Raw genomic sequence first — 144,179 nt, 5'->3', positions numbered from 1 at the left:
AATGTCTTTTCTTCTGAACAATATGTTAAAATTCAAACTTTTGTAATAAACCTCATTCCAGTTATAAAAAGAGTTGTGATTCCAAATTAGCACGAAAATAAAAATTAATTCCATAAACATCTGAATGTAAAGATTAGCTTATAGTTCTTATTTTTAAGCATTTAGACTATTTTTTTTATCTTTCCCTGAACCTAACTGGAAGGTTTTCCAGTTGTAACTATTTACTAATTTCATTTTTCATTCCAAAGTTTGGGGTAATATGCTCATATGAATTTTTTAAACTAAATGCTTATTTTTTTTTAATTTTAGAGGATATAATGTGTTCTGTGGTGCATTATTAAGTAAATATTTTTGAAAACTCAAATTGTAAACTTAAATAACTATCAGGCAAAAAATAGTTTTATATGAATATATAGGTGGGTAAAATGGAAAAATGGATAATTAATTTTGAGCAAATGATATGTTCAATAGAAAAAACAATTATTAATAATATTAACATGACTGATTAAAAAGTGCATCCAAAACAAATCCTAGCCAAGTAAAATGGTCATTTTATATTTATTTGGTCTACAGAAATCTGAGGTTTTGTTTCTTGTAGATATGTTTTCAGTGAATGAATCGTTTCAATGAATAGTATCTGAGAGAAGAATAACAGTGACTTTTATGTTCCAAGCTGCTTTTGATTATATAATTTTATGTAATTTTATCATCATCAAAAAAACTACAATATAAATAGATAGCTTTTGTTTCAAAAATCATATAATCGAAGAGCACAGTTTAGCTTTGCCTAGTGACACAGGCCTGTTATTGTTCATGATGCTGAAGTAAGAGAATCATGTGTTCAAGGACAACCTGGACCATGGGGCTGGGACAAGGAAAATATGAGCAATTTATTGAGATTCTGTCTCAAAATTAAAGGTAAAAAAAGAGCCATGGAAAATATCAGTGTTTGAGAATTCACCTAATACATTGTAGTAGACATGAATATAAATGTAACTTATATTCTCCTGTAGTGATTTGCTGTCTCTTATGCTTACTGCCTCTGTCTGCAAAACTAGGCCTAGTTCTTAGATCCATACAATCTAATCTAGGCCCCTGAGACTTACTACAGAATAAGCTCGCTCTTTCTAGTTCTTTCTGAACTCTGTTGGCTGCTTTAACTCAGCTTTTCTGGCTCAAACACATCTCCAAACAGATTCAATCTGACTTCTCTGCCCTTCTGAATGAATTGCTGTGCTTGGTCTCATACTAACTTTGGCTATATGTTTGACTCTTCTGGCTCCTTCTCATTCTGTGGCTTGTTTTGTCTTCATCTGTGTATAACATGTTCTCTCTCTCTCTCTCTCTCTCTCTCTCTCTCTCTCCCTCTCTCTGCAACCTGTCTTTGTACAACTGTCCCAGTAAACCTTCCTTCTTCCTCTCTTCCTGTGAGCTGTTCCCTCTTATGTTGTCTCTTTCTGTTCTCATGAAAGTTGGGCATATCCTGTTCTGTAAAATCTTTCTCTGATTTTTGTCTACCTCTCAACTAGATATGACTTTCAAACATGGGTGTTTCCTTCTAAAAACTAACATTACCTTCAATGTTTGGGACTAAAGGTATGAACTAAGGGCATGTCCATATTCTAGCCAGATCAAACAGACCTAGAAGGTCATTGGATGTGATAGGAGCAGCCATGTTGCTGGGCTAAAATGTCTCTAGTGAAGTCCTAGGTTAAGGCCCAATAGAGGAAATTAATAATAATAAAAACTTGACATGGAAAAAGTAAAAGGAGGAGAAAGAGGGAGAGGGGAAGAGAAGGAAGACAAGGAAGGAGTAGGAAATAAAGGAGAAGACAAGAGGGCAGAAGAAAAACGAGAAATGGCAGAAACAGAAAAAGAAAAAAAAATGATTGCAGTTTCATGTCACTGACTGACACAGAGAATGAAGAGGAACCATGTGAGTAGATGGGGAGAATTACCAATAACATCCTTCTTGGTGTAAGTACAGATTTCATTCTTTGTTTCATAAATGACTAGTCAGATGACTTTTGAAAGCGTAAAGAAATTCTATAGCTTTGTGCTCAAAAGCAGTAGAGTAGAGATGATTAATTAATATTTAAAAAAATAGGTTTCTTCACAGCTCAATGAAATGTCCTGTTTATTCTGAAAGGATATGTGTGGTGTATTAATAACTGTTTCATTTGTTTATTTGTCACTTAATCAGGTAGCCACCTGTTTTCCTTGTTATCCTCTATTTTCTTCCACTTTGTCTCCGTGCTCCTGTATAAAAGACACAGTTCATCATTGCGTAGACTCTGCCTTCAGCCAGCAAAGAAGGTCTCAGAGGAAATTTCAATCACCCTTTCACTATCAAGCTGTAAGGGCTGCAGGAGGTGAACACGCAGGGCAGTGTTGTATTTTCCAGTTTGAACTTTTTCCTACCTTCACTCAAGAAGTTCTCAGGGTTAATCCCGTCATTCCTCACATTCTGAGTCTCCACAACAATTTGAAGAGGCCCAAGATTCCACGGCCATCCATCATCAAGTGAATGCCCATTCCCACACTGCACTGCAGTGTCCATTAATCTCCTCTAATCTCTTAACTCCCAAACCCTTCAACTCTGCCCTTTGCAAAGCACCTCTGTCAACAGGGAAGCACTGATGTGCCTAAGGTTGCTACAAATGCTCCCTTGGTCCCTTCATTTAACTGAAATGGGTTAGTCCATGAAACGCAGCACTTCTTCTGAAGCTTTTAAAGATCACTTTGGCCACACAAGAATTTTACTACCACAGCTTTCCTACCTCTTCTGCATGTAGCTTCCCAAATATTACTATCACATCTGCATGCTTTTCAAAACAAAAGGAAACATAAACAAGACATACAGCATCACCTCCACATCTTCTATTCTTACTCTCAAGGCTATCTATTTTCTCTATTGCTCCTACCACAAAACTTACTAAGAAAACCTTATCATATTTTCCTATTTATTCACTTATTTGTCATAAATAGATTGCCAGAAATTCTTTTTGCCCTATCTATGGAGAAATCACAGAAAAACAAGGTTTCCTAAAATGGAAGACTTGAACTCTGAATGCTTACAAGCTCAGCTTCCAAACCCAGAGGCATGTAACTCTAAGCTTTGACAACCAGCTGTTAGTGCCTAAGCACTGATAGTTGGAAGTTTATTGCTCTAAATGTTTGGAGTGGAGAATTATTGCTCTGAGCTTAGATCACCTATGCCCAGTGACTGCAAGAGCTTTCATGTTGAGCTTTGGGGAACACAGGTCTTTAACCTTTGTTAGTTCTAAGCTCTGTTAGCAACAAGGATTTTCCATCATTGATATGTTTGATTCTTCAGAGCGCCTGGTCTTCCACATTCTTAGCATCTCCTGTCCTTCATTTTCTTCATGTGCCTGTTGTCCTTCACAATTGTAACTCCAGCAGAGTCTCTTCTCATTCCCTTTCCGGGCCCCTTCAGCAGTCTCTTAGGGTTATTCCTCAGAGGTTTAGGTACAGGTCACTCACTCTTCTGAATTCTTAGTCACATTTTGGTGTTATAGATTTGACCTTTTAGCTTTTACGTCCTTAGCATGTAGTGACTTTTTTTGAACTCTTAAGCTGTTTTTTTACACTGGTCATTGTCATGGCTACTGCCAGAGTTAGGAGCACAGAAGTTGGTTGTGTTTTATCAGTTCATGATGGAAGTCTGCTTTATCCATAATAAAGAACCATTTGCAAAAATATCTATCCTGACATTCCTTTTGGAGGGATTCATACAGTAACACCTGATATAGTATACAGAAATAAGACCTCATGGAGTAACCAAAAAATAGTGTGAAATAACTTAAAAATAATCTCTCTGCTCATGTGGAAAGAAGAGGTAAGAGGCATGGTTATGAATGGGTTACAATTCCACCATTATTATTTCTGCTTTACAGGTTCAAGATCCACCAAATACACCAATTTAAACATAAGTCAATCATGGGCCTATCATAACAAAGAATCCATTGCTGTACATGGTGGCTATATTCAGGAAGTTGAGAAAAGAATGTCCCAAGTTCAAGAATAGCCTGAGCAACAGTGAGATGCACTAAAGACAAAAAGTAAAGGTCAATCACAGGTATCACAATGTATCAATTACCATGGATTTCTGGCTGTATTGTTGAGAATAAAAATCTTTCTATTCTGAAGAGTGTGAAAAAGAGTTCTCCAGATTTATGAGTGAAGTGAGTGAAGTGTTAGTTTATGAGTGAAGTGTTCCAGTGTTAACACAAGTTGCCTTCACCAGTACATGATGAATACAAAGCCTCTTGAAGCAAGAGTGTTGGCCTGCGACGTAACTGTGGTTATAAAGATCTTTGCAGCTAGAGGGGAGTTTCTCTGGGTAGATCATAGAATGTTAAAAAAAATGGATTCTCGTGATGATAGTTCAATAGGTTGTCAAAAAAGGATCACTTTTGTTGCTAAGCTGCCTACTGACATCAGATGCAGGAAATGGTGCTCTGGCAGATGCCAAGGAAGAGAATTAATTTAACACAGCACGACCATACTAAGTTTATTTGAAAGAAAAGTAAAAAACAAAGACTTACAATGATGATCTCGGCCGGGCAGTGGTGGCGCACGCCTTTAATCCCAGCACTTGGGAGGCAGAAGCAGGTGGATTTCTGAGTTCGAGGCTATCCTGGTCTACAGAGTGAGTTCCAGGACAGCCAGGGCTATACAGAGAAACCTTGTCTCGAAAAACCAAAACACAAAACAAACAAAAAAAAACCAATGATGATCTCTCATCAATCTTCACTCTCTTGACTTTCTTTAGTGATATTCTATGCTTGGACAGATGTTCATAGGAAGAGCTGAATCCTTGTCACTGTCTGATTTTGTGGTCAATATTGTCAGTTATTATTGACATTCTTTCTTTATGTCACTATAGTAGGGCTCCAGGTTTGTCACCAGTGTGTCTATTCTTTGATCAAAGAATAACATGCTGTTAAAACCATAATGAAATGCCCCTTGTAATCTCTGTTCTTATGAGTGTTCCTCTCAGTCATGGCTGCCTCTTCTCTGTTGCTTCTCTAAACGACATTATAGAGTTTCCCCCTGATCTTTTAGTGTTCTTCATCTACAAATCTCTCATCATTTCTATGTTACTTGACCTAAATCCTGAAACTTCACAAACAGATCTCCATGTGATCTGTCTCTCTAAAATCCTAAATGGGTTTTTCCATTTGCAATTTTAACACACACCTTGTACATTTGGCCAAAAGATGCATTCTTCTTTCTAGTCAACTGTACACTCATTGAGTTGACTTTGGGAGTTTAACAAACAGCTTTGGAGTTCATCTCTATTTGAAGTCTGGTATTGGGTTGTGTCTTGGGGTAAAAGTGTTAGTCTGTTTCACTGAAATGCGTATATGTTGTCTACATATATACAAGGAAGAGACATGATAGCCATATTTTCCTTTTCATATCATTAAAGTTCAAGTTTCTATCATCTTTCCCCCAACTTTATAATCCTCTATTGTTTTTTTTCTTTCCACCAATATAATTTATCTAATAAACTAGTTCAATCCAATTTAGATTCAAAATGAAATTGTATTTTATGATATATTTGTTTCTGGCTTTTAAAATCCTTGCCAAATGCAAAATGCTCCACAGTATTTATGCATGCTTATGTACTGTTATCTCTTCATCTGAGAATTACTGTTTGTACTTCCATTACTTAAGTTTGTTTTCCCCTGAACATGCTCCCATATGAGGCTTTCATTGTTAGTTCCTCTCATCAATTAGGCCTCAGATGATTTAATTCCAAAGGTTTTTGTAAGGACACAAGCCAAAGTTCCTTCCCAATAATTCTTACTCTAAACTGTGAGTTTCTTGTGTATCATGTTCAGTGTCATTCTTAGCATGTTGAATTGTGCATGTCATGAATATAGGCATTTGATAAATACTTGATTAATGACTGGCAGGACATTTTAAATGCACGTCTAGAAGGTCACATAATGAATCACTGTGGGATATCATGGTGTGTTTATTGTGAGGGAGGCAGCAAAGTTAAACAAAGTATTTTTGTTTAACACATACCTAAAGGTTTCCTACCAAAATCTTCTTAAGCTACACAAAGGAATCAGAGATTTGTTAGGAAGAAGAAATTATTTTTTATGGAAAAAAAAATCATCAATTTCTATTTACCACTGTTTTCTTTAGAACCTGACATAGTCTAAGTACAAATTTTAGACTTTAATTTTTAAAATAAAAATAAAACTTGATAGTGTTTCCACACTAGGGTTAAGAAACCTACAAAGTATTGTACTATTTCACTAAAGTACAACCTTATGATGGAATGATTACAAACAATTTGAACCTCTTAGCATTAAAAGAAGTTATATACTAGCTCTGGCTGTAGAATTCTGCTTAAGATTAAATTAGAAATTCTTCTTAAGGTTAAATTTTATTTGCAAATAGTCTAAAATTTTATAGAAAAATTAGTAGTATAGCTAAAGCTGTTGAAGTGTTACCTAGTATCGCCGAACAATGTTACATATTGTAAGTAAATTACATATTGAAAGACATTACTATGCCTTCCTATTAAATGAGAAAGGTAGTTTTCAAAATATGTGCCAGCAACCTAGACTCTATATCATTTCTTTATGATTATAGGCAACGATTACATAGAAAACTATGTATTACCTTAAAATCATGAGAATTAATTTAGTTAAAGTAATAAAATCAGAAATTATTAAAATAGACTGCATTTACGTATATAATAGAATCCACTGTCTTTCATAGTTTAGGAAAATGCCCCTACCCCTTGCCATCTCTATCACTGCTTCAATTTCATGATTTCAGAAAGAAGTCACAAATTACAGATCCATCTTCTGGCACCCATTTGAAAGGGTTGCATGCACATTTAGGATGTATATTTGTATACCCTGGGAGGAATTTTAAAATGTGAATTTAAGGAAAATAAGTAGTCCTTCATGGATAGTGAGTGAAAGTCTTTGATACTCCCAGTTTCAACTCTGACAGCCACAGGGTGGAAGTTCATCTGTATAAACAGGAACCAATCTTGAACTCTGAAACTTTCCTGTTTTTATCTGTGGTTGGCTGTGAATTTCTTTGTCCCTATGACTTTGGTTAGTTTATTTTAATGAAATAATGTATCCAATTTGGGCCTAAACTTATTTTCATCAGCTATCTTTAAACCAGGGTTCCATGAACTATTCAATGTCAAACATACAGAGCAAAATTAACTCATTTGAAGAGAAAATTGTTTTTTCATATTACATCCTTATATTTTATATTAGATATTTTCTTTATTTACATTTCAAATGTTATCCCCTTTCCAGATTTCCCCTCCAGAAACCTTCTATCTCACTCTTCCTTCCCCTGCTTCTATGTGGATGCTCACTGACTCACCCACCCACCCACCCACCCACTCCTGCCTCCCCACTGTGGCATCCCCCTACACTGGGGCATCGAGCCTTTTCAGGACCTAGGGCCTCTTCTCCCATCGATGTCTGACAAGGCCATCCTCTGATATATATGCAACTGGAGCCATAGGTCTCTCCGTGTGTACTCTTTGGTTGGTGGTTTAGTCTCTGGGAGCTCTGGGGGTCTGGTTGATGTATATTGTTGTTCTTCCTGTGGGGTTGCAAACCCCTTCAGCTACTTCAGTCCATTTTCTAACTCCTCCATTGGAGACCCCCTTGCTCAGTCCAATGGTTGGCTTCGAGCATCTGCCTCTGTATTTGTCAGGCTCTGGCAGAGCCTCACAGGAAACAGCTATATCAGATTCCTGTCAGCAAGCACTTCTTGGCATCCACAATAGTGTCTGGGTTTGTTGTCTGTATATGAGATGGATCCCAAAGTTGAGGGGGGGCAGTTTCTGGATGGCCTTTCCTTTAGTCTCTCCTCCACACTTTGTCTCCAAGAGAACTAAATACAGCAAATCTATCTTCACATATTATTTATATTAAGAAATTTCAGGTAAGCCTGGAGGTACATGCCTTTAATACTAGCAGTCTGGGTGCAGAAGCTAGCTGGTGGATCTAGATGAATTTAAAGCTGGCCAGGGATTCATAGTGAGACTTTATCTCAAAAATTAAACAAACAAAAAAAGAGGTTCTTGGTAAAAAGTCCAACTTGAGGAAGTTGTGAGTGCTTTCAACAAGTAAGATGTGTATTTCTATAAATAGTTGAATGTATCTGTATTATATTGTTACTTCCTAAGCTAGAAATACCAGGGCTTGGAATAATTCATTTGCTGTACCAGCTTATGGACTGAAGTTGGATCCTTAGAATCCATGCAAAAGGACGGTAGATGGATTGTCCTTGTCTGTAACTACAGTACTTTACACAAAGAGACAAGGGATTCTCATGGCTAGCTAGACTAATGTAATCTGCTCTAGAATCGACTAGAGACCCTGCCTCAGAAAACAAAGTAGAAAGTGACTGAGGAACACAGTTGAGGTTAGCCTCTGGCCACTCATATGTGTATACGTGTGTATGTTAATGTGCACGTGCATGCAGGTGTATGTGTGTGTTTGTGTGTTGTGCCAAACTACATGCAGAAGGAATGAAATTTTCCAGAGTGTGAAACAATTTAGACTGATAGGATTGCTGATTATCACGCCTTAGGTACTGTTTTCTAGAAACTGACTCTAAAGAAGTCAGGGATCTGTATAAGCATGAAACTTTTAGTTCTTCTCCATTGGCGGTTCACCTCGCTGGAAATCATAAGAGGCATCTTTAGTACAATTATTATAAAGCAAAAACTGGCACCAAACATACCTTCCTGAATTGACTTAGACCTTATTTACCAAGTAAATCATACAACGATGTTTAAATATGACTGCTAACTGTATTCCCACACAGTATTAGTCATAAAACTTATTTGACATAACTAGGATTAAAAATAAAGCTGTCATAAAACTGATAAACAAGTTCAAAGTACTTTCTCCCACTCACTACTCAGTGTTTGAGCATAATTTAGGTTTACTCTCTAGTTACTCTGTTAATCAAGAGATGTTAAAGAGAACCTTTCTGATAGGTTATTTCTACAACATCAGTGAAATGAGCCAATTTAAACAGGATTAGATTATATTAAAGACAGAGTTAATGAGAAGCTGCTTTCAGACAGAGAGAGTTCACTGGGTCCAAGGATCAAGGCTAGGGAAGTCACCATGGAGAAAGGGAAGGGAAAGGGAAAGAGAGAAAGGGGCAAGCACACAGAGAGCAAAGGAGAAGAGACAAACAGACACACAGAGAGGAGGAGAAAGAGGGAAAGAGGGAAGAGAGAGACAGAGAAACACAGAGAAAGGGACAGAGAGAGGGGCAGGGTGGGAGAGCACACAAAAAGTCTAGATTATATAGGGAGGAACCTCTGGGGAGAGCGCAACCCAGCCCCAGGGAAAGTTCAGGGTTAGGGGCAAGGTATACTAGGCAGGGATTTAGGGATGCTGGAAGAACCTGGTGGCTAGGTCTGCTTTGATATATAAAATATCCACCTCAGTCCTTGTCCCACTTCCAAAACAAAACACATTTTATGGGAATTCTCAGAAAGGAAAAAAAACTATTCATTTTCTATTTAATTTCTATATTTTGCAGAATGGAATTTTAGCAGTTTCCGGGGGAATCACATAGTCAATCTCTACTTTGCATCATATCAAAAATATAATAAAAATTATACATTTCTTTCTTTCCTCTCTTGTTCGGCTCTGAAACATATTCAAAGCTGTATCCATCTTATCTCATAGGCAAAGATTCTTCGTGACAATATGCCTGTGAAATCCAGACCACATGTCCATGCTGCACAGCATACATGGACCATTTGAATGCTCCTCTTTGGCAGCATTGCTCTTTACAATCCCATATGCTTGAAGAACCTGCACTCACCCTCCCTCTCTCTACTGAACATTAAAATTGCGTTATAATCCAGCCTTTAGCTGTGTGATCCCTTCTTATTCATTATTTATCACAATCAGGCTCTGAAAAAGAAGATCACCACTTTTATACTCCAAGTACCGTCCTAGTCGTTAGATGGAAATAGCTGGTGTTTAAGTACAAAAAAATTACTAAAGAAAGTATAATAAATGAAATATCTGAACAAATGCCTGTCTACACACACACCTGTGACATCAAAAGAAAGCATCCTGGTGTTTTTGTGAAAGAAGAAAACAGTAGCTAGTAAATTTCCTTAAAGTAACTAAATTCACACTGTAAGATGAGATTAGTACACATTTTACTATAAGTTTTACAGAACATTTTGAAATTAAACATTCAGATAAACCTGTTGTCCAGCATCAAAATTTAACTTAATTTCAATTGAAAAGATTTTAATGTAATTTTACAGCTAATATGGAATGAGCTTAATACACAACTGCATAATTTCAATATAACTTCCACTGTTATATTAAAATTACTAAATGCTTTACATAAAGTATCTTGTTGGGAAAGGAGAGATCACCATGTATGACTTAGAAATGGTTTCTAGCATTTTCTGAAATCTATTGATCATGATGCTGTTCTAGGATTTATCATAGACAACCACTCTCACTTGATTAGCTCCAGACTGCACTTTTCAAAATATAATTTGGTTTGTTTAAAAGGCAATTCCCCATATACTCAGATTGATATCTTTGTTTTTCCTACGTGAACTTAGGAATAGCTCATCTCTATCTGTTTCAGGGCTTTGAGTTTGTCTCTTAGGCACTGTCCCATGATACGATACACTGTACAATTCATAAAATTGATCCACTAAGGTTTCTTGTACTAGAAATAGTAACTTTCAGATGAATAACCAATCTGAAAGAAGGGTAGAAATGTGGAAGACACCATGAAATTTCATTTTATCTCTCAATAGCAAAGCTCTCTGGAAGCATATTTCTGTGCTTTAGCCATTACACAACATCATGGTAACTATATTCTCTAAGAGAACTCCATTTTGAAATGCTTTTAAACATTTGCTTCACATGATTATTAAAATTAAATTAGAGCACAGAAGACAGTAAACAGAAAATGGCCAACAAGTAGTAAAAGCATCATTATTCATCATTAGATAAAATCTCTTCCTACATTGTATTGAATTCAGAGAGGACTCTCAGTTCTGGATGATGCTGAAATCAAGTTTTGGAATGCGTACCATTCCCTCCCACCTCTGAAGTATCTGAACTAAATTAGCTTGCATTCAGTGAAAGAGGGAAGGCCTGTGATTATCTTTGGGGCAAGAGATCTTCAGAATACTGATAGACTGTTAAATAGTATCCCCATTATTTCAAAACTGATCTATAAGTGCAATTTGCATCCACTTTACATGATGCACAGGAAAGCACATTTAAAGCTGTACTGCACAAAAAGATCCATTGGAAAGATGGCATATACCACGCTATATGAAATTATTTATTTTAGCTTATGAATTTTCAATATTTGTGAGAGACTATGATGTCTAAATAGGATCATGTAAATTTGTAATTGAGACCTTAAAAAATACTGACTATATCACTAAAATAAATAAATAGATAAATAAATAAATAAATAAAATAAAACTGTTTTTCCACTGCTTATCCAAATGTTTGTATATTGTTAGAGGGGAAAACCCAGAATGCTTTGCTGTGCCCTGGATTGAACATGTTTTGTTTACAAAGGCACGAATTGATTTCCAAAATGTGGTTTGAGATAATGATGTGGAACAAAATATTCTTTACACTGTGAAGTTTCTGACTTCAGTCCATTTCCTCCTTTCCTGTTTCTGTAATTAGTATATCACCATAAATTTAAAAATTGTTGGAAAATTCATTTGTTGGGTATTGTGAGGCAAAGACTGTTATAACTAGCGTAACTAGTGTATGTATAGTGCCTGAGGATGTTTTATAAGTGACCACTTGATTATGCACATTGGGCTGCTATAACAAATTTTTACAGACTCAGTAACTTATAATGGCAAAATTCTCTCACATTTTGGATAATGGGAATCCAAGATTAAGAGACCAGCAAATCCTTTGTCAGGTGAATATCAGTTGCCTCATTTTAAAATAGCTCTTCTTTACATGGCAGACAGAGTGAGGGGGCGGGTATCTAGGCTCTTTTTATAAGTTCACAAATCCCATACACAGGGGCTCTGTTCTCATGGTCAAATTATTTCCCAAAGGCTTCACTTCCTAATACCATTACTTTGGAGGTGGGTGGAACACAGATTGAATCTATAACAACCTGTTGCTAAATTTGAAAATGTGGACACTGTGTAGGTATAAAAGTGAAACATCTGGTCTAATTGAGAGTGGATTACTTGGGACAACAGACACACCTGGGTAGGAAGCATGCAGATGAAGAAAATCCTCAGGAGAAATCAGTTAGTGGGAAGAAACAGAATCCTATGAGGACCCGGAAGAGCTGGAATCATACTGCCAAAAGGCAAGTATTTTCAACTTTTGAATGCATGTTTGAGGTTTCTTGGGCAGAAGAGTAGGCCTCAATGAGAGAAAAAGGCTGATGAGAAACATATAAAGTTAAACTTTCTGAATAATAATATTATATGCAAGAGTTTCCCAGCCATCAGCACTGTCCCCAAGGACCATTCCCACTTCACAGCATTAATATTCATTAGGTGCAACACCATATGCTGCACAGCAGGGTGCATTGCCAACAGACTGTTTGTCATAAAGCCAGATTTAATAAAGCATTGTAAAACAAACATTACGATGACAAATACAAAATGACAGGCTAATTAAGAGAATCTTAATTGCCATTTGTCCATAATAGCATTCTCGAAGTCGTAGCTGTCTTTATGCTTGCATTCTTGTTCAGCGTTCCTTCTGTGTACCTTCCCTATTAAATGGCTCTGGAAGAGAATGGTTCCACATGTGATTTAAAACATCCAATGTGTTGTTTCTCTCTCCACTCCAGAATCAATTATATGTTAATGAATAGCTGTGTGCCTCCCATGATCACAAACATTAGCCTTCAATCCTGAAGGCATGAAAGGAACTTCATTGTATTTGCATCCTAACAACCAGGTGAAGTTAAATTCATTTCAATGCCGAGTTCAAATATCACTTTTATTGCTTGATGAATTATTTGAAGTCAGCCATTTTGTAGTACTTAAGAAATCTATGATGAAGTTCAAAACTTCTAGTTTGGTACTTTCTAGAAAGAAAACTTATAACACATCGCATTTCAGGCAATGCACTAGACTGTTCCTGATTTCACATCATAATTCTAAGCAGAGGGTCTCTACTCTTCACCCATGGTCTAGATAACATGATTTTCTGCTTTACAGTATCATTCTTAGAAGGTGATTCTCTCATATTTTGTCATTTTAAAGGTATTTTTCTGTTTCTTATTTAAAATAGAATTCAAAATGGGGGGGATATTTTGCTGTTGTTTGTTTACTAGAGCTCAAAATAGGAATGAAAACAGGGATGGTCATGCTAAATATTTCCTGGAAAACTAGACTAAGGCATATCCATCCAGCTTGTGGGTAAAGCATTATTTCTGAGCATTTATGGCAGCATTTCACTGATGAGTTGCCCTAGAATTTGGCTGGAGTTAGATCTAATACAGAAATGACAAATAACTGACTCCCAAGAGTCTTCAAGTTGTTTCCTTGACTCTGATTGTGATGCAGTTCTGGATCTCAACACTGCTGAACATCACACGAAGATCAAAGAGAAGAGGACTTGAAAATCAGAAATGTTCTGGTAAACATTTAATAATGGCTGTCACATGGGAACATAGAATTCTGACATAGAAGGTTTGCTGAGCCCGTGTGACCAATGAGAAATCACTCAACAGGAAGATTTGAAGAGATATATACAGTTCTCAGGGGTGCTGAAATATTAAGTACACAATTGGGAAAAAAGTTATCAAATTTGGGTGTTCCATTTAGGGGAAAATATTTTTATTTTTTAACAATTCCTGGTTCAGAAAATATCTGAGATCACAAATGAGCAATATGAAATATAAGTAAGGAAAGTTCAACTTACAAATCTTGACTGGCTATTGCATAGTTGAATTTCATAAACAGATAAGTGCCACAAATTCATCCTCTTACCAATAATTCTAATGTTCAATGGAACAGGAAAATAAATACTGCAGTAGCTTCTCCATCAGAATGTGGTGAACCCCAAAATATATCTACAGGAAAGGAAACATGTATACTATATCCTCTCTAAAAATATTTTTTCTCAAGACATGTTGCTGACATTTTGCGAATTCCCTATCTTGTAAAAATCATCATCTCTTTATTTAAAATAAGATTGCTGAATAAATGTAAAATTTCTGGCAGGGAAGGAAGAAGCTGGGCATATCTTCTCCTAAGACATGTGAGAAATCAAAATAACCTTAAAGCTTCTAACTCTTTCTGAAAAATAGTAATGATCCTTTACACAGAAGACATAAGAATAATTTGGAAACAAAGCATCTCTACCTCATATGATGGATGCTCAGTATATCCAAGCCACAGACTTTGGAAATCACTGTGATTGTCCTCTAGACCTCCTCATTCATGGAAGTTGGCTCTTAATCACTAGTGCAGGTATGAAACTCTCATTGTATCAAAGCCTATACACATCATATTTCCTTCAGTGCATACATGTCTCGGAAAAAATTAATTTATAAATTAAAATTGTATTCAATAAATAATTAACAATATCAACTAATAATAATACAGAATGACAGTAGCTATATAGTAAAGTAAAACTATTTAAAATTAATGAATTACTCGTTGCTAAAGTTCTCTATTTAATATTTTCAAACTTTTCTTGTCCATAATGAAATCATGAAGAATGTCTTCTAACTTATATATCATTTTAAAATACACATGATTGGGGCAGGAATTATGGTTCAGCCACTAAGCCCACTGCCTGCTTTACCAGTAAACATGGCACACAGCAATGTATAATTTCAGTTCTAAGGGATCTGATGCCCTCTTCTGGCTTCCGTAGCCCACCAGGCATGCACATGGTACACAAACATGCAGACAAACCATGCATATACACACTTTTTAAAATTAATCAATTCATCCAAATATTAAATTTATATTTTATCTAATCAAATTTAAACATGGCTTTAGAATCTGGATGTATTATTTGATAATTTATTCTTACGAGAATCAGTTAATATCTATAACATAGTTTCGTTGCAAAGGAAACAGTGCCAATAACTATATCTTGAATATGAAAACATTTATTACAAGCTCTTTTAAAAACATAACATTGTGAGAACAGCCACAGGAGGCTGGAATCCCAGGACTTCAAACAAGCCCAGGATCATAGGTGAGGAGGCTGTGATACCCCTCCCCGCAAACAGGGAGTAATTGGGACTTGTAGGGACCCAGAAACTCCTTCAGAGCAAGAGGCCAGGGTTCCTTCCAGTTTGCACTGGTGGCCTGAGCACATCTAGGGCACCAGCTACACACCAAATCCCAGAACACACAGAGGATTCTGGACTCCTAGGAGCTCTAACACACCCAAGAGCATAGGATTGGAGAATCACAGACTTCAGGAGCTTGGTCACACCAGGATTTCAGGATCTCAGAAGCAGACTGACTCCCAGGAACTCTTACATCCAAGATCTCAGAATTGCAGGATCTGAGAGACAGATGGACTCTGAGGAGTTCTGACACAACCAAGATAACAGGAGAAACAGGCTCCAGTCAGAGACAGTGAGTGAAAGCAGCACTAGAGATAACAAGATGGCGAAGACAAGCTCAACAACATTAGCAACAGAAACCAAGGTTACTTGGCATCATCAGAAACTAGTTTTCCCACCACAGAAAAAACTGAATACCCCATGACACTGGAAAAACAAGATTCAGAATTAAAATTATGTCTCGTGTTGATGATAGAGGACTTTAAGAAGGGCATAAATAACTCCTCCAAAGAAATACAGGAGAATACAAACAAACATGTAGAAGCTCTTAAAGAGGAAACACAAAAGTCCCTTAAATAATTACAAGAAAACACAACCAAACAGGTGAAGGAATTGAACACAACCATCCAGAACATAAAAATGAAAGTAGAATCAATAAAGAAATCACAAAGGGAGGCTACCCTGGAGATAGAAAAACATAGGAAAAAGATGAGGAGTCATGGATGCAAGCATCACCAAAAGAATGCAAGAAATAGAAGAGAGAATCAGAGGTGAAGAAGATACCATAGAAAACATTGACACAACTGTCAACGAAAATGCAAAATGCAAAAAGCTTCTAACCCAAAACATCTAGGAAATCCAGGCCACAATGAGAAAACCAAACCTAAGGATAATCAATATAGAAGAGAGCAAAATTCCCAACTTAAAGGGCCAGTAAACATATTCAACAAAATTATAGACAAACGTCTTTAACCTAAAGAGAAAGATGCCCATTCAATAAGCCTACAGAATTGCAAATAGACTAGATCAGAATAGAAATTCCTCCCATCAAATAATAATGAAAACACGAAATGCAAAAACAAAGAAAGAATATTAAAAGCAGTAACGGAAAATGTCAAGTAACATATAAAGGTAGACCTATAAGAATTGCACCATACTTCACACCAGAGTCTATAAAAGCCAGAAGATCCTGGACAGATGTCATACAGACCCTAAGAGAACAAAAATGCCAGCTCAGGCTACTATACCCAGCAAAACTTTCAATTACCATAGATGAACAAACCAAGATATTCCATGACAAAACCAAATTTACACAATATTTTTCGAAAAATCCAGCCCTACAAAGAATAAGAGAAGGAAAACTCCAACACAAGAAAGAAAATTATACCATAGTAAAAGCAAGAAAGTAATCTTCCAACAAACCAAAAAGAAGATAGCCACACAAACATAACTCCACCTCTAATAACAAAAATAACAGGAAGCAACGATAATATTTCCTTAATATCTCTTAACATCAATGGACTCAATTCCCCAATAAAAAGACAGACTATTAGACTGGATACACAAACAGGACCCAGAATTTTGCTGCATACAGGAAACGCACCTCAGTGATAAAGACAGACACTACCTCAGAATTAAAGACTAGAAAACAATTTTCCAAGCAAATGGTCCCAAGAAACAAGCTGGAGTAGATATTCTAATATCGAATAAAATCAGCTTTCAACCAAAAGTTATCAAAAATGATAAGGAAGGACATTTCACACTTGACAAAGTAAAAATCAACCAAGATGAAATCTCAATTCTGAACATCTATGCTCCAAATTTAAGGGTACCCACATTCATAAAAGAAACTTTACTAAAGCTCAAAGCACACATAGGACCTCACATAATAATAGTGGGAGACTTCAAGACCTCACTCTCATCAATGGAAAAATCATGGAAACAGAAAATAAACAGAGACACAGTGAAACTAAGAGAAGTTGTGAACCAAATGAATTTAGCAGATATCTATAGTACATTTCATCCTAAAACAAAAGAATATACCTTCTTCTCAGCACCTCATGCTACCTTCTCCAAAATAAAGCATATAATTGATGACAAAACAGGCCTCAACAGATAGAAGAAATATGAAATAATCCCATGCATCCTATCAGACCACCTTGGACTAAGGCTGGTCTTCAATAACGACAAAAATTAATGGAAAGCCCACATACTCATGGAAACTGAACAATGCTCTACTAAATGATAACTTGGTCAGGGAAGAAATAAAGAAATTAAAGACTTTTTAGAATTTAATGAAAATGAAGACACATCATACCAAAACTTGTGGGACAACAAGAAAGCAGTGATAAGAGAAAAACTCATAGCTCTCAGTGCCTACAAAAAGACACTGGAGAGAGTATATATCAGCAGCTTGACAGCACACCTGAAAGCTCTATAACAAAAAAAAGCTAATACATCCAAGAGCAGTAGACAGTAGGAAATAATCAAACACATGGCTGAAATCAACCAAGACAAAACAAAAAGAACTATACAAAGAATCAACAAAACCAGGAGATGGTTCTTTGAGAATCAACAAGATAGATAAACCCTTAGCCAGACTAATTAGAGGGCACAGAGACAGTATCCAAATTAATAAGATCACAATTGAAAAGGGAAACAAAACAACAAAAACTGAGGAAATTTTAAAAATCATCAGATCTTACTACAAAAGCCTACACTCAACAAAACTGGAAAATCTGCATAAAATGGACAATTTTCTAGACAGATACCAGGCACCAAACTAAATCAGGATCAGATAAACTATCTAAAAAGTCCCATAACCCCTAAAAAATAGCAGGAGTCATAAAAAATCTACCTACCAAAATAAGCCCAGGATAAGATGGTTTGACTGCAGAATTCTCTAAGACCTTCCAAGAAGACCTAATACCATTTCTTTATAAACTATTCCACAAAATAGAAATAGAAGGAACACTACCAATTCGTTCTATGAAGCCACAATTATGCTCATACCTAAACCACACAAAGACCCAACAAAGAAAGAGATTTGCAGACCAACCTCCCTTATGAATATCGATGCAAAAATACTCAATATAATTCTTGCAAACGGATCCAAGAACACATCAAAATAATCATCTACCATGATCAAGTAGGATCATGATAGGAATTACTATAGGAACGTGGGGATGATTTATTATAGGATTATTATAGGAATGCGGGGATGATTCAATATTCAGAAGTCCATCAACATAATCCACTATATAAACAAACTCACGAAAAAAACCACATGATCATCTCACTAGATGCTGAGAATGCATTTGACAAAATTCAACAACCCTTCATGGTAAAAGTCGTGGAAAGAAAAAGAATCATGGCCTATAACTAAACACAGAAAAAGCAATATACAGCAAACCAGTACCCAACACCAAACTAAATGGAGAGAAACTTGAAGCAATCCCACTAAAATCAGGGACTAGACAAGGCTACCCACTCTCTCCCTACCTATTCAATATAGTACTGGAAGTCCTAGCCAGAACAATTAGAAAAAAAAAAGAAGAAGAAGGCCAAGGGGATACTAATTGGAAAGGAAGAAGTCAAAATATCACTATTTGCAGATGATATAATAGGATACTTTAGTGACCCCAAAACTTCTACTAGAGAACTCCTAAACCTGATAAATAATTCAACAAAGTGGCTGGATATAAAATTAATTCAAACAAATCAGTAGTCTTCCTCTACTCAAAGGATAAACAGGCTGAGAAAGAAATTAGGGAAATGAGACCCTTCTCAATAGTCCCAAATTATATAAAATACCTTGGTGAGAATCTAACCAAGCAAGTGACAAACAAGAACTTCAAGTCCCTGAAGAAAGAAATCAAAGAAGATCTCAGAAGATGGAAAGATCTCCCATGCTCATGGATTGGCAGGATTAATATAATAAAAATGGCCATCTTGGCAAAAGCAATGTACAGATTCAATGCAATCTCCATCAAAATTCCAACTCAATTCTTCATTTCTTCATAGAGTTAGAAACAGCAATTCTCAAATTCATTTGGAATAACAAAAAAATCAGGATAGCAAAAACTAATCTCAACAATGAAAGATCTGGGGGAATCACCATCCCTGACCTTAAGCTGTACTACAGAGCAATAGTGGTAAAAACTGCATGGTATTGGTACAGAGATAGAAAGAAGATCAATAGAATAGAATTGAAGAGCCAGAAATGAACCCATATACCTATGGTCACTTGATCTTTGACAAAGAAGCTAAAACCATACAGTGGAAAAAGGACAGCAGTTTCAACATATGGTGCTGGTGGAACTGGAGGTCAGCATGTAAAAGAATGCAAATCAATCCATTCTTATCTCCTTGTACAAAACTCAAGTCCAAGTAGATCAAGGAGCTCCACATAAAACCAGATACACTAAAACTAATAGAAAAGAAAGTGAGGAAGAGCCTCGAACGCATGGGCAAAGGGAAAAAGTTCCTGAACAGAACACAGATGGCTTATGCTCTAAGATCAATAATTGACAAATTGGACCTCATAAAATTGCAAAGCTTCTGTAAGGCAAAGGACATTCTTGATAGGACAAAATGGCAACCAACAGGTTGGGAAAAGATCGTTATCAATCCTACATCTGATAGAGGGCTAATATCCAAAATATACAAAGAACTCAAGAAATTAGACTATAGACAATCAAATATCCCTATTTAAAAATGGGGTACAGAGCTCAACAAATTATTTGTAACTGAGGAATACTGAATGGCTGAGAAGCAACTAAAGAAATGTTCAACATTTTTAGTCACCAGGGAAATGCAAATCAAAACAATCCTGAGATTCCACCTCATATCAGTTAGAATGGCCAAGATCAAAAACTCAAGTGACAGCAGATGCTGGTGAGGATGTGGAGAAAGAGGAATATTCCTCTAATGTTGGTGAGGTTGTAAACTAGTACAACCACTCTGGAAATCAGCCTGGCAGTTCCTCACAAAATTGGACATAGTATTACCTGAGAATCCAGCTATATCATTCCTGGACAGATATGCAAAAGATGCACCAACATATAACAAGGACACATGCACTACTATGTTCACAGCAGCCTTACTTATAATAGCCCAACGCTCGAAAGAACTCAGATGCCCTTCAACAGAGGAATGGATACAGAAAATGTGGTACACTTACATAATAAGTACTACTCAACTATTAAAAACAATGACTTCATGAAATTCTTAGACATATGGATGGAACTAGAAAATATCATCCTGAGTGAAGTAAACCAACCCCAAAAGAACACACATGATATGTACTCACTGATACGTGGATATCAGCCCAAAAACTCACAATACCCAAGATACAACTCACAGAACACATGAAGCTGAAGAAGAAGAAGAAGAAGAAGAAGAAGAAGAAGAAGAAGAAGAAGAAGAAGAAGAAGAAGAAGACTCACAGAACACATGAAGCTGAAGAAGAAGAAGAAGAAGAAGAAGAAGAAGGAGGAGGAGGAGGAGGAGGAGGAGGAGGAGGAGGAGAAAGACCAAAGTGTGGGCACTTCAGTTCTTCTTCTTAGGAGTAACAAAATACTCATGGGAGCAAATATGGAGACAAAATGTGGAGCGGAGATTGGAGAGTGACAGTCCGGAGACTGCCCCACCTGAAGATCCATCCCATGTGCAGTCACCAAAGGCAGAGACTGTTGTGGATGCCAGGAAATGCATGTTGACACGAGCCTAATATAGCTTCTTGGAGGTTCTGTCAGAGCCTGACATATACAGAGATGGGTGCTTGCAGCTAATCATTGAAATGATCACAGGGTCCCCATTGGGAGAGTTAGAGAGAAGACTGAAGGTGTTGTAGGACCTTGCATCCCCATGGGGAAAGCAATAGCATCAACCAACCAGAACTTCCAGGATCTAAACAGCTAGCTTGGGAACACAGATGGAGGGACCCATGGCTTCCCCTGTATATGTAGTGGAGGGTGGCCTTGCCAGGTATCAGTAGGAGAGGAGGGCCTTGGTTCTGTGAAGGCTGGATACCCCTATGTGGGGGAATTCCAGGGCAGGGAGGTGGGAATGGGTGGATGGGTGGTAGTACACCCTCATGGAAGTAGGAGGATAGGGGATGGGATAAGGGGTTTTGAAGGGGAATGGGGAAAAGGGAAAACATCTGAAATGTAGATTAATAAATTATTCAATGCAGGAAAAACAGGCAAAGGAACTGGCTATTGCTGTTGAGCATTATTACCCATATTACTGGGAATCTTCCTAATCTTCGAGAACAAGGGACTGTGGAAGGGGCCCGTAGAATTTTAGAACAGTATCTTCATAAAATAAGAAATAGACAGGTATATCCATGTACACCACAAAATTATTTAAATCATTTTCTTTTAATTTTTTTTTAAATTTGGATGCCAAGGAACTTTCTGCTGAGTGTCTATGGCACCCTACAACTAGGCATATTTATGCCTAGGTGAAAGGGAATGATCATTTACTGGCATGTGGCATGATCTAAATCAGGTATTTAATAATAAGAAGATAGCATGTTTGTGTTTTATCCGCAGGATGCTGAAGGAGCATGGTGGCTGCCAGAGTGACTGGTGAGACATGCTGATGACAAGACAAAGAATGATGCTGACCTGTGAGCTAGGTACATGCCTTGACTATGGTGACTGCGAAGTTGTATTGGACATATGTTCCTGACCTTTGCTTGCCTTTGCTTGCCTATATCCCAGATAAGACCAGCTGACTTGCCTCAAGTTTTTAGACATTGTAGAACAGAGAATCAAAACGAGAAGTTATAATGACTGTTATATTTTTCTTAAATGTGACCAGTTATTCAGACTCAATCATGGACTGGTCTAGAAATCAATCCAATGTTGGACATAAAAGTCTTCATTTGTAAGGCTTCTGAACATTTTCAGAGATATATCTGGAAGTTAGCTGCAGTTCTCTATGATGTTATGATAGCAAAAGTTAAAGTTGGGACAGGATCTAGATTTCAAACAAGTGCTAGTAAATGTGTTAAGAGTCCTTTAATTGTCATGTTAAAATTAGTTTAGTTTCTTCTATAGTATTTAATATAAGTTTAATTGATTGTACACTTTCTGATAGTGTTAGTGTGTTGAAACCTGGCATGTCTTTTATGAGTGTCTGGCAACCAGCTTTTGTCTTATTGCCCTGAGTATTACAGAGCCTTCTGAAAAAAAACTTGCAAGAACTGGAAGAAGTGAGTCAGGCTTTAAACAGAAGCAAGAGACTAGTGAGTTTGATTATTGCTGGTATAACAGCTTTGATTACATTAATTGCTAGCACCACTGCTTCTGCAATTGCTTTGACACAAGAAATTAAGACAGACACTTTTGTTAATTATTTAGCAAAAAATGTCACTAATGTATTGAGTATACAAGAGGACTTATATAGGCATTTAGTATAATGGATTGATGATCTTTATCCTATTCAAATTATTGGAAGGAGGTTCAGAGTAAGGAGCCATCTTGAGTGTCATGCTAAATACTATTGAATTCCTATTACTTCTAAAATTTACAATGATGGTTATTATATTTAGAAAAAAGATGAAAGACTCTTGCAGTGTATTTGGCATAATTCTAACACCTCTCTGAATATTTTTACTTTGCATAGTGAGATTATGAATTTAAAGATTGCTGCTCTGCTGAGTGTTGATGCAGCATACATTGCTAAAAAAATTACTCATGGTCAGTATTTCTACTTTGGTCAAGCTTCAAGAATGGCATATATAGCTTGATCATGCTAGCTCCTTTTGTCCTAAGAATACTTTAATTCTTGCCCATCATGTTAAAGCTTACCTTTCACAACATTAAGATGTTGGCAGCCAAAGTATAAGGCTTGAACCTGAAAATGGAACCCCAGACAGAGTGATTAAATTAACAGGCTGGTAAGATTCTGCACAGAGCCTTACCAACTTAAGACATAAGTGCATTGCTTTTCCTAATGCATATACCATGATGGGTAAGGAAGGCATTTTTTCAGAGCAACCTAAGACAGGCTCAGACTTGTTTATGAAATAAAAAATAAGAGATGTGGAGAGTTTTGGGGGCTGTTTTGCAAGAATCTGACATTGGCCAATGACAAGGAAGTGGGCTGCTTGGAAGGAATCTGACATTGGCCAAGGACAAGAAAGTGGGCTTCAGGCAGGAATCTGACATTAGGCTAGAATAAAGAAGTAATTTCAGGCAGGAATATAAAGCCTGGGCTAGAACAAAGAAATCATTTCAGGCAGGAATCTAAATCCTAGGCTCAAAAGAAGAAGTAATTTCAGGCAGGAATCTAAATCTTAGGCTAGAACAAAGAAGTAGGCTTTAGACATGAAAATGACTTTGGGCTAGGACCTGGAAGTAGGCTCAGATATTTTGCTCATCATGATAATCCCTTAGAAACAGTGATCATGGGAGTGATCATGGGACTTTGTTTATTGCCTTACTTGTTCTTTGACTATTTGAAGAACAACAATATAGGCCAAACAGACCACTCACAGAGCTCTTAGGAACTGACTATACCACCAACTAAGGAGTACACACAAAGGGACCCATGGCTCCAGTTGCATATATAGCAGAGGTTGGCTTTGTCAGGCACCAGTGGGAGAAGAGGCCCTTGGTCCTTTGAAGGCTCAATGTCCCAGTGTAGGGTAGTGCGAGGGCAGGGATGCGGGAGTGGGTGGAGGGGAGATGGAATATGATGTTTCTGGGGAGCTGATCAGGAAAGGGGATAACATTTGAAATGTAAATAAAGAAAATATCAAAAAAAAAAAAACAAAACTCTACTTTCAATATACCTACTGTCTTTGCCAGAATGGACTTATATTCCCTGTAGTCATGAAGATGGATAAATCTTTCCTCTATAACATCCAACCATCACACTGAGCCTGAGAACCCAAATGGATGAGCAAGGGGAAGGACTGAAGGAGCTGAAGAGGATTGCCACCCCATAGGAAGAACAATATCAACTATCTGGGCCACTCAGAGCTCCCAGGGACTAAACCACCAACCAAAGAGTACACATGGAGGAATCCATGGCTCCAGCTGCATATGAAGCAGAGAATTTCCTTATCTGGCATCAATGGGAGGGGAGGTCCTTGTTCATCTGAAGACTTGATGCCCCAGTGAAGAGGGATGCTAGAGCAGTGAGGTAGGAGTGGGTGAGTGGGTAGAGCACCCTCTTAGAGGCAGAGGGAAGGGGGGGATTGGGGAGATTGGATGGGGTGGTTGGGAAGGGGTAACTGGGAAGGGGGATATAATCTAAAGTGTCAACAAACAAAATGATTAACACAAACAAAAAAGTTGTTCCTCTCAGATATTTATTACTATGCACTATATCCTTTCCATAGGCCTATGCATAATGCAACTGAGGAAATGTGCTTGTCCATTTTCGATTGTGACAATAAAATAATTACACTAAAGATTTTATAAAAGAAGTGCACTTATTTAGTTTTGGAGATTGAAAACCAGGTTTGTGTTTCCCACATCTAGGAGAGAGCCTTTGGCTGTATCACTCTATGAGAGAAGGCACAGGTGATACTCTTGCTTTATAGCAGCATGTGGCAATGGTGCCCACTCTAACCTCTTCTGATTCAATCTAGTCCCTTGATACAAATATTAATCTGTCCTAAGAGTGACATTCCATTTAAGAGATCCCATAATAGGCTCACCTATGGAACGTTCCACCATATCTACAGGTATTACTTGAGAATCAAGTATCCAATGTGAGAACTTTTGGTACTGTCATACCCAAACCATAACAGGACTATGTATCTTAATGTGTAAAACTCATACTACATGAACTATTCAATGAGATTATCCTTCTTAGAAGTTAATGCATGCATCCTGGTATAGTAATATTATCTTGTTGGTTCAATGATGTTATTCAAAATAAAGACATTTAGCGCTATAAGAAAATACAATTAAACTTTCATTATTTACATGTATTATAGCATTTTATAATTCTAATTCTTCTATATTCCAAATCTCCTTTCCTTGTTTAATTTAAATCTTAATATTTTTTCTTCATAAAATAATATTTTAAAATAATTACTTATGGTAATGCAATACAATAATCATTTTATTTCTATAATTATTCTTATAATAAAATTTCATCAGAAATCACATTTGAAAAGTGATTAAAAGCCAATAAAAAGACAAAAATGGGGAAAAATAATTTTTAAAAAGTGACAAAAATTATCAAAGTAATAATTATTCAATCTATAGTTCTTTAATGATACAGGTAAGTCATAGATGATTAAAGAAAGAACATTTTAAATAATTATATAAGCAACCCAAAATAAGATCACCAGGAACCAATGTCCCTATGTCTAGGTAATATCCTACATCACCTCAGAAAACTGAGAAAAACTACCTAATTGATACATTTTAAAGTTTCTCTTTTACATCTCAAAAAATGCAGAAGATAACAGGACAATGTTATCTTGGGAGATAAAATGAAAGAACCAAGTTAGGTTCATGAAAGAACCAAGTTAGGATAAGACAATTCACCCGAAAATATTTTAAGGCTATAATCACTGGAATAATACAAATGATAACTTTCTTTTCCTGAGTAAATTTCATAGATGTTGCTATTTATCTAAATTTCATGTTAATGTTTGAGATTGCCATATATGTACATAATGAGTTTTAATCTTGTCTGTCCCTACTTTTCTCTGTCTTCTTCCTCTCCCAAATTTATCAAAGCCCCCTCTTACTTTGTATCTATGTGTGTGACCACTGGCTTCAGTATTTTCTTGCCTGAGTATTGGTGAATCTTTATTTACTGGAGGAAGGAAAACTGTAGTGGCTGCTCCATTGAAGAAAATGATGATCCTTCCTCCATCTGTGTTGAAATGTTGTTGACAGGCACAATCATATGTAGGTCTTGTCCAGATAAATGGAGCTACAGAGAGTTCAAGTGCAATGGTCATACTATGTCAGTAGCTATCTTTTTCCTGCACATATGGTGTCCTCACATTTAAACTCACTATTTGAACACATTAATAAAATGATATGTTTAAGTGACTTAAATCCAATAACTTTGCCATAAGTACAACTATGTTAATTAATTAGATCACTGAGTGAGATGCTCATGATCCTGTTCAAAAGGCTTGAATTCAAAGTTCACCATCAAAGGGAGGAGGAATCTTTTAAACAAAGAGGCAAGCAAACTGAGGATTTTGTTACTTTGTGGAAAGACTAGTGGACTTTTACTACAGAAATCTAATGATCATCTTTCTTTTTCTTGTTTAATGGCAGATAGTAGAGGGTACATTTTTAAGTCAGTCATTTTGAGTACATTCCTCTATCTGTTCAATTACCTCAGAGGGAAACAACCACTCACCTTGCCTAGGTTTGGTCCACTATTTCTCTGAGAGTTTTCAGGTCTCACCAGACTGATTATAAACATTAAAGTGTTTGATGTTAAAAACCATGACTCCATTCTCTGAACCTCACATTTAGTCAGAAAATTAATGCATTTCTACTCCACTAAAGGATATACCTATCATCAATCTAATCTTTGAAACACCCACCTGAAGTTGATTTTAGCAAGGTGGACCTCCTTTTAAGGACATTGTACAGAAGTTTAGTTTTCTATGAAAAAAAAAAGCAAAGCCAAACTATCTTGGCTGCAAGCTCCTGAGTAACCAAGCAGGAAGTCCAGGCTCCACGCTTGGTCTTGCCACCATGTGGAACATTCGTTTTCACTTGGCCTCAGGGTTCAGCTGGATGCATTTCCTGTAGTAGGAACAGAGTAAATTTGAGAACTTGGCGACTCAAACAGCAATTCTTGGTAAGAAGAAAGTTTTAGTAACTCTGTGGATGCACTGAAATTTAGTATCCTGTAAACACACATTATTAAGTGGCACTCGGCTGACCACACACGTACACAGTAACTGGAGTGCACATGTTTCACACAGATGGGCCCAAGACTCTGCACTTATGTGTCTCACATTTCTTCTATCCGTTGTCTCCCTGTAGCTAGTGATATAATGTGATCTAAGTTATGCTTCAAGTATTTAATATGCAGAAAACTACAGAATAGCTAAGCTTATTATACGCAGTCATGTTAAGGGTGTCTAATATTGTTTAAAAAATGTAAAGAAATAATTTGAGCTATAAAGAATAACAGCAGGTATTTTTAAAACAACAACATTATTAAAATAACAGTTTGTGCAAATAAAATGGTAATGAAATATAATAGATTTTATTTCCGTATAGAAAGAGTGCATGTACATATAGTAATTTATAACTGAGAAAGACATGTAAAAAGCAATGTGAAATGAATGAATAACAAGGTATTAATTTGAGACAAACTGGTCAAGGGAAAAAAATCATTGCATGACTATTACCTCGTATGTATCTTAATATATTTGACATGTTCAGCCATTGTTCATTCTTAAATATTACAGAATTTCAGTTAACACCTATCATTCCACAGTAGTATTTGTTAGTTCACACTTGAGTATACACATATATATTAGCTACTACTTTAAAGCTACATTGTTTTGTAGTTTTTTCTCATGGTTACATGTGCACTGCAAGTATTCTATCACTGAATTTTACCAAATCTTTGACCATATATGTATTTAGGGAAGATCCCCGTCTAACAATCAGTACTGTCAAAAACATCAAGTAAAGTATTTAGCTCATAGATTAGGGTTTATAAAACCCGCATTGTTCATTTTCATTCATTAACATCCTTACAAAAAGTTGAAGTACTATTGTAGCCAAAACATGTTCATAAACTTCTGGAGGAAAATTAGAGATAATTTATAAAATAGTTAATAAAAATCTATACACTAACTGGACAATTATATGAAGAATACAGAACTCTTCAGAACCATCAAACACACTGTGTGTGTGTGTGTGTGTGTGTGTGTGTGTGTGTGTGTTTATGTGTGTGTGTGTAAATATAGAAAGAAAATAATTATAATCAAGCTTCTGCTCTTGTATTTTTGTTTTTCTTTCGTGAGTTTTATCCTCTTTTAGCTTTCAAGTACAGTTCCTCTGGTTCAGCATGTGATTTTTCTATCAGATATATTCCTTATGTTAATTTCTGTAACTTTAATCATGCCTCATATAGAAGTTTTACTTTTGAACTGGTATTTTTAAAAGTTTATTATGTCCCTATAAGGTTATTGTGTCCCTTTCTCAGTACACGAAACTTAAAATTAAATTAAAAGAATATATCCTTATATTGAACAAATTACCCAGAGTTGTTCCTAAATAGGAAAAGAAAAATAAGAGCAGCATACAAAAACAAAAAAATTTTAAACACCTTACATATAAAATGTTAACATTCATAAAAATGTATTAAATTTACCACCGATGCTATTGTATCAAGATCTAATCCCAGTTAACTTGTATGAAACTTTAGTCTTTTCATTAAAATTGACAATGTATAATGTATAAAACAAATGAGAAAGAGAGGAAATTCCCAAATTAATGTAGACAGTTGCCATTGATCTTGGTTCCTTCTGGAACCTGGTGGTGTGCCATTGTTGCTGAAGATACTTTGTACTTCTAATCTATTTGGATGAATCAGACTCAAACTAACCTAGAGTCTTCCTTCGTAAAGACTAGCTCTTGTAATATCTAAAGCTGTTATACAGTCTGCCAATGAGCAGAACAGGATGCAATAGTGGAATTTAAATGTTGGGGTAGCCAAAAAGTGTCTAATTTGACTTTAGACACACTCAACATGAGGAAAGTCATGCCTGGCACTGTTAACTTAGCCAACTAACCTGGGGGATGGTTGGCCCTAGACAAGGACAGACTATTGACACTTTCCTAAACCAGTGTAAGTCTCAACTGTATTCTAAATACTTATAAACACATTCTAAATACATTTATGCAAGTGTAGCTCTTACTCTTAATTGAAGAATGTCTCCCTTTTTTGCAACAGGTTGAGAATATTTTAGAAATCCACAAACCAGTCAAAACGTAGAGAAAAACTGACCTTACTGAGCGCAGTGCAGTTCATACACATACAACCATGACACCTAAAACTCAGGGAACATATTGGGGGGGAGCTGTGTGTGGGAACCTAAGAGTCAAAGCACAGCAGCTTCTCATGTGAGGTGGTGTCCTCGGTATAAAAACCACACCCGTGATGGTCAACTTCTGATCCTCCTGCCTCTACCTCCATTGTGCTAGGATTACCCACATACACTACTGTGGCTAGTTTTATGTCTTGCGGGGAAACTAATCAAGGGCCTTGGGTGTGCAATACCCCACTTGTCAGCACTAAACCTTTCAATTATTTTGAAACTTGTTCTTAAACAGCTTTTCTGACTACATTTTTTTTTTTGGTTTTTTGAAACAGGGTTTCTCTGTGTAGCCTTGGCTGTCCTAGAACTCACTCTGTAGACCAGGCCGGCCTCGAACTCAGAAATCCACCTGCCTCTGCCTCTCAAGTGCTGGAATTAAAGGCGTGTGCCACCACGGCCCGGCCTGACTACATTTCTAACAATAAAACAAACAGAAAGAGGTACTGAATTAGAACTACTCACATAAGGATCAGACAATTCTTAAATTAATTATCTTATTTATTCACATTTTAAAAAGTTGCCCCTTTCCTGCCCCCCTCCCAAAGTTCTTCGCCCTATCTCACCTCTGAGAGGGTGCTTCCCCTCTGGAGCATTCCCCTTAACTGGGGCAACAAGTCTCTACAGGATTAGGCACATACTCTCCCACTGAGGCCAGACAAGGCAGTCTTCAGCTATATATGTGCAGGGTTGGGGGTGGGGGGTGCGGGGGGGGGTTGGAATAGCCTGTGTATGCTCTTTGGTTGGTGGCTTACTTTCTGGGATCTCCCAGGGGTCCAGGTTAGTTGATACTGTTGGTCTTCTTCTGGGGTTGCCTTCCCCTTCAGCTCCTTCAATCCTTCTCATTACTCTTCCAGAGGGCTCCCCAACCTCAGTCCAATGGTTGTCTGTAAGTATCTGTCTAAGTCAGTTGCTGGTAGAGGGCAGCCATGCTAGGCTCTTGTCTACAAGCACAACATAGTATCAATAACTGTGTCAGGTTTTGGTACCCCCATTGGACGGATCCCAAGTTGAGAGAGCAGACCATTTCCCTCTCTTTTTTTTTTCTTAATATTCCTAAAAATTGAGAAGAGTTATATGTCACTCCCTTGTAACCTTTCCCTTCTATTTCACAAATGTGAACTGTATTCTCTTCACATGACCTAAAATGTTCCCCACATGCATTTGACTTTCATATAGAACAAAGAGTTCAGCATTTTGGAAATAAATCCAGAGATTCAGACAGGCATTGCTCTTGTTCTTGTTTGTGGGTTTGTTTTCTGTCTACTAAATCTCTCTAGAGACCTTGAAACCAAACTCATTATTTGCTCCTGAGGGAATATTGGAAAGGAAGAATCATGCTGAGCAAAAGGACACAGAAGACATCTCACAATTTTTATTTCATTAACTTGTTTTCAGATTATTTTATATATCAAGAAACAAATGTTAACTCATTAATTCTGCATACACTCCCTTCATGCCACAGTTCATTAGACCCTGCTCTACCTCCATCTGTCTATCTAAAAATGTATATTACATAGATATAATATATATTAGATTTATAGACAGTCTTAAAGAATCATCCATAAAATTTGATTCTTAATTTTAATGAAAACTCAAATTACTACAAAGTTAAACCAAATGTTTTAAATCTCGAACATAGAATTTGAACTAGAAAACTTAACTAAGAGAGTCCTTTCAAAAGATGCTTCATATTCAGGTTCACCTACCACGCCATGTTAGTTAAATAAGACAGAATTAAAACAGAACCAGAACTGTTAGTGTTATAAAAGATCCAGGTCCATCCTATAAAAACATTATTTCCTTACAGGTGGACACCATAAACAAGATGAGGTTTTAATAACTCTCATAGCCCACCATGTGTAGTCTAGTCAACCCTGATACAGTGGGACAAAGATAATACTGATTGAGGAATTAAGTGCTTTTACAATAAATAGCATATCATACATGTATTGAAGTTTTAAAATGTGTCTCTTCAACTAGCTCCCTATGAGAAGAATGTTCATACTATCTAAATTTTTTTAATGCCTGGGTTTATAAAGAGGGCTTATATTTATTGACTTAATAGTAGATGATGAGTCGCTAAGTCTTTTTCAAAATAATCATTTTCCACAATGGTCTCTACAGAGACTGACAGTGGTGTGTGACCTATTTTACTTCACTGCTTTCTTCTAGATGTGAAATTACTAATTGGATATTAGAAACAGTTGAGTATGGGTGTTTAAAAGAATGACTCTAAACTCAGAGTAAGTAGCCAAACCAGGCTACAACCTGCTCAGTCTACAAGATAATATCTTGTTCTGAATAACTATATAGTTTAAGTTCAGAGTTCAATAATGCTATTGTGTACATTTTTAGGTTTTTGGCTCAATTGATTTTTATATGTATGTATCTCAGAATAAAAACATTTCCTGTTTTAAGTCTTTTTATTTTTTTCTTTATTCATTTATTCATTAATTGCCATTCTTGGAGAAAAGGAGATACGTGCTCAAGTAATCTAAAGAAAGAATTTTTTAACTCAAATAATCAATCAAAACTTTGTTAAGGAAGAGACTAGCAGACTTTGGTCTCTGACCCAGCTCACCTCCATCATTGTATAAGTGAGGAAATTGTGTCCCAGAGAGAGTATCTACTGACCCAATTGAATTTATTATTCTGTGTTCATAATTCCTCCAAATATTATTTTAGATAGTTCACAGAAAGGGCAATATGAATGAAATACAACAAAAATGGGGATCTTGGATTAAAAAGATAACCAAAGCAGTATGATCACAATATTTTCTCTAACATCACATTGTATCAGCATAAATAGACATAGGTGTGCTGTTACATCATTGTGTGATAATCTCTAATATCACAATGCATCAGCACAAATAGACATAGATGTGTGCTACAACAGAATGTGATAAATGCAATTAAACTTAGACAAGGTCAAGTTAGCAGACAGTGCTATTGTTTTATTTTGCAGGAAGAATCAAGATAACCTCTTCATAAGAAAAGTTCATGTAACTCAAACTTTGACATAGGTACAGCAGAGATGAAATCCTAAATAATAATTAAAAACATAACACAGAAAACAATGGAATATTTGCATGCTTTATCATAATACTGAAGCATAATCCTTCTATTAGTCTCTTAAATATAAAGAACAAATATGTCAAATATTTTTTTAACTGAGAATGAGAGAACCTTTCTAAAGGCCAAAGTTTTCTTTAGCTATTGAAGAAATTGAAGTTTTATGGAGACCATCTGAAAAGACATCTTTCTTTGGATTACTTGAACACATATCTCCTCTTCGGGAATGACAATGAATGAAAGAATAGGTGAATGAAGAAAAAAATAAAAGAAGGCCCTAAAAAGAAAATGTTTCTATTCTAAGATGCATACATATAAAAACCAATAGAGCCAAAACACTAAAAATGCACACAATAGCAGTACAGAACTCTGAACTTAAACTGTGTCATTATTCCAGCACAAAATATTGTTTTGTAGACTATGCAGGTCATTGCCTGGTTTTGCTGCTTACTCTGTGTTTAGAGTCATGCTTTCAGATACCCATACTCAGTTGTTTCGAATATCCAATTGGTAATTTAAAATCTAGAAGAAAGCAATGAAGGAAGGATGTCCAAAGGAAGAAAACTGAAAGGAGGCCTATTTAACTGAGGAAAGAAAATACGACAGTGATATCTCACTAGGCAGAAAATATCAAAAGACAAAAAGCTAATATTCTCCATAGAGATACATACAAATATTAGAGTTACCTTTTCATTACATAAAAGTCATTGTCATAGTTACTAGTTATAAATATGCAAATTAACATGTAATATCAGAGGGTCTGAACCATTAATTGCTAAACAATATTGCCCCCTAACAATAGGGTAAGTAGCTGTACAAACAGTAGAAATATCTAAGCAATCATTCAAGTGGCTCTAATAAAGGACTCTTAAAAATTATAATGAAAGGACCTGCAGTCTTCCCGTTACACTGTGTGAAACTTATGAGTAATGGTTCTAACCAAGAATATACTTCTGTGTTGACTAGGAAAAAACAAAGGAAAAGGAGGAAGAAGTGAGGAAGTACTTGTGTAAGCCACCAAACCAATTAGGAAAAACTATATTAAATATTGAATGCTAATGGGACATGTGCAGGTTCCACAACAAAGCCATTTGAATGTCTGAGAAAGAAGAGAAAGACTTACAAGTCCTGAGTCATACTAGGTACATTAGAGACAGACAGTGATGAGGAAGATAGCTGGAAGGAGGATATGACAAATAGCAATCTGACCTTGTCAAAATTAATATATTAAAGATTAACGTGCTTACAACGGACCTTTTAAAATTTACGCTTATATTTATAGCATGTAAGATTGTCCTCAGACCCTGCATTTTTGACAAGTTATAAAGTAATGCCAAAGTTGGTGGTCAGTGGCCCATGGATTGCAGGCCAGAGCCAAGATCATCACTGATAGAAATACCATCCAGAAGAAGAGAGATGTCTCAGCAGTTAGGAGCACTGGTTCCTCTTGCAGAGCACTCCAGTTCAATTCCTAATGCTCACATAGGAGTTCATAGCCATCTGTAACTCCAGTTCAAGGACCTTTTGTCCTCTGGTCAGCACTTGGTATATGTAAACATGCCAATACAACGTTCATACACAAAATAAGAAAAGTAAAATCCATTTACATAGCAATTTTATTCAGCAACTAAATTTTAAAAAAATAAGTTGCTAAAAATTCATGTTTATCTAGTATCTAATGTATTTAAAATTAATATTTGAATTAACATTTCAACCTTTTATCATATTTTGAAACACAGGTTTTCAGGTATTGTGCCTTCTTTTGTTCATGTCAAATGTTACACATCTAGTCTGGCTTTTGTGCATGCAACATATTTTAATTTCAACTCTACATTCTTCCTGCAAATATTCCATCTCTACAGTTCATAAAACTTTCAGTTGAAAAGCATTTGCCTAGTTGAGTTGACTTCTACCATTTTTTTAAACAATGGTCAAATTTCATGCTTTAAAACTTCACTTAAGTCCCACCAAGCTGACTCATGAGTAGCAGTGGTACCTATGCCTGATGGCTGGGATTAAATCCCAGATCCCACGAGATGGAAGGAAAAAATGACTTCACATACTTTTACTCTGATCTTTGTACATTTATTCTGGTGTACACACAAACACATAAAAACACACAATAAATAAGCATTTAAAACTCAATGAATTAAAGTTAAACAAAATTAAATATACAGATCATCCCCACAGTGGTCAATAAGCAAAAATAGTAGCTGGCTTCTGGATTTACAAGCATCAGTCAGGAAGATAATACTTAGATCAAGGGAGTAGAGAGGCACTAATGACTCTGTAGGTATCTCAATAAGGTTGAGAATGTTTAAAATTTTCTAACAGGTTGGTTGATATTATTGTTTTACCTATGGGGTTGCAAATACCTTCTGATCCTTCAGTTCTTTCTCTAATTCCTCCATAGGGGTCCCAGTGCTCAATCCAATGGTTGACTACGCGCATCCACATCTATTTGTCAGGCTCTGGCAGAGCTTCTCAGGAGAGCTATATCAGGCTCCACTTCTTGGCATGTGCAAGTGTCTTGAGTTTGGTGTTTGTATATGAAATAGATTCCCGGGTGAGGCAGTCTCTGGATGGCCTTTCCTTCAGTCTCTGATCCACACTTTAGCCTAGTATTTCCTCCTTTGCGTATTTTGTTAACCCTTCTAAGAAGGGCTGAAGCATATATCAACCAACCAGACTTCCCAGAGCTCCCAGGGACTAAACCACCAACCAAAGAGTATACATAGAGGAACCCATGGCTCCAGCTGCATATGTAGCAGAGGATGGCTTTATCTGAAATCAATAGGAGGAGAGTCTCTTGGTCCTGTGAAGGTCCAGTGTAGGGAATTGTCAGATTGGTGAGGTGGGTGGGTGGGTGAGCACCCTCATAGAAGCAGGGGAAGGTTAGGGGATAAGGAGTTTGAGGAGGGGAAACAAGGAAAGGGGATAACATTTGAAATGTAAATAATTAAAATATCCTATAAAAAAAGACAATTTTTTTAACAGTAAAAACACCCAAAGAGACTTGACATTTCTTTTTTTTTTCTTTTTTTTTTTATTGGATGATTTATTTACATTTCCTATGTTGTCCCCTTACCCCATCCCCCACCATCCCCTCGGAACCCCCAATCCCCTCGCCCCTCCTCCTTCTTCTCTGTGGATGTAACCTCTATCTACCCCCTCCACTCCCACCTCCCCACCCTCAAAATTCCCACCCCCTGGGGCATCCAGCCTTCATGAGGTCAAGGTTCTCTTCTTCCACCTATGCCCAGCAGGGCCCTCCACTTTTACATATTCAGCTGAAGCCCTGGATCCCCCCCCAAGTGCTCCCAGGCTGGTGGTTTAGACCCTGGGAGCTGTGGTTGGTTGGTATTGTTGCTCCCTTCATGGTGCTGTAAATCCTTTCAGCTCCTTCTGTCTTCACTCTAACTCCTCTATTGAGACCCCCATGATCAGTTCAATGGCTAGTTGTGAGCATCTGCCTCTGAATATGTCTGACTCTTGAAGGCCTCTGAGGAGATATCCATATCAGGCTCTTATCAGCATGCACTTCCTGTCTTCCACATCAGCATCTACCTTTGGTGATTGCACATGGGATAGATACTCAGGTGGAGTGGTCTTGAGACGGCACCTCCTTCAGTTTCTGTCCCTCACTTTGTCTCCATATTTGCTCCCTTGAGTATTTTGTTGCTCCTTCTAAGAAGGACCGAATCACCCGAGGGGGGCATGTCTTCCCAACCCTGTGACTATGCTGGCAACTTGAACTTGACCATAGAGAGTACATTTTCACCATGGATTAGACTCTACTGACCCTTCTCCCCATCTCCCTGGTAGAATGTGCTAGAGAGACTCTTTGTGTACTGTGAGGAAGCATCACCTGTCAATAAAAAGCTGACGACCTACTAGCAAGAGGCAGGAAATAAGAGTAGGGAGTTCTCGTAGAGATAAAGGAATTCTGGGAGTTTGTCAGGCACAGGAGATTTGCACAGAACACGGAGGAAATCGGACATATGAAACTAGGAGAAGTAACTAATCAGTCATGTGGCCAACTTAGACATGTGCTAGTTAGGGAAGAAGCTCAAGCTAAATGCCTAAGCACTGAAAATAAAAATAAGACTCTGAGTCAATAATCAGAAACTTAGGCGCAGGCTCAAAAGCAAGAGGTTATAGTTGGTGCCATATGTGGTGAGAGCCAAGTATAAAGGCAATTCTCAGAGGGCAGGAGTGGGGGTAGGGGGGATCTACAATCCCTTTGTTCCCAAATAACTGCAAGGTGCCCTTATACCCATTCTAGCCTATTTTAGCTCTGGAATAACTGACACAGAGACCTGGTATTTTTACTAACAAGCTTCAAGCACTAAACTGAGCAGTTTCTGAGCTATTCTAACCAGACTAGGCTGCCTGATAGCCAGCCACGGGCCTGTTACTGTATATGTCATCTGGTCTTCCTCTGGCTCACTCTGATCCCTGTGTGTCTTGGTGGCTGCTATTTCAGGGTGATCTCATGGCAAATACTTCCAGATCATCCACATGGTGTCTCCAAACCTTCTTCTCAACTCTGGTCTCTTTGGGACCCCCTCCTCCAGATGGGCAGTCCTACTAAACTAATTGGCTGATAAACTCTTTATTAACCAATCAGTGGTGACAGAAAACAACTTTTACATAACATTGAGTCTAGAGATGCTTGACCATGCCAACTTCTAGCCTACAACCAGAAGTGTGAGTTTGGAAATCAACATCTGAATACACAGTACAGAAGATCAACCCCCAACAGCATGTTGTTAAACATTAACCAACATATCACTAGGATTTAAATATTTAAGATATCTGGACAACTGGCTCCCATTTTTTAAAATTCTAATAAATCTCCAAAAAAATACAATCCATAAAGTCTTATATTATTCTAAAGAATAATATAAATCTTTCTTTCAAAGTCATCTTTGTTCTAATATTAGATTGTTGTTTATTCTTCAACATGATTTTCTTCTACATTATACTTTCTTTTATTTGGGGCATTTTTCCATTTTTCTGTGAGTATCAAAGGCTCATTATTCACAGAGACTCTTATGAATATATATATATATATATATATATATATATATATAATTTATTTTTTTTCAAATTGTAATTTATACTCATTCACACAGGGGTTATAAACACAAAAAGGCAGGATGTGGGGAAGGGGATGACACTGTAGTGTGGGTGATGAACCAGTTTTTTGTTAACAATACATAAGTATTTGTACCTTGCCTTGAATTTCACCAGGTTTATACATTTTGTAGAAATTAGATATTTTATTTGTTTTAAAATATTTTTAGTATCTGGAAAGTTTATTTTCCAGTTACAGTGGACTATTTTAAGGTTTATTTTAATAATAGATCATCTTCTATCTATGGGTAAAATTGCATCTTATTTTTATGCTGAGTCATGAACAGTGCCAGAATAAGTTAGATCAAAAAGAGAACTAAATTGAAACAACTCACTTTCTTGAAACAGGCAAAATAAATGACTTAGTCACTAAGAACTTTAAATATAATCTTGACAATTATAGACAAATCCTGGGGAAGGGAAGGAGCTAAGCTGGTATGCAAATATCTAAGATACACGGTCTTTTCAGCTGCTAGCTGACCTACATAAAGAGGATATGGAAAAAAACATTAAGTTGATGTTATGCACAGGAATAATACTAAACATTAATGGGAGTGTTCACCCCCAAGGAAGGATTTTACCTTTAAAGAGTTCTAAAGTGGTGCCACTCACAGTGATCACATAGCTGCCTTTAAATTCCCCTGTTTTATTAAACACAGCTTGTGGCAGAGTTTCCATGTGATGGTAAGGCAGAGCCTGGAGAAACCACAGATAATGATGTAGATCCTGGAGGAATCTTTGGTGCCAATGGAGAGCATGGAGAAACTTGTGATGCTGATACAAAGCCTATGAGTGGATTTCACCACCTCTTCATTAGAGCTTTGGTTCTCAGAGCTCCCCCAACCCATTTCCATTCAATACAATCTGCTGAACTCATTGGACATCCTTGGTACCCATCCTGTTTTTCTTAGTGTGATGCTCCACTTGTTTACAAACTCCCTCATCAATCTGATTTGGACTAAGATACTTTCATCTCTGTAAGAATGAAATCAAAAGTTATTCTACTGTTATGTAAATTATTATTGCATGTCACATTTTTTCATTTTCATAACCAGTATATTAAAAGAAAATCCTTTGCATTGTTCATGGATGTGGAGAATTAGTCAAGGATATTCAAGGTGGCAACCACTGGTGACTCAAGAAATAGCTTACAAGAATGCCAGAGCTACTACACTTAAAAATTAAACAGGCATTTTTTTTATTTTTTTATTTTTTTAGTGAAAAGAGGAGCAAATGAATTTCAAAAACTTCTGAACAAGAAACTGTATACTTTAACTTGAATTACTATGCTTTTTTTTAGTGTCTATATGTATACACCACTGGGGAGTATTCTGGTTATTATTAAAACCTCTGTCAGCTAAAGCAGAGATCAAAATACAAATTGTAACACATAGGAACATTACGTGAATTTGTGTCACTCCCTGGAGAAATTTAGGTTCATAAAGTAGAGACGTATGGATTACATGAAGACATAAATACATTCCTGCTCTTTCTTCTGTGACAGTCCTACTCTACTGCAATGTAGTCTGTAAAAGCTACACTACCTTAGTCTATGAGCTCATCAGAGCTCTGGAGCTCAGAAGGGTCAACTCTGGATAATGTTAGGGAGAGTGACCTCCAAAGAAAACCCAGGTGCAAGAGGATACAATTCTAGTTATTCAAGAGATGTCATGGCTCCCTTTAAGTCACTAATAAGCAATTTCCTCTCAAGGCCATTATCAGATATCATGCTACTGGCTGTTTCTTCATAGAGATTTAACTCATGTGGACATTTAAGATCTGGTTTTCCCCCTTCTCTTTATTGCTATAGTAGCCATGTGGCATTGGAATATTTTTTCCAAAACCTTTTGTGGGTAAGTATACATTTCATTAAAATATATACCCTCAACCACTGTTACTATACCATTCACTGACCCTAAAGACACTCCTATTGCAGGACAACTATCAACAAAACCGACTTTCAGAATTCTTTTCAGCTTACAAAATTGAAACTCTAAACATAGGTCAGTTTTGCTTCTCCTTCAACATTCTGCTGTCTTGTCTCTTTGTGCACTTCATATCAGTAAGGTCATATATTATTTGTGTATCTGTGATGGCCAAGATCCCTTATCCCTTGGAAGTCATTTGGTCAAGAGTTTACATATTGGTTTGTTTGTTTGTTTCTATAGGAAAACAATAAACATTTCAGGATTTGTGTATCTCATACATTTTCTGTCATATAGTCTATTACTTCTCTTTTGTTTCCCCTTTATTGATCTTGATAATTAAAAGTGTAACCCAAGTATTTTTACCTTTGATGTCCTATAAATAGAATTTTCAGACCATATTTGATCTATCAGCCGTATTTTATTTATATGGAAAGAGTCAATAACTGTTTATTTTCCTCAGGAATCAGCTGTGATCTCTTTAACGTTCTCTTGAGTTTCAGGTTAAGTCTTAGAAAAAGGCTAATTTTGGGATAGTCAATCTATCCTATATTGTGAGGCCAGGTTACATCTTCCTGTACTTGTGATAAATGTTAAATTCTAGCAGAAGACATGGAGTATAAACCAAATAAATGAGTAAATAAATAGTATAAACTTGTAAGTGCTCTGAAATTAATGAAAATCCAGATAAGGGAGAGTCAGGGGTAGGGATATATTTCACTTCCATATGGTAGCTTGACAGTGTTTATTACCACAGCTAAGGATATACTGCTACATATAATATGGTGGATCTGATCCTGTCTTTTTATAGTTTCATGTTTTGACAAATTATATAGGATATAAAGCTATCTTACACAAAATTATTTTTTTGTCTTTTTCAGTCAACCCTTTGATCTCACCCTAAATTCTTGACAAACATACTTCCATAGTCTCTCCTTAAAAAAATTGTCTTTGCCCAAATAAATACCCATTATCATATAATATTTCACTTTCTTCTACTTAGCATTTTTTTCAGATACATTTTGCTAGTGATATATTAACAAATTAATAAGGTAATATTTTCTATTTTTTCATTTCTTGAGATTGAATTTCTAGTAGCTGAAGATGATCTTGAACTTCTAATCCCCCTGCTCCCAGCTCTTCAATACCAGGAGTACACACTTATGAAATAATATTTCTTTAATATAAAAAAATTTTGTTTCAGATGAATCATATTTGATTAAATACGTATATCAAAGTTTGTTTGCTTATTCACTATGTAATGTGTATTTATAATTCTTTTTTTATATTACAACCAGTAAATCTTGTAAGAACATCTCCATCCAGGTCTCTATCAACACATATTTCCATTTATCCATATATATATAACTAAATGTAGTATGGAAGTGTTATAAACTACTCTTTTATTATTTCTTTTAGTTTGGAGACTATAACATAATTATGTCATTTTTCTTTCCCTTTTCCTCCTTTCAAGCCTTCTCATATACTCCTCTTGGCTCCTAGCATATTCATGGCCTCCTTTTCTTATTAAAAATATGTTACATATATGTGTATGTATATACATTCTTAAAAATAACCTGTGCGGTATGTATAATGTCACTTGTATGTTCATTTTCAGGGCTTACCATTAGGTATTGGATAACGAATTGGTATGTTCTTCTCTGAAGAAGACTATTTCTCCTGCTTTTAGTATTCTTAAGATACATTATTTTTAGTTGTCCCTAATTGCAAACAGCACTGGGCATTGCCATTTAAAAGTATTAGCCTTCCTAATGCCTGCATGATGATGTTACCCATTGAGCTTACTTAACATTTGTTAAGCGAATTTCTAAATGATTTTAATCATTTGCTTGTTTCTTCTGTGAAAATGGCTCTCCCAATTTTTTACACTTCATGATTAAGTGGCCATACTGCCTTCTGGGTTGTAATAATTTTTCATATGATTCATGTATGAATCTGGGGTCAGGTGTGTGTGCCTTGCAACTATTGGTTTCCAGTCTGAGACTTGTCGTTCTCCTCTATCCTCCATTACTTTACAATCAAAGTTCTTTTGCACTGGTAAAGAATAATTTATTTTCTCACATAGTTTGCCGCTGTAGGGATTTCCACTTAAGGAATATTCAGGTGTTGCAACCACACAGGAAGAACAACAGTATCAGTTAACCGGACCGCTTGGAACACCCAGGGACTAAACTAACAAGCAAAGCTCATCTGTCATCGGTGGGAGGGGGAAGCGCTTGGTCCTATGGAGACTTGATGCCTCAGAGAGGGGGATGCTAGAGAAGTAAGGCAGGAGTGGGTGAGTGGGTGAGTGAGTGAGTGGGTGAGTGAGTGGGTGGGTGGGTGGGTGGGTGGGGGAGCAGCCTCTTAGAGGCAAAGGAGAGGGGGATGAGGTGGAGGGTTCGTGGAGGGAAATGGGATAACATTTGAAAAATAAACAAATAAAATAATTAATAATAAAAAAGAAATATTCACCTAATCCAAAGTCAGTTTTTGTTTGTTCTTTCTTTTGACTTCTCAAGCTTTATGTTTTAGCTTTTCCATCGGAGCTTGTGATTCATATCAACTTAGTTATCATATATTAACAGCTAACTTTTCCAGGGCTCTTTAGTGAAGCAGCTAGCTTAACCCACTGCTTAATATTATCCTTACAATATAGATGGTTCTAGTAGAGTCTTTGCCTGTTTCAGTAGTTTATATATCTACTTTCCTGTCTAGACACCTGACTTTTGTTATTATCTATTATTGCTGCTTATAACCAAGGTAGGCCTTGAACTCTCATCCATTCTACAACCTCCCTAGGAACAGGATTGCAGGCATAAGTCACCATACGTGTCCTGATTATTAATCCTGTTAATCCACAGAACTTTTTTTTCAGCTTTTAGGAACTTTATTTCCTTTCCACCTTTTCCCCCTTTGCTCAGGTGTCTGCAGAGCAGCTCAAGACCACTCAGTGGTGGCTCCAACCCACTCGGTGGCCTGCACTATGGGAGCTACTGACCAGTCCTCAGTGGCTGGCTGCGCACTCCAGTCTTCTGTGGGGAACTGCTGGATGGGCACAGGGAGTACCTGCACACCCTCAGTCCAGTTGGCCACCTCAGACTAAACAGCAAGGAACTCAGGAGCTGGTGCAGTTCATTCACCCTGGAATTCCTTCTTGGTCATAGCCTTCTCAGCAGCACCCTGCTCCTCCTTCTCACTCTCCTCTGGGTCTCTGTAGAAGTAAAGATCAGGCATAGCCTCCCAGGGGTGCTCACGGGAGATTGTACCTTGCATGTGTAGTACTTCCCAGGCCAGCATCCACCACATCAGATCCACTGAATGAGCTCTTTTATTGTTGCATGGGATGGCAATGTTCACATAGCACACGAAAGAATCTGTGTTACACAGAGCAATGGTGAGCAGGTTGACATAAGAGGCCTCTGTGAGGGGGCTAGTGATCAGTCCTGGGATCAGTCATCACTAGAAGCCATGGCTCCCTGAAGGATGCTTGGATCTGGTTAATGAAGGTCCCAGGTGTGAAGCAGCCAGCAGTTAGAGTGGCTCCTGTGACAGCAGCTTCTCCAAGATCCTCTTCAGATTTATGATGTAGATACCATCACTTTTCGTTATGTAGATGTACCGCTGCATCTGAAAATCAAGGTTAGTGACACCTAAGTGGATTCCTGAAACAAGGAATTTGAGGACATTCTTCTCCTTCATCTTCAGGATGTCAAGGGCTCCATATATTGTATAAATTTCCCTATTAAATTACGATGGGAACCAAGAACAGTGCCTTATGGACCTGTCCCCGTGTAGCGCGGATACCAGAGAACTTTAAAGTTTGTATAGAATTGTTGTCAGGATAAAAATAACAAAAGGAAGATAGTGTTGTATTTTGAACCAGTGTGTTTCATTAGGTTCTTGTAGACCATTATCTAATGAATTAAAAACATGAATATACTTAATAAAGGTTACCTGTACATTGACATCTGCTGCATATTTTCATAATTAAAATTAAATAACAAGGTCTATTAAATATTTACAATTTCTCAAAACAAAGATTTTTCATTAAGTGAATCTCAGTATTAATCACAAATTTGTTCAGAGTGAATCAAAACGTTAATATCATTCATCTTTGTTTTGTTCTATTTCTTAACTACCAAATAGAATCCAAATAGCTATTGTCTTGAGTTTGAAGAGCAAAACCTAAAGACATTTCCCACATCTTAAATATTGTCAAGTAGTAATGAGCAATGTACATATTCACAGTATTCTCCAATAAGTCCAGAGAATACACAGTCTCTGCATTGAACTAAAAAAAGCTTGCCAATGGGTAAAGCTACTAGGGAAGTTTAAAGACCAAACAACGTTTTCCTCTAAGCAATCACTACATTATAACTTATTAAATATGTTAAAAGTTTATGTCATTGTTGTTTTGCTTTGTTTGTGAATGTCGTTTCAAGCTTGTATACATAATTCATTCTCACCATTCACATTGAGGGCATACAGAAATTAAATTTTTTCTCAATACTTTCCCTTAAGTGTAGGAAACACCTATCAAGTAATTATTTATATACATTTAGAAATGAAGACAGAAGATTGATATCCATTCACTCCATTGCCTAATAAATATTCTACCCATGTGCTATCTGGTTAATTTTTTATCAGAAGCTCAGAAAATATGAAGATAGTTTTCAGTGTGGCTAACGTCTTGAGCAGTAATTTATACGTGGTAGATTCTGTCTGTCTTTGGATGACAATGATGGTGATATAGTGCAGGTAAAGTGTGATTTATGGCACAGGATGCTCACAGTAACTATGGGGGATGACTAGACAAGAAGCTCTGAGGATTCCTCCCAGCCCACAAGTCCTGAACATCGCTCTGTTTTCCCTCCTCGTCCATCACTGCCACTTAATAAATTATTTAAGATAGAATGCATTGAGATAATAGTCAACAATACAGTCTATTTGATTATGAAATTGAACAAACTGTTAATTACTTTTAATCACAAATTCATTTTTAACAAATTAGCCATAATCTTGGCCATAGGAATAAAGACAATTAGATTAGTCTGCTTTGTGTAAGAGTTCTGTTAAACAGACAATTTGAAGGGGAGGCTTTTGTTATTATTACTTCATACAATAAACTGTTGAAAACTACCATTAATGTTAATAGCATATGTTAAATTTTATTAACATTTTTAAACACTTGCTTGTATTTCACTAACAATGATATAAACATTATCAATTTGCAAAATATTTAATTAAAATTGTTATTATTCTAATCTCACAATTAGAAGCATTGTTTACATATGCAATTATCCTAATTAGTAGAACAATCAGCATACACACAATCATGCACAAACTTTCTCATATATATATATATTCATACACACACGTATATATACTCTCTCACACAAACCCTCTCTCTTTCACATACACACACAACCTCACACAGACACACAAACACACCACTTCTATCTCTCATATACATACACAGACACACCTATACACACACACTCACACACATACTCACTCAAAGACATTGACGTATAAGAGGGAGTTGGAAAGAAGGGTTTTACTGGGAAAAACAGAGAGTGTAATAGAGGGTAATAGGAGTGGGCAGGAAGTTCAGCACATTCAGTACTTGCATATATAAAATTGCTGTATTCTAATTTAAAAAGAAGAGTTATAATTTCATTGTCTTTTGATAAATGTAAAATTAAGCATACTGGGTACCAGAAGTATACCTTCCATGGCTGAAGAGAAAAGTAGACCCCCATAATGAATTTTTTCAAATGAAAATTACACCTGTGAAGCAAAATAGCTAATGATATGAAAAGAGTAAGAAAAATAAATGTCACATACACAGTGTTGGACCTGTGCTTCTAAGTTATTTATATAATAGATTATAGTCCAGGATCCTCTTTTTCAAAATAAATATCAGAATGTAGCACCTGGCAGTTCTGAGGAATTAAAAATGATAATTTAAAGACACTATGATCAATCAAAAAGTGAAAGAACACTGTGCAAACAGTTGTCTATTCAACCCAAGACAATAGAAATGTAATTGCATTCAAAAAATAAATCAAGTAACCTTACAAACAATGTGAAAAATATCATTTGTTAATTTGTTTGAAAAAAAGTTGTAAATTTCATTTTATCTATAACATACAATATAAATAAGGAAGGAAAGGTTGAGTGCCTGCAACCCTTGTGTCCTGGAAGTTAAGTTTGAGATCAGCTTTGGACACACAGTGCCACTGTGTGCAAAAGGAAGGATACAGGATGCCAATGTGTCCAAAAGGAGGGAGAGGAAGGGGGGCACAACTTCCACTCTCAGTGAATGTGAAAAATCAGAAGCAAAATTTGATTCAGCAAAGGTATCCTTTAATCATATAAACTGGTGTAAGGAATGCCATCCTCATTGAAGAGTCATATTGAGCTGTATGTTTAACTTATGTTTAGTGTGTGTGTGTGTGTGTGTGTGTGTGCTCACACGTGTGCGCCATCTGGCAAAAAAGAACCTCATTTAAGGAGTTACTTCCACTACAAGACTGGCCTATGGGCTTGGCTCTATAAGAGGGCCAATTCCACTGTGGGCAGTGCCAGTGAGATTATTATATATAAATACTTGAGGAGAGAGTCAATCAGAAATTTAGTATTGCTCTATGTTTTCTGCTTCTGTTTTTGCTTCCAAGTTCCTCCCTTGAGATAATGCCCTGCCTTCCCTTGAGAATGGCTTGTCAGCGATAAAAAAAAACAAGCCCTTTCTCTTTCCAGGCTGCTTTTTGTCAATATTTTATCACAGCAATAGACAGTAAACTAGAACAGTATTGACTCAGTGAGTTTTATTATGAGTGCTCGCATGAGCTGAGGGTTATTTACTAGAGCTCAGGCAATATGTCAGTGGCTACACCATTGAATAACACGACAACTCCTCCTCCAGAAACCATTACTGCCCATGGACCCTTAGAGAGGAACAGGACGTCATGAGCCACTCTCCTGTGCATGACAGAATATTGACAAGTTCAAATTTGCACAAGTCTTGTATAAGTACTTAAAGGCTCGAAGAGTTGGCATGACCTGACTGGGACCATGAGAAAACAAATAAAGAACAAACACAGAGACACATGACCAGAAAACCTGGGAACTAGATGAGCCATGCAATCTGACGGAGGTGTACCAGCACCAACATGGAAACTCCCTGCCTTTATAGAATTTATCACAAAGAGGAGGCAGGTTAGTTAACCTCAATGACAGGTATGTGAGGGGAAACAGCCTCAGATTGTGATTATCAAGGAAGATGCTTCTCTTCTGTGACTCATTAGATACACTGGTTTAGGTAAACCTCTGCCATTTCTGTACATGGTCTAGGAGAAGGCTTTGCCAACCTTCTGAGCCTCATAAAGGGACAAGTCTTTGCCATTTTTGTGGGATCAGTGACATTAGGGTCCTTAACATGGCCATGTTCATGTTAATAATAACCATCCATTCAGAGCTTAATTTAGCCCAACACTGTTCCTTCTCTTCTAGCTATTACACTCTTTCTACAACTTTTCTGTGATGATCCCTGAGCTGCCTAATTGTTTTAAATCACAGATAAAGCCAAGCCGTGCTTCAGTGCTTTTTAAAAATTAATTATTAAAGGAGAGCTTAAAAATTAGTGTGCTCACATATAGGGAACATTTTTCCATTTTGCAAATAAGATAAATGGAACTCAAGGAACTTAACTTTACCAATGTCATCTCACTATCAGTGAAAAATATTTTTTTTTCAAAAAGTTAGGACAAAAAATAATCAAGGCCTCCTTTTCTACAATAAAGAAAAAAATATAAGCAAATTGCTTGGCCACTCAAAGAAAAAATGCAATTTCTATGTCCTATATGCAACGGAAAAGACTTGATGATTATACACTAAGTAACTTTTATGCCTAACTTTTATGCCTTTTTGCTGAATAGTTGAAATTTATCAAAGTGATGAACAAACTCAAAAAGCAAAAATCAGCTCATTGTACTCAAAACCTAATTAAGAGATTAAGAGAGCATCCATTTCCCTCAGGTTGGGGAGATTTCATCCCGGTTCTCTATTCTATTTTCATCTCACTAATCAATCATGTTGTGCACAGCAATCTGTCAAGATCAGCTGGATCCACACAAATCTGGGACACTTTCTTCATCCTTCCCCACAGAGTCCCGGCATTTACTAGAACAGGGAACTTGGCATTTGGAAGAAGTCAATACAGCAAGATCAAGGCCATCTTGTTTTGATTAGTTCTCAAGAGTTTTTTGTTTCTCCTGTAAACGTGTTTGGTGATCATCGTAAATGCTTTGTTCAATCAGAAAATTTTCAACATTCTGTATGGAAACATATGTTACAATTTGAACCAAAATCCCAAGAAAACATGCATCTTTTATTATGTAGATCTTATAATGACTTACAGCATTCTGTAATAAACAACCGATGTAAACTTCTCTTTAGTTATTCATTTGACATTTCCTTTGTCTACAGTGAAACTCTTTTAAGTTAATTTCTTTGATGCTAACAATTTATTTTACTTCTTCAATAATTAGTCATTTTTGTGAACCAAGGAAAGGATGATATATACAAACTCCCCCAAGTGGCAATAATTTATTAGATATCCAAAAGCCATAGCACCAAGATACTGTCCAATCACAGAGCGTCCGTTGACCATTAGGTAAGCAAGTTATATGCATTCTACATAGACCCATCCGCATACAGCCTGAGGAACCAGATTTCAATCTATGATTTGTCAATTCATACAAAGGAATTCTGGAGCATGTCTTAAGATTGACTAATTAACAAAGGAATGCAGCTTAGGGTTAGTAATATATGGTGGCTTCATTTCAGGAATCATTATTATACTCACAATAACCAAAACTATAAGAAAATCAAGAGAATCCCTCTTTTCCTTTCTTTTCAAGACTGAGAGTGTACTCAACACAACAAGATCTTAGGCATTACTATTGTTCTTTCTGTTGATCAGGTTTGCCTAACAAGCTTACACCACTGTCAAGAGAAATGGATGTTTTATGAAACTGTACAGTTAAGTCAAAGGCCCCAAAAGTGGTAGAAACAGAATGATTACATATACAAAATCAGGAGTGAGCTTTGCAGACAGCTTGAAGGAAACAGATGGAGGGAGTATAGGAATAATTGATAAGGGGCCTGAGTTCAATACCAGGTCATCTTGGAATTCCAAATCCAGTTTTAAGATAAGTTTTATATTGTCAGATCTACAAATCAAATCACAAATTTTTATAGACTATCAACCATGAGGGACAAAGGAATTCCTCATTTCATTCCATACAGATTCTTTGTTTTGAGCACTAACGTGACTTTGGGACAACTACTCACTAACTCCTGTATGCTGCTGCCCATAAACCAGACAGCACAGTCATGCCTACTGCCCCAAACTGTGGTAAAACAAGCATCACAAGGATGCTATGCCATCTTGCCCACATCTTGAGTTACTACTAGAAAATTAGTCTGTGTATGCTCCATTTTCCTGTGAAATATCGTTACAAATAAATAAGTGTATACCTAGATAAATATTTTTTACTTATGTTACTGATATCCCAGATCAACAACTTTGAGTACTTCTTGATACATAGAATCCATAAAGAATTACAAATTCTAAAACCCAAAGGAATTGTCTCAGAATTTTGTTTAAAATTGCCACTTGGTGGTCTGGAGGAATGTCTCAGTGAGGAAACATGCTAATCACAAACTTCATAATCTGAGTTTGCTCCCAAGAGGCCATATAGGAAACCAGATGTGCACATTTGTAATCCCTGAATTCCAAGTTCAAGATGGAGGTTAGACTAAGGTATTTACTTTTGAGCAAAGCCTGGAATAAGCAAAACATCACAGAAACAAGAGAGAGCCTGCTTCAATGAGGTGGATAGCAGACGTCATTTCTCAAAATCAGCTTCTGACCTCTGACCTTTGACCTCCACATACTTGTATCTACCCTCACACACACACACACACACACTCATACACACACATACACTGCCACACACATGTATGTGGACACTTGCATTTAGTGTGCAGAAATATTTCCAATAAGAAGTCCCCTTTTGTGTGGTTTGTTAGAGTAACCAATCCAGAATAACTTCACATTTTATACCAAATGTCTATGTGCTTATTAAAAATATGTGTGACTGACCAGCTTTTAATTTGGAATATTTAGTTTAATATACTGTGTACAATTGCAATTGTATGCAAGTTTTGGAACAAACAAGCTATTGATTGTTACAATAAATTTAATCCTGATGGAGTCTTTATATAGCATGTGCTGTCAAAAAATAGCATTTAAAGAATTAATTTAACAATGATTGAAAATGCAGAGCAGATAGCTCATTAGAAAAGAATACGCCAGATATTGACATCTGCCATAGACTTCAAGTCTAGAGTTAATAGTATTAAACAGTCTTGAGAGAATCAAATGGAGAACAAGGCTTTACATTGCTGTATGTTAACCCGCTAATACACAAGTCGCTCCATTGGCTGTGTGCTGTCTGTTCTCTCCAGACCTCACATACCAGTGCTTTCTATGTCAGTGTTCGTGTGTAAATTAGAAAGGGCCACCCAAATACTCAACAAATGACAGAGCTGTTCAAATTGTAAAAGTAGATCCACCATGACTGTCTGTACAAATTATAACTGCATCCCAATCATACTGTGTGGCATTAGCTCACTAGATTGAGCTTCATGCTGCCCTCTTGGCAGGTGGTGTTTGTAAATTCAGATTACTTGTAACCATACTTCATGTGTTTCAGTTTCACTAACACATGTGGGAAGCAAACTTGGAGCTCCCATTCCATGTATTTCTCCTTATTTAAATTAGTCTTCTTTACAAGCATGCCAAATTTTCTCAAATGCATATGGGATTTGCCCAGGAAACAATAGTAGTTTCCTTTCTCAACTTTTCACTTCTTTCTGCTGTTACAGAAGTAAAGCAAAATGACTCTATGCACGGAAACAGTGAGTCATTATTAGTTGTAATAAAAACTTAAGTTAATTATTGTGTCTATCAAAAGGAACAAGAATTGCCTGGGGAGAACTGGTCAAAGGACAATGTTGCTCATTTTCCCAGATATATGGCAAGTCTAAAGGGGCATATTTTAACTCAAGTACTTTCATGTCTCTATTATGGCATGGTTGAAATATGGGCTATTTTTTAAAGTTTGTTTCTTAAGTACTTTTTGACATTTAATTAGGGTCCAGCCCAAGTTCTAGACTGACAATGGAAATACACTGCTTAGTTTAGACAGCAAACAAACAAAATAATTAAATATTAGTTATCTACTGGCTGTTTGCTATTTATGTATCCATAAAGTCATTTTTGATCATGTTCTTCTTAACTACATCTTTGATTGTAAAACAGAATCAGGAGGTGAAAGATTTAAAAAATATGTTATTTTATACAGGGTAAAAAGAAGAGAAAAGGTAAGCAGCAAAATTTGTTAGAGGAAATAACTTCTGCAAGATTTCAGGCACAGAAAGACCCAAACGTTAGCCTTGACCAGAGAATGCCATTGCTCTACAACATCTGAATTTTTTTCTTCCCATTTTAAATCACAAAATCCACCTAGCACAAGAATTTACATAAATAAATATTCTACTTCTGTGATCGTTATTAATATCATTAGGGTTTTCTTTTTAAATAAATTGTTCATTGTTTTACGATGACCTAAATGTCTTGTTGGTGACTGAGGAGAGGCTCATGATTTTAGAGTGTCTAAGGTTAGTTGTTGATGGGTCACACTTGACTTGTCATTTAAGGAATTTTTTGAAAAAAAAATAGATGCCAAAAGTCAATCTAGAAACAGAAATGTCTATCTTATTTAGATTCAAAACAAACAAATTGACTAAGCAAGAAACGGGGCACCTCTCTCCAAATTATTCTCAAGGGACTTGGGACTGAGCTACAAACTCTGTCAGCCAAGTAATGGATTAAAGCAGCTATTTGTGGTCTTCTTGGGAAACACTAATATTTAAATAGTTTATACATAAAATATATGTTCTTCATCCCAAACAACTGACTCACAAATGGACTTCTGGAATACAATCCATTCATAAATTGTGGTCTCCTTGTGTAATTATGTTCAGACAAAAATCCTCTGACTCATAAACAAATTGAACAAATAATTTCCTCCTTAAACATCTGTTAGTATGAATTGCAATCTAGGACAGCAGCCACAAGATGTCTTAGAGTAACATGTGTGGTACATAGGGACAACATGAAGTCATCAATTCCTATGGGTATGATTAGTCATCATAAACCATGCATCCTTCCTCATTCCCCAAGAGTTTAGTGAGAAGTTTCTAAAGCACTATATGGTGACTTCATTTATTTCTTGAACAATCTGTTAGATACATTTATTTTAGAGACAATAAAGTCTGTGACTAATAACTAATAACTTTATCTTTCATTTTATTATGTACTTTTCCAAATCCATTTATATTTTATAGTTGAAATGAATTAAATTTAATAATGATTTTATGGCTGAAGATAAATCCAGTTGTTACTTAGGTTGCAAGTTTCGGAGATACTTGAATTCAGATAGTATAGGTACAAAAAGCTCAAAGTTGTGACTAGGCAGAATAGTTAAGCTGATTAATACAGAGTGTCCCTTCCTTAAACGGTTTTACCAAACCTAGCTATTAAAATGGCCATAAAAATCAAGACCCTCTATTCCATATTCATGAAATTTATGAATATTTTTGTATCATAAAATAACTCACTTCTAATAGCTTAAAATTTTAAATTGTTTTTATTATTTACATCCTAACTCCCAGGTACCTAGTATTAGACATATATTTCAATTAAACAATTGATACTCTTTGTTATTAGACACCTGTAGATAACATATCAATTTCAAAATCAAATTCATGAAATTAATTTTATTCTCTGGCTTACCAAAGAAATACCTTAGCTCTGAGTATGTGTCCCTGAATTATTTGCTCTATAATAAACAGGGAGGAAAAGTACCCTAAAATAGATGGCAATGAGTGGCATTATATTGTAACACATATAATACATTGATTAAGTGTCTTATACAAATTATATATATAATTATGACACAAACAAAAACAAACTGAATTTAGTGTATAAAACATTCTTTAGTTTACCTAATAGGAACATAAAATCAAATAAAAGAAAATCAAAACCATAAGATTCTTTTTAAAAAGTGTTTGCCGTGTCTCCTCTCTCTTCATGTTAATGAATCCTTCCCACATTACCAACAGACACACAAGCATTCCTTACATCTCATGCTTCTGTGGTTGAGTAATTAGGGTTTAACTATCTGAGCGGGTGTTGCGGCTCATTTCTGGGAACACTCATGGTGTTGCTGTCATCTGGGAGTCTGACAAGACTGGATTGTCTCAGAGAGCTTTCCTCATGTGTCCAGTCATGGACATATTGTTCTGATGCCCAGATCCAGATGGAAAAGTCTAAGACAGATCCACACTCATATCCTGGAAGTCACAGATAATAGATTTGAAAGTGCATATATATAAACTCATATTTGCATTATATATGCCATTACGTGTGCCATGTTTTAGCAAATCCACTAGCAGCATTTAGCTTAATGTAGTTATGTTACATAAAATCAAAGTGTGGTTGGTCATGGTAGTGTAAAGATATTATCCTAATATTTGGGAGGGACGGCAGAAAGATCACAAGTTTATGGTGGTTCTAGGATACTGAATGACTTCTAAGCATTATTGGCCTACAAAATGAGGAATAAGAAGAGAGGGAGGAGGTAGATAGGAGATTTTTTTCAGGACGAATGATAAAAAGAAAAATGTAATCAGCGTTAAGAAGAGAAATAGTGTTTCATTAAAGATAAAACCATCTTCAAACTTGTAAGACAGGGTACTTAGACTTGAAAGATGTCTCAGTAAGTATATTGCTAACTTGGCAAGCATGAGGACATGTGTTCAGATACCCAGTACCCATATGAAAAAAGTAGACTCTCTGGTATATATGCATAGTCTTGGGGCTGGGGAGATGGCATCACTAGGATGCCTGGGTCTCACAGACCAGCCAATCTGGCTAAAACAGAGTTCTCTATGTTCAGAAATACTACCTCAAAACATTAGGTAGACTGTGAATAAGGATACATGAACATACCTGTGCATATGTATGTACAACATGCAGAAAAAAATTAAACCACATTGAAACTCACTCTAATCACAGGGAATTATATTTCTCAGTCTTCACATCAAACATTAAGTCTTAAATAAAAAAAGAGTAGGGTGCATTGAAGAAAAGTGACACACAAGGATCATACCTAGGGAAAACAGGGACATAAGCTTGTAAAACTTGAATTTTATTTCATTCTGTGCTTTAAAACTTAGGAGAGAAGAAATTAGAGACTAGGGATGCTTCATTTTTAATATTAGCTGGAAAAATATTCTAACACTACAGAAGGCGCTTGTGACAAGTGACGAGGGTGTTTCACATATTTGGAGACTTTTATTTTTCAAATAAGAATGCACTCCTCTGAGTATTCCTAGTCGAAATGTCACATTAACAGGTTTTTGTCTTTCTATCATAGCACATTTATACCCCAATTCCAGCTTGCTTGCAAGTGAAACTAAATACAAAGCATGTCTTAAAACACACAGATATATATGTACTAACATATATACATACATTCCAATTCCAAACAATGAACACATATCAATTAAGAAGGATTTAGTTATTTTCAAAATATCAAGACTCCAAACCAACAACAGCAACAAAAAAGTGAGACTGTTTCTCACATTATTTTAAGAAATTGGTTAATTGCACAATAGCTTACCCTGAGGGAGTCTAAACACCCAGCATTAGAATGGAAGGACCCCTAGGGATAACTAAATTAAATCTAGAATAGTGTTAGCACAACAGTTATGACAATTATCTTGTTTCTTATATATGTCAAAGTAGTAAAAAGAAATGTGTGAGTTTGGTTTTCAAATCATTTTGTCTGATTTAAAGTGCTCTTAAAATTATACAAAGACAACAAAGAAAAGAGATATGAAGTTTCACTGACGAAGCACTAAGAACATTTTTCTCCCATGATCTTGGCAACTGACACCGTTAGAGATGAGTTCAATGATACTATATGGTTTGAACCTTCAAAAAGGTGGATTCATTACAATAGTTCACAGAGGATTGAACATAAGCCCGTAAGTTATGCAGAATGGTAAAATACTTGGCAATCTTGCCTTTTAACTTTAGCTAACAATAATACTTTGGCATAATTACGCCTTACAGCCTAGCTAGGAAATAATTTATGCTAGAAAAATGTTTACCTGAATGAAACCAGAGTTTACTGTTTATTCATTTGGCAAATCAAGCAAAACTAGATATTTCCTGGGAAGCAGGAATCATTTTGAGCTGTCTCACTCAGGAAACCTGGTCCTCTGTGGACTCCCTGAGGAAGGCCATCAATTAATGATTTGGGGACTGTGGGGCAAGTAGACAATGCCACCAGACAGAAACAACTGGTAGGGTTGAGCAGGCTCAGACCCAGGGGAATCTCAGTGAAAACAGCAGGAGTGGAAACAGCTCCCTGCCAAACTACCTGATCTGGAACAGGTAACCATGACACTTCACTAAGAGGACCATGGTAATTAGTCATGGAGCATAGGAGCATACAAACCTGAAGTTCTCCCTGTTAATGAGGTATTTAGATAGTCCCAGAGCATTCAGCCAATGAGCTTTCCTTTCTGGCCATTCCTTCCCACAAAAGATATTTAATCCTTATGTTACTCAGAGTAAGGTGTATGCATTCACATTTACCATCAAATAAAACAGTTTGAACAAACAAGGACCATCTCCTTCAGCCAGGATGCCTGCTTATGGGGGGTTGGGTGGGGTGGGGAGGAGGCTGTATTATAAAGAGCAGTGCCTCAATCTTTATGAGAAAGCCTTCCCTCTCCCAGCCCCTAAGTATTCTCAGCACTCACTTGAAACCAAGTTCTGCTCCTGTCCCAGGACTCTGCCTTCTCCTTCCTGCCTGATCCATTTCCCACCTGAGAAATCATAGGCTAAGAATCCCTATTATGAACACCCCTGAGTGGGTTTCCCAGGTTGCTCGGGCACCCCAGTGGCAAGGCAGACAAGCAGCCTGGCAGGACATGAAAAAAGAAATTTAAAGCACTAGAGATTTTTCGTGTCCATTTATAAGAAAAAATATTGTTAACCTTGATATCCAACTCTTCTCAGACCCCCACCAACACATGCCCCTTCTAACAACACGCCCCCTTTATTAAACTCACTGAATCAAATTAATACTGCCCCTGTGAGTGTGACCAGCCATTACAGAAAGGAAAACCGACCAGGTACCACTCCCCTGAAGAAAACTGACTCTTCCTCCCCAGCAGTTATCAATCTCACTAAATTCTCAGGTGCCTTTGGGAGTCCCTCCCCCATGCATGCTAGGATTTTGAATGACTTATCTTGTATAGTTATCATGCAGGCAACCACAGCTGCCTTGGGCTCATTAGCACAACAACCAGTGTAATACCCAGAAGACACTGGTTCACAAAGCTCCTCCTGGTTTTCTGCAAGTCTTAGAATCCTATCATCCAGGAGTTAGGTAGTCAGCGTGACCATATAGGAATGAGGGAGATCTTGGAGGTGATGGCATAGTTCTGAATCTTGTTTGCATTGACGGTTGGTTGTGGGGGAAGGGCTCTTCATAGACATTAAACAACACAAGACTTAACCCGCTGTGACAGGTGTGACTCCTAGTTTTAACAGTGCATTATATTTAGGCACAAAGTAACCAGGTAAAGTACAGATACACATCTTGAACTATTTGCCTAACTTTCTATGGTTTTATCATTATTGTCAAAGTTTAAAAATTACTCCGTCCATCTTAGAATCTGTACAGAAGATATTATAGCTGATGCCCAAGCTACAGGGAATACCTTATTCCTTATCTCCTGACCCTTGTCTTGAATAGTCTCTTAGAGAACTTTTAAAGTCTGTCAAGAAATTGAGTCAATCAGCTTCTATACCGTGATTTTGACATAAAGGGGAGTAATTTGGAAATGGGATCTAAGCAGACATAATCTAATTATGCTAAGGTTACACTATGTTTGGAAAGACACTAACTCAACAGGACTGGAGACCTCATATGAAGGGGAAAGGGAAGATTAAGACAAAGAAAGGGGTCAGTAGATGGTGGCAGAACAGGAAGCAGATTTCTGTGGTTAAAATCTGAGTGACAGTAAAGAGGAGCATCTGTCAGTCATATCCAGGACAGGATAAGGACGGATCATTCTGGGTATCCATAGAGAAGCATGGCCCAAGATGCACTTAGATTTTGAACATTTTGCCTCTGGAACTGTGTGAATAAATTTCAGTTTTAAGCCACCCAGCTTTCAGTAGTATGTTACAGTAGCTATAAAAATTAATACCCATTCCAAGCAGTCCTCCGTATCTTCTTCAAATATACTCTATTATTAAATATAGAAGGATTCTTAAGAGTGCGATTAAAGCAAATGGTCTTAAATACAGCTGTAAAAAGCATTTTAATCATAATGAATGTGTGCCTTTTTCACAGAGACAATCAAAATAGAAAACACATGTTTCACCATTAGGCTGATGTCTTTTAAAAGCTGGATTCACATTTGGACTAACATACTGCAAATCATAATAAGACAAATAATTGTTATAAAGCTGAAATATGTACTCTATCAGATGCTTACTTTTCCATCAATAACTTAATATTTTCTCCCACTTCCCACCTCATATTCATGGAGAAAAAATGTCATATACATTTTTTGCTAATAACATCAGAGCAATTTTTATATTATGAAAGTGCCTGTTAATCAAAGAAAACATCAAGTTAATACAGTGTGTTAATGTTTTTTTTTTCCTAATAAGCACAGTTTTGATTATATGAGCATCTGCCACGAGGCTTTTATTCAGGAGCTTCTGCTGTTTTAAATGAAGTGCTGTTTTGGATGAAAATCATTGGCTTCCTTAGCTTTCATGCAAATCTCTTAAAGGTGCAAGGATTCTCATGAAAATCTAAATTCACCCTTTAATTGGTTTAGTAAAGTGATTGGCTTTATCTTATATATTTTGAAAGACGTGTTTCTGTGCCCTTAAAAAGTGCCTGAGAATGGATAAGAACAATGGCTATAAAAACGTACATTTTTGAGTTCTCATTCCAGAACCCAGGTAAAATGCTGGAGGAGACCAGGCATAACCTGGAACCTCAGCAGTGTGTAGGGCAGAGGCTGTGGAATGTTATGTATTTCTGGTCAATAGTTTAGCTCTTGTTCAATAAGAGATCCTATTCCAAAAGATGAAGGTGGGGAGTGTCAGAGCAGGATATCCAATACTCACCTATTGGTTCCACAAGCATATGCACAGGAATACATACTTATAAACAAACACATGTGCAGATACCCCACACATACACACCACACACACACATTATACACACACACACACTCACACACACACATACAAATATACATATGCGCTGAAAAATGATGACACCGGTCACATGCCATAGTGAACAAAGAAAAGCCAAAAAAGCCTCAACCCTGCAAAGAATGCTCCAGGCAACTAAGGAATTTGAGAGCAGTGGAGGAGACCTATCCCCAAGAAAGAGCACATCAATTGATGATCCAATGCCAAATGACCAACCCTTAAAGCTTATATACGAGTAACATCATACAGACTGAGCAGGTTATATTTAGGAGTGTATATGCATGTACATATATATATATATGCAAGAACAATTAAAAAGAAAGTCACTATTAATTTGGAAAGGAGCAGTGAGGGGTATGTGTGAGGGGTTGAGGGAGGAAGGGGAGGGAGAAATGTCACAATTACACTTCAATCTCAAAATTTAATTTATAAAAGTAATCTTAAGCTTTTGATTATAAAAATACCTTCAGAAATTCCCAAATGGGTGTATGATCTAACGGAATAACATTTTAGTGCAACCATTCTTAGTCATTGTCACAATCCGAGCTCATAGGTATCTTTCCTGTGGCTGGTGAAATTGGATATTGTCAAGGTAACTGAACTGGTGAGTGGCCAGGGTCTGAGTTTTTTTTTTTTTTTTTTTTTTGCTAATGCTCAATTTTTTCCTGTATATTCATAGAGAACAGCTTGGCCCTAGCATCCTCTTTCCTGGTTCTTAATGTTTCTTCTTTCTAGCATTCTGGCGCTGTGCTCTTGGTACATCTGCTTTCCGTGGATGAGTAGACCCTTTGTTTGGTTTCTGTCCTATCATTTCAGGGACTTCATTGGGCTCATGCCCTGCCTAGCTGTCCACAATTTTTTTGTTTTTACCCTGAGTAAATGGTTATGTTTTACTCCCATTATCCTCCAATCTAGATAATTAATCCCTGAAGGACAAAATTACAGGTTGGAAATTAGCATACCTACAAATTACAGACTTGTGCTCACATTTGCTTTATCCCTGCCACGTGTTGGTTTTATTCAGGTTTACACTTTCTCATACATCTCTCTTCTGTTTACAGTGATTCTGTCCATATGTGCTCCTTTTTTAGGCAAAGAACACAGAGAAGACAGCGACCTGCCTCTTTGTGGTTTTCCTGTTCTTAGGTTATCTTTACAGACAATAAAAGCCATAGCTCTTAAGGGCTTTGTGAAACATTTTTTGACAACTGTGCAAGAACATGAAGGAAGAAATAAGAATCCCCTACATACATTTCGTGGTAAACATCTCTTTACAGAGTTTGATTGAAATGAATTTAGGAAATAGTACTATAGATGAATTTTAAGAGAGAAAGTTGTACAACTGTTTCAGTTGATGTCTGCTTAATTGTACATTCATGAGACTGTCCTTGAATATGCATGGAATGACTCTGATGCTGAAAGTTATCACTGAATGTGTGAATAGTAATGTACAACATCATATATTGAAGGCCTGGTGTATTAGGTAAGCAAGAGGACTGGAAACGAGTGTACAGCACATACATCAGTTCTGTTGTAGCAACGTGTAACAGGTTCCATAGATGTAGGTGAAGTTAAGTTGGAAAATCTACTCAGCTAAAGCATGTGACAATTTTACAATTTTATGTTTTGTATCTTTTTTCTTTCATTCAGAGCATAAGTACCATTTTAGAGAAATCAGATGAGATAACAACTAAAGATGAAAAGTGAGGACAAATTCTTTTGTATTTGAGACCAAAAGACAAAACACGAGATAATCTTGTACAGAGGTTTAAGAGAAATAATACCAGGCCAGGCAATGGTTGCTCACGCCTTTAATCCCAGCACTTGGGAGGCAGAGGTGAATTTCTGAGTTCAAGGCCAGCCTGGTCTACAGAATGAGTTCCAGGACAGCCAGGGCTACACAGAGAAACACTGTCTCAAAAAAACAAACAAACAAAAACCCCAACAAGACAAACAAACAAACAAAAAGAAAACTGAGAGAGATAATACCAAAGGTGTTCAGATCTCACTAACGTCTCATTTTATGTATGTTGTCACATACCAGTTTTTTAAAGATACAATTTAAGACACTTGCATGTTTCTATTTAACAATGCTCACCACATTGTGCAAATGCTTGGGTAAAATACTTTATGTAACTAAGATTAATAGTACCAGTTGGGGATAATAGAGGGGAAAAGAGCCATGACAGTTAAGAATCCAAGGCAAAAGATTGCAGAATGAAAAATGGCTGATTTAAACTAAATCAAAAGACATGAGGTGACTCTGTAGCTTCATAGCCAGCATCAAGGACTCATGATGTCATCATGTAGACTCAAAGTCAGTCTCTAGAGCTCTGCCAACTGTCATCAAATGCCTTCTTTGGGTTCAGCTCCATTTGATGTCTGCAGCTTTCCTAGGTTCCAACTACATGGGTTCTCTACTGGAATTTAAGCTTCCCCTTTCAGTCATTATTCTACCAGGAATTCCATATAGGAACACCATACACTCTGTCTGACTACATTGCTTTTCCCTTGAATCTTGCTATGAACCCATAACTCTTTTGTCATTAGACCTAAAACCTAGCACAGCATGGATGATGCCAGGTTCTGCTTCTATTTAAAGACACGCTTTGACCATCATAGCTGCAGAAGTCTCTGACTTTCAAAATGGTAAAAATGTTTCTCCATGTTTTGTTTGAATAGTGTACACTGTCAACTGTTTTTTCAGGAATTCTCTTGCAAATGAAACCTCTGACTTGTTTCTAGTCAAATGGAGAACTGTAAATAAAAGTCCTTCAACTGGCTTTGTGTTTTACATCACAGACCATTTAATGTGTGGAGCTGGACCTCCAGAGCACATTCCATTTGGTTCTGTGCAAAGCTGGATATTTTTCTTTAATAGCATGGCTCTCTTTAACAATGATAACTGTACTTTGTCCACACTTGCCTAGTCTGCAACTTGAAAGCCCATAGTCTTTCCTTGACACCTGTGCATCTTTCACTTCTTTCTGCTCCATTTGTTGCTCTGTGTGCTCACTGTAAATCCGATGAAGGAGTCTGTAACCACAGTACTACAGTCTCAATGTTAGTTTTCTTGAAATTTTCTTCATCAAGAAAATTAACCCAGAACTTTGGAACTCAGTACTATGCTAATATTCAGACTCAGGCAGAACATAGCCAAATTCTTTGTCACACTATGGCCTCTATAGAATGGGTGGCCTCTATTGAATTTCCAAAAGGGTTACTGCTGTATTCTAAAACTTTATAAATATAGTCTTTGTTATGAGCATTCAACTTGTGGAACTCCCACCAGAATGGCACAGTAAAGAGGCTTAGATAACATATATCTCCAGGATTACAAGGCTGAAAAATATACATTATCAGGTTTCTTACTATTACCCCATTTTCTGCGATAGTCACTTATGTTGTCCTTCCTATGACATAATACCCAAGGACATAAGCAAAATGCCCAAACAACACAACTTAAGGGATGAAAATTTTCTGGCTCATGGTTACAGAGGGTATCAGCCCACAATGGTAAGGAAGAAGACACTACATCTCATTGGATGGGGAAGCAGAGAGCTTGGATTGACAAGAAGCATATATCACCTTCAAGTTCTGTCACTAACTACCACATCTGGTTAACCTCTGTTACGGATAACCGTAATACTGAAGGTTCCAGAACATCCCCCAAAGGATGCTGGTGACAGAGGAGTCAAACACATGAGCCTGAGGGGATGTTTTACATGCCAAAACATAATATCAATAACTTATTGTCCTAAGTTCATTGAAAATGTTTTGTTATTATGTTGTAACACAATACTGTAAACTCTGTGGCTCAGAAATAATATAATATCTCACAGCTGTGGATTCTAGAGAAAATGTAATCAAGATGTTAGAACCAGTGTCTGGTGGTGATAGCCTACTCTCTGGCCTTAGACATTCCTTATAGCTGTGTCCTCTAATGATTAGTAGGTCATAACAGCTCCCTATGGTCTTTCTTATAAAGACATGTTCCCATTTATAAAGGCCTCCCCTCATGCATTAATCACTCCTCACACACCCCACTTCCTGATACCATCACCTTGGTGATCAGGTATCACCATAAGTATCTAGAGGTGATGGGATTTTAAAAGTTTATCACGTCAAAACTGAATTTCTCATTTTCTATATGGAAATTGATCCATTACAACCAATTCCATCAGAATAATGTCAAATTTATCCTTAGAGAGTTATACTCTAAATATCCTGGAGATGGTAAGATATCTTTATCATATTTAGGATTCTTTTAGTTCTACAAAAAAATATAACCACATTCTAATTAAATTACTAGCATTGTGATTCCTCTTAAACTACAAAAATGCCCTACCTAGATCATGGCTATGGCTTCCTGAATGGTCTTTTCTCTTTAATATGTGTTATTCTAGAGTTCACTGAAAACATATTGGTCAATTTGATCATTGAACATCCATTGCCATTTAAATTGATATGTATCTTGTAAATTTTGTAATTTGCCGTCCTCACCAAGGAATAAAATACTATCAAGACACAATCAAGACACACAGGCTCTAAAAACTCAATGGGAACTTTTTTGTCTATGGATCTGACTGAGCTCATGAGTTTAGGGTTTAGCCTTAGGATATAGGATGTTGATCTGACAACACTGGCAAAAGCAGAATATTTGAGTCTTCATCAATGTTCAATGTTGTCACATGTACTACATAAGCAGTGTCTGCAGTAGAGAAGCCTGAAATAGTCCTGGAATCACTCATACTTTCTGCATAGAACGATTTTCCTGGAGTATATATTTCAGTTATTGTTGATTATTATTCCTTTTTTATTACTACAATGGAAACTTAGAATTAATGCAATAAATGTGTTTAATGGAAGTTACTTTGTCAAAAATTAATATTTATCTGGAAGTTCCTTTAAGCACATAAACAAATGATATTAATCAAAATGTAAAAAGAAAAAAAGACTATACACAGTTGAAACGTTAGAGTATCAAAATAATCTCAAGCCGGAAAGTAATTCAATGTACTTGGTAGACAAATGATGCTATTATTCCTTTATGAGAACACATGATTCCTTGAGATGAAAACTTATAGACTTCCAGAAATGTGTGCAAAAGATATCAAAAGGAAAATTCATAAAGGAATAAAACCAAATGGCTTATAGATGTATGAAAGCTTCCATTTTACTTTGGAATCATGAAATACAAAGTTGAGGGTCGTGAAAGCAATTATTTATTTTTTGCAGCTGTAATGAATATTATGTGGAAGCGACATCAGTTAGATCTTATTTTCAGGTTCTGCCCGAGTGCCGTAAATTGATACAACATTTTGGAATTTTCCTTGAGAAGATGTATCATTTTGTCTAGATGTATTTATAATCTTTGGCTCAGCAATTGTATTTCTAATAACTTAGAAAAGAAAATTGGCAAGAAAGTGCTAATTTATTTATAGAGAAATAACTTAAAGCGGAGAGACCTTATAAGAGGGAAAAGTCAGAATTTTAAAAATTTAAAGACAATAAAATATACAGAATGCTGGAATTCTTAGTAGTCATTAAATTGATTGTACATTGCATAATAACTAATAACATTGTACCAAAATGGTAGATAGTAGTAATTTATAATTATTTTATATACAATGGAGTAATTTTTATAACAAATTCTGTAGAACATATGGAAGGATAAAAATTATAATTCTAAACATGGTATATTAAGTCTTTGAAAAACATTTTCAATGTGAAACCATGAGTCCTAAATTTTGAATGGTGGTTAATATTTTGAACATTTTATTTTGTGTGTATTACCATATTTTTCTCAGTTTCATAATTTTGTTACAATAAACTTCACTACCCCAGCAAAATGTATTTTGTATAATAGACCTTTCAATAAAATTGGGCCAATTAGAGTAAATATTGAGCTGTTAATTTTTTCTTATTTAACTGCTTAAAAAATTAAAATATAAAACCTCCTATTGATAAAGCCAAATTTATAGCTTTAGTGCCCAATTTTATAAATTAAGCCAAAAACTACAGTGAAAATTGTCAAGTAGCACAAATTAAATACTTTGTAGAAATGAGTATTATTGGACAAGGGAAATGGTAATGTTGGACATGGCACTTGTAAGAAAATATGATGACCTTAGTTCAATCATGAGAATCTCCAAGATCTAAGGAAAAGAATCAACTCCTGAAAGTTGTCCTCTGACTTCCATACACATGCTGTGTTTACACAGCTGTACACACAAATGCATGCATACATACATACATACATACATACACATACATACACACATACATATATACACACATACATACATATACAATGTAATTTAAAACTAACCAATGTTTACTTTATGTGTGCATAACATAGAGAATGACAATGACTTTAAAATCTGATTTCTCTTCATGTGTACTAAAATTCCACTTCTACTAGAAAATGCCATCTACATGTACTAAATAGAAAATATGAGCTATATTGCAATCATTTTTCTATAAAACTATTTACCATTATGGCCATGTAACCATCAAATTATCTAGAAAGACAGCATACACTGAACAAGAGGATCTTTCTGTATATTCAACTTCTACTCTGGAAGGTGAAACGTATTTTATTATACTTTTTGTCTTAGTCCTGTCATATTTATTATTTTTCTAATGAAAAATGAATGAGACACATAGTGTTTTAGCTTTTTCATTTGAATCTTCCTGGTCTCACATTACAGACTGAACAGGTACTCATGTGCATAAAATGTAATAAATTTTAGGTTGTTCACTGTTTGATATCATTATCCTTAAGGTTTTGTGGAGCATTATTATCAAACTCTGCTTTGGAATATATACCATGCTGATGTTTTTATGTCAACTTGACACAAGCTAGTGTCCTCAGGGAGGAAAGAGCCTCAATTGAGAAAAACACCTCCACAAGTCTGTAAGACATTTTAGTTTCTTAGTTAGTGATTTATGTGGAAAGACCAAACCCATATGGACCTTACTTCCCTGGACTGGTGGTATTGGGTTCTATAGGATAGCAGGCTGAGCAAGCCACAAGAGCAAACACAATGAGCAGCTCTCTTCCATGGTCTCCACATCAGTAACTCATGTTTTAAACATTGGGGGTTCTGTCTTAGGGTTTTACTGCTTTGAATGGACACCATGACCTAGGCAAGTCTTTTAAATGACAACATTTAATTGAGGCTGGCTTACAGGTTCAGAGATTCAATCCCTTATCATCAAAGTGGGAGCATGACACCATTTAGGTAGGCATGGTACAGGCAGAGCTAAGAGTTCTACACATTCATCTGAAGGCTGCTAGTGGAAGACTAACTTCCAGGCAGCTAGGATGAGGTTCATAAAAGCCCACAACCAGAATGACACACCTACTCCAACAGAGCCACACCCTCTAGCAGTGCCACTCCCTGGGCCAAGCATATGCAAACCATTACAGATGCTCAGTGAAAATATGGCTTATGATACCTTCCAATTCTTTTTAAACATAAATAAGACATAAATAAAAATATGGCAGTATTAATTTTAATAAAATAAATAAATTCATATACGAAAATATGCAGCAATTATTATCTCAGTCTTACCATGTTAAAATACTTTTCTTTAGTCATTCATCTTCAAGACTCAGTAATTCTCCAATAAATGAGTTATTTCACATTAAAAACAGTTCCAATATATTGCTTTCATAAGTGGAATATTTAAGTGCCAAAATTTTATCATGTGATTACATACTTTGAACAAAGGCACAAGAAAATTTTCTAATTGACACAGGTTAGTTCTCAAAATGTTATAGGAGGTATGGCTTTAAATATTTAAAATGATTACTACTAAATTAAAAGTCCATATATCTACATCTGTACATACACGAATCTTAGTCTGTATGTACACTAATACTTCTGGAAACCCACGGTAATCTCACAGTGAGTAAATCTTAGTGATTCCATACTCAGAAGTTGGCTGAAGAAGTTCACACAAAGAAATGCTACCTCTATATTGACTTATTATTTAGTGTTATTTTCAATACCACAAGATATTATTGTGATATATTAATATGATATATCTAAGCAATTGATGTCAAACCACTAAAAGATGTTTGAGAAATGAATTTAATATCCTGCTATATGGGCTAGTGAGATCGCTTAGCTGTTATATGGGCTAGTGAGATGGCTTAGTGTATAAAGGTGTTTGCTGCCAAGCCTGGCAGGCTGAATGTGAACTCTGGGTCCCACATGGTGGAAGAGAATAACAAACTCGCACAATTTTTCTTCTGATCTTCCCATGCACACTATAGTGTGAATTCGCACACACACACACACACAAATAAATATGTAAGTTTAATAAGAATTTTTTAAAAATGCCTGCTGCATAAAAAATCTTTATGAAGAAAAACAACACGATATTTTGAATTTGAAAAACAACACTCTAATAATAAGCCAGTAAGGAGGTAGCATTGCTCTATGTGCACTTCTTTCTCCAAGATAAAACTGCATGCAGACTATAGACCATGGCAGGATTAAGATTTACTCACTGTGAGATTACATTGAGTTTTGCAAAGTATTAGTGTATGTACAGACCAAGAATGTGTAGACTTTTAATCAGAATTTAGATGTTATCATTTTAAATATTTAAAGCCGTATCTCCTACAATAGTTTGAGAACTGGGTTTATAAGAAAATTTTCTTGTACTTTGTTCAATGTATAAAATCACATAATGAAATTTTGGCGTTTAAAATTCCATTTATGAAAGCAATATTTTGGAACTATTTTTATTTTGAAATAACACATTTATTGGACAATTATTGAGTCTTATAGATGAATGACTAAATAAAAAATATTCTAACATGTTAAGACTGAAAAAATAATCACTGCATATTTTGATATGTGAAATTATTTGCTTTTATTCATATTTATATTGTCTTATTTTTAAAACAATTAGAATATATCATATACTGTACTTCACTAAGATGTATATTTAAAATAGCTGTCAGTGCAAGAGATATAGTTGTATAATATAATACATAATGAGATAAGTCATTGTTGTATTCTCTTTTGTATATAATTAAATCTTTAGGCTAAATTATATGATTATTTGACCATGTGCTTCAGGATATTCATACTAAGATACTAAAATATTAGAAATACAATGAATATTTAAATGTTCCTATCTGTATGCTTACATTTTATTTATTTATATCTATGGGAGGCTCAGTTCTTGTTCTGTTTATCTATTTTGGATTATTCGTGACTACCAAGTCAATTAATAAGAATAAAAAAGAGGTCTCTACAAATTATGTAATTAGACTTCTTACCTATGAATCTGTAAGCTATTTTTAAGTCAAGTTTGTATTATTTCAATAGGATCTTGTATCCAATCACTACATAGTAGTTTCCTGAGACTAAGGGGTCAGGGGCATAATGTACCTAATTATCTACTACCTATAACTCACCAAAAAAAAAAAATGAGTTGAGTTGCTTATGCAGCACAATTTATTTTGCAGTTCTAGAAGCTAGAGCTCTTAAGACGAAGATTTCAACAATGTCAGTTTCTTTTTGAAGCCTCTGTGCATGGCTGAAAGATGGACATTTTTTTCCTAGTGTCTTTGTATGGTACTTCTGCACCTGCATTAATTTCTTCTTCTTCTAGAAATATCCTTAATTTAGGGTAAGAATCTACCCTCATGACTGCATTTATCTTATTTAAAAATTTTGTCTATGACGTTAATCACATTCTGTCCATGAAGGCTGACAACTTCATGGTGTAAAATCTCCATATTGAGAATCATATTTATCATATACATTTTATCATTATTCATTGAATGATAAAATTGCCTTTTCTAGTGTAAGGTATAAGAACAAAAGATTTCATACAGCTACATTTAATCCACTAGTGAACAAAGCCTCCCTCCCTTCACTACTAAGGTTCATGAAAATGGTAACTGATTTCATGTAGTTGGCTTATTCCCATTCTGTAGTATCTTGTCTAAAACAGAACAGATGCAAAGTAAACTGGTGTGGATCAAATGAAAAATGTGAAATAAATATCCAGTTCCTAAGACACTGTGATAATTGGTGCTAAAGAAAATCAAGGAAGCATTATGTCATTTTCAAAGAGAGTAGAATATCAAGGAAAGATGACAGCATTTGAAGTCAGAAAGCAAACCATGCTGCAAGTTGACATACCCTCAAGGGCTAAGCAAGTAATTTAAAGGTGTGAAACAACTAGATTTAAGAAAAATGGGAATTATCAAACCCTTGATTAACTAGAAAAACAATGCTAAACCTAAACACAATTGTATAGGTATATGATTATATTTTATTAATATTTTATTTATTGTTAATAATATATTGGCAAATAATCTCACATTAATGTTTGATTTATTGTTAATATATTTTTTTAATAGTTAAATAGGAAATCTTATTTAATTATTTTTTTAGTAAATATGATACAATGCCACAATAGCTCCTACACCAAATATTTGAAAATACATTTGGTAGGTTCAAAACCATCTGAGAATCCACCATGGATAGACTAGTTAAATTTTGTAAAGAAAACAATGTCCAAACAGGAGTGTGTTGTAGAATTCTCCAAGTGTCTTGAACAATTTAGAATATTTTAAAATTATAATGACATTATGAATATGAAACTATTTATAGAATAACTTTCCTACTCATCTGCAGGGGCTTACTACCACTGATTATTTACTGAAAATCCTTATATTTTTAAAAAAATCATATTTTACCTACTGCCATGAGCTAAGGCTGTATTTGTTTCTTAAAAGCCAGTGATGATCCTCCTTCTTCTGCTATGCATACATCTGAGCCAAAGCAGTATATTTACCAAATGTTGAATGGATCCCTTTACCGAAGTCTCCCAGAAAAGAAAAAACAAGCAATGAATACTATATATTCCACATTAGGCCCAGAGCTTGAGTTAACTCATAGCTGTGTTTATATATAAATTTTCATAGATACGCTTAATACATTTCAGTTTTTATAGCCCCCTCAAACTTCTCTAATAGAGGTGAAGGCTGTTTAATCCCTTCTATTTGAGAGATTTATGAATAGAATATATGTGCATATATATCCTGATGGCTGGTTCCACATTTGGCTCCTTTTTGAATCAGATATTAATTTGGAAAGACAGTTTAAAGTTTTCAATAAATATTACATGTTGCTGTTTAGCATAGGATGGATTTATTCTCTCAGACTGGGTTGAGTAGTCCTGAAATGTTTCAGATGGTGGAGCATCCATTTACATGCGGAGACATACAATGCACTTGGCAACAATGGAAACTTCTCTAAAGTCTTCGGCTAAAAAGCCCGCTGAGCTAAAATGTCTCCATGTTATTTTTCTCCTCGTATTTAAGAGAACTGTAAATTGCTGGAAACAGCTACTTCAGTTCTGTTCTTTGGCCAGTTCCTGAGTCCCAGGAGGCATTTCACGAGATCTGGATTTGATGGCTTCAGGACATCCTCTGGAGGATTTTCCTTAAAAAGAACAGCTGAACGAGCTGCCTTTAGCAAGGAGTTTTGAGCCAGCTACAGCCTGTACTACCTCTCTTCCCTAGAGAGTAAGCTCCCTTTTGATCAGATTTGCTGTCACCTCCAGGTCATAAGGGAACACCTTGCCTTATGTCTTACTTGTTCTCCCCAGCCTGGAGTGAAGTCCATCTGCTCCCTGACAGCACTTGCTTTAACTTGAATAGCAACATTGAGAAAGGTAAAAGGGTCAGTCAAAGGATGAAACATAAAGAAGTCCAGGTGTGTGTCTGTGGCCAGATGGCTGGGTTGGAGGGGTCTGCTCCCACCCATTGCTAGAGAACGGTTCTGCTGAGTTCTCCCTGTTCTCGTTGTTCTGGTTTCTCTTGTCCTCTTAGGTATAAGACCCATCAACTCTTCTGGTTAGAATCACATCGACAGGGAAAGATGCAGGAAAAACAAATGCTGCTTATTTGAACAAAGAGATGTCTTCCAGAACAACAATATACCCATAATAAGACAAACCCTGTAATGTAGTTTTTATGTAAATACCTTAAAGGAGAAATCACTCATATTATTAAATAATTGTATCCCTAATTGAGAATGCAAAAATACTGACTATCAAGATTGCTTATGCAAAGTGTTGTGTATACATTTATGAAGGAGTCATAAGTTGTTGATTCCAGTACCATAGGTAACTAGCAGAATATTATCTCACTAGTTTTTAGTTAGTGAGAAACTCCTGTCATAGACTGCTTTCTTTTCTGCTGGCTCCCACCACCTTCTTTGCAGAGCTGTTTCTACTGAAAGAACAGATGTTTGTTTAGACTCCAAAGTGAAAGTAAACATTACTGATTCTGGTTTATTGTGGGAAGAATGTGGACTAAGGTTTTTTATTTATTTATTTATTTTTAAATTTGCTTTGAGTTAATAGGTAAACGGTATTCTACTCATTGTGCTGCACAGTATAAATTATCTTTATAGTATCTTTGTCAGTTACCCATGGTTATTTAGGGTTAAAAAAAAGTAAGGAATTGATATTTGTGCAGGATGTACCACATTTGCTCATAGTAAAATCCCTGCTTTTGCTTTCTGTATAACAGGAGAAGTAGTGATCTCTTTGGATGTTTGCTTTTCCACATAAATATGAGCCCGTAGTGTTTTGTGGTTTAGTTCGAAAAGAAGGAGAGTCATAGTCACACAGAAGAGGTCGTGATGGCTAGGAGGGAATGAGAGGGCATTTCAGTCTATAATCATGAACTTCTTTTGAAATTCTAACATAGGAATTATAGGGCCATCAGTTCAATAGGATCATCATTACCTGTGGTGATCTGGCAGTTAGTGACAAATGCAGAGCAGAGGTAGGTTGAGCAGCTTCTTCAGTAATTGTAGGCACAGAAGCCTAGGCCTCCATGGACAAACAGCAGTAATTGCTATGTCAAAGAGATTCTGAGAGTCATGGGCACAATGGTATGCGGGTCCCGCAGAAACACAGGGAAGATTTCCACGAAGGCAGGCCCCCAAAACATGAGAGAGTCCGGAGTTCCAAGAGTTTTATTGCCACGGTGTGTGATAGAGGGTCTAGATGCACACCCCCCACTTAAGCCACCGCAGAAACACGGGGAGGCTTTCCACGATGGCAGGCCCTAATAACACGAGAAAGTTCAAAGAGGTTCCAAGGCTTTTTAGTTCATGGTGTGGTATAGATGGTCTAGATCTGCACACCCCAGTTTAAGCCAGTGGGAAGCTGGCTTAAATAGGGAGGAGGAGAAGGAAGGATCTGGGAGGGGAAAACTTAATTAAACATGCCCTCTGGCCGGTAGGTAACTCATTAATATGGAAATCTCTCCAGGCTGAAGTCTGTACTCACGCCCTCTACCTGTAGCCCTACGTGACTGCAAGGCGCAGATCAAATGGAGGTCTAGACCATGTGTAGGAGCCTGGATTCTGGGGGCATGGCCGAACACCTGCAGTTTCTCCATTGGAGTCTGGGTTCAAGGCCCATGCCCAGCCAAGAACCAAGATATCCTTGTACAGCCAGACAAAGGTTCTATGGAGAAAGACTCTGCTATTTCTCTCTCAGCTGACCATTGGCTAGTCAACTAAAGGCAAGCGTGGGAAAAGAAGTAAAAGCATGTTCTGGGTTGGAGAAGGCACATATGATTAGATACCTGGAGATAACTGACCTACAGTGAAGCAACACAAAGGACTTCATAATTATTTCTAAATCTGCAATTTCTTGAGACTTGTTCAAGCCTTTCCCATCATTCTTCATATACCTAAACCTCATGAATAGTTTCTGTCTCTCAGAGATTCTCGCTAATCATCTCAATTCCCTCTTTTCCGTATATTAAGAACAACCTTGCCACCCTGAAACTAGCTTCCCTCCTATCCATGTGTTTTTTGTGGAATGGAAGTCAGAGTTTAAGTTTCAAATCAGGAAAATATTAATTTAATCTCCTTCCTCTCTCACAATATGTGAGATATTTATGTAAGTTTTAAAACGTCTCTTTTTTATAACTCTGAGTTTTTCTACACATTTTATCAGCTTAGTAGACTATTCCTTAATGTCACCCAAATACTATTCATCCATCAAGTATTAATTAAGATGCATTAATAAGCTAGGTAATTTGGACTCCATTAAAAAAAAAGTATAGCCTGTTATGGAGATGAAGCATCTTACAGGTTGAGGTGGCTCATTTTCAGAGATCACAAAAGGCTTCCTAACATTTTGCTAGGATTTCAATTAGCACTTCCATTTCCCACAATAAAATGCTAATGGATTTTAAAGTAGACACCTTCCTGTCAGAAGTATAATTGACTGCTGATGTATTTCCTTAATAGTATTATTCTTTAAGAGAATCATCTCAAATCACTTTTATTCTGTCAAACTTATGAACCATAAGCTGGGAACATCTGAATGATGAACCGGATGAGCCCAACTACCTTTTCTCCTCAGTCATATTCCCTGTGTTAATTGTTTATGGGTGACTTCAAATACAAGAGTTATTGGCATGACTTTTACTCGTTCTGTACAGGTAGCTTTCCCGCACAGAAAAGACAGCAGGAAGCACTGTTCTCCAAACCAGTCTTCATTGCCCCCATTTACACAAACTGGACTAAGGGATTTGGAGTTCATTACCGTGCCATGCATCTCTGACTTTATTATAAAAGTGAGAATACTTTTAATTTATACAACTATGTTTATGCTCTGTTGCATGGATTCATGCACATGAATGTCATGTGAATAGTTGTCTCATATATGACACCACGGCATGTAGCATATACCCCATCTCTTAAGATATTAAAAAAGTACCAAAATTAAGGAAACTAAACCAAGACAATTGAAATTCATGAATTTTCCTACTCGAAAAAAAAGGTTGTTGCTATTTTTCTTATTTTCAGTGTAAAATGGTACCATGTTGAACATAATTAATAGATAAGATAAAATAACTCACAATTTGCAAGAATTTAAGACAGACAAAAGCAAAGGAAACAAAAATTTTGAGTTCTGCATCTGTGTCTTTTTCTTCTCATTTTGATTTTACTCTGGTTTGTGTATGAGTCAAATGAGAGAATCCTTCCTGGCTCCCAGGTGCAGTTTTGCCATGAATGGATATCATTTCTAACTGCAATGGCACTCCCACAGTTTTCCATACACAGAGAAATCTGATATAAGCATGCTTTTCTTGGTTCCTGTTCCTCCTGGTGAACACTTTACATAGTTATTGTGAAATAGTGTTTTCAGAAATTCTTTTCCTCAAGATTCCTTTTATGGGTTATAATATCCCTCCCAACTTGGAAACGTGAGCACGCCTATATATTTCCCTTTTCTTGACTGTTCTGGCAACTTTCCCTGCAAGGGAGGAAAAACCCTATAAAATTTCTGTTGGTCCCCCCAAAGCAGAAACATCTGCAGGAGTAGTGAGTAGCTTATTGGCACTGCCGAATGGTTCCAGCCTGGAGTTGATTATCTTGCCTGCTTTGGCCATGTCCATGCAGTTGAGGAACACGCTGGAAACTCTCTGGGAAGACTCATTATAAATAATGGGAACATGAAAAAGAAGAAAGGGAGAAATGTGCAAGCTACTTTAGTATCCAGATTTTATGAGTATCACAAACTAAAATCATTAGACCACCAAACTGCAGTTAGAAATTGAGATTGAAACTAATCAGGAAACTATGTTATTTAAATACAGCTTTTTAGGAAATTCAAAAGGAAAAAGAAAGCCAACTGTTTTTGTGACACTATGGGAGAAGAAATGGTCTCTGACCTATCTGTGAGTCTCAGATTATAGGATACCTCACAGTGCTGCTCACCATGAGTAGCAGCTTCTGGCTCAAGGATATAAGCACTTTTATTTTTTGAAATAGTTGAACAGGTACAAGTCATGTCTGTCTAGAAATGCTTACACTTGAAGGACTCAACTGTTTACTGAATTAATTTGCTCTAACTAGGGCTCCACGGAACTCACTGCAAGCTTTCTATGACCTCAATACAATCAGTTACTTGCAGGCGAAAATAAGTCTAGTTTATGCAATCTCCACTAACACAATTATACTGTTTTGTTTTGTTTTTTACCAGAATAACAGAGAAAAATTAAAAATGTTTTCTGTAATTTTATGGGTATTATCAGGGAAGAAATATGAACATCCAAGATTGAAGAATGCCTGGCATTAAAGTTTATATAAGAAATTCATTGGAGACCCACTAGATAACCAATGAAATGTTAACAACTAGCAAACTGAGAATAGGTCACTTATAAATTTGGTACAGTTTAGGGTTATGAAACTTGAGTGCATGAGAACATTAAAGAGAGTTTGCTGACAAACTCTACTATGTCCTACATCTTTCTGATTCAGACTGTCAAAGATTGGCTAAGAATTTGAATTATTGTATGTCCTCAGGCACTAGTCACATATCTGGTCCACGGTCAGCACATATTTACATCACTGCCCTAAGAAATACTGGAGGCCTAGTCCTCCTGTAACGACTCGATGTGCCAGAGTTGGAGGATACCCAGGTGGGCACCCACCCTCTCACAGGAGAAATGGAGGGGGATGGGGAAAAGGATTGTGTGAGGGGGGACCAGAAGTGGGGATGTGATTGGGATATAAAAATGAATAAACAAATTAATGGAAAAATAGGAGATAGTGGAGAAGATACATGAGATTCCCAGAGCATACAGCTTTGAGGGATGCCTCAGATGCCTGGGCTCATGGGTTACCCCTCCCCCCTGCAGTGTTCAATGACAGCACAAGTTCATGTTCTCCTGATCAAGGGAACTATGTGTGCCACAACCAGGCAAGATCCCTATTTACAAGCTTGTATGGTCTATGGTGATTTTGCCAAATAATCTTTTTTAAGACATCTATATATCTGGTCAGGCATGCAGATTTTAAGTTCCATGCCAGCTTGGGCAACTAAGGAATAACCCGTGTCAAAGAAAGTCTACCATATCTTTATTATATACATATATTTCTCCAAGTTTATTTTGGTGAAAATTGGTTACCATGAAGATTTTTCAATACTTTCATATTAAAGCCAATTCTACTCTAGTACCCTCGAAGTAAGCCTTAGAGACATGTGTCACAGGGAGGAGCATGGCTTTTCTTACTGTTTAGTCGATTTTTTTCAAGGTCACACTGGTAGACTCCGTATAGCAAACACAGCCTCCTACCTTTGTTAGCCAAGGTTCACAGTCTTTAGCTCTGCTCTTCCCACCATCCATCCACTTCTAAAGCATTTCCCTAGAATCTCTCCATATTCTCTTCTAGACCCCTCATCCATCAACTGTTCTTCTCAGCCCTTGTGAATGAAGAAGACACCATGTTTCTCTAGAATTCTTCAGGCTATTCTGATCCTTTAAAATAAATGTGTAACAACTTTTGTACTAATACAGATGTTTGACTGATGTTTCCTGATAACTTAGCACCATCTTTAAAAAATTACTTTTTTTTATTGAAGTGAATGTTTTTTCTTATACAATATAAATATATCCTGCTTGTTGTTTCCCTTCCCTTTTCATCTCCCAGTTTCTCCCCACCTCTTCTTCCATCTGGTTTCACCCTCTTTCTGTCTCTCCTCAGAAAACAAGCATGCTTCTAAGAGACAAAAAGGAAATAAAACAAGAAGAAACAAACACTAACACATTGGAGTTAGATAAACCCAAAACAAAGGACAACAGAGACCCACTCATTTGCACAATCACAAATTTCATAAAAACACTAAACTGGAAGCCATGATATATACATAAAGGAGCCATAGGGGAAGAAGAGAAAATAAAAGTGTTTATCTATATAAAAAATAAATATACATATATAAAAACATAGAATTAAAAAAGAAAAAAGAAAAACCCCTACATAAAATTATGACATCAGAGACATTCAAAATGCTTTATTTTCTGTTAGTCATATCCTGCTGGGCATGCAGTCCATACTTAAGAATAGTTTATTTCCATAGGCAGACTCGCTTCAGAGAAACTAAATATAAAGAATTATTTTAATAATTTGGAATGGTTTTCTTGAGAATTAGAAGGATCATTAACACCTTCTAAGTTAATAGCTGGAGAGTTAGCTTGGCTGTTAAGAGACACGATCTTTTAGATGATTTGGCTTCAATTCCCAGCACCCACATGGAGGTTCACAACCATCCATAACTCTGCTGCCATGGCATCTGTTGGCCTCTTCTGATTTCCTTGGGCACCAGGAACAAGTATGTGTTTCATATACACAGGCAAACCCTCTTATGCATAAAATAAATAAAATCTTTAAAATATCAGAGATTTTGAATAAAAAAAGAAAAGAAAAAACAGAATTAGAAAAAAAGTTTATTATCTTTTGAGCATATCTAGATTATGTCCCTTAAAAAATGAGGGCAAACCTAGACGTGCATGATAATTCTAATGTTTCTTATTTTCGTTATAAGTAATCCAAACAAAATCAGAAATAAGTAAGAACATAGCATAAAATAAAAGATATGTAAGTTTAGTGACTGTTATTTTATCGTAGAGTCTGGAAAAAAAGTCAGGATATTTTTTTTCAATTATGATGACTGTATTCTAATGAAGGAGAGAAAGAAAGCATGTGGATTTGGGTAGGTAAAAAAAATGGAGAAGATCTGGAAGGAGTTGATGGAGAAGAACTGTAATCAAAATGTAACATATGAAAAAAATATTTTCAATTAAAAAACAAGATGGTGATGGCGGGGATAAGGGAAAATATCAAGCAGTTACATTATTACCAAACTATCAATAAAAAGATTTATAGGGACTGACAAGATGGATCAGTGGATGATCCATCTTTTCTTATGCTTCATCTTTTCTTATGTTAGAGAATAACTAGAAATCTAATCAAACATCTCTGGCCTTGAGAAAAGAAGATAGAATTTGAACTATTAGATTCCCCCTAATTCCTGTTGTCCATGCCTAAAGGATCCAAAATCATTTGTCTCCAAAGTCTAAGCAATCTTACCTAAGGAAAAATAATTGACTCTTGAAGGTTGCACTCCAACTTCCATTCTGTTCTGTGTTTTACACACACAGAGATACTCACACACATGCATGCACACACACACATGCATGCACCACATGCATACATACATATAAGTGTGTGCATAATGAAAATGTTAATAAGTGATAATAGAAATAATTCAAAGTATATTCTATATCATAGCTAATCCATAATTCATTTGAAAAGCATGAGTCTTTGTAAAAATAAAGCACTTAGTGATTAGAAGATATATAAAAAAAGAAAGGCAATGTAGAGCATTTGTACCATATGTTGTTTTATTTTGATGCTTCAGAAATAACTGTATGAAACCAGGATCAATAAAAAGAACATATATCATTATATGTTCCAGAAGTAAATATCATTCCACACTCTGATTTTTCCTCCAACTAATAAAAATGTAACAGGCTTCAGATAAGACAAACTCCTGGCTTCTACACCCTGAACCTGAAGGAAGAAAATAGACAAATAAACAAAATAAAGACAATTACTATGTCCCACTCTTCCAGGTGTGAGTTACCACCTCAAGCATACTTTTAAGCTTCATCTTTTCTTATGTTAGAGAATAACTAGAAATCTAATCAAACATCTCTGGCCTTGAGAAAAGAAAATAGAATTTGAACTATTAAATTCCCCCTAATTCCTGTTGTCCATCCCTAAAGGATCCAATAAAAATAGGTAATCCCTCTCTGTATATGGTAACCAGCGGTTGCTGTGTCATAGCTACAAGCTTACGTTCTCACAAAAATTTTACAACTATTTCCCCCTTAGTTTTGTCTCTTCTTCCTTGGGTAGTAGTTGAGGCAGTGCCAATCATGATGTGGGATTCTTAAACTCCTGTGCTTAACCACAAGGAGGGATTTCTATTCCTTCAGAGTCAGTTATCTGTCATAAAATTGTCTCTCTCATACTCCCCTTTTAGCACTGATCTCACATAATCGTTTTCTTCCCCATAGAAAGTTTATTTGCTTCATGTTGTGCTATAGAGACATGTTGTAAATAATCTAGAAATGTTACTCTGTTACTTGCCAATGCAGAAAACCAAAACGTTCCAGATTTCTAATAAAGGTGTATGTATTTTCTTGTTGTAATAAGCAGAGTAAAATTTAGTCAAAGTTATTCAACTAACATTGTGGAAAGAAATGAAATGATGCAAAATTATACAGCACTCGTAATTTTCCAGGACCAGCTCACATCTTAAACAACAACTGAGACCTCTCTCTTCAAGAACTAACAGAACTCGTATTTTCATACATTTACCCAATTGTTCAATGATATTCTCTCACTTAACACATTGGGGCGAAATCTATCTTTCCGTTTCAGTTCCAGGTCTTCTAGCATCAGCATCTTGTTGTCTTGGAATGAGACAGATGGCTTGTTTCCAATGCCAAGAAAGTAGTTATTGAAGAAATACCAACAAGGAAGATGAACATATTTATGAACCCATCGCTGCTTAGTATGAATGGCAGAAAGAGAATGAAAGCAAAGCAAGCACTTGTTCATTGGAGGTCAATTGGACCACAGGGGAGCTGGGCTGTAATTCTGTGCACAGAATTATCTGCAGTATGTATCTTTCAACATCCATCTCGTTTTACCTGCCAGGGCTTTCTTCAGCTTTAGAAACTACAAACATGTAAGTATAGTCAAATAGCATTCATGTTTTATAACAGAATCATAATAAACACTGTAAAACTCAGCTAAGAATTTGTCATAGCACATAAAATTAGAGAGCTACTGGAAAGTCTAGAAAAATCTTTCATTTTTCTGAAAAAGGGCTTCCCTTATCCATGACAAGTTTTAAGTTATTCAAGAAGAATACAGCAAATGACATTTTTTTAGCCTATTAGTCTTTAATATTTGATTACTATTATAACTAGTAATAACACTGCTTTTAGTTACAAATAGTCTACAAAAATTATAGGAATTATAAGTAAATAATTATATAGAAACCAAAAAAAGCATTTGACTGGCAAAAAACAAACAAACAAAAAAACCCAAAAAACAAAACTAAAAAAAACTAAAAAAAAAAACCCAAAGCACTTGATAAAGTTCCACAATTGCAAAATATAGAAAAAAAAACATAAAAAATGTAACTCATAAACTAGCTTTGATTTTCAAATGTTAAGAACACAAAGGCAATCTCTAATATTTGATCTCAGAAGAAGAGCATGAATGAGCAGTTCCACGTGGCTCCCTGTATCTGTTTGCATACCCAGTGCCTCATTAGAAAATGAAATACACACCCCCTTACACTCAGCCCAGGAGACCTCTGCCAGCATGGAGCACATTAGGCCTCATCAAAATGCTTTTGGAGTCTATGAAATGCTCTGTTACAAGGAAGCCACACCAAAACCAATTATTAAGTGACTCGAGAGATAAATGTAGCTATTAATACTACACACCTGCTGTCCTTCCCTCTGCACTTTGATCTAACAGATGATGATTTGTAATGGCGCAACCTCGACACCCAGCCACCTGTAGTTTATTAGGAGATCAGCCAAGTAGCATTACTGCCCACTTGCAAGCAGCAGGGAGGCAGACACACAAAGAGCCAATCTGTGTCATTTCACATGTGATACCTTTATCCAGAAAGCAGCCGAAGCACCTTCATTGCCCTCATCTTTGTGGGACTTGGCCAGCGATATGAAAACACAGCATTCCTATAGGCACGTACCTCTTCCTCTTCTAACACTCTGGGTTTATAGATTATCCTGTCGTTTTTGAAGCGATGTAAGAATGAATTATACTTACAAGGTATGTTTGATCACTGTCTACTGTACAAGTAAAGTACCTTTTTTTTTCTTATTGATTTTTTCCCATACTACATACATATTCCCTTTAGGGGTGAATACTTTGTTCTCTATTCTCTCTCTTTCTCTCTCTCTCTCTCTCTCTCTCTCTCTCTCTCTCTCTCTCTCTCTCTCTCTCTCCTTCCTCTCCCCTCCCTCCCTCTCCCTCTTTCTCTCCCTCTCCCTCTGTCTTCCTTCTCTCCCTCCCTTCCTCTCCCTCTCCTCCTGTCTTTCAAATAATAGAAACAATGATGACTGGGTAGTCAATGGTTTCCCTTTTGGGATAGTCTTGTTAATAATTTAAGGTTTTCAAAGGCTTGGAAGTTCAAGTGCAGGTTTTGAATTTGGGAGGCAAACCACAAGGCAGGCAAATATAAATCTTGGCAGCTGTGTGGAAGAGGGACACAGAGAGAAAGAGAGAAAGCCATGCCTTTAGCAATGGAGACTGGCAAGCAGCCCCATGACAGAAGGGAAGAGTCAACTTCAGAGAAAGAATGGGATGGCTCAGAAGGATTGGAGAACATGGTTAGGGTTTTTGCCAATACCTAGAAAATAGATAGATGAAAATAGAAATTCATGCTTTCTTGCGTTAGGACTCAGAAAACAGATAGGCTATGCAACTATGTTTTTATGAAGCACTGTGAGTGTCACATAAATTCTCCTTCCTCACTGCTAGATCTTGAAGTAAACAGATTTCAGGAGTAGTAGAGGGTATGAGCTGTTGGCCACATGACTGACAAACTCCTCTAAACTTTTTTTTCGGACAAATGTCTTCAAACTTTTTTTTAAAAGAGAAGATGGCAAGTCATCTGGTCTTCACCAAATACAAGGGTTAGAAGTTATAATATATTCTAGTGACCATGAGGAAGTAGATTTGCCTTAATGTAAACACCAACAAGATTCATATACCTCCAATATTTCACATAAGCTTTCTTTTATTGTGTTATCAGAGAAACAAGAGGTGTGGTCCAAAGTCAACAATGATGGAGGGCCCCATGCTTAATGGCCCTCCATGGCAATTAATCCTTATAACAACCGTATAACTACTTTCTAGCTATAAGAGAAGCAATTCATGATGTCTATAATGTGGGAAAGGAAAAACTCATTGAAGGAAAAAGTTATGTCATGGATTCTTTGAATTATTTACCCATTTTATTTATTTACTTAAAACGAGCCTATATTTCCATCAAGATATCATTATCATAAATGAACAGTTTGGAGACAGAGAAAAATTTGTGGTTATATACGTGTAGTTGGCATTTTTAAAATCATAGACCACATAGAGAAACAGCAGAGGCAACAGGAAAACATTACATACCATGACTAGATCTCACTATGCAATGTGCTTGTCAGACAATTGTGCATGAAGCCTTAACATAGCCCCATTGATTATCTTCTTAGCAAGCAAAACAGATGGATGCCAAATAGAGGGAGGGGAAAACAAAGGACATATACACCACGAGGGCTTAAAATGTCTAAGATAATGATTAAATTTTATTCTGATATCCATTTGTACTGGGTATACAGTACCCTCATGCTTATAATTAAAATACAAAATTCATCAAAAAGAAGTGGTGTTTAGTTTGTAATATGTCACCTAGAGTCATTACTAATGTCAATTTTTTAGTATTTCTTAGTCTCTGATAGAGCAATTTCACGTTTCACATAAGAAAACTGCTGTCTTCTCTTCACCTACCTCAGAATTATTTACAAGATTATTTATCTTTACACAGAAAAATCATAAGGTGTCAGATCCTTCATGATCTTCTTGTTTTTAATCTTTTATTGATTCTTTGTGATTTCATTTTATGCACCCCAACCCCACTCAATGCCCCATCCCTTTGTTTCTGTGCTCTGCCCTTAAAACCTCTCCCAAAATGAAAAAACAAATAAGATTAAAAAGTAAAAATATGTCATAGAAGCTTTAGTGTGTCACGGTGTGTCCAACAATAAACCCTTCTCTCCTCACGTTTTCATTTGCAATGTTCTGTTGCAGTGAGTTGTTGATTTCTTTCTAGGCCTCTGTCTTCTGCTACACTGTCAATACAGAATCCTCACAAAGTCTCCTCTCAGATAGCCTGTTGTTGCTCTTGGTCATGGAGATCCTGAGGTTTTGATATATACAACAGGTCCTTTCATTTGCTCCAGCAGTTCATAGGTGGGGTAGATGTTTGGTGGGCCGACTCAAAGTCGTGGATCTAGGCCTGAGTGTTAGCTGAGTGGGTCAACCTTCCAGATTTCCTGTACCCAAACCACCAGGTGAGCTCTCTGGCACTGACCGAGCTCACTCAATGCTGCAGCAGTCAAGGGGCAAAGTCATCTCTCCTACCCTCCACCCCTTGGGGCCAGCTCACCCACCCCCATGCCACAAAGGCCTGCTCTACTGTGCTGTCTAGGTGAGGTACAGAGACTGCTCTCTCCTGAGTGCTGCATCTGGTGAAGTGAGTTGAGGTAAGGGGCACTGACAACCCTATAGCCCTCATGACCTAGCTGCAGGTGGCAAGGGGCTCTGATTAAAAGAGCATCTCTTTCTCTCCCATGCCACTTCACAGCAGACCCTATGGGCTGGCTCACCTTTCCCCCACCACAAACTTCTGCGTGGCCTCCATTTGCAGCCCAGACATTGGGCATCCTTGGCTTTCAGTGGTAACTCGGCTTCAGACATTTACACATATATCAGCTGTGACACATACACAGATAGGCCCTTGGTGGTAGCCTGGGCCAGGACCTCACTGTGGTCTCCGCTAGTTGCACAGGCTTCTCATATCTGCCTGTTCCTCACCACTGACTATCCAGTTCCACCTTTCTTCACAGTGTACTAATAACTTTTCTTGGCTGCCTTTCCCATATTTCTGTGGTGTACTCATCTTTCCCATCTCTATCACACAGTCACCCTTCATAGCGGTGTCCACAGCGAACATTCCCTGAGCAGGTGGTACAAAGGGCTCTTAGGGGGTCTTTCTTTGGGCCACCCCTCTTCACAATTCTTCATTCATTGGATTCTCTGGAAGTTTCCATAGTTTTATGAAAGAAAGCAAAGCACTGAACCTGATTACATGAAATGTGAAATAAATTCCCCTTGACTGTACTGAGCCTGTGATAGCAAATAATCCACACAACATCATCCAGTGAAGCTGGAGACAGAAACTGCTTATACAAGGATTCTTCCTCAACATGACTTTTATCATAAGGAATATATTCAACCAATTATGTAGCTGGAGATTTTAGGGAAAAACCCTGGTGTCTAGCATCCCCAACAAATGAAGCTCGGCCACTGGTTCCAACACACCATTTAAGGATGTGAGTAATGGGGGAAAGGTAAGAAAGAAGATGGATTCAAGATGACCACCGTGGGAAGGGAATAAATAAGTAGTCTAGAGACTTGATCCATCTGCAGGGTAATGACATTATGGTTAGGTGTAAAAACTTGTCAAGGTTATGTTTAAAGACTAGTGTGCACTCGCTCATCTTTGTCTCAGGTCAGGCCCTGGAAAAGGGTGAGATAAATTGTTAATCTGTTAATCGTTGTCATGACCCATGAGAACCAATCTGGTTACTAAGAGACTATTACTTCCAACACGGGCAACATGGGATATAACTCCCTTTTCTGCCATGGATAAATGTCCTCACATGGAAAAGTGGGTCCAGTTCTGAATGATTTTTCTCCTTTTGAAATTCAAGATGAGTCAAGAGAAAAGTATAAGGTATTCTAGAGGGACATGGGATTGGTTAGACAGACACTTCTTGAGTGATTAACATGCTGGCCTGCAGAAGTAAGCTAGTGGCCCTATGTAATGGAGACAGATCAAAACTGGAACAGAGATGCCAGGCTTTTATCATACCTTCAGTTACCGAGAGGGGACAATGATGTAAAGCAAAGGCAGCTTCTAAGTGCTTGTTTCAGCTATAGGAGCTGACAGATTACATGATTGGCTGTCACTGATATACTTCTAGTTCAGTTCAACGATGTGGAAACAAGAACTGACTATTACCAGTTTCAGTAGAGAGCAAAAGAAGACCAGTGTTCCATTTCATGCAGACTGTCAGAAAGACTCTTGTAACCCACACTTCACTGTTTTTCCAGGTCCCTCCACAGGTGAGATAACAGCTGCCTCCATAAGGACAGCCAGCAAAGCTCTCCTAGAATGACCCTCACATGTCCCTAGGTAATATTCTATCAAATAATGTCCATTAGCCACATAAAATTGCATCATAAAATTAACCATCATAACACTACATTATCTTTGTAAGCAACACTAAGATCTATTTCTGTGTATCTGACAAAAGCTAGCTTTGAGGGTCTATCACTCAGCAGTATTCCTGGCTTATTATTGAACCCACTAATTAATAATTTAAAATCTTTTATTTGGTGTATAAATTTATTAATCTTAGTATATCCATTCAAGTTTGTTTATTTGCTTTGTATGTGGATGAGTGCTCATATATTGAGGTCAGAGGACAACATGTATGAATGGTTTCCTTCTTCCACTATGCGTATCTCATGGATCAAACTCAGGCTGTCAGGCTTGGCAGCAACTATCCTTCTACACTGAGCTATCTCATAAGCACAGTGTATAGAAGTTTTAAAAATAAATGAGAGTAGAACTGGAACTATTATTTGGAAAGCGGAAGTAGACCAATGTGAGAAGGAGTAAGGCGTAAGATAAAATGGAAGATGAATATCATCAACGTTCAATATGTACATACATGGAAATGTCATGATAAAGTCAATTATGTTGTAAAAATTAATTGTTAATTATAATAATTTCTAAAAAAGAAAAGACACTAAGAATTCAGTAACTATTGATGTGCATTGTACTCAAAGTATGTGAAAGACAGAATCATGCTAACAACCTTTAAGAAGAGTGCAAATGTTGACGAAGTGTTATATAAACCAGGGAGAAATAAAACTAAAGCAGAGAGTCCAAGAATTGCCTTCCCAATCCAAACCAATGTCATTTGAATCTAGGACTACTCTTGATCTTATATCTATATTTTTATTCCACCCATCAAATGTGTCAGTTTTCTGAAAACACTTCTAAAAGATCAAGTTTTCTCTATCTTATTTTAAAATGAACAATTCTCATATAAAAGCTACAATGTTATGCACAAATATGAAATTTTATGATTCACCACTACCGCATGCACTGTGGTGTTTTTAAAATTTCATTCTAAGGAATGTAATTATGAGTAACTATGGACAAAGTCAATGCTAAATAAAGTTTATACAGCAGTACAACTGCATAAAATAATCTAGATTTCAGTTAGGTATCACACCCTCAAACCACTGGAATGCTCAATGGACGGAATATTAGATTATTGGGCTACAGCTCACCACATGCAACTGTCCCTGTTCCATATTTGTAGTTCAAGAATTCAAAGTTCCTTCTGATGCCTAAGATTATGATACTGACAGTCAGCACATGTTTGTGACAATTTCTTCCACATGATCTCTTTATTTGTAGGGTCCCTAGTTTTCTATGACACAGATTTCAGTTTTTCTTTTTAAAATTATTTGATGACAACTGGAAGTAATGGTATATGTCTTTACCCCAAGCTCTTGAGACTGAAACAAATGGATCTCTATGTGTTCGAAACTGGCCTGGTGCACATAGTAAACTACAGAACAAACAAATTCTACATAATGAGAATCTGTCTCAAAAAATAAAATTATAATTCCATATAAATTTCGTGCAACATATGCATTAAATTTGGGCATTTTCTCCCTTCGTCATCTTGTAGCCGTGTCTCTCTGCTACTAGAACTCTACTTCATCTGAACAAGTGCATTTTACAGGTTTTGGGGATTTTGTTTTGTCTTGTTTTGTTTTGTTTTGTTTTTACCTCTATTGAGTTTAACTTTGTTGGCTTACATAAACATGAGAATGAGTTAGGGGTTATTTTCTAGAACATGGGTAACATATAAGTGGTTCCACTTTCTCCCTCAGCACACATTAACATGCCGTAGTCCCTTAGAGTGTTCCCTCAAGACCACATGAGCCTGCCTCCTCTGCATGATAACATTTGTACAGGTCCTGTGTTATTTATGTGTTGTGCAAGTAGCCACAGCTATAGAGAATCCAAGCACCATGTCATGTCCAGAAATTACTGTTTTCCAGCAGTATTCCCAATTTCTGGCTTTTATATCTTCTTTGCCCCACTTTTGTGAAGCTTCCTGGGCCTCGGAGGGTAGTAATACAAATGTCCCATTTAGAGGCAAGAGCTGCCTCCTAGGACATCTATCTGTGAGAAGTTAGTTAAGCATGGCTTTTCTTCATAGAAGCTTAGACTGACAGGAAAGCAAACATGGAAGCTAGAGGCCTTCTGCAGTAATATAGTGACAATGTCACATTCATTTACTATCTTTAGTGGAGATAAGACAATAGCGAAGAACTCAGCAAACTGAAATTTCCTCTTGCTGAGACATGGCCTGCAGACAGTGACAGCAGGGACCGTTGCCAACCATTGCACACAGTAGAGTGACTGCACATCTGGGCTAGAACTGCCTTCGCTTCTCTCCAAGGGTATCGCTGTGCTAACTAGCGAATTACAGTGTCCTGTGTATCGTTTGAAATTCCCCATTGTGGGGTCTAACTTGTCGCTATTGTTTAGAGATCTCCAGAAACATGACTTATGCCCAGTTAAAGCTACCTCACATCCTGGTAAAGCTACACCAGTGAATGGAAAAGCCCAGCTGGAAACTTTTGCCCAAGCCATCTTTAAATTAAGATTTCTGGACATATTCTTATGCTCTGCAATTCAAAAACAAAGTACATCCCATATGACCAATTGAGGAACCTAGGGAGCTGCACCTGGAAGTTTCTAGATCCCCTGATACCTTCCTTTGTTTTCTTTGTCCTTCTTTACTGTATCATTCATTTTTATTGAAGCAGTACATTAGTGTACTCAGTGGACTCCTTTGAGTCCATTCAACTATTTAACCCTATGCGATCAATGCTGCCATTATTTAGACAACCAGCTACAACTCAGTACATTTTAAATGGAAAAATATATCCACTCATTCATAAAATAATCTATACCCACTTACATTGTAACAGTTTAGTGTATCCTTATGTAGTGCATTGGTAGAACATTTGACTGAATAAATAGTGAAGCTTCTGTTTGATTCTCAACATAGAAGCAAGGTGAAAGCCTTAAATAGAGGGTCAGAAATATATACTTATAACTGAATACTAATTTGAACAGTGGTGCCATTACTAATTGTAATGATGACTAAAATCTATTGAACAGCCTCTGTGAGATCTATATTTAAGTCTATTACAGTATTCAGTCATCACAATCACCACATCTGATGTTTTAAACAAGATTCATGTTGTTTATAAAAACTCTTATTATATATATCAATATTCTAAAATTTACATAGCTCTCCACTTACAAATACTAAATGTTATAGATTTCATCCTCTTATGTGACAAATTTGTGTTTGTAAGGTTGGTAGAAGGTGTAAATTTTTCTTCACTAAGCAAAGGTGAAGCTATTTCTATAACACTTTCCTTGCAGACACTTTAAGAAAACTAATTGAATTCTTCTTTTATCATAACTGATTTTTTATTTTCTAAGGATTTAATCTATATAAAGGTCTCTTTCTACATTTGAAAATTATGTAGTATTCACTGGACTATTAATTTGAAACTGTCACCTGGAGTGTTAATTCCACGAAAAATCGAATACCTTTTGCTAGAACAAGGAACTCCCTTGTGGTTATAGGTTATCCCTTCTTTCTACAGATTTCTGTCTACTTGCAGTGACCTTGAGTGAGAATCTTCCTTTCCTTGTTTTATCCCAAGATGCATATTTTTTTCCTAGTCTCAGAATGTGTGCGATCAAATCTTAGTGAAAAAAATCATGAAGGCTGTGGATATTTATCTCCTCTGAATGTTCAAGCAACATGCTTCAAAAGGATACTATGCTATTGCTTGAGTTGCTTCATCAGAGCTGGGACCCTGGTGGCCCCAGTCAGCCAGTCTAAACCACCCATCCTTACCAGATCAGTGAAGCAAGCAATACTAAAATTTAGAAAAGAAAATGTATGCAATGTGGCCTCATTGGGAAGAGGTCCATTAACCCCATAAGTCCACCTTTGAGATCCTGACAAGAGGTTTAGGTTTAAATAGAAAATAATAGGTCTGAATATGTAAGCAGGTCCAGTAAAAACTCTCATTCACTACCATTATCTAGGTTCTGATTATCTCATGCAAAGTGGTCTGAGAAGCTATCAGAATGGTGTGAAATTGTTTTCTAAGAAATTAGTTCTTCATCTAGCTGGCACCAAAGATGCTTTCTCCTTTACAGACTTTTCCTTCTAGTATACCATTCCTGAGGCGAATTCCATGTTCTTTTGAATGTATTACATTATACTGTGGTTGCCAAGGGGAAGGCACAAGAATCTCTTTATAATATTCCCATGTCTGCCAGGAAGGTTTCAGTATGCCTGTGAGGTTTCATTCTATACTCCTGGAGAAATTTATGTATCCTGGGATGGGCAACACCCTCATTCGAATGAATAATGTACTCAGTCATAGTAGAACAAACTCATTTTCTCAGTTACTCTGGAGGATGAGGTAAGAGGATGAATTGAGTTCAGAAGTTAGAAACCAGCCTAGGCAATGTGGCCAGTCAAAAATCTTGGGCATGTCAGATTAGATGAAGGACAGCAAACATTGCACATTATATTCATAAAATATAGAACAGATTCACACATTGATTAATTCAAATTGTAGAGAATCTCAAGGAAGAGGAACCAGGGCTTCTTGAAGTAGGTGCCAATTATAGGACTGGACAGAAAATACATACAATTAGTCTAGTGTATTTTGTAGCACCATAAAACAAAGGGGAAAGGGCTAAGGGAAAATATTCTCATTAAGACTGACATGAGAATAAAGATCAAAACCAAACACCTTTAAGCACAAATCTATATAAACGAATGATGAATAATTGCATCAACAATGAGAAAGAAATCATTTGTCAAGCAGAATACCAAATTACTTATTCTTAAGGAAGTAGATTGTAACACCAGGCACCTTACAAGTATATTGTATGGTGTGCTATCCTTTCAAAAAGTACAGTGTCTTAAGGGAAAAAAAAAGAACTTGACAGTGGAAAAACCTGGTAGGCACTGCCTTAGCTACAAGATCAAGGTCAACATCTAAGGTGATAAATCATATTGATAGCATAACCTTGATTATGTGTGATGAAATCGTATTTTACCTCTATCAAAAACTCCTAACCTCAATCTAAGGATAAGGAACAATACCAGGCAAGTCTCAGCAGAGAAAGGAAGGTGAAGCCACAGTGTTTCTCCAAGCTATTTCAGACAATGGCATACAGAGATACCCAGGATCACAAAACATGACACATAAAGAAAGTAGAGAAAGACTCTACTTTGTTTTAGATTGGTACTAAACATTTAAGAAAAATCATATGGAATGATGATAACAAGTATAGTTCATTTAAACATATTAATGTAAAATTATGATGACACTTATGATTAAAATGAGTATTTTTGATTTACTGTGTAAATTTTAGAATATAGAAAGTTTGCCTTTAAAAAAAAATCTGTAGCCCACGAGATGATAAAATATACTTAAGGGTATAGAGTACAGCAATGTAGAAACTAAGTCACTTGCCTTGAAAACAAATGAAAGAAAATTAAACAAAAAATTTAAAAAAGCAAATGAATAAATTAAATAAATGTTCTGATTTGATGAATTTTTGTTTTGTTTTATTCACAGAAGACAAAAATTGAATATTGCATTGTTAGAAAATAATTGAGAAAGATTCCAGGAACACCACGCAAAACAGAGACTTCATTTCACTTTTCCAAAGCGTACTGCAAGGAAAAGAAAAATAAAAGATATACTGATGATTGAAAAAGAAATAATTATGATTGTCATTATTTCAATATCCTAATTAAAAGTAAATTACAGAAGATATTATGACATTGAGCATGAATACAATTCCAAGAACTTTGAAAGACAAATGTGTACTGAACAATACTTAATAATTGTTAGAAATCAGACACATTCACGGACAGCCAAAAAGGATTCCTTGATAGTGTTGATAATCAGGCATCTTCTCAGCAAACTTCCAGGGAACCCGTGACAACAAAACTTGTTATCATTAGCTTCTCAAAGGTGACCTGTTGTCACCCCTGGCACATGTCTTCTTGTGCGAGTGCCACTGCCCAGATAAAATCCCACATTTCCCCTTCCTCCATCCCTTCTTTCCTTCCTTCCTCCCTAGAGGCCGCCTCTGTACCTCTTCTTCTTAATAAACTTCCCACATGAGACCTGTTGTGTGGTGTGATTCTGTCGGAACTTGTAGCTTAGTTCAATCAATAATGATATATGTTTTCTAGCAATCATTTATAGCATTCCATTCTCAAATAAATGAATATGTATGTATCAAATTAAGGCAATATGAGTTGGACATTTTTCTTTTAAAAAGTAGATGAGTGAATGGATGCACAGATCAGTGGATGAAGAGATAGGTAGATTATACACACGTAAGATGATTGGTTGATGATGGAGATGCAGAAAACCATAATCAACAACAAAAAAATCCATAAATAAGGAAAACTACAAGAATTTCTCTTAGACCTTTTACAGTAGCACTTACCTTTAATCTCAGCTCTTGTGAGGCAGAGATATGCAGACCTTATTGGGTTCAAGGCCAGCCTGATCTACATAGCACAGCCTAGATTCCACCAGGGCTACATAACTTTTTTTTCTTTTTAGAAAACAGTAATGATTACTTTTTAAAAACAAAAGTTACATCAATTAAATCACATAAAAGGTATAAATATGTAGCAATATTTTTCTTTTTGAGTAAACTCAGGAATCAGCTTGTCATAATGTGAGAAATACAAAAGACACTGTGTTGTCATCTTTCTCTGAATGTGAGTTATTCTAATCTAGCCTTTTAACCCACTTATGTAATTTCAGCAATTTACAGTGTATATAATAATGCTAACATAATAAGAAGTCCTATAGAATTCTCGGTAGCCAAGGAAATGCAATTAGAGCCAGATAGGAACAGTGATAACGTAATGCAGAACTAATAAGAGTCCATGAAGCCAGACTGCACACCTGGCAGTAATTACATCATTAACACCTGAAAAGATGAAAGCTGATTAATGAGATACAGATGCAAATTCTGAAGCTTCCAAATTCAAATATACTTAACAATATGAATATATGATACACAAAGGCGATCAAGAATGCATCACCTAACACAACACGGAATAAAGTAAAAACATAAAGATATTTCAGAGTTGATACAAAACATGACATGTGAGGAAAAATTTACAAGAATTTCAGTGTGAGCAGTTTTAATGCTTACTTTTTTGAATATTGTTTCATAATAATTAATGAAACTAATAGCTTTCACAGCTACAAAAATGGGAATGCAGTTTATAATACTAATCATATTAGCTGTACATGATTTTTATAAATTCCTCTAAACTCCAGCCTGTAAGCAGAGAATGAGGTAGAGTGTGATGCTAGTTCCTGTTTGAGAGCGTTCTCCAGGGGATTTGAGTTTTCAGAATCCACAGCATTACCTGTAGTAGTTTAATATTTTAACCTAGGAAACTACATTTTGAGTTAAGAAATTGTAAGTGATATTATTTATTTAATTACCCAGTAATGTCTACATTTTGACTTCAGGAAATTTTCCTACTTCCTTGGGATCTTAAGATGACAGAAACTAGTCTACTTTCCAACCCAGAACACTACCCAAATTTAGGATACTTATCTGCATCTTTCTACATCCTCACATCAGCATCATTATGCAGATGAGCTTTCAGAATGCTAACAAGGATATTTTCCTCTGTGAGCACCTGTACTACAATTTTAGCCTATGGGTAACTAACTTGGAAAGCCTACACTTCAGTAGACCAATAGTGTCATAGATAACACGACTGCCATTTAAAACAACAACAAAAAAAACAGGAAAATAATGAATGTATTTGAGGAAATTTTTACTCACAACAAAACTGTGTATTTTGCACCACAATTAAGTCAAATAAAAGTGAACGTAGTGACATTGAAAAGTTCACTGCATTTCCCTGCTGACTGAATGGGCTGCACTGATGACAGGGTCAGAGAAAGTCCTTCACTCTGAGGTTCCAGATTTCCTTCAGGCAATAAAACACTTGACACACAAATAGTGATGGATTCTTGAGGCTCTGCAGAAGCCACATCCTTGTCGTGCTCCTGTGTTTTGTCCTCTCTAACACATTAGCTGTGTTTGTGTCAATTTCCTAGACAGCTGAGTGTTTTATTTTTTATTCAAAACCCTTAAATGTGTAATAGAAACCTAAAATCCTACCATAGATTTCCTTGGATGACTACTTTACTAACATCAAGGGAGAGCATGTCTATTATTAAGCATCTCTTGTTCCAGTGATGTCGTTAGAGAAAAAGAATGTCCCACTTTTTTGAAGAAAAGTCACTTGAGATAAAATTAAAATAACTGGTTTATCAGTAAAAAAAAATAATAATTACTTCAACAGTTTCATTGGCCATAGAATATTGTATGCACCTTTGTCTACAACAATAATATTTATCAGAGATTTGAAATATGGAGTTAAACTATAACAACTTGAGATATTTCTACCAAAGGAAGTAAATGAATCCCCACTCCCCAGCACAACAACAATACACTGTAATTAGCCAAAATAGTTTTTATTTTTAACAGTAACAATTCAGAAATAAATCTTGATTTTTCAAAACAGAAAGGTAAAATTTTAAACTAATGTCTCTCAAGCAACTAGGGTAAAAATAATATTCATCAATTCTAACCATGTAATTAATAAATTCCACATGACACTGAGCAGATTTGTAATTCTGCTTTGGAACAGTGTAATAAAGATTACTGGAGATAAGAGCATCAAAGGATTTTTGCAGTTCAACTTGAGAAAAGACAGAAAGAGTAGTTGAACTTGAATTCTAGGGCCTAAATTTATCTTTATTTGAATATTTTTAATATCAATAAACACATACACACCTAACGATATGTAAAGGCAATAAAAATTTACAACGCTTCAGTGATTTTACCCTTGGTTGAATCTTCTCTTGAAATGACTTAGGGAAACCTTATTTTAAATACTTCATTTCTTTCCAACAAAGGAGAAAGTATTTACATCTTAATACTAGAAATTAACATTTCAAATAAATATTGCCACACAATTTATCTAACAGTTCAGTGCCAGGGCAGGCTCATCATCTGAAAAGAAAACTACATGCAAAAGTCCTAACCCACTGATCACACATTAGCCTCAATTCATAGTCCTCAGCACTAGTCTAGCTAATAAAACAATATAGATCTACCTGATGTGCTCTGCGCAATAAAATGCTGAATGCCTCCCGCCGGTAATTAATATTAACTGCCTTCACATAAAAACAGGATTCTAGGAAATAAAGTTGCTGAATAGAAAAGAATAGACAATACTTCTGCAATGGAAGATATCTTATAAGTTTAAAAAATAGCACATGCCCTTTTGGATGCAAGTCATCAAAGCAAGATAGAAACTAGGCTTGATGAGGCTGACTAAGACTGACCTTGCCTAAGGAGACATCCTTTGAAAAATTCTCCAAAATCTCTTTAGCTTAATTTCTCACTTAACTTATACTAAAGTTAATACACTGATTTTTTTAATGAGCCAAAGCTGGGGTTTATTAAGCAAAGGCTTTAGCATACACTTTAGCACAGGTACTGGAAGCAACCCAGCATTTAGGAAAAGGACACACACACACTAGACTTAATCACCATAACTCAGACCCACGAAAACTTGATTTCAGATCTCCAGGTTTCACTGTGTCATGAGTATTAGTAATTAAGTTCATGATTCCTCTCAGTGTGATTAAAGTTTAGACTGATTTCTGCCTGACCCTAAGGTTCCTATTTATACGACTGTTATAAGATGTGATTGTAGATTCATTCTTTGCCACTAGAATGTATGTCTCATTCCAATTTTACATGTCATTTATGTCTTTCTTAAGGACCTAGAGTCCATCTCCTTGATAGATAGTCATTGAAATGTTTAGATCCCATATGCCCTAGTTTCTATGGGAATGTTGGAGCTCCAGTACCATAAATATCAGTGTGCAAACACTACTAAATTAGTATACAGGATCAGACTCATCTAAAAGTCATTTAGTACTTTTCCAATAGCTTACCCTAGTGCTTAAGACTTTCCAAGAGTCTCACTGATGACTTTCCAGTAGTTCATCCTAGTTGTTAAGACTCCCCAAGCTCTCTCTGTGCTCTCTGACATTTGATATCAATAGTGTGGGGGCCAGTGTCATTCCCTTATTACAACAGATTCTATTAATATGTTTTATCTGTTTAATTCTATCTGGTACAATTGGGCTCTGACATATGAAAGATCACTAAGAAAATGGGGAAAAAAGGATTTGAACTATAGAGAGACAAGCATTGGTTGTGAAAAGTTTACTTAATCACAAATAAGAAAAGCTTGGTGAGAATGTCAGAAGACAAGGAGAGAAATAGAAAAGCATTAAACATAAAACACAAATGCAAGACTGTTTTATTTCCATTACTCTTCCTTGGGGAGAGAACTGATATCAATCCAGACCTTAAGAAGATATCCATACGAAGATGGCAATATATATTTCCAAATTACACAGTAAATGAAGGAAAGAATCAAGGAAATAAATGTACACAATGCCCTCACTCACTCCTTCCCAAATTCATATGGACAATAAATTCCCTGACAATGGGTTCAAATAACTAAAGTCAATGTAGAAACAGAGTCAGTAAGAAGCTTGAAATGCTAATTATCATAGATAGCACTCGTACAAACTTATAATACAAATTTGACATAAAATATTTTAATTTTTACAAGTGTAACAATAAACAAGATTATTTGAAAGTCATCATATGGGGCTGGAGAGATGGCTCAGTGGTTAAGAGCACTGACTGCCCTTCCAGAGGTCCTGAGTTCAAATCCCAGCAACCACATGGAGGCTCACAACCATCTGTAATGAGATTTGATGTCCTCTTCTGGTGTGTCTGAAGACAGCTACAGTGTATTCATAAATAAAATAAATAAATCTTAAAAAAAAGAAAGTCATCATATAAGTCACAGATGACAATGGGCGGATCTTTAGAATATAAATATGTTAAAGGGATATCAAAAGGAATTCAAAGGCTAATCCATACATCACAGGAATTAAAGAAACTTAAAATTCTTCTTTCTTCCTTCTTTTGTTTCTTTCTTTTTTTATTTTGCAACAAAATTAGCTAATCAAGTCTTGCAAAAATCGAAAAAGATGAGATGATCTTTGTACAGTGGTTAGTGATTAATGCAGAAACTTATGCCTAGTGAAGGGGTACAGAGAGCAGGTGTATATGAAACGTGTACCCCTAAATGGGATATCTGTATCATAGCGTCTCCTCACAGACTCAGAAAGCATCTAAGGCTAGACATTTAAGTCACCATTGTATTCAGTTTGTAAGTGAAATATGACTATATCAGGATTCTGTCCCATTCACTAAACAGAAGTGAGGTTTATATTGAAAATTTTATTGCCATTGTTTCACAGTACAGAAAATAGTAAATGCATGTGTTAATTTAAAGATACATTTCAATGCTGTGGCTGTATGGATATATGTATGTACATGTATATCATGACAACTACTAATCTTAAGACATTAAGCAATATAAAATGTAAATACTCTAAGATTGATTTAAAAGTATGTAGAGCTTAACTAGAAACATTAAAACTAAGGTTAAAAATTCACCCTAACTTGTACTAAGACATAAAAATATAAGTACCCCAAACAATGAATGAAGAAAAGGGTTTCATCATCCTGGGTAATTAAGGCTATATTTGCATTGCAATTCAAAGTTCATGAACAGAATCAACAAAGATGTCAAGAGTTCAGTTAACAATGATGAAAAAACTCTAAGTTACTAAGTCAGCAGAAAGTAGTTGTGTTCCAGATGTTTAGAAAGCATACATTTTATAAGGCAGTAATGTGATGTCTCCTTTCAACAGGAGTGTTCAGATGTTAATTCCTACAATGATTGACTATGAGGTAGTCCCCTGAAGGTCCATCAGTGGCTTCTTGCAATATGTTATTGAATTTGAAATATCAACATTTCTAATTTGTTAAGAAATTCAAGTTCGTTTTTAAGTTGATAGCTACCCTAAGTTTGGTTTTTTAACTACTAATTAATTTCCCTTCCCAAGAAAAGAAAAGTCAGTTCATTAGCCTATAATCTTGAAAACATACCACTTTCTGATGGGTTGACTCTAAATTTTATGAATTCTCATCCACAATTGTCTTCCATCCGTTAATGTGGAAGTATGACACTGGGTTATACATAATACTAATTTGCAATAACTTAACTGATTTTTAAGGCAGAGAAAGCAAAGGTTTATTATATAATGATATGGTAAGCCATTTTGTGTCTTTTTTATTTACAGAAAAAACCAAACAAAAAACCAAAAATACCTCTCCATCATCATTTAAAAGTTAGAAATCAGGTAGGACTTGAGATGATATATATCTGGGTTGTTGTTGTTTATTTCTCCCCCAGAATTTCTGAAGTGTTGATCAGAAATTATTGAGAAAAAGAGAGGTCCACAGGAAAGACTGGCTGTCAGACATTTGGACGAATCTGTACAGATGCAGCTCGGGATGTCTGTGACAGCAGAAAATGTGGCAACACTAGGAAGGACAGAGTCATATGACTTGCCTGAGGTCAGATGGCTGTGTAAAATGTATCCACTGTGAGAGCTCTGAACTCATTCCTGGCAGCTACTGTGCCTGCTGACTTCAGGGACACTGATACTAGAAGGAAAGAGTTGATCATTTATGTTGTGGAGCTGATTTCCTGAAAGTTATGTGTAAACACTCATGAAACAACATCTGCAAGAACACCAGCAAATAGCATAATTATAAACTTGACGTTCTGAAATTAGTAAGATGTTTAAGATGATAAATGTGCTTCCTGCTAAATCCAAAACCTAAGGCCCTCAGTTTGATACTTTGAGCCTCAGAACCTGCATACAAGAAGAAACTTGTAACATGTACTGCTTTTGTTGGTGGTGGCAGATTTTGCTGACATTGTTGTTTTGAGTTTTTGTTTGTTGGGTTTGTTCTCTTTTGGTTTTTGGTTTTTTTTGGTTTTTTTTTTCTTTTTGATAAACTTCATACAAGCCTAGACATATATGGGAAGACAGAAGTTTTAAAAAACTGCTTCCATAAACTTTGTCCTGTAGATCCTGGAAAGAAAGCAGACTGAGTTAGCTATCAAAAGCCAGTTGCTAACAGTGTTCCTCCATGGCCTCCGCTTCAGTTCCTGCTTTCAGTTCTGCCTTGACTTCTTTGGTGAGGGACTATAATCTAAGGTATAAAATAAAACTTTTCCTTCCTTAATTTGCTTTTGGGAATGATGTTTATCACAACAATAGAAATTCCCTAACTATGGCATAAATTAGTACTAGGTTCATGAGATATAGCTATGACAGACCTACCATTCATTTGGGGAGGACTGTAGAAAGGTTTTAGAGTGTTGAGTTAACAAAACTATTGAGTGATTAGAACTTAGTTCTGCAAACTAGGCAGTCAACACTGAGAAGAGTGTAGATGATGGAGGCCTGGCTTCTGAAGTTTCAGAGGGAAAAAATCAAGGTATTTTATGTACTATTTTGTATTAATATTCTATGGGACTTGTCAGCTATGGCTGAGGAGATAGCTGTGATTAAGAAAAAACCAAAACCACTGAAGTGAATCCTTTGTTTTTCTGAGATAACCAATCGATGCTGGTTAGCTGAAGCAGAGAAATTTTGAGGGATTACAAAGAGACCAGTATTACTGAGGTGAAGCGTCTGGAAAATTTTCCCCAGAATTAGCACAAAGAAGCAAAACTATAGTCTAGACTTAGGAAGCATAGGATACACTTCATGCTAGTAGAGTAACTTGGTAAGGTTCAGATGTCAACCAAGTGGTACAGGTCTTGAAGGCAGGAAGGAGTCCTGGAGAAAACCTAGACTTAAAAGGTGTCAGGGATACAGGCCCTAAAGAGAGGCTAGGGAAGGCTATTTGTAAGAATGCCACCTCAATTGAAGTGGAGACTCCAGCATATTGATGATGTCAGTTCCATGAACTGACTGCCAAAAACAGTGGTAACTGTGGTGTGGAGTCTGCCTGAGCCTACAAGTTGAGCTACAAGTGCTTTGAATAGCAGAGCTGGAGACATGGGACACGTTGGAACTCAGAAGAGCATGAGTCCCAGACTTCAACCATGGATCTATCAGCATGGGTGGAGTTTGGTTTTGCTTTGATTTACTTGTAATTGTTTCTTATTTCTTTTCTCTTGGAGTTAGAAAGTATGTATGTTGGTTTTGATTTTACAGGAGCACACAGATGAGAGACTTTGAACCTTTAAAGAGATGTTGAATTTTTAAAGGAAACTTGAACATTTAAAACTGAAAATTTTAAAGACTGTCTTGATTAATGGTTGGTTCGTGTAGGCTAAACACTTTGAGCACAGTGGGCCATATTTGGGCAAGTGGTCATGGTTTGTATAAGAAAACAAACTGAGCAAGCTATGGGAAACAAGTTAATAAGTTCCTCCATAGCTTCCATTTCAGTTCCTTATTGCAGGTTCCTGTCTTACTTTCCCTCAATGGACTTGTGACTTGGAATATGTAAACAACATAAAAATTTTCTTCTCAAAGCTGCTTTTGACTATGGTGTTTTATTATAGCAATAGAAATACTAAATAAGACAAGTCTCTTCATTCACATTTGACATATGAACACGCACACACACACACATACCTACACACAGAGATAGAGTGAGAGAGAGACAGAGACAGAGAGACAGATATTTACAAACACATACAGTAAATATAAAATTATTTTAATTTGTTTTCTTCTTCCAGTAAAGGAAACACCTTGCTTACTCAGAATGTGTGGTTATCAAACAAAGTATTATAATCTACCTCAAGAACAGAGACGTTGTCATTGTTGTTTCTCTTAGATTAAATGAGAGAGTAATGCACAGAAAATGATTATTAGATAGTTTTGCTTAACTTGCTTACTCAGAGTGAAAGAAACTGAAGTTTCCAGAAACATAAAGCATGTCAGAAATTCCAGATCTTTGCTCAACTGGTCCAAAGTCTCACTAAATTCTCCTTGTCTGTTTTCTGAATGTCAGCATCCAAAAATTTGCACTTTCTGAAGCTATTAGCTGGTCTGTTGACCTCACTCCTTTTATTTAGGTTGTCCCATTTTATTTGTGATAGTTTCATTTGGAAAGTCACTGTGTTTCACTAACAACTGTATTGGACTTATTGTGGTCAATCCTCTATTCCACCATTCTATCTGTCTGTCTATCTGTCTATCATCGATCTCTTCTTCCCTCTCTCAATTCCTCTTTCCAACCCTTCCTATCTGTCTCCTGTGCATCTTTCTGTCTCATATATGACTTTAAAATGCTATTAATTGCCAGATTTATATTTTGTGAAATGATTATTTATGCACTGAAAGACAAGTGAAACGAGTCTCCTCATTATTTAATGTGTCTGTTGGGAGATGATACCTGTGTCTCGCCATTGTTCATGCCTCATAGTCAGAAGCATCTTACACAATTCCCTGTTTCTCTTTACTACTAGAACATGATAACTAGACTTCTCCTCTTTGTGGTTAGCCAATCAAAGAGATTGGCTTTATTAATTACTAAATAATGGATTTACTATTCTAATAATTAAGTGTTGGATTCTGATTTTTTCTACTCCATTGGCCTTTACAAATGTGAGATAGGCTGTCTGTGATTCTTTTGCCTGCTTTTGCAAACCTTTTCTTCCTGTTTGGTTGCCTCTTCCAGCCCTAATATGAGGAGAGGTACCTAGTCTTATCACAACCTGATAGTCCATGTTTGGTTTTATCTCTGGAAGGCCTGTATTTTTCTGAAGAGAAATGGAGGAGGAATGGGCTGGGAGGAGAAAGAAGGTTGTAGGGATAGACTGAAAGAAAAGAGGGGAAAGAGGTTTGATTGTAATGGATCACAGAATAGATAGATAGATAGATAGATAGATAGATAGATAGATAGATAGACAGATAGAATAAAACATGAAATGTGATGTGTGTCTTGTAAAAGAGCTTCTGGGAATGAAGTAGTAATAAATGTGGGTGGCCTCTAAGAGCTTTGCACAACCAGGAGATGACAGAAAGCAAAGGAATAGGGGGGTCTTGCCTTGTAACTTTTGGAACCTAAGTTCTGCCACCAACCAGGAAAGAGGGAAAGTTGTGAATTCCAGAAAGAAAAGGAATCTGTACAATTCCTAGAATTCAAGACTAATACATTTCCATGAGAGGGCCCTTTCACAGTGCCTGAATTTCTGACCCATGAAAACTAGGACATTATAAATATATGGTTTGAATTTGTGGATTTGGACTAGGAAACTAATGCAGACCTATACAACTTTCATCCTGGACAGTCTTTACCAGAAAGGTTGTATTGATATAGTCTTGTGAAATTCATATTACCCTGCAAACTCACGGCATGGTTGGAACAATGAAATTAAATATAACCCCTTTGTGTACATTAACAAAATCTAAGAACATAAATTTTACACATATATTCTCCCATATATTCTAATTCAATGGTAGATTATATGCTTTTTAAGGACATGGTTTTTTTTTTCTCCATCTTCATAGGTCTGACAGTGTCCACAGAGAACAGCACTCAGCACAGATAAAGAACTTAATAAATGTATCCAATGTCTTATATTTTATTTTTAATAAAGCCACATTCTAGGGACTAGTCATTTAGTTAACGTCATTAGCAATTAATCAGCCAACTAATTAAACTTAAATATGGTGAATAATGGAGACAATATCAACACTAGCTATTTGAAAAAGATTCAACATTTGAATTACAAAGATTTCTGTTAGTCGATGGATGAGGTCTTTGGAAGCATATGGATAATCGATAATGATCCCATTTATAATATTTTCATGGCAGGCAGACCCTGAACAGTATATTCTCAAGAAAACTATTTAACAGTGTCGTTATGCTAGGACAGAATTTATAGCATTTTTACTATTTTTATATGTTAAATATTCATTTTAATTATCTTTTAGAGTCACTGAGTAGAATAAGCAATGTGGTAACTATTAAGAAAATGAAATATGAATTACCAGGATCACACACATACAAAGAAGATGAAGCATTAAAAAGTAGATTTCTTAAGTCACAGCCCAGAGCACTTTTGGAGCATCTACCTGCTTCATAAGTAATGGGAGACAAAAGAAACCCTCTAAATATTTTAGATCAGAAATAAAGGAAGGATACAATCTAGGCTTGAAATAGAAAAGCCCCAGGCTCCACAGTTAGAAAAAAAAGAAAGTCTCAGGAGTCTGGCAATGCTATTTTCATGCTCATTTCTGCAGTTTAGTTTAGCTTGGAATTCTAAGACGTAGAGCTAAAGAGGAAAATGTGTTTCACTGTACACCTGTCTCTAAGGAGGACTCTCATCAAGAGAAGATGGCTTAAATAGAGCAATTTATCTCATTTGGAGGTTTCTACCACCAAAGTGCCTTTATCATCTTACATAGGATGCTTAAAAATCAAAATGGCTGGTTCATCAAAAGCTAAAAGGTACTAGAAAAAAAAATGCAACAGGAGCCATTTCCACAGCTGATGCTTCTCTCAAGAGACCAAACAGTAAGTTTCAGTGGAATGAATCCTCCCATTTTTTTTACATGTGCTTATTTTGTATGTAATTACAATTTATAGGGGAATTGTGCACAATGGATCAGATTCTTACAGTCTAAGATAAGCAACTGAAATTGCAAATATGGACTGTTCACCCTAGGATGTACAAGATAATTGAAGTAAAAATACATGTTGGAGGAATATTTGGTTTGGGTATGAAACAGCAGGCAGCTCCTGAGATCATTTGTTGTGAGGGAGGGGTTTTTACAAACCAAGGCTTTTTAGAACCAACTGGAATATATTTATTTTCCAATTTTCCCCTCTGATTGTTCGCTAGACTTTGTTAATGATAATCACATGGTGTCCAAAATCTTGATTTCACACATCTAATTCTGTGACCTTACCATCCAGTTTTTGATACTTGCCCCCCCAAAGCACAAATGAAGAAATCAGGTTAAAACTTAGCAAGTCAGTGGGACATTCTGTCCACATTCTCTCCATTCACCTACTCATGCTGTCATTCATTGCTCTAATTAATTTATATCCCATAATCCATTGTTAAAAGCACAACTCTTTTGTACCCTCTTCTCTAGTTTTTAATTAGTTGACCAAAGCTCCAGTTAAGGTGAATGAACAGTTCATCTTTTGATGATGGACTATTCTTAGCATATTTAAAATCAACTGCTTACTTGTTCACTGGATTCTGTCATCAATCAGCCACCTGTACCCAAATATGGAGTTATATTCTTAAATTTGATCCTGATTTCATTTTAAAAATTCCATAACTTTTTTGAGGTAGTTTAACTATTTTACCTTTGCCATTTTCATGTATGGGTATTTTGTGTTTTGTCAGATTTTGTATGTCTGTGTAGCATTTGTATACAGGCCCCTCAGTTGGTAGCATCCTATGTTGTAAATATAGGCTATTGTAAACCTCTATATCAGTTCTTGGAATTGAAGGTATATCCTTTTGAAGAATAGATCTTACCTATTGAGCCATCTCTTCAGCCCCTGTAGACAACCATTAAATTAAATTGTAGTGAATCAGGAAGAAGCAGAAAACAGTGAAAGAAAGGAAAAAGTATAACTGTATAAAGTTCTATTATAGGGTAGAATATCCATGAATTCTCCACTGCAGATGGAGGCTACAAAGTTGTTGAATGTTGTAAAAGTGTAAGTGAGCTAGAAGTAAGAGGTTAGAGTACAGTGGCTAAAACTGAGTGTATGGTGAGATACAACAATTCTTAAAGAAAAGATCTCAAATATGTCTGTGAAATATATAGAAAGTAGATTGAATGAAGAAAAAGGCATTGAGACATTCAGTTTTATAACAGTACGTTGTTAAATAGAAATCAAAACCCATACCATGAATAGTAATACAGAGGTAGATGCTCATGTTGTTACAAAAGCCTGACATAAATGGGACATGGATGTGGAAAGTGACTGGGAGATGAGTACATGGCTTCAACCAAAGTATTTTGTCTGGGCCTTAATATCATATACATTACAGACACTGTGCTTCTAAAGGAGAGGGGGTATGTTTTAAAACAGCAAATTTCAGAAAAAAAGGACATTCTCTATGCTCAGAATCTGGAATCTGTAAGAGATGAAGAAGAAAACAAACAGAACAAGCCACTCTCACCTTACAGAGTCCAGAGGGAATTGTGTTCTGTAGAGAAATATACTTCTAGAATAGTTAGAAAGGATATTCAGCTAGGTAGACAAAGGCAAAGATACTGTTTCTACAGATTCCAAGATGCTATGTTTAGGAAGAACAATGATATCTATGAGGCATCTGTTTTAATTGGCTATTCTAGTGGGATATTAAAATTGTCCTGATTTATATTCAATAGATCTGGGAGTACTCTCCAGCCAATTTTGTGCATTCATAAACCATTTGATGATTTTACCTAATTAAATATATTTATTCTTGATTCCACGCCAAGATAGTGAGTCAGAACATATTCATTTGAGTAATAATACATTTAGACAGAAAGTACAGTTATTCAATTGACTTGAATCTAAGTAAGCTCAACCTACTGCAATCAATATTCTGGTCAGATATTAATAGCATACCCCCAATTAAATAACACTTAAATTTAAATGGTCAGAATATACTGAACTTTTTCAAATGGTATCCTTATCTTCTCATATTTCTAGCCACCTCACTATAAAATTGAATCAAAATCAAACATTTCTTTATATTAAAAAATAATCTACTTCTTGATTTTCTCATCTAGTATGAAAATTACATATTATACAAGCATGCCTTATGCATTGCTTCTGAGCAATGAAAAGTATATAATTGCTAGATAGCATTTTGTGAAATCATTTAACATCAGAAAGTTCATGATTCATTAAGGATTAGATTCTCCTTCAGAGTTGTGTCATTTTTAAAGAAAAATATGCTCATTTCCCCACAATGGAATGTAACTACATTCTGATTTTAAATATAAATATTCCTTAATTAAGGTGCCTCTAGTAATTTAAGATTCAATAAAAGTCATGCAGCATCTTTATAAGTACAAAATATTCTTAACTTATTTTGCAGTAAACAAGAGTAAGATCAAAGTCTGATATTATAGAATTTTTAATTAACAGAATATTGGATTTAGATAGAGCTAATGTGAATGGCTAGATTAGAGACTCAGCACACAAAATCAGTAATAGTAAGAAGCCATAATAAGAGATGAAAGCATTTACAAGAGAGGTACTGTTATCATGTCTACATTTTATGTAATGATAAGAAAGGGAAAGTTAGTTGACCAAAACCTCAGTGGTTATTAAAAAAACAGTTTTCCCGTCACAAAAGTAGAATTTTTGTATCTGTCACTGTGGCATTGCTTAAAGCTACTTATTAAGAATGACAACTCCAATACAACTAAACAAAACACAAACCAAAAAGACAGAAAAAAAGATAAACTATAACAACAACAAAAGTACATTAGAGTAAAACAGTGAATTTAGGTGGTTATGGGGGGGTTGGGAAGACCTGGGAGGACTTGAGTTGGGGAAACTGCATTATCAGAATACATTGTATGTCTGCCTGCACACTTCCATTCTTCCAGCTATGATAATAATGGACTAAACCACGAAAAGTGTATGCCCAGGCCCAATTAAATGTTTGCTTTTATAAAGAGTTACATTGGGCATGGTGCCTCTTTACAGCAATAAACTCCAAATTAAGACAGAAGCTGGACATAAAGTCCCCCCGCCCCAGCTGAGAAGCAATTACATTTGATAGCTGCTGGAAAGGGAAGAGTCTGTTATTGATTTTGTTTTTATTAATCATTTTATTCGTTTACATTTCAAATGATATCCTCCTTCCCAATTTCCACTCCACAAACCCCCCATTCAATGGCCCCTCTTCCCTTCCCTTTCCCTGTATTAGAGTGCTCACCCACTCATCCACTACCTCCTCACCACTCTAGCATTCATCCTAGGTTGGAGCATCAAGCCTCCACAAGACAAAGGACCGTAGGGTCCTTTGATGTCAGATAAGGCAATCTTCGGCTAGATATGTATCTGGAGCCATGTATCCCTCCATGTATCCTCTTTAGTTTAGTCCCTGGGAGCTCTGGCTGGTCCGGTTAGTGGATAATGTAAGATCAAAAACTCAGGTGACAGCACATGCTGGCAAAGGCATGTGGAGAAAGAGGAACACTCCTCCATTGCTAGTGAGATTGCAAGCTGATACAACTATTCAGGAAATTAATCAGGCAGTCCCTAGAAAACTGGAAATAGATCTACCAGCTATACCACCCTTGGGTATATACCCAAAAGATGTTCCAACATATAACAAAACACTTGCTCCACAATGTTTATAACAGTCTTATTTATAATACCCAGAAGTTGGAAAGAACCCAGATATCCCTCAACAGAAGAATGCATACATGAAATGTGGTAAATTTACACAATGGAGTACGACTCAGCTATTAAAAGCAATGACTTCATGAAATTCGCAGGAAAATCTGTGGAACTAGACAATATCATCCTTAGTGAGGTAACCCAGACACAAAAAAACACAAATGATATGTACTCAATGATGAGTGGATATTAGCCCCAAAACACAGAATATCCACAATACAACTCACAAACCATATGGAGCTTAAAAAGAAGGAAGACCAAAGTATGGATGCTTCAAATCTACTTAGAAGGGGGAACAAAATAATCACAAAAAGTAGAGGGTGGGAGGGACCAGGGAGCAAGATGATGGGGAGGGGAAAGAAGCGGGGCAGATAAGGTATTAGAAAGGACAAAAGAGAAGTACAGAGGGTCAGGAAATTGAGTAGAAATATGTAGTAGTGGTGGATGGGGAACTAGGGGTAGCACTAGAAAGTTCCAGACTCTAGGGAAGTGAGAGGCTCCCATGACCCAATGGAAATGACTTTAGCTGAAATACCCAACAGAGGGAGATAGAACCTGTAGAGATCACCTCCAGTAGATAGACCCTATCTCCAGTTGAGGATTTGGGCTACACACCCATCTCAAAATTTTTAACCCAGAATTGTTCCTGTCCAAAGGAAAGATAGGAACAAAAAATGGAACAGAGACTGAAGGAAAGGTCATCCGGAGACCACCCCACCTAGGGATCCATCCCATCTGCAGACATCCAACCCCAATGATATTGCTGATGCCAAGAAGCACATACTGAGAGGAGCCTGGTATGGCTGTTCCCTGAGAGGTTCTACCAGCACCTCACTAATACAAATGCAGATACTCACAACCAATTATCATATTGAGCCCAGGTACCCCAATGGAAGAGCTAGAGGAAGGACTGAAAGAGTCCTGGTGTATTAACTACACTTCAGGGCAGGCTTTATATCATAGAGTATTTACCCAACAAAAACTGAACTGGATGGAACTAAGAGGGAGGATAGTAGAGAGAACATGACGCTATATGGATTGAGAGATGAAGTAGATCAAACAGGAGTTGCAGGAGAGGAGTGAATATGTTTAAAATGATTGTGTGCCATTTTCAAAATTTAATAATAGCATTGTTTGCAAGAAAGAGAATCCTAAAGGTAAACCAAGGACTGATGGTCTCTCTGCTGGAGGTTAACCAGACAAAAGGGGAAAGTACTCTAAGCCTTATGCAGGACGATAAAGACAAACCTTACCTAAGTAGGAGTCTTTTTTGGATTTGGGCACAAACTCATTTTCATAAGCACAGTGTTAAAGATGCGCAGGTCAGGAATATAACTCTAAGGTTACATTAGCAGGAAGTCACATCAGCTATTTGGGAGATTTAAAAATAAAGTCTTTTCGAGAAGACTCTCTTTTGTCTAGAGCTTAAAGAATTTTTTTTTAATTTTTCTTTCATACAATATATCCTGACCACAGTTTCCCCTCCCTCCACTACTCCCATCATTCCTCCAATCCTGCCTCTACCCAAGTGCTTCTCAGTTTCACTTCAGGCATCCCAAGGGTATCAGTAAAGCACAGTATAACAAGTTACAATAAGATTTTACAGAGAGCTCTGGGTGTATCTCAGTGAGTAGAACATTTACTTTGCATGCATGAGGCCCTGGGTCACTCCCCAGTACCATATAAACTGATAGTGCATGCCTGTAATTTCAGCACCTGACAGATGGTAACAGAAGTCTCAGAAGTTTAAAATCATCCGTTGTACATGAGAGGCTAGACTCCAAATCTATGCCATCCCAATGAGGGATTCTTTTAATTTTATTAAATTGAAGTGAGAGGACTCATCGACTGTGACACCACCATTCTCTCAGATGTTGCCTGACCTAGAGTCAAGCAATAATAATCTTCCATCCTTCTCTCTTGATTATAGATGTGATGATATGAGGTGCTTCAAGTTCTTGTTGCCTTAACTTCTCCACTATGGTTGATTTTATCTTGAGACCTGAGGTAAAAAAAAATTTTTTTCTTAAAAAAGTAGAAAGTAAAAATTTAGAACAGTAGAAATTTATCTCACAAATATAAATGGTCAAGGGTTGTATGGAGGTACAGCTGGCACAGAATTTCTCAATCTAAGACAGGAAGAAATAAACTGTCTTTTAGTGGAGGAAAGGCCTTAATCAGTTACTTCAGATAAAAATAGTTTTAAAAATCTTCATTAAATAAAAACAGTTAAATCCCCCCAAACATTATGGTACTTAAAATAAGAAATGGATATGGATAAAAAATTAGCCAGAAAATAATTACACAAAAAAGATTTGCCAACATCTCTAAAGATGCATTACTGACAAGACAGAATTTAATAAATAAGTAATAAAATTGATTTTATAAAGGATTTAGTGGGGCTAGGCTGCATTCAGTAAAATAATAGAGGGAATAAATTAGGGTTAGCATAAGTAAGCTAGCTTTCTCTTGGCATCGTTGATTTCTGTTAAAAGCAAGGCATGGTCTACATCTTCTTTACTAGGACAAACTTTCCTCAGCTGTGCACACAGGGTGCCCTGACTTAGGGAGTTTACTTCTGGAAGAGCAACTCAAACCGCAGTCACTGAGGGCTCCCACTTTTAATTTGACATTTTGTGTTTGAGATAGATTGATCTGGACTAAAGGGAAACAACTTCCAAGCAATCAGTTCTTTCTCAAGAAGAGAAATAATTTGTTTAGAAGATAGGGCATGCTGATTTACAAAATAATAAAACCAATTCTCTTTTTCCTTGGACAGCTTTGCTTTTAAATTTTGACAGTTCTGTGTTTGTGTACACTGTCTTTTGATTAAATTCTCCACATTCACCTTCACTATTCCTGTCCCACTCCTGCTGACCCCTCCTCCTTTCTTGTCCTGTCTGTTCTGATCTTGTGTAAATTGTCATAGCTGCTGTGTATTCCTTATTGTGAAAGCCACGTTATTTGCAGAAGAGAGCATTATATAGCCCTGTTCCCTATCCTCCAGCTCTTTCCAGACTCTCTCCGAAGATGTCCTATGAGCCTTGAGGAGGGTGATACAAATGTCCCGTTTAGAAATTAATACTCAGCAGTACCTTATTCTTGTCATTTCACTGGGCTATGATCTCTACTTTGAAAATCAACCATTGTAAAACAAGACTTCTATGACTGTGGCTGAAAATGTCACTAGTCTATGAGAATAAATACAATTATTTAGAATGCAGTTTAACTAGAAAAAAAATCAGTAAAAAATTGTATATAGTTTCTGACCTCCCTAGCTATTACTCCTCATTGTTGGTAGAATTGTAAAAAGAGACAGTGACTCTGGAAATTATTGTGACAATTCCTGCAGAAGCTGAAGCTAGAACTGCCATATAACATAGTCATATCACTCAGATGTATTCTATCAGTGAACTCTTTTATAGAGTTCACATAGAGACGTGATCATTCGAGCTCATTATGATACTACACACAATAGCAGAGAATTGGGAGGCATGAAACCAGACTAAACATCAATCAACAGATGAGTGGATAAAGAAAACATGATGCATTAACACAGTGGGATTTTATGCAGCACTAACAAAGAGTAAAATTAAGAAATTTTAAGGAAAATGAATGCAACAAGATAATATTATGCTGAGTGAGATAATCCAGGCCCAGAAATACAAACACCATATGCTCTCATATGTAGATTCTAGATGTGAAAATTTAAGTTTCTCTGTTAAGTTAGATTGAGTGATTATTGAGGCAAGGCCAGGAAGACAGAAAGGGACATGAATATGGGAGAGGGACTAAAAATGGCTACTAAGTCATATGTGATGTAGCAATATTAGTAGATATTAGGGATAGGTCAGTTTAAAAGGGGATGGGGTAAAGATTTGTGAAAGAGGAGGCAGAAAGGTAGAATCATTCAAACAAATTTATTCTAAGTGCTTATGAAAAATTCACATAGGAACCAAGAAGAGGAAGACACTGAAAGAACAGCAGGAGCATCCTGAATAGAGCTGCTCTACAGTGATGGATAAGTTCACTTCCCAGAAATTACAAGTTACAAAATCAAAATCCCAATGGCAGGTATAAAATAGACACCTATGTGAAGTGGATACATAAACAATTTTACCCATCTGTTAACACTGTGAACTGTAATAATGACTCCAGTGGTGGAAAGATATGCCATGAACATAATAATGGCATGAATGTCGTGGGAATAAGCAACCATTCTGATAGGAGTTAAGGCCGATTCCACAAGAGGAAACATGTGCTTGTTATTTACAAATGTTAATAGGAACCCATGATCTTGTTGCTCACAGACCCTAGGAGTGAAACAACTATTATTTTACTAATAAGAGAGTTTGTCAGACTGTCTTCTAACTTGTACAGTGGATGGTAGCTAATACAGACACTCACAACTTGTCAAAGCATGCAGAGAAGAAGTATCTGTGAACAACCTCTTAAATGAGATGACTATATCACATGCTTTCCTCCACTGTCAAGGCTTAGAGACCATTACAGGAAAGGTATAGGAAAAATTGTAAGAGCCATAGGAGGTCATGGAGAACTGGAACAAAACAGTGTCTTCTGGATATAATAGGGCCACAACATTCATGAACTCACAACAGCTGTGAGTTCATGAATGTTGTGGTCCTATTATGTATAAGAGCTGCACAAAATCTATTTATTGTAAGTTGTATCGGTTGTACACTCTCTAATAGCATTAGTGTGTTGAAACCTGGCATGTCTGTTATGGCAGGGGGTAGTTATCAACCAGCTTTTGTTTATTGTCCTGAGTATTACAGAACCTAGGTTTTCTGAAAAAAATCATGCAAGTACTGGAAGAAATGAGTTAGGCTTCAAGCAGAACCAAGAGGATAGTGGGCTTGATTATTGCTGGTATAACAGCTTTAGCTACATTAATTGCTAGCACCACAGCTTCTGCAATTTCTTTGACACAGAAGAAGTTAAGACAGCTACTTCTGTTAATCATTTAGCAAAAAAATGTTACTAATGTGTTGAGTATACAAGAGGATTTAGATAGGCATTTGGAACATCAGACTAATGCTCTTTATCCTATTCAAATTATTGAAAAGAGGTTCAGAATTTAAGAGAAAAAAATGTTACTAATATGTTGAGTATACAAGAGGATTTAGATAGGCATCAGACTAATGCTCTTTATCCTATTCAAATTATTGAAAAAAGGTTCAGAATTTAAGAGTAAGGAGCCATCTTGAGTATCATGCCAAATAATAAAAGATTTGTGCTACTTCTAAAATTTACAATGATAGTCATTATAATAGGAAAAAGTTTAAAGACACTTGCAGTGTATTTGCAATAATTCTAACAACTCTCTAGATGTTTTAACTTTGCATACTGAGATTATGAATTTAAAGACTGCTGCTCTGCCAAGCTTTGATGCTACAGTTAATGCTGATAAAATTATCCATGGCTTGAGGTCAGTATATCCATCTTGGTCAAGTGTCAAGAATGGCATATATAGCTTGATCACACTACCCCTTTTTGTCCTGGAAATATTTTTATTCCTGCACATCATGTGAAAGCTTGTCTTTAACAACATCAACATGTTGACATCCAAAGTACATGACTTGAAACTGAAAATGGACCCTCAGACAGAGTTATTAATTTAACAGGCTGACAAGCCAAGGATGAGTAAGATTCTGCATAGCTCTTACCAACCTAAGACAGAAGTGCATTGCTTTTGATAATGCATATTCCATGATCGGTAAGGAAGGCCTCCTTGTCAGAATGGCCTAAGACAGGCTCAGTCTTGTTAATTAAATAAAAAAGGGGGAGATGTGGGAAGCTTTTGGGGCTTCCTGACTAGAATCTGACATTGGCCAAGGACAAGGAAATGGGCTGCAGGCAGGAACCTGACATTAGGCTAGAACAAAGAAGTAATTTCAGGCAAGAATCTAAATCTTAGGCTAGAAGAATGAAGTTATTTCAGGCAGGAATATAAATCTTAGACTAGAACAAAGAAGTAGGCTTCAGGCATGAAAATGACTTTGGGCTAGGACAGGGAAGTAGGCTCAGATATTTTGGTCATCCTCATAAGCCCTTAGAAATAGTGAACATGGGACATGAGACTTTGTTTATTGTCAAGCATGTTCTTTGACTATTTGTGTTTATTGTCTTGTTATTTTCTTGAATATTTGCATCTATTGTATTGCTAGTTCCTCAACCTAAAACTGACCTTAATACTTGCATGTAATTAAAATGATGTAAAAGCAAAAAGGAGGAGGAGGGATGGGCTAGGGGATTTATGGGGAGATGGGGAAAGGAGATAACATCTAAAATGTAAAAAATAAAATATCCAAAAAAAAAATCTGCACAAATTCAAGCCGCTCTACATTCTAGCATGGAGTGAAAAGGGATTCATTAACATCCTCCTAACTGATGGAGTGTGGAAGTTAATGGACTCTGGGAGGAGAAGCCAGTATTCTTTAAAGATGTGGCTCCTCATAGGTTGAACATGCTCCATTGGGTGCTATCACACCCAGAAAGATATGAATCACATAAATGAATGTCAATGTGTAATGTTACTTTTAAAAAAAAGAGGAAAAAACTGAAGCAAGAAGGAGGGAGGTAAAGATGTAGGAGTGCATCTGGGTGGAGTTAAGGTTAAATTTTACCAAAATATGTTGCATGAGTTTCACAAAGAATTAATACAGATATTTATTAATAAGGAATGCTAGACAAGAAAACAAAATATTTTTCTGACAATAAAACCATAATAAATGTATCTGTTCTCATCTAGCTCAATTTAAGCTAAAAAATTTAAAGCATACATAAATAGCTTAATTATTTTAGGAGATTTTTGTGCCCATTTTGATTTCAGATAAAATTTGCATTTTTAAATTAATTATTTCACTTGTTTATATCTCAAATAATACCCCATTTCCCAGTTATCCCTCCACCAACCATTTTAAAGACACTTACATCAAAATCATATCAGACATTGGGTGACATCATTGGGAATTATTTTTTAGTCTTGAATTTTGGAAAGCATCAAAAGAGGATAGGCAAATTACCAGTTGCTGTTAATGAAGCTAAAAACAGAGATAGTCTATGTAAAATATTATTCAGGTAATGATTACTATTCAGGTAAATGTCATGTGTGCAGTGCTCATTTACCCAAGAAGACATAGAAAGTGTACAGTTGCATTCAATAATACTATCATACTATTTTTTCTGGTTTCTTTTCTTGAAAAGGAAAAGGATGCTCAGAAGTATTTGGCATAACAGTGTGTTCACAGTTTACCACTGATAATAGAAAAAGTACTTTCATGCCACTTAATGCAGATTTTCCCAGTTAGTCCTTTAGGAATTGCTACAAATCTCTGCACAAACTTAGCAAAGCATGCTATTCTGTACAGAGAATACATGAGTAGCTCAAAATAATTAGCTCACTTGACCTTTTAAATGTATGAGTTACTAAGGATTTAGCCAAATGTACAAATGTATCAAAATGCTTTTCTCGATTGCTTAGGAAAGAGGGAGGAAACAGGAAAACATAATTTTATGATACAATGCTTTTGTGTATTATATGTCCCTTACATAATCATCTATCTATAGAAAGCAAGTTATAAAATGCAATACATTTGCATGGAGAAGCTTTCAGTGAATGACCTTTGCATCTGAAAGCCTATCTTACTATTCTCCACATAAACAGATCCTATACAATGAGAAAACCACAAAATTACCAAAAAAAAAAAAAAAGTTCTTTGAGACATTCACAGATCTGGGTTGACATAAATTCTCCTAGGAAAATGTAGAAGTTCCAAGATGTTTCTAGAATTGCCTTGTTTGACCATATGACCAGGATTACTAATAGTGTTCAACTTCTAATGTAATGTAAATTTAGAGATAACTTAAAAATCTATAAAATTCATAATCATAAAATCTAGTCAATTGAGGCATTCACTAAAATAAGTATGGGACTCAAACTAGAGCACTATTAATTCAATAATTCCATTAATGTCTTTGTTTTGTTACTTGCAGAGTAAACAGCAAGCAATCTAAAATAATGTTTGCCATAGTGTCAACTATTACACATTCTTTTAAAATATCCTTTTAACTAGGGATGCTCTAATAGAAACAGCACTTAACACTTGGCACTGTGAAAATGAGTCTTCTTCTTTTGTTGTGTGCACAAAGAGCTGTTCATTCACACTATATTTTTGAAGAATCATATTGCTGATAACATGTGCATTCTCTTTTACATTTCAACTCTTGAATATAAAACTTACTCTAATTGTCCATTAAAACAAAGTACTAATTGGCTTCCCTTCATTTCGCAATGCCTTCTTGCTGCTATGACCTGAGGTTAATAAGTACAAGAAACAAACAAAATGGAAAGATTAATTTAATTTTAATTTCTTCACAGTATTAGATCTTTCCGCTCTGTTGGGTATAAACTAAACATTAAAGAAAAATGAACACTGAAAAATAATGTTTCATCATTCTGTTTGAACCCTCCAGGCACTCAAGGTAATAAACAAAAGAGAAAAGAAATGGAATAAAACATTTCTGAGTGATGTACCATATTTGATCTTGCCCTTTTGTCCTTTAGATGTTCTGCCAATTTTCACAGAGATTCTTCTATGTATGAAAAATAAGTCTGTATATTCTGTAAATATTATTATAATGGAGCTTCTATGGATAGAATACCCAAGTCTTTCAAACTATCAAAGTTACCTTTAGAAGTAATGGAGTTTATCCTGAGGCCAATAGGTAAAAAAAAAAAAAATCTATAAGGACAGTCTGAAAAAGATTAAGTGCTCTCTTGGGAAGAAAATAATTAAGAAAGATTTCACTGAAAAATACAGAACTGAACATGATAGAAATAACGTCAAGCAGACCATTTTCCACTTAGAAAAGATAGCAAGATGAGAGTTCAGGAATGGGCAAGGGGGAAATTCAAGGCAGATGTCAGGAAGTGCTCTTTCATAGGAAGGATAAAATGCTTGGGAAAGAAGCCTGGGTGGAGCAGCCAAAGGTGATGTGAACTACTTGGATACTGGGACAAAAGAGATTCAAAGTACAGTAAAATAAAAAAAAATACATGCTTAAAGTGGGCAGTATAAAATCACAGAAGGCCCATTATTACTGTACTTTCACCTGCCAAATTTTTGTTTCAACTAAACACATTCAAAGCGAAGAACTTTTAAGAAGAGAACATGTATTATCATTTGATTTCAATTAATTGTTAATATTAAGGGAAGGAGCCCATTGTAATTTTATTAAGTGGACGTTCTGTCCCAGCATGTGTAAACCATTCGTTCATCAAGGTACCTCTTGTACAAGCGCCTTCTTTTTCATTCTGACCTGCCTATCATAGCAGTATCTGGAATCAGGGGGCAATGTTCTTCCTCTGAATTTATTAAAATATGTTTAATTCAAGTCATAAAATCACACTATAGAGCATGACTAGTTCCCTAATAATTGTTTTATTTAATTCTTTGAAGTTATAGAAATTTAATGCACAATCATTAAACCATAGTCAGTGATCCAAAAAAATGTTCTGGCACATGCTAATATTTTCACGTTCTGGAAGGATGCAGAACTATTAGTCCACAATTCCTGCTTCCATCAACTCCCTGACAACATTGGCCTTTTACTTGTACATGTTGCTACCTAAAATTAGTTATTTCTCAGGAGTTCTAATTTTATAAAAAAGATAGTTTTGTAGAACATAATCTAATCTTTAACTATCTCGTGCTTGAAAATTAAAATTATAATTATTATAAAAATGATTTATCATGTTATTACTTCCATTTTATATTAACATTCTAGAATCAAAATTATTTTTTAACTATCATGTGTTATTCTTCATGGTTCCTACTAGTAATGAAAAAAATATGTATTGAAATCTCAATACATAGTTAATATTTTCCAAATAATACACAAATCATAATGGCTAAGATCAAAACCTCAGGCAACAGCACATGTTGACAGGGATGTGGAGAAAGAGGAAAACTCCTCCATTGCTGCTGGGATTGAAAACTGGCACAACCACTTTGGAAATCAGTCTGGAGTTTCCTCAGAAAATTAGAAATAGATCTACCTAAAGACCCAGCAATACTATTCTTGGGAATATACCCAAAAGATACCCCACCAGGCCACAGGGGCACATGTTCCACTATGTTCATAGCAACCTTGTTTGTGACAGCTAGAAGCTGGAAACAACCCAGATGTCTCACAGCAAAAGAGTGGATATAGAAAATTTGGTTCATGGACACAATGGAATACTGCTCAGCTATTAAGAACAAGGACATCCTGAGTTTTGCGAGCAAATGGATCAACTAAAAAGTATCATCCTGAGTGAGGTAACTCAGACCCAAAAGGACATGCATAGTATGTACTCACTAATAAGTGGATATTAGCCACAAAAAAAGTACAGACTATCCATGATATAGTCCACAGAACTATAAGGTCAATAAGCTAAAGGGGTCAAGAAAGGATGCCTCAATCCCACTTGGGAGGAAATAGAAAGCAATCACAAGGGGGTAGAAAGGGAAGGACATGGGTGGGAAAGGGGACAGGAAGGGCAAGAGGGGAATATGACCTGATAATGTGTGGGGGAAAAGGACTGAAGCCCAGAGGGCCAGCAGAAAGAATGGAAACAGGCACCCTCAGGATGTAGGAGGTGGGTTTGGGGGAACCCTTCAGAATGTACCAGAGACCTGGGAGGTGAGAGACTCTCAGGACTCAAAGGGAGGGACATTAAATGAATGCCCTACAGTGGGGAGAGGGAATTGTGGAGCCCACCTCCAGCAGAAAGATAGAGCATCAAGTGAGGGGTTGGGTTGCCATCCCACACTCAAAACTGACCCATTATTGTTCTTGTCTGAAAGAACTTCTGGGGTGGAAACAGAGAGAAGCCTGAGGAAAACAGGGTCCAGCAACAGGCCCAAAGTGGGATCCAGCTCAAGGGGTTGCCCCAAGACCTGACATTATTACTGAGGCTATGGAGTGCTCATAAAAAGGGGTCTATAATGAATGCCCTCTAATAGACCCGTCAAGCAGCTGATTCTATAATCAGATACAAATATCTGCACCCATTCAATGGACAGAAGCGGCTGACCCCTATGGCTTAACTAGAGAAAAGCTGGGAGAAGGTGCGGAGGAGGTTGAATTTGTATGAGGACCAGCAATCTCAATCAACCTGGACCCTTGAGATCTCTCAGACGCTGGATCACCAACCAGGCAGTATACACTATCTTATATGAGGCCCCTAACGCATATACAGCAGAGGACTGCCGGTTCTATGTTCAATCAGAGACGATGCACCTGACCCTTAAGATACTGGAGTCCCCAGGGAATTTAGAGGTCTGGTGGGGTGGGGGTGGGGGATGGGAACATCCTCGTGGAAACAGAGTGTGAGGAGGAGGTATGGGATGGGGAACAGTCAGAAGGTGGACCTGGGGGGGGAATAAAATCTAGAATATTAAAAAATTTTCAATAAAAATTAAAAAATTAAATTTTCCAAATAAAAATACCAACAATGTGACTAATGATACGTCTTAGGGATGCATTTGGAAGTTGTTTTTGTTTTTTATGATACATGTGCTAAGATGTGTGTGTCCAAATCTGTATTCTTGTAGGAGTTTGAGGCTTCAGCCTGGGATGGCACAGTGGAACACTGACACTCAACAGCAATCAGGCCCCTTGAGATGACAAATTACTGTAACTTTGATCTTACAAACAAACTCAAGCACCATGGAAAATAAATCCTACTTTATTATAAGATGAAACATATAAAATACTTAAAGCCTTTTCCCCCCATGCATTGCACCAACAGCTTCAAAAACAGATACATTGCTTATCTGGTACATAACTTTTCCTCCCCTTGGAAAGAGAGGGCCAAACTCACTGCCAACAAGAAATTATTTCACTCAAGTCCAGTATAATGTACCAGTGAATTTACTAAGGCTATTTATATGGCCATGAATGACACAAAGACTGCTACATCACCAAACCTTATCTTAGAGTGAGTGAGGACTCTTAAAATTTATACCTGCAAGCTAACATTTAGGCAGCACTGGTGGTCAGAGAGTCTCTTCTTGGAAGCAACTACTCCTGCTTGCATACGCTCACAAAATGGCCTTGTGAATTTTACACCGAGCACTTTGTGGATCTAGTGGGCTTCATTTACTTTCTTCATCTTGAAGGGTCTCCCAAGGGAGGGAATGTCTCAATATAATAGAAATATCTATATAACAGGGCTCTCTACTTTTTAAAATTATTTTCCTAAATGATTTTCTACTTATTATCATTCATTTTTAATATATAAAATGTTTTATTATTGTAAATATTTAATGAGAAGAAAATTTCAGAAAAATATAATTCTTATGCTTTCCACTCATCAATGTATTTCTTTCTTTCTGCATAAAGATACTTATTAATGTGTTATTTTGGTACTTACATGCTTGAATTTTCAAAGTTGAGAATATTTGGAGAGCATTGCAGTAACACTACCCTTCTGTTTGACAAAACCAGAAACCAGAGAATAATTTCTGTTCATAGTATGTTTTGTTCTTTCCATAGATTTTTTTTTCAAATTCTTTCTGTATTTAAATGGAATACTTTTGTCCTATTCCCACTTAACAGTCATAAAACTACTGTTCTGCCAGCAACTCCTTCTCCATCTAAAGTGGAATCCACTGATTTACTGAAAGGTCTTTTTCATTCTAAAATTTACATCACACACTATTGAATCTTACATTGATCACACATTGCCAGGACTCAAAATTCAAATTCACATCCTCAAACTCAAACTTGAATCCCTTTTCTCTTACAAATATTTCCAGTCTAAGGTTTCTGTTAATACATCATGCTGCCAAGACCCAGCTATATCACTCCTGGGCATAAACCTAAAAGATATTCCACCGTCCCACAAAGACATGGGTTCAACTTTGTTCATACTAGCTTTATTGGTAACAGCCAGAAACTAGAAACAACTCATATGTCCCTCAACTGAAGAATGGATAAAGAAAAGGTGGTATATCAACACAATGGAATACTACTTAGCTGCTAAAAGCAAAGCCATCCTGAATTTTGCAGACAAATGGATGGAACTAGAGAATATCATCCTGAGTGAGTAACCCAGTCTCAAAAGGACATGCATAGTATGTACGCACTTATAATTGGATAATAGCCATAAAATACAGGAAGGATATCTATGATACACTCCACAGAACCAAAGAAGCTAAACAAGAAAGAAGGTACAATTGAGGATGCTTGAATCTCAGAAGTGGAAAAACAGACACCATGCATTTCTGAATCATTTTCTTCAGCTGTCAGTTTACTTATGTTATAAGAAAGTAGACCACCTTCATATTGCATGAGATTTTATAATTATATATGAAGAAAGAATATTTTAATGAAATAATAAAAATTTTTTCTATGACCTTTAAAATATATTTATTTTTAGTTGCATAATGAATAATTGATGATAACATTAGTAAGTATTACTCAAATGAGCACAGTATCATTTCTAAAGTTCTAGTTGACAGCTCTCTTAAATTCATTCACTGAGGACAGATATTCATTAGGACAGAGTAGATGCTGTGAGTCCCACCTCTGAAATTTAGGTAACATTCAGAGAAGTTGAGAGCTCACCTATACAAGAAGAGGCAGAATAAACAGAGATATCAAATAAAATGCCCAGAATCAAGGGAAACTTTCTTCCTACATGCAGCATTTATATATTTAATATCTTGTCAGTGAACCTTGACCACATGTCTCCTACTTAGCAGAACTCTTATTGATTTCACGTAACTCTGCTTGCTGATGTTTGTAAGTCTGTCAAAAGGAATTAACCTTGATCTGTACATTGAACAAAACATAATTTCCGCTGATTAATTGTGAAGTGCTTGTATTCATTTCACTATTCATGAAACTTTTCAGATGAAGAAAGTTAATACAGAGTTCCATCATTCTCTTCAACAATTGATTTCAGAATTTCCCAGATACCTAAATCTGGTGACAATCAAGTCCCTTACATAAAATGGGATTATATTTGCATATAACCTACATACATCCTCCTGTATACTTTAAATCTTCTCTAGATTACTTGCGGTACATGATATATTGTAAATGATATGTAAGTAGTTGCTATGCCACAATGTTTAGGCAATAATGACAAGAAAAATGTCTATACACATTTCATACAGATGCAATTGAAAAATATGCATTCCAATGCTGACTGGTTAAATCCACAAATGTTGAACCTTTAGAAACAAAGAAAAAAAACTGTATAAATAGTTTGTTTCAAAATTAACCCATTGTTATATATACTAACTGTTTCAATGCTGCATTTTAAAAACTTGGACCATTAAGTTATATACCAATTTTTGAATCGTTGGAAAATATTTTTGTTGTGTTTAGGGGGTATAAAAAGAAATTAAACACCTACACTAAAATCAAGTTACACATCCAAAATCACTCATTTGCACAATGTACTAATCAATACGTTCAAGTCACTATGCAGACTACATGTCACAGAGGTGAGCATGTGACAGCTTAAAGGGTTTATAGTGCAGGAGAAAACGTAACAGCAACTTCTGTGCCAAATACTATTAAGTTCACTGAAGTCTCCACTGGCCATTTAAAAGATCCAGAAACAGATCAGGGAGGACAAAATAAGGGGCATTTAGGGATGGCTTTAGGATAGGACATTGGTCATGGAAAAGAAGGGCTAGAGAAAAGCCAGCATCCCTGTGTCTAGAGCAATGGTCAAGGATAGAAGGAGAGCTGACACCAGAGAATAGCACAGAGCAGACAGCACAACACAAGGCCATTTCCCACATACAGATGGGTCTCACCCTCAGTGCAAGCTAACACAGAAAAACAGCATGTGCTGCCAGAAGATGCTGAACTGCAATAACAAAAATGTCATCATTTTCTTACATTCATTTCCCAAGCCTCAAACGTTGTAGGAAGACCAAGATTTTCTTCATTGTTTGAATGTAAGACTGTATTCAGAAGACAATATTTTGACAAGAAGTCAGATTACATATATTATGAGACGTATTACACAGATACCTTTGAGCTGTACTTTAATCAAATAAACCAGGATTTGCAAACGAAAAGAACAACTTCCTTAAGCTTAAACCATACTGGAAATAGAACAAGTTTTCATTAAATAGGTGCTGTAAACTTTCCATATCTGGAACTACACCGAAATTTGAAACAGAAGTATCTTAGAAGATGTCTGTATTCAAAAAGTTTATATTTAAGTGAGATATAAACATAATTCAGAAAAACTTAAATGCTTGGAGGAAGGATAAATGTATGGTATATATCTAAAAACAAAAATTTAGAGTAATTCCTTGAACAATATATCAAACTGGAGTTTATTAACTACAAACCGGCCTTTCCTTGTGACACAAAAGTTGTTGGGATATTTTTTGTACTTTGTTAATTAACACATATTTCTACTCCTCATAGAAAGAGAAACAATATTATGTTGTGGTTAAAAGTTTATACTCTGGAGCCCATTTGCTAAAAATATAAGTACCTGTCTTGGGATTCATTGCTATAATTGCTCTAAAACTATTAATTTCATACTTTAAGTGAGTGTAATATTAGCCTCTACCTTATGAGTAGTTACCAAGATTTAAAACTTATCATACATAACCATTTTTTAACGTTTATACTTTTAGTGTTCCTAGGCACTTAGTTGTAGTGACAGGTTCATGTCCTTATCAAACACACACATACACACACACATACACACACACACACACACACACAAATACATACACAGATCATAGGCACACAAAGAGACTGCTAAAATTATTTATTTGATTTCATTGCTTACTGGAATATAAATATCATGAGCTTGAATACCACAGTGAACATATCTTATCTACAATAACTGTGGAATATCCTCTCTGCTATAGTCATGCTTCCCTTACAGAGGGAAAAATAGGATATCATCAAGAAATGGATGAACGCACTCTCCTGAGAATCACTAATGGAAACAGACTTCCACTGTGCACATAGAAAGTTGTGACATTTTTAGTGAGAAGTAAGGAGTGAGGAATACAGAAGCTAAGATGAGGAAGAAGAGATAACAACCTGTGTAAGTTTGAGGGATTGGGGTGAGAGGCTACTAGGACTAGAAGAAAGAGTGTAAACATGAAAAGGGATATGTTAAAAGAAAAGGCTCTTTGGGAAGAATGAGCTCACTTTGGATTCAGCATTTCACTCGGGGTGAAAACTGAGTAGGAGACAAAGCTATGGAGATAAATTAGACAAAGACTTGGAAAGACATGCTGTACTTTCTATATGACATCAACTGTTTGAGTTTTGAATTTACATTATTTATTAAGTTACTTTACATTTCCTCTAATTTTCTACTTACTTTTGAAGAAAATAGAAAGATTCCTTAATTCAGCTAGCTTTTTTATTCATTTTTTTTGGAGGATGTATTCATTGAAATTAACTATTTGTGATGTCTTTTGTCACTCTGCCATTGGAGATTTGAACCAGTCTGGGGTATAAGGCCCTCTAAATAATTAAGACATAACTATGGGCTATAATTCAGTAAATCACAATGCTCACCCAAGTACTGGGAAGGACCTCTATGTGTCTAACTCCCACCTGCTGGTGAATCCTTTCTACAACATTGCCACCAAGTGGTTGTGTAACCCCAACAGGAAGAGCTGGCTTGGGTTTAAAAAATGATTTATTCTGCAAACTAAACCATACTGAGTTTAACTTCACAGGTAATTGATTTTTTAAAAAGTGGAACATTTAACTAAAAACATCTACCAGTTTTTCATAAAGTCATCCAAGTCTTAAAGAAGCCTTTTTTAAAAGTAAATCTTGAGGATTAGATTTGAAACACGCATTTCCTAACCTTAAAACATTCATTTATACATTTTCCCATGTCTGGTATTTTGGGCTGACATGGAGAAACCAGGATTTAGTAAATATGAAGAGAAATCCTGCAAAAACAGGAAATCAACAGCACTCTGAAGATGGCATAGTGTCTCCTTTTTCCCTCCAACTCTTATTTTTAGTTTTAGGATGAGCATGGCTTCATTATAAAAGATTTATTAGTATTACAAGTAATGTTAGATCAGCAAGTTTCATCAACCCAAGCAATAAACCCTCAGATGTTTAAAGCACTTGGCAGATACCAGCTGCATTTGAAATGAGTTGAAAGGGAGGATTGTATAGAATGAAGTACGTCCTGCTCATTCCTAAATACACAGAGTTCTGGCTCCTAGTTCCAGTCCAGTGCTCAGGAAGCTAGTCCATTAAGCAGATGCTCCAGGCCCTCATTATTCTCATAAAGCAACTACAGTAACATAAGGGAAATAGAATAAAATAGCCAACAGTGAACCAAAACACAACGTTGCTTCTGAGGAAAAGATAACATAAATTATTGACAATGAGAGCATCAGGTAACAGGATGCATACTTTACCTCAATAAAAACAGAATTGTTTGGGGATAACGTAAAATATTCCTTCTAGAATCTGGACTTCTAGATTCTCCTTTTTTTGAGGGACTAGGGATTGAACCCATGGCCTCTGTGTGCCAGTGAGTACTGTGTTGCTGAGTTGTATCTCAAGTATCACTTTCCAAATTAGTCTAGTGTTGTCTGCAGAACTGTGGCATAAAATGCAGTCACAGGATACTTCATTAGACAGATAGCACTGACAAAATTCTCCTTCATACGTCAAAAATATTTTTATTCATTGTGCATCTTGATTCTGGGCTCTGTTGCAGAAGAGATGCCCACGTACAGTCACATGTACACTGAGGTCCTCAGTGTGGCTGAGTGATTTAGGAAGGAAAGTTACAAAGTCAGACTCAGTAATTTGCAGTAGGTGAGGAGGTGAAGCCGCTAAGAGATGGCCATTATATATAACCCTAAAAATAGACTTTAAAAATCTTTCTTCTCAGATCAGAACTATTGTCATTTCAGAGTTGCTCATTACACTGGCAGAGTCTCCACTCTCGGTGGCTGCCATCCAATGTCATTAGAGTCTTTTATTTCCAGGTGGTTCAGGCACTGGATATTGCTCTTGGGTGTCCCTGCTGATGAGAAATGTCAGGATAGCTTTTAGAGTTCAGTGAGTAGGGGTGCTTTGACATGATTGAGGCATTCTTTTTTCGTTGGAACTATGTAAAGAACATGTCTGCTAACAGGCTTTCTTCCTACTCTCTATCCCTTATGTGTCTACATAGTTATGGCAATGAGGTCTACGAGCCAGCTCAGCTTCTCCAAGCTTTCACAATGACCCTGAAAGTACTCCTTCTATTTGCTGGGATGGAATATTTGCTTTCACATCTAAATCAGGCTTTACTTTTTTAACATTTTTAATACAGAGGCAGGCAGTTTCTTTCCACTCTAGTTTTCAGAAATCAGATTCACATGATAAACAGAACATTTACATTTTGAGGAATATATCTTTATTATGCAATTGCAACTCATTTGACTAAAGGGAAACATATTCTCACTGTACCTTATGATCAAATACAGATTTAAGATTTGAAAAAAATAACTAAAATGCATTTTATATATGACATTAATGAGAGTATCAAAACCAATTCTGGAATCTACAAATATCCATTGCTATATGTCAAGTGACAAAGCCAGTTACCTGTAATTTAAAAGCATATAGTGATTGTTATTATACCAACTGCTTTTCTAAGAGTTTCAAAAATAATCCATAGGATTTTATAAGTCGTAGGAGAGACAAAATATGTATGGGAGCAATTATCACCATGTAACTAAAGAGAGACATCTGGTGAATAGAGAAATTATGTAATTTACATAGGGTCACAGAGCTAGTGTAAGTCATAGACAGGATTCAGATACAGAACCTATGATCCACAATGGTGACCTGCCTGCTTCATATGCTGGTACAATAGTGGCACAAATATTGTGGAAGTTACCAGTTACTATCTGATTATCTTTAAGTGCCCATTCCATGAGAGGGAGGGAGCATTTACTTGACATTGATCAGATGGCCAATAACTTTAGACTAGACAGAGGCCTAAGGTCTATGGAAAAACCAACTATTATTGTTTCCTAAATGAATATAGCAACACCTAATGACATTCTGCCATGCCGACAGCTCAGGGTGTCACTCAGCCATCATCAGAGAAGCTTCTCTTACACTATATGGGAACTAATCCAGAGACCCACCACTGGACAACGTGCAGAGAGTGAGAGACTTTGAAACACACTGTCTTGAGCAGGGTGACTTCATCCAACCCCTCCCCTCAGGGCTGAGAAAGCTCTATGGAAGAAGAGCTAGAGAGGATGAGGCCACCATGGAAACAGTTTCCTTCAGATACATCAAGACTGTGGAACTTTATGAACTTTCCTAAACGAACTTTCAGAGACTGTGGCAACATGCACAAGGCCTAAGCCAGATAAGGTCTCTGTTGAGAGGAGAAAGTGGACATGAAGCTATCTCCAACTGACATACACTTACGAAAGAAAAAACAGTTATCTCCAATGAGCTCTCACTGGGTATACAAATCACAGGGAAGGACAAACACAATGTCTAGCAATAGATGGTCAACACAAAGTAAACTCAAAGGTATTCTTGTAGACATTTTGTTTTATATTGTTTGGTGTTTTTTTTTTTTACTGGGTTTTGTGAGTTCTTTTCTTTCTTTTCTCTCCTCCTCCTCCTCCTCCTCCTCCTCCTCCTCCTCCTCCTCCTCCTCTTCTTTTTCTTCTTCTTCTTCTTCTTCTGTTACTTATTCATTGTAGTTTCTAGTTTGGAGTTTTTATAAACTCTGTGTGTGTGTGTGTGTGTGTGTGTGTGTGTGTGTGTGTGTGAGTGTTTGGTTTTTTCTTTAAAAATTATAGTTTGTTTGCTTGTTTTCTAAAAAGAGGAAAGGTGTGGGGTTAGATGAGTAGGACGGACCTGAGAGGAGCTTAAGAAGAAAAAACTGTGATCAAAATATATCGTATGAACAAAAATTTTAATAAAAATATGTATTCTTAGAGGTGAGATGTTCTTGGGCTGGCTATATTTTGGCATCAGATTTCTATTGAATTTTAGCATCCATTTTTGAATATAGAATTAGGTTGCCATAAGTTGATTTAGACTTTCAATTTTACATGTTTAGATGCTTGTAATACTATTGTTCACATTTATAAATGTCTGTGAAGTGATAATGAATAAATAAAGCAGGATTTAACCTAGGAGTGATATGTCACTTCTACAGGGTTAAGAAAGTCACTTTAGCAATCCTTTATTTGGTTTCTTTATCTAAAAAATGGAATTTTTAGTTAATTTTCCCCGTATCATAAAGGAAAACTGCACATGAATGTGATTATGTAAGCCAAGGTAAACTTTCTTATGAATCAATCTTGTATAAAACAGTGTTTGAATTGGTAGGACTTCTCCCCAAGGAGTCTACCTTATTTTTTCTCAGCTAGTAAAGTATATAGAACATGGGCATATGATCCCCTGGGATGCTCCCAAAAAACGCAATTATGAAACCTGTATTTACAACTACTCCATCAAAGTCTGTGGATGGCTGGCACCAGACAGTGAATTTTATTAAGCTCCTTGTGCCTCTTACGTGCTAGAGTTTGGTAGTCATTGCTCGTGAACAGTCCCGGGTTCTCCAACCTGCTGACACATTCGAATCACCTGGGGGCTTGGAAAAAGCTGAATAGAGTGAAGCGGAGTCCTAAGTGGGCATGGAGCCTGAGCATCTGGTACTAGTAAAGTGCATCAGCTACTTAAGATCACCTGTGCACACAATACAGGACTTTGAGCCACTGTCTAGCTACAGTTTCTAGGCAAGCATAGGAAGAAAAGTACACATTTTTCTTTTTTTAATTTCAATAATTTAAAAATGATTCCTGTATCACTAATAAAAGCCTGACTGTCGTTTTTCAGGCTCATTGTCACCATTTCTGAACAGATTAAACATGGAATGTGCATCCTGACTGTATTTGTACAGGAATAAGTGCACCCGACATTATTGTGATGATTTCCTTTTTGCCATTGAAACAGGAATATTTGTGCTCTCACAAGAGCTCATAGTGGTGGGATTCATAAAAATGGTCTTTGGGGTTGCTTATAATGATGTTTGTAGCATTTCCTGTTCTGACAATATGTGAACATATTCAAAATCGAGATGCTTTTATACACCCTGCTCTTCCAGACCAAGTTATGCTCTTGAGATTTTAACACTATTCATGAGTGATGCTATACAGCTCGTTAAACTGCCTCACTCCCTCCATATGGAAATGCTTTGCCTAAAACTGTTCCCTGGGGTGAAAGAAAAAAAACAGAGGAAATTATTTTTAAAATATGTTGGGCGTTTTACAGGGACATACTATACACTGTATAGTCAAATGACATGTCAGAGTGGGCAATGATAACCCAGGACTTTAATTCTGTGATTTAGACTGACATTAAAATCTTAACTTCTCATTTCAACATTGTAACAATGTGGGATGCAGCACTTGATGCTGCTTTCAGAATATATTTTTAAGAAGATTGATATAGAATTTTTTTATCCTTGAGAAATGTGATTTTACAGTCATAGATTTGAGAAATGAGAACATTACATAATAAGATAAGCGTACAAATTTATAACAAAAAATGAGCAGGGTTAAGAGCTAATTAGATACAGAGATATTCTTGAGTCACTCTGATTAGCAAACTGTCTAGATACTTGGAGGGAAATAGTGATAAATAGAGAAAAAATAATATGACACTGTAAAGAAAATGTCACTTCAGGTACTGGTAGCTTGCTGGAAAATACTGAGAAACATATAAGATTTCAAAATAATCCAATGGAAGGAGTCTAAAACACAACTAAGGACAAATTAAATTTTCTTAGCCAACAGAGATACCCACAAAGTAGAAAGGGCCAGCAGACGGTGCTCACAAATAGCACCTTGGAGAAAGTGACATCAGTTTTATAGGTGATGTTAAAATCCAGTGGCTGGGATTTTCACATCATGTGTCCTACACAATAACAATAAAAAATAACAGGGTTTTCTCCATGATCTTTTCTACTCAGGCAAAAGAATAATATAAGTAAGAAAACCACAGCAAAGCCCATATATGAGAGGTCAGAAAATAGTATATATGTTTCCTTCCCTTCGTTTTAGCTCCATTACACTTCTCTACACCAGAATTAACCTGGCATTTGTTTGTTGTAATACTAAATTACTAACTCCTCTTATGACTAAGTCTTTTATTTAATAGCTTTCCTCTCAAGGAATGGAATAATTTGAAAGCAACCATATTAGCCTTAAAGCCCAATGGTGATACAAGGTAAACAAGGCAGAGTCAATTTGTTCACTAGATTTTAAAACCTTGCAAGTTTAAAATGAACTGATTTGTCATGTGATAAGGAACCTGTGCAAGAAAATAAATTAATGTATAATTTCCTTTACTGGAAAACTTTCCAAGAAAAGCAGCTGAATCTAACAGTGTGCTCACTGGTGAGATTGATTGGCATTCTTGTACAGTTGCCCTGTTCAGCATAGACAAGTAACAGTCCATGAATATGGTAGCCATATGAGAATTACGTATGGAGTATGACAACTTAAAATATACTATAAGTGTATAATACACATTTCATAACTTGAATTATAATAATAAGTATTTGGTTAAGGTAGTCATGTTGTGTGCTCAATATTTCTAACTTTTTATTGGTTATTTTATTTATTTACATTTCAATTGTTATCCCCCTTCCCAGTTTCCCCTCTACAACCCCTTATACAATCCCCTTCCCCCTGCTTCTATGAGGGTGCTCCCCTCCCCACCCACCCGATCCTGCCTCCCTGCTCTAGCATTCCACTATGCTGGGACATTGAGCCTCCACAGGATCTTCATGTAGGTTAGATAGAAATCTGCAAAGCAATTACATTCCAAAACCAATGAAAATGACCTTAATAGTGGAAAATGCCTTTGTGGATCTAACTAAAAATCTAAGGTGAGGTTGTCTTTGATTACTTGGGTCAGCTATAGATCCAATGTAAAATATCATTACATGAGACAGAGGAGTACAAAGACACAGGGAATAAGTGGAAAAGTTCTGGTGAAGATTCAGGAAAAGGTTATGGTTATACTCCCAAAAGCCAAAGGATACTTGTAACTACCAGAAGCTAAAATACCACAGAATGACTCTGCCCTCGAGCCATGGAAGGGAATGCAATCTGTGTAGTTGTTAGAGAATGTATTGCTGTTGGTTTTACCCATTCTCACAGGAACTCTCGGAAAACAATACAATTCCCTAGCTTTTTATACTGTATCAATGTCTAAAAATATCTTTTCCATGTTCTTCAGCAATATGAACATGGACTTCCAGAGCCAAAAACTGATAAAGCCAATGAAGGAGTAAATGTACAAATTAGGGGGGAGAATGACGTAAGTGTAGATATTTCTGTGGAATTCTATGCTCTTGGCAATACATGGTCACCATTATCTTTAGTCGGAGCTGCTGCAGTTAACTTCACAAGATGTTCACAAGATTAGACCTATTGGCTTTTCTTCATGAGTGTGAAGTCGGGCTTAAGTGGAGATACAAGGAAAGGTCATAAAGCTGTACACTAACATTGCAAGATCTACCCCTGGAGATCTTAATAATTTCTAGAGAAATTATAAGTGTGAACCAGTTGCTCGAGGAAGATTTTCTTCAGTGGAGCAGCCAGCAGTGAGCTGCCCATGATTCTGTTGGTGAGTCCTCATCCACTTTCTTACAACTAACTCCAAACAAGCTCATTGTTTCGTGCTAACTGTGGGTGGAATCTTTTCTTTGGTTTCTCATCAGTACCTTAACTGGGGTAAATAGATGTTTGTTCACATATCCCAAGGAAAATTAACATGGCAAATACGGATTTTTAAGGAAGACTATCCGAAAAGCACTGACCATAAAGGAATTGTAATTCTTATTTCCAAAAGCTCATTGTAGTTGAACAGCGGGCTGTTATCTATTTAGTTCAAAGAAAAAATAAGAATCAAAGTAGTTTTTTGTAGAAGATATTTTCATCCAAGTTTTGTAAGTGAAAAACACTTCTTTCACATAAACTTCATAGCTTCAATTATAATAAACATTTGGTTATTGTAGTCATGTTATGTGATCAATGTTTCCAAGTTTTATAAGTTCTCTTTGATCTACATATATGTACATTCATATGCTTTATTATATACAAATATATAATGTGTTATAGCAGAGGTAGTTCAAGAAGGTAGTAATATACTGTCTGACCATTTAAGTGATAGACATCCCTCTACTATTCTGTTTCTATTTTTAAGTTGATTTGGAAAACGTTTGCGAGAATGCATTATATTTAGCTCAATACATCATGGTTTTTGCTCTTCCCCTTGATAGTGGAAGGAATAGTTTAAAACTCATTACAGGGAGCCTTAGTCCACAGGCTAAGAGTTTCTAACCCACTGGGAATAAAACCCTTTCAAGGTCTCTCACCAATATCACTTTTCCCTTTGTCCAAGCGTTTATCCTATATTCCACTGCGTATGGCTGCACCTGCATGGTATGCTCACATTCACCACCGGAACTGCCAAGAAGTGACGCGCAGTTACCACGGTTCTCTTAGAATCAGCCAGGCTCTCTCTGTCTGTGAAACATCTGCTTCAAGTGATCCTGGAACAGCTGACATGATCTAATAGTAAAGTAAGCGCTGCAGCATTCAATCGTACAAAAGGGGCTTTGAGCAGAATGATAAATGACCTAAATTAGATGACGATTTTTAAGTACCTAATTTTAACCTTACCCATAATGAATGCTTTTTCCTCGAGCTTCTTTGCACCTGTCGCTCTTGGAAAGCGAGTAAAATATGTCTGCACGCTGTTCCGTTCAGGCTCCATTCTCCACAGATTGTTAAGCGGAGCTCAAAAAGGCTGGAGCCAACCAGCAATGTGCCCTATAAGATCCTTCTTTTCTTTCATGTTTCCTCTGATTTCATGTAGTATCAAAGGTAAAATCTCTCTCCTGAGAGATGTACACACATAGCGGTAATAAAAATCACATACAGCCATATAAAATCTTAAAGAACATCCATTTTTCTAAACATATTTCAAGTTAGACTATTATGTTTTCTTTTTCCTAAAGATGCTAACAAATAGAACAATATTCTGTTCAATTTTTATATTTACAAATCTGTATGATGAGGCAAATATGTGTAATGATACAATTGGTTTTATTTTACTTTTTTATTTTTGAGATTATAATTACAATATTTCTCTCTTCCATTACTCCATTCAAAGACTCTCATACAAATTCATGGACATTTTTTCATTAATTGTTATTGCATGCCATATGTGTATACATAAATACTGGTAAATATAGATTATTAAGTCTTTTTAATATTACTTGCATGTGTATGTTTTCAGAGCTTACCTTTGGATAACAGAAAACCAATAGGTATGCTCTTCCTTATGGAAGACTATTTTCCTTCTCTCAGAATTCCTTAGGTTTTTTTTTTTTACACTCTTTGTGTAGAACTGAGGCATTGTGAACCTTTCTCATCCACTTTGCCATCTCCATCATCTTGATACTGATGGAGCTCTAGTCTTCCATATCTTCTACATCCCTCCCACAAGTCCTTCTTCACATATGTATTAGGAATAGAATAATAGGATGTGTTTGCCATAATGAAGGCAATGTAATAATCATAATAATATTCAGGGGAAAATTCTTTCAGACTACTGTAACATTTCCTTTGTTTCTCAAAACACGCTTGCTCGAGGACATTTCCTCAGAACGGTGAGGATAGAGTTTCAGATGTCATAATTGCATCTACAAAGTAAAGTCTAAATTGGTGTATAAAGTTGTGTTTTGATTTTTTTCATGTTTTAAAACAAAGCTATATATTACTCTTAATTTAAAATATATGAGAAATAAGTTTTAAAAGATTAAAAGTCACAATATTATTTCAATTGTAAAGATTTAATTAACTGATTTCAAAAGACTTTAATCCATTTTCATTACAGAAAATGTTTCCTTCTTTCTTTCTTTCTTTCTTTCTTTCTTTCTTATATTGCTTATTTCTTTGAATGGGCATCGTTTTATGCTCTCTCAACATTACTTAACGTCAGGTCTTACTAGGCACCTCTAACTGTTCTTATACTCAAAGTTGTTCTGAAGCAGTCTCCCAGCTATTGGAACCTCAGACCTGTGCTCCGAAGTCAAATATATCTCCTACTTTTTAAAAAATATATCTTTATAATTAACACATAGCAACTTTGAGAATGTCTTTATAGTATGTGTTTTTCTATATATCTTAATCATTATATATTTGTAGATAAATGTGTGCTGATTTAATAGACTCCAATTAACACTGCTGTCTTCTCATCATTGCTTTATAATTATGGAATTTCTAGTGCTTCAGAAAGTATTTAGTAGTTTATGATACTTAGGGTAAGACATCTAATCAATAAAATCTGCATCATTATGATAATATGGAGTTAAAATAAAAGTTGCAATTAAAGTTCAATTTTTGATACTGAAGCACAATTCTTTTAAAGCTTTTAACTAGACCATGAAATGTACACACATATGTGATTTGACAAAATGCTGGAATACATACATTGTATGTATAATATCGAAAACAATGTAAACACATTAATATACTGAGGTAATTATCATTTTTGTGGTTCAAAAAAAAAGCATTCAAAATCCTCTCATCTACCTTTAAAATATGATTCCTGTACGATACAGAAAAGAATTTGCTTTCAAAAAATGTTTTCTCTGCTACTTCACAGACAATTTTTTGATTTCAGAGTTCACAAACTGTATAAGGTTGATGATTATTTTTCTCCTCAGGTAATAGACACAGCACCTTCCACACTATGAAAGCTAACCAGTAAGAAGGAAGCTTCGAGGTCAGTACCAGCTTTACTTCTCCATGTTCTATTATTCAAATATGTGAATAACTAGTACTATTGAATAACCTATGACGTATAAGGGTATATGAGGACTCTGAAGACTTGAGGACTGTGTGACTTCATAGTCAACAATTCCAAAAGAAATAAAAGGGGCACCCTATCCTTGGCACTGGGTTTTTAATTTATTGGCCTATGGTATCTAGTAGGAGCATTGTTACACCATTATAGAAAAATTCCATTTCTCTCTCTCTCTCTCTCTCTCTCTCTCTCTCTCTCTCTCTCTCTCTCTCTCTGTGTGTGTGTGTGTGTGTGTGTGTGTGTGTGTGTAGGGGGCATGGGCATGAATGTGTTTATTTTAGAAAACTTCAAATGGAGTAAGCAGTTGATACCTGCTCAAAAAAAGAGTCACTTTACTTTAATAATATTATCCCTGGAAGTTTGGTCACACTCTAGTGGGAGGCCACTGTCGGTCTTGGAGCTTATCTTCATATCTTCATACCATTCTCTATGGAAGTACTACTCTACCACTTTACACAGGCTACAAAAGTAAGCACTCTGAAATCAACTTAGACCCCTTCACATCTAAATAACTATACCTTGGTACCTAACTACAATCCCATCATAAGAGGAATAAGGAGTGCATTAATAAGTGGCTGACTATGCGGTGACGATGCAACAAAATCTAAATGTGTTTTGAACACCATGTTAGGAATTAAGAAAGAGCTCAAAGAGGATTGAAACACATTAAAATGATACAGAAGCCACCTTGAAAGCCACAACCAGAGAAATCTGCAAAAGTTAATTATCAGAATACATAATATTCAAAACATTCTCTAATCATAAATAAATGAATAAATAAATAAATAGATAGATAAATAAATAAATAAAATGCAAAGATAGATGACAGAGTTTACAATAATCTAAAAAATATAATGGAAGTTATTACTTCATATGGACAAAAGAAGTAGGAATGTGGTAAAGGAAGAAAGTAACTCTTAGGTTACTGGATGTAAGGAAAGAAATTATGAGATTAGAAAATAACACAGAACACCTGCTACATAAAGATAATTTTAGTATTTAATTAAACTATTAAAAACAAATCCAACATATATATATATATGTGTGTGTGTGTGTGTGTGTGTGTATGTATATGTATATATATATGTGTGTGTGTGTGTATATATATATGTATATATTTATATATATTTCAAAGCTTAGTTCTTTGAAACATTTTATATTATGCTATCTCATCACAAATTATGTTTTTAAATGAAGTAAATGAAAAATAAAGTTCCCATGGAGAAACTTGAAAATATTTCTTTTATATTAATTCTGAATTTTATGACGATTTATAGAGTATGATCAGAAACACATAGCAATAAATTTGAGGCTCATCTGCCTCCAAATGAATTACCTGAAGACATACATAAAGAAGCAACAGAAAAATATAAATTGAGGATTTTTCTACAATATTACTGGATCGTGTTTTCCAAAATGTCAAGGTTATGAAAGTCAAGTGTCAGTGACAAAGTAACACACAAGAGAGCTTTAAAGTGTGCTGCGAAGCCCAGGATTGAGGCCAGCAGGACAGTGTAACAGTGACTGTCAAACCATGAAAGGGGCTCTCTGCATGAGTAGTCTGAAGTTCTTAAATATTTTATAATTTGAAATTATCCCAAAATATATTTTAAGAGATAAATGGAAAATGCATTAAAATAAATAAGGTAGTTAAAATTATGAGACTTGGGAATAGTGTTAGAGGCATACAGGAAAGATACTTTACTAGATGACAGAAGATAACTGTGCCGATATCTATACACATACAGGGTGGTTTCATTTGCTAATTTAAATATACAAAGCCAAATTGGATTATTAAAAAGCTCTCCATTGAATATTAAGATCAAAATGTTACAAATGATTCTAATTTTATATGAAGTTCATTGCATATTTATATAATGACTTCAAAACAGGCAGATTTGAGAAAATAAAAAAAGGACTCCAACAAAATTAGTACATACTCTTCACTCATTGTTTTATGTGAGTGACATTATTTGTATTCCAAATCTAGAGTGTGTATATACACTATGAAATTACCCAATATTTAATTGTGTTTGTGATATTAAGAAGTGGAAAAAACATGAATATATTTCATAATATCTTCCTACTACTCTATTTAAACTAGAAATAACAGTAAGAAATCATGACTTACAAAATATATCCACATTTTGTAGTTAACTGAAAAGTCCATCTAGATATGATTTCCTACTAATAAGAACATGATCCTTGATGTGTCTGAGGATGCCAATAACTCCAGTGTTTTGGAGGTGGAGGCAAGAAGCTAGCCTGAGCTACATCAACAAAAATCCAAATTCTCAGAAAATGAGAGTATAGATATTTGTTAAAAATAATAATAATGATAGTAATAATAATAAAGTATATGTGAGCCTACAACAAGCTGGCATACAAAAAACAAACAATCCATGAAAATAATGAAATGTATTCTAGAATCTAATATTAAGTAGAAAACTGGAGATTTAATTAGTGAGATTATCTTCATGTCTTTATTATAAAAGTCAAATATTTTCTAATTAATTTTTCAGTGTTTTGATGTTATATATTATATTGATTTTTATATTAATGTTCAAATAATTTTTCTTTTAAGAATATTAGGGGGTGTGTATGTGTTTAAGTGTGTGTGTGTGTGTGTGTGAGAGAGAGAGAGAGAGAGAGAGAGAGAGAGAGAGAGAGAGAGAGAGATACAGGGATAAGATTGGTGTCTGATACCATTTTTAAAAAAGAGTTGGTTCTGCAAGTATAGCTGAAATGGCTCTCTAGAGAAAGATCTTCATTCTTCTTCCCAAATTACATTGAGTGGAAAAGGCGTTTGTATTTTTAAACATCAGAAGAAAACAAATGAATGTAGAGAGATGTGTTACATTTCTATGAAAACCACAAAATACAAGTTCATCTTGCTCATCATGAGAGTTTTTATCAAGGCAATCCTTTCCCCTAATAATACTGTTTCAGAATCTGATATTTACTAGGAAGAAAGTATTTGTGAAAACTCTATCTAAACTCATGTATATTAAAAAAAAAAACAAAACAATACAGGGCTGGAGAGATGGCTCAGTGGTTAAGAGCACTGACTGGTCTTCCAGAGACCCTGAGTTCAATTCCCAGCAACCTCATGGTGGCTCACAACCATCTGTAATGGGATCCAATGCCCTCTTCTGGTGTCTCTGAAGACAGCTACAGTGTACTTATATAAATAAAAAATGAATAAATCTTAAAAACAAAAACCGACAACAAAAAAAACCCTGCATTTTAACCACATCTTGCAAAGAAATGTAAATGTCCAACAACACAAATGGAAGAAAATACAATTTTTTAATATACATTATTGTGATTTGATCTTCAAAAGTTTCTACCTTTTTTTTGAGAATTCACAGAGAAGCACACACAAAAAAATTTTGGAAGTATTTTAGGTTTTACAATGAAATCAACATTTCATCTTAAAACTGGATAGTATCTTCAACCTTGTTCCTTTCTTCTGATTCCTTTTTTATTTTACTATTCCCTTTATTTTAGCACACATTTTCACTGTGTAGACATCAAAAAATAAAACAATGAAATTTCATATCTTAGATTTATCCCAGTTTTTTATCCAAAGAACTTACTATATTTTTCAATTTTTATTTATAATAAATTGTGGGGATTTGAATGAGAAAGTTCTTCATAGGCTCAACCATTTAAAAGCTTGATCCCCAGTTGGAGGAAGTGTTTAGGCGAGTGAAGGAAGTTGAGACTAAGCTAAAGGGAGTCTTATCACTGGAGACAGCACTGAGATGACACTGCCTCTCCCAAAATTGAATCTATTTTCTCCATTTTCACTTGCAAATGAGGATGTAGGTGCCCAGCTTCCTGCATCTGCCATCATACTTGCCACATGCTTTGATGCCTCCCCTTCAAAATGGGTTCTCATTCCTCTAGAACCACAAGCCAAATTACACACGTTCTTCTGTAAGGTGCCATGGTCCTGCTGTTGGATCACAACATAGAAATGTCACTAACACATCAGTGTTCAGGTATTTTTGTTGTTGTATTCTTACATAGCCTTACTCTACCCTGATTATCCTTCTCCAGGGAAGAGCACATCAATTAATTGTCTATTGCCAAATGATTGACCTTGAAAGTTCATGCACAGGTAACATAGGTAATATGCAACAAAAAGGAGGCCAGGAGTTTAAGGAAGATTGGGAAAGAGGATAGATATAACAGCGATCAGAAGGAGAAAAGAATTCAGAAATGTTGTAGTGGAAAGTGGCAGTGGGAAGTGCTGCAACTCTTCTCCAGTTGTGTTTTTTTCTCTTACACATATTTGCTTTTTTTAAAATCAAAACATACCCAATAATAAACTTATAAAGGGAAAAGGGTTATTTTGGCTCACAGATTTAAGTTTTAGTTCTTTGTTGCTTGGCCTCACTGCTTGGTTAGTAGTAGTCCATAACAATTGAGCATGTATTAGAGGCACTAACTCATCTCATAGTCAAAAGAGGATAAACTGAGGTTCTACTGTTTCTTAAACAGTATGCTTTTGATAACTTTGAAGACCTTTCTCTGGGCTCCCTAAAGCTTCACGAGCATTGAACAGCACCACGCAACATGAGATTCAGGGGTGTGTTCTGTTGCTATACTACAACCAGCCAAGGCCAGGTGGCTGTCCTCAGACCCCAACTTTTACTAACGCCATAGGTTTCAAGAACATGGCTATGTGTAATTTGTCCAACTCATATGAAAAGTCTTTTACATTTTCACACTGTGATATCAAGTCACAGGATCCTACCACACCTCACATGGAATCATCTTTACCCAAACATTAAGAATGGCTCAGATAACTTTGGAGATATGGACAGGGTAATAGAATTTCTAAACTCCAAGGTCTATCTTAAAGTTAACCTAGAAACAAAACCGCTTAAATTGATGAGAATCTATAAACACAATTTTCCTAAGCCAGCATAATCCCTAACAACACTCTACAAACACTTATCATTATACCCACAAATAATTGCTATCTTAACCCTGAGAGCCAGATTGTAAGATCCATAAGACTAGTAAGTTTGCTGTGAGTTTGTATCCTGTAGGAATATCATAAGCTATACCTGTAAAGTCTCCTCAACATGGTTGCCAAAATGCTAACAGAACAAAGAAAATACCGATGGACATGCCAAAGTGAAATGTAGAAAAACCCATAAGGCATTAACCCCATACAGAGAACTATAGAACACTGAAGAAAGCTGTGAGCTAGAGAGGTGCTCTTCTCCAAGAAAAAGCACTTCAGTTGGTTGTCTGTTGTCAAATGGTTCACCTTGAAAGCACATATACAGGTAAGATTATATGAATTGAATGGTTTATATACATGAAAAAAAAAGGAAGAGAGAGGCCATGAGTTTAAGGAAGAATGGGAAAGGAGATATAGGAGGGATCGGAGGGAGAAAAGGAAACAGAGAAAATAAAAGAGCTTTTAAGAAATTAGGAGCTCCATATTTCAGGTCACTATACTCCTTTTGAGTCCTCATAATTATATAGCCCAACCGACAACTCTACCAAACAGATCACGTTCGTTCTCCTGAAACTGTTCACATCTTCAGTTCAATGAAATTGGGATCTGCATGTGATAATTTTGTTTTCCCAACTTTGTGTTGATTTTTCTTCTCATAGCCCCTCAGATCAGTCAATGAACTCTTAGTCTTTACTAGAATATGGATTTTTATTTTGCTATTTGGTTCTTACTGACTAAATTATGATGAACTTAGAAGTAAATTCTGTCAATGTTGGCAAAGAAGAGCTAAATGTACACAGTTTTCAGCCTCTAGTTGTTGGATCAAATCATTCTCTAATCACATATCTCAGTCATAGACCCAAGATTATAGGATCATATAAGATACTGGGGAACTTCTTCACATGGTAAATGATCTTTGTCACCTCTGGTTACTGTAGTAAATATAAACAGAAAATCAAATGAAGAACCGTGTCCTAGTTTGCAGGCACTGTCTTCATGAATCTTACGAGGCAAAGAAAAGAGAGTTAATTAATAATCTCTCTCTCTCTCTCTCTCTCTCTCTCTCTCTCTCTCTCTCTCTATCTCTCTCTCTCTCTCGATCTCGATCTCTATCTCTATCTCTATCTCTATCTCTCCCTCTCTCTGTTTTTCTTATTGGGAATGGAATTCAGGTTCCTACGTAATGCAAAATAAGCTCACAAGTGTTTGTAGTCTCTGTGTGCCTACAGCAAAATAGGAGGTTAAAAATAAGAATATTCCAAGAAGCTTGCAGGACAGGTAGCTTGGTATATAAATTAGTGAATAAGAAGAGGCCCCACCTCCAACAAGATGGATGATGAGTGCTGACACTTTTTCTCTAAGCTCTCCATGTGCACTCTGGTGTGTGCACATCCACACAAACATTCAAATACACACAAAAAGGCCAAATGCATACATCTGTACACCTACACATGCACACACACAGACACACACACAGATGATCTCAGATTTCCTCATGCAATAATTTCATCTCAAACATCTTCCCTAATACTCAATTTCAACATGTAGATTTGGGAAGCCATCAACTTTCAGTCCAGAATAGTAGAAACCTAATTCAAACGTGTTTTATTAGGGCCAGAGAGAAGGCTCAACAGTAACGAGCACTTGATGCTTTTGCAGTGGACACAGATATGGCTGTCAGCTCTCACGTAAAGATCACAATAGTTTGTGAATTCAGTTCCAAGGGTTCCAACACCCATCCTTACCTCTTTAGGCACCAGGAACATAGGTGGAACACAGACCTACATACAAGCAGAATAATCATACACACAAAATAAAAACATGTATTCTTTAAAAAAAATATTCTAGTCTTATGGATCAAATTTAAACAGTGAAATTGCCTATTAACTCTTAATTTTCTCTCCTCTGTAAAAATTTGGATTCTTGTTCTTGCTCTGGAAGCTGTATGATATAAAGTAGAATATGCATGTTCTGCAGAAAGAAGACTAAACAAGAAAAACATAGTGAGCTATGAAGCTATGGTCTTCTCCATTCCAACTCTGGCTAATATTGAACCATAATGTCATCCACATAAGTTGAGGTTGCTTTTATTTTTTTTTTTTTTTTTTGCCTATAGTGGTTTATGAGTAGATTTGAGATTTGACTGATATTTGTCTGTTTCTTTTTTATAAGCACACAGAGTAATAGCCCTTTAATGGCTAAAATGTTTTCCCATAACCAAATCTTATAAGATTATTTTTGTAAGATTTTATATTTAGCATCCTAAGAGAAATGGCATAAATCAGACAACAATGGAAAGTTTTAGAGCTGAAAGAGATCCAAAACATAATCAGACTTAATCTCTTTTCTAAATATTTATTTGTTCTCATGTAAACACAATGTAAAAAGTTCAACTTCCAGGCTCCTTTGCCAGATCTTTTTTAATGCAAGTTTAAAGAACGTAAAACAAAAACAAAAAAACAAACAACAACCAAAAAACACACCCTTAACTGAACTAGAAGTTTGACAAACTTGAAATGTTCTTTGGCATTTCATAGTGAAATAAATAAAGATGTCATAGAATGCATGATGGTGAAAATAATTAAATAAATAAGAAAGGGAAGAGTATGAAGTTGAAGCACAGGCTACGTTGAAATGTTATTTGGTCTCTACTCACTAATAGCAGTGAAAACTTGACTTCTGTCTTCCTACTTTGTCTTTTAAATACGGTGACATCTTAGATAACGTCTTATAAAAGTCAAATCCTGGAAAGTTTTACTCATAGAGTATTGAGGAGATGGAACAGACATCCAGCAATAAAAGACAGTCATCTATCAAAGGTCAATAGTAGCACATTTGCAAAAAGAGCAATAAAAGCAGTTATATTCCGTTTTCCTATAAAATGACAAAGAAAAACTGTAACTCAACTCCATAAAGCCTTTGGCTAGGTTACAACTATAAATCACAACCGTAAAAATATGGCTAAGGAATTTATAAATTTTTATTTTTTATATTATTTTTTACATGAAAATATTAGGAAATACATGACAATAGTTCTTCTGCATATGTCTTTATGTCAAGTGAGATGTGTCTTTGAATATTCTAAATATATACTGTATAGTAAAAATCAATATAGAGCATACAAGCTTCATTATTCTAGCCAGTCAAACTATTTAAATTATGTGTGTCTGTTTAGTGTTTGTCATTCATGATACGAAGTACTGTATCTAGAATTTTCTCCTCAGCTATTAAGTAATAGAGGTATGTAAAAGTATATAAAGATTTTAACCATTTAATCTGAAGACATGATTAAAATAGTTTTTTATCATTAGAGATAGATAATAAAAATATTTTAATGAGATTAAAAGTTGGCTGAAGACAAGTTTGGCAATCAAAATTAAAAAAATTAATAAAAGTTGTGCTCAATTGCATTCCATGGAGACTTCTATGGTGCCATGAACAGCAAGCATTGAGTGTAAGGCACCATAAGATTCTCAGGAGCCACCCCTCATGTGCATTTCAGCAAGATGCCATGTTATATTATTTTTCCCTCTAAAGGGATAAAATATTACATAGGAATACAAAAAAAAACCCCAACACCTGCATTCCTCTATATCCCTACCAACCATCAATCTGACTGACAGATGAAGACTCTGGCATGTGTAAGGAACTCAGGAAATAAGACTCAGCAGATGCTGTTGGCTGCCCTTCCAGCCCATGGACCTATCCTCTGACTGCCGAACTCATCATGCTTTTCAAAAAGTATTCCAGCAAGCATCTGCAGAGAAGCTAAAGTTCTATTCATATAAATGTCATACTCTTCAAATCTTCTAGTGGACATCTGGCAACTTTTCAAACTCCATGAAGTGTCATTAATATAAAAGCTGTAAGGAGAGTTTGCCTTCTACCTTATCTGTGTCATGTGGGAAAGTCTTGAGTTTCAAATTTCCCTGCTACTTTAATATTATTGTGTAGATTTTTTTTCTTAAATTTGTATTAATTATTCCATTCGTTTACATCTCAAATGATATCCCACTTCCTGGTTACCTCCTCAACCCAACCCCCATCCCATGATATCCCACTTCCTGGTTACCCCTGTTGGTTTAGTCCTACCTTTCCCTCTGCTTTTGAAGCAACTTTCCAACACAGAATGTATGTGACAACACAGTACTGTTTGAAATTCCTCAGATGAATAAATGACACAAAAGTTTATTCAAATTCCTATTCCATGTTTTCCCTTTTTTTCCATTCTAACTATTTCAATAAGCATAGGGGCCAGAAAGATGCCTCAGTAGAGATTGTCATCAAGCCTGAAAACTCAGTTCGACCTGCTGACATCATATGGCATAAGGAAAGGCTGACCCCTACAACTTGTCCTCCAACCTCCACAAGTGTGCTATGGCACATATGAACACATACAAATGAATAAACAAGCAAACACACAAATAATAAATAAGTGCTTATAATAAAATCATAAAGAGAAAATACTATAGGAATAAAGCAAAAGCAGCACATTGGTGTTTACCATGAGTGGCTTCATATGTTGAGGTCTCTGAATTGATTATGGAAATTCACAATTGATATGAATCTCTAATCTATATCGAAATGTTTTTCCTAATGTTATATGATAGAGTGCTGAACATGAACCCTTCTAGGAGACCCATAACTATTTCCATATGCAGCATACATCTGGTTAGGAAGTGGAATCTTTTCTCTGCACATTTATCAAGACCAAAGACCTCAATCAACTAGCTGCTGGTTGGTTTTTTTGTTTTGTTTCATCTCATAACCACACAAACCACCATTACCTTTTGTTTCCATGCAATGGAATGAATGGGTGGGCACTGCTTATTGTTGACCAAGGCTCTACCCATGCCTACCATGTCCTATGTGCAATGTTTAGCCTGTTCACCCTTATTATGGGGAATAAATGTTAAAGATTTAAATTAGGCACAGAGCATTTGATCAACCTCAAATAAAGTTTTGCTTTATGTAAAACTTGTTTAGAAGTCAAAATTTCTGAAACTTTCACAACTTCTAAATTCATAATTTTCAGCTTTGGCTTAGTAACATATGACATTGAGAAGAGTGTTAACCACTGCTAGGCTAATGCCATGCAGACAGTGTGAATTTTACTTCTGAAACAGGATATAGTAATGTTACCATAAAGTGATTCCACATGCCTATAATATAGTCATATGCTGAGGCTCTAGGGTACATTTTTTATAAACATCTCTTCAATAGATGTCATTATTTCCACTCGATATGTGAGGAGATTGTGGTGTAGAGATAAGTATAAATAATTTCTAGCAATGAAAATAAACAATTTAATCAAAGTGCATCTCTCAAAAGTAGAATTACATAGCTGCAAAGTCAAGATCTACTGACATCAATTCCAACCTGTTAATCATTTTGTAATGTTACTTCCTCTTACTTTGTAAATCTCCTTTTGAGCCTTTTCAAGTTCTTTTCAAGTATATTAAAATCACAATTTCTATGGTTCATCTCAAAATTTTAAGAGTGTTTTTTTAACATCACTGAAATATTTCAGCAGATATTTTGTAAACTATGAATTATATTTCCATATTTTATTATACACATTTTATTTCTTTTGAACTGTGTAAATGTGAATGTCACTTTTATTTTCTCAGATGAAGGGATGAGACGAGAGCCACAGCCAAGCTTTAGGAATGTATGGCTAGGGCTGAGCCAAGACCACAGTGTTTCTATCTCTGTTCTAACGAGTTCTAGGCCTAAGCCTGGAAGCTTCTAGCCTCCATACAATTTTCCAGCCTTTGTCTGCTAACCTAGGCCCTGAATGTTTCAGCCTCTGAGACTTCTGAATAAGCTGACCCTTTCTAGTTCTTTCTGAACTGTGGCTGGCTGGTTCAACTCAGCTGTTCTGGCTCAAACTCCTCTCCAAGCTGACTGATTCAAACTGGCTTCTGTGAGCTTCTGACTGAATTGGTATGCTTGACTTCAAACTAACTCTGGCAATCTATTCTAATCTTCTGACTCCTTATTTTCTGGCTCATTATGTCTTTACATGTACCCTGTATCTACTCTGTTTGAATGAATATCTCTCTCTCTCTCTCTCTCTCTCTCTCTCTCTCTCTCTCCAATGCTCTTTTAAGTCTGGTTTTTCCTCCCTCTTCTCATAAATAAGAATAGTGTATCTAACCTCTGACTCATTTAGTCAAATCTTTCTCTAATTTGTCACTTTGTCTGCCCCACAATTAGGTATCACTATCCAATATGGCTACCTCCTACTATAAACTAATCTTACCTACAATTAGGAGTTAAAGGTGTGTACTAAGGGCACATCTGTATTCCAGGAAGAGGAAATAAATGTTTGTGGTTCCTTGCCAGAGCAGCTATGTTGCTGGAATAAAATTTCTCTAAAGAATTGTATTATAATAGTTATTGCCTAGTAAATATTTTAACATATATATGATCTTGTGCCATTTATATTTAAATATTATTTATATTTAACTAAATAACTATTGTTATTTTTTAATTGGATATTTTATTTACATTTCAAATTGTATCCCCATTCCCACCCTCCCCAAAATACCCTACCCTCTATCCCATCCCCCTTCTCCTGCTTCTATGAGGGTGTTCCTCCATCCACCTACCCACTCTTGCCTCCCTGCCTTCAAATTCCCCTAGACTAGGGCATCAAGCCTTCGTAGGACCAAGGGCCTCTCTTCCCATCGATGCCAGTCAATGCTACCCTCTGCTACATATATGGCTGGAGCCAAGGAGTACTCCACATGAACTCCTTGCTTAGTGGTTTAGTCCCTGGGCGCTGGGTGGGGGCAGTCTTGTTGGTTGATATTATTGTTCTTCCTATGAGGTTGCAAACCCCTTCAGCTCCTTCAGTCTCTTCTCTAACTCCTCCAT

The 144,179-nt window shown here is 36.1% G+C and overlaps 1 pseudogene; it reads right to left on the bottom strand.

Annotated features, from left to right (window-relative positions):
• Positions 1–42,486: 42,486 nt before the first annotated feature.
• LOC114615439 lies at positions 42,487–130,219 on the bottom strand (annotated as a pseudogene).
• Positions 130,220–144,179: the final 13,960 nt, after the last annotated feature.

This window comes from Grammomys surdaster, unplaced genomic scaffold (genome assembly GCF_004785775.1).
Source record: "Grammomys surdaster isolate TR1022 unplaced genomic scaffold, NIH_TR_1.0 126679, whole genome shotgun sequence".
Lineage (NCBI taxonomy): Eukaryota > Metazoa > Chordata > Mammalia > Rodentia > Muridae > Grammomys > Grammomys surdaster.
This window is presented reverse-complemented; position numbering and strand designations above follow the sequence as displayed.